Source organism: Temnothorax nylanderi, unplaced genomic scaffold, assembly GCF_030848795.1.
Source record: "Temnothorax nylanderi isolate EJ_2023f unplaced genomic scaffold, tnyl_v1.0 TNYL_tig0545_pilon, whole genome shotgun sequence".
NCBI classification, from domain to species: domain Eukaryota; kingdom Metazoa; phylum Arthropoda; class Insecta; order Hymenoptera; family Formicidae; genus Temnothorax; species Temnothorax nylanderi.
In genome coordinates, this window is record NW_027249607.1 from 1 (window position 1) to 117,680 (window position 117,680).

Below are 117,680 nucleotides of genomic sequence, written 5' to 3' on the forward strand. Positions count from 1 at the left end.
ATTCAACGAAAACCGATGCGATGTCATTTCTTATCTCGGGAGATCATCTTACGTTAACGGAGATTGCATTACGTCGTTGTCGACACATACGACCGTTCTCTGTTCATAAATATGTTGAATATGATTTTCGGTGCTCGTGCCGTTGGCGATGGTTCGACAACGGAGTTAGACAATTGCACATGCATATGGAAATGTATCAGTTCGCCTGTTCCGAAAGTGATGTGATTCCGGAAAATTTTGAAGTACTAGAAGCTTTTTTTTTATTAAACGCGGATAAAAACTGCCACTATTCGATGATTTTAAAAACTAAACTAGACGCTGGCTCGGAAATATGTTGAATGAGGGATAAAAATACATAATATCAAGAGAAACAGGACCGTTGATGTATGTACAATTAATTTAGAAGCTGGATCTTGGCAGACTAATAATATTTCTGTGTATTTTCAAGTACACAAATGTCCAACCTAGTAAACTAGACACCACTCACGAATTGAGGCAGGTTCCAGGTTCGAACCCTGGGTGAGCTGATATTTTTTGTAATAAGTTCTTGACAGTAGTTAAAATAGGATGCTTATATTAGCATCAAAATTAAGTCGATCATCGATTTAAGTAGGAGGAATTTTATTGTTCCAACGGAAGCTGTGTTTTAAAAACCGATAAAAAATCGGCGCGCAGTTTACTGAGTTTAGAAAAAGCATACAAAATAGAGAGAGTACCTATTATTATTAGTCTACCAAGATCCAGCTCGGACTGTAAATGGCATTTCCTTCTAAATTAAAAATATAGAAGTTTGTTGCTCGAGCGAAATTCGAATTGTCGCAATGCTGGGATAAATAGGAGGGAATGGTCAACGGCGTAGGTGGCATCGTTTGCCGCGGAAGATCGCCTTCATGGCGCCGCGTTAGACTTTTAATTAAAAGCCTCGTTCTCCGCCGCCTCGGTATCATCGTCGCGTTCCTGCGTCCATCTACCAATTTTACTTCTCATTTACGGAGTGTGCTCATGGACAGCGCTCGTAATCGCGAGTAATATCCGCATCGCAATTACTCGCCCGTCACTCAGCGTCTCGCGTCCCGCGGTACATCTCGTCGTCTAATTATCCATCGACAAATAATCAGCACCCTGTCAATCGTTGTTAGCGCATAATACGCGGCAGTCGTAATCGCGCGTATCGCGGCTAATCGCGGCGCATTTGCGCGATTAAAAGTTTTTTCTCGAACGCGCATTCATACACGTGCACGTAACGGCGGAGGAGCATGCAGGAGTTTTTTATCAGTGATCTCCGAATAGGACAATCCCTCTGTATACTTTTCAAAATTTTCAGATAACATTCTCATCTCGTGTACGCATGATCGCGGGGATTTCCCGGGCGAGAGCCACTGGCTAATTCACTGGCAAGCTGGCTTGACGATGCGTCGTGCACACGTCGACGCGCTGCACTTGCGTCGCGTCGCGTCGCCGCTCGATCGCGTCGCCGCGCACCGTGCGAGCGGAGCGATCGGATGAGCGCCACTGGGATGGATTTGTAGTAAGTGTAAGCAGAGCGGTACAGATGCGTCCGTCGCCGCGCACTCGGCCGCTCGCGCTCGCGCTGGCGCGCGCGCCCGCGCCACCCGCTTCCGCGCGATCCCCCCCGCGCCGTTGAATCCCGGCGCGCACCGCGAAGCCGTGATGACGCAACGGTCGAAGTGGAGGAGGTTGGATGTGTACGAGCAACGCGGACGTGTCGTGCGAATGCGCCTGTGTAAAGGCTCCGGCGCGGCCAGCTGCACGGGAGGGCCGCCTTTAAGTCGCTCTTGCGACTACGTCGCTTCCCGCGCGTCGTTACACTTTTCCTTTTTCTTTCTTTCTTTCTCTTTTCTTAGCTTGGCAATGTGGTTTAAAGACTTCTTAAAGATGATATTGTGTTAACGTCGATCAAGCAGGTCTTTGTTTTCTTTTTCGAAATAATTGTGACTCTGCGACTGATCCTAGAATCAATCATTGTTTTTTTTTTTAATAAACATTATTTTAATGTGATATAATCAAAAAAGAAAATATAATAAAATGAGTCGAAAAATGACTTCAGGAATCAGAAAATTAATAACGTGTTCACGGTCGTTCAAGCTTGAATGATTTGAAGGACGATGTGTCACACGTCAGCGAATTTGTTTCGTTGCCTATCAAAATCTCACTCTGGCATCGCGCAAATATCGTCGCAATTAGAAACACTCCCAAGGAATGTTAGGAACGTTCGTAACGATAATTTAAGCGATTAAAATAGCGTTCCTGGTACACCGACTGTTTCGCAGCGTGTACTATCAGTGCGATATACACCGGTCGTACGCAATTACGGTACACCCACGGTGGTTGGAGCGGGGAGGTGGGTCCCGGGGTGGAGAGAGAAGGAGCTAAGGTTCGTTCTAGAAGTCGCGGAGTCGGGTGGCATCGGGCAGACGGCCGGCGGCGTGGCGCGGCGCAGCGCGGTGCGGTGCGGCGCAGAGCAGAGCGGAGCAGAGCGGAGCGGCCTCGGGTGCAGATCGGAGCGAGTCAGGCGCGGCGGCGGAGTCGCGGTTGCGCCGGCCAAGTGCCTCGAGTCAGCCCGAGGAGGACGACGAGCGGTGTCGAGTCCGGCCGAACGTAGCCGACGCCGTCGCCGTCGTCGCCGCCGCGCGTGCCTCCCCGCGAGAGGAGAGCGCCAGGCCGCCCAGAGCCCAGAGCGGTCGCGGCGCACGTAGTCAGTGGCTGGCGACTTCTCGGAGCGTCAGGTTCTCCATATCGGGGGGATGTGTCGTCGCTCCGCGTCTCCTGGCGAACCACGTGCGCAGCGGTGACAGCTCGTCCTGCGCGACGTAACGAGACGGGCGGGGAGGGGGCGTCCTCGGCCTCGCGGCGAAAGACTCGTCGCGAGATGTGACTCGATACTTCGGAGTTCGACGAAGTCCCCTCGCGCATTGTTTCGCTTTTGGCGAGATCGAGACTGATGCGTGCACGCGTAAAAGAAACACTTGCGAAGAAACGAAATTTATGAAAGCTCGCCTGACAGCAGTGCGTCGATTTTGACTGATTTATCGATTTAGTGGGTTTTCATGAACGATATAACATGTTGAAATGTCATATTAATTCAGTGATCTGATAATGCTGGGTGAATCGTCACGACAAATCGAACTGGAGCTCCCTCGAAATTTTCAATATCGCGCGGCATGCACCCGCCATAAGATCTGAAATCGAATCTGAAATACGTGGAATATACAATTTTTAATGAATTTCGCAAAGTGTCACTTTTTTAAATGCTCGGCGAACACGAATAAAAGTGAGTTTTCGACGCGGTAGGATTCGTGGACATGTCATGACGTTTGCTGCAAACTTGTCGCGATAACTTGGCCAACGCCGCTTATCATTACCGAGAGACTTTCGTTAGCAACTCTTATCGGGCTACGAGAATAACCTGACCGTGCAGCGTAAACATTATGAATGCAGGGATCTCTCAATCGAGCGAATCGATTTCGTATTATCATCCCGGCACGTCGTGGTCGAGGCGGCGCGTCGTTGTAATCGCGTGACGCGCGCGGGAAACTCCGAAACGATATCTGCGCGACGCTAAAAGTCATCGGTTAAGAATACCTGAATAAAAAAGTGAAATTTTGAGAATGAGAATGCGATACCATCGCGAATTGTCCTTCTGAGAACGTAGTAAAAAAAAAACAAAGAAAAACAACGTCTAAGGGAGAAGAGGACGAGGGCACTTTCTGAAACACGGAAAATCCGTGAAACGCGCAGCGAACGAGCGACTGAACGAAGACGGAAAAAAGAGGGAAGAAAAGAGTTGGCGGCGAATCGTGGAAAGAGAACGGAAACGCGAAGGGGGAGAAATAGAGATTTCTGGGCACGCGCACTCCACCTGCTAGCGTGTAGTGGCACGCGCCATACTCACCGCCTCCTCCCTCTGCCACCCTCGTCGTCACTCACGTTGCCCCTGCACCCCTCCTCCCTCTCTCTCTCTCTCTCGTTTTCCTCGTCCACCCCCAACTCTGTCCTATCTTCTCTTCTCTCCCTTTTTCGTGTGCCCTCCTGGCCCTACCGTGGCAGCCGTCGCCGCTTCTCCTCCCCCTCTCCTGTGGGAATCCCCTCCCGTGTTCCTCTCTCACGCGTGCCGTGTCTACGAAGAGACCGGGACGCGCGGGAGTCAATCGCTCGCGGTCTTCGACAAGGCGAACAACCGACGTCCTTGCACTCTTTTCCTCTTCGCTTTCCTCTTCATCAGCGCGGCAAACGGACACTTTTCCCTCTCTGCGTGAGCTTTTTCTTGTTGCGGTCTACACGTGCACCGCCGGTAGCCGTAAACGACAACGACGACAACGTTATTTCAGTCCCTCTCTTCAGTCAGCTTTCGCGCCATGTGCCGCGAGTGGACGAGTGCGTGAGTGCCTTCCTCAGCAAATTAAACGTACGGCCGATCCTAGTGGCCCCCCCACGTACCGTTCGTCGTTTCGTTTAAAGGGGCACGCGCAGCGACTACCTGCTCGCTCGTGGGCGTCGGATGGCCGAGACGCCGCACGACGAGAGTCGTCAGCCGATGTTTGCGTATGAAAGAACCCGGTCGCCCTCCTCCATCTCATCCTCCTTCTGCTGCGCGTCCATTGCGTGGGGGGAGGCACGCGCGATCCCTGTACTGTAAACCGAGCGAGCAACGGAGCAACGGGGAGGACGACGACGACGGCGACGAAGACGATAACAACGAAAACACGTTGTACCGGCAACGGAGGGCGCGCGACGGAGGGCCACGAGGAGAAGCCGAACGAGAGAGGCCGAGAGAGAGAGAGAGAGAGAGAGAGAGAGAGAGAGAGAGAGAGCAAGAAGACGCGTGAGAAGACGGCAGGAAACGGAAAAGAGCGGGGCACGATAGAGTGGGAAGCGACGCGTGCTTAAACGCGTCGTTTCTGCCATCGCGGGCACGAAAATAGTCTCGCGAGAGAGTAGTTAGGCAGGAGGCGCGCGAACATCGGATCGGAACCCCGACGAACGAACGAACGAACAAAACACCGACGCGGCGGAGGAAGGGGAGGGCAGGCGTGCAAGAAGAGTGAGGCCTGATATAACAGTCCGGCGTTTCGCGCGCGGTGCGAGTTTCAGCAAGCGGTGACTGGAATCGCGACGACGGGACGGTTCTGCTCGGCTCGTCGGTGAGGGGAGGTCGAGAGGACTCTACGAGGCGTACGAGAGCGCGCGCGATCAGTCAGCTATACGATCGTGATATCGCGCGCGGCGATACGCGCCGCTTTTAGTCTCCTGCCGCCCCGCCGAGAGGAGTTGGAGTCGTCGCGCGAACGATCAGCTGTTCTCGCCGGAGTCGCCGTGTTCACTGCGAGTCGCGTCTCGCCGCGCGACCCGGCCGCTCGCCCGCTCGTCGACAACGATCGTCGCGAGCGAGGGGGACCACACAGCCGCGTCCCGTTGGACCCCGGGAATCCGCGCCGCGTGCATTCCGTGCGTCGTCGTTCGGAAAACCACCTGTTGACGATTTACGAGGGAAAATCGAAGCGCACGTCCGCCGCCGACGACGACGCCTCCACCTCTGCCGCCGCCGCCGCCGCCGCCGCCGCCGCCGCCGCCGCCGCCGCCTCCGTTGCGATTTTCTTCGCACGCCCATATCCGTTCCCACGCTCGTCGAGTCGGGGAGAGACCACTACGGTGCCGGATCGTTTTCTGGAACGAAACCACGTCATGCCCGAGACCTGCGATGCGAGGCGATAGGCGCGAGCCGTCAATAACGAGGACGCGCGTGCCTTTTCGACGAGGCATTTTTTAACTACTTGAAAAAACAAACTAAAAAAGTACGAAAATTGAAAAGACTGTGGAGAATACGAAAACTGTATGGAAAGTGCTTGCCGCGACTATTGTTTTTGCGGAGAGTATGAATTTCTGGGCGAAAGGCTGGTAAAACGTTTCCGAAAAATTTATACAGAAACGCCGTGAGATATACACAATCGCATACACGATCGCGCCGCCTCGATTGTTTTTCACGGTCGGGATCGGTTATCGTTGATACGCATCTCGTCGGTGTCGGTTGAACGTCGCCGGCTGTGTCAGAGAACTTGGCGAGTTCAGAGGTCAGGCAGTCGCTAGCGGGCGATACGCGGCGTGCAAGGCTACGGTCGAAAGAAGTGTCACGCTCTCTCGGTGAAAGAGGATCGGTAACTCGAGTGAGGAAGCGATAAGGCCGAGAGACGAAAAAGATTTCTCAAACCACGTCTGAGACGCGCGCACGCATGAAAAACGACGTGTCGATATGTGTTAGTGCGCGTCGACGATGATAGCTAGTCAAATTGTTAAGATGGGCATTACATTTCACGAACGATCGATAGGAGGAAATCGACGCTGCGCACGCTGTTCCGGAAGCGTGGACGAAAGGATTGAGTGACATTTAGCGCTAGCGAGAGCACGAACAAATTAAGTGAAGACTCTCCGGTGCTGCAGCTTGTCGCGCTTTTTCGCAGTCGAGTGGCGTTTAGTCGTAATTCGATTCCATCGGGATAACGGTACAATCGAACAAGTATATCGTTCGCGTGGACGTACGTCTTCTCCGCGAATGATCGAACGACGTTGAATTTAATTATTATTATTCGCGATAGTTAGCGAACATTCGCAAACGTTAATTAGTGCTACGCGCCAAAAATCAACGAGGGACCGGAGCAGAAACAGTGACGCGTATCGCTGCACGAGCAAAGGAAAGATGACATTCAAGTTTCGTTGAAATTTCCAATCGTGACGAAAAAAAGTGTATCGACGAGCGTGTCGAAGGCGAAATTCGTCGCATTGATATAACGACACAACAGAACGAAGGAACTGGAGGGGCATGGTGGGCCCCCCTCTGCCAGGGCCTCAGGCCCGGGTGGCCTCTCTGTGAAAAGAAATCTTCCTTCAATCACGTCGTTCCTGCGACATTAGACTGCCTGGAATGATGGTACGTTTACCATTTTTTTTGCAATAGTTAATTTTATCTATAATATAAAAAAATTCACAATTTTATTTTTAATATAAAAAGGCGAAAGCCTCGAATCAAACGCTCGCTATTGTCATCGCGCGATTTAACGATTGCAGCTGCTTTATTTCAACATCAATTAGTTCAACGCGAAAATTACGTTTTGACTCGAGAATCAGACGGGCGTGTTTGACGGTAAACTTGTAGTAAGAGAAGAAGGACCTTTGAGGGTTTCGCGATATTTCGCGCTCACGGCGTCCGTTTCTTGTCCGTCTCTTCCTCTCGGAGGCACAAAGAAACCGGAAACTACTGACCGTCGTAACTGTATTACGCACCGTACAGGCCCCCGCTGTTTGTATTGAAATCGCGCCTCATGTGTCTCGAAGCATAACACAGGTGCATCCGTACCGTAAGTTTGCATTGCAACACCGCACGTTACTCCCTTATGCTGAATAGCAATAGAGAGAGAGAAAGAGAGAGGAGGAGAGACGAATATTTATTCATCGCCAGGACTTGGAAATTTCGCGTCGTAACACTCGAGGATTTTCATTTACGCGTCGTCGCGCCCGATCGCTTTTATTGTCTCACTTCTGTAATCGATTCATAATAGCGGACGAGTGCGAATATCGGCGGGCGAATTGGATTAAATTGGAAAATTCGTCGAGTCGGAGAAAGCGCGACGATTGAGTGTAAGATCAACCGTTTCCTCGAGGCGATCGAGAGAGTTGGCGGCGGAGTAGGTTGAAGCGAGCGGAAGTGATTCACCCTTTCAATTCCATTCACCCGCGGTTACTATAAACGCAGGCTTTATTTCTGTCGCTCTCCGCTTAGCGGGATTACTCGGGGGGTGCAAATGAATGTTTCTCGATGTTTTCTCTACATTTCTTCTCGACAATCAAAATTCTCTCGCGAATATGTCAGCTAAAAATCAATCCATTTTTTATTCTGCAACATATCACGCATAAAACTCGTCGCGTCTTATCTGCAATTCGCCACATGGAGGATTAGAGAAAGATACGACTCGACTTGTACGACTCGAGCCATCCTCGCGATATCGAAAATCAACGGTCACGATCTATACCAACCAAAGCCGAGTCGGATCGCGCGTAAGCCGGTGTTTGAATACACGTGGTATCATAATAAATTCGATAATGTCGTACAGAGAGGCTGAAACGAATGATGTGGCGAAAGCGCATCGCGCGGCGCGGCGGGCTCGGATTTTCCTCGTAGCGCGCGCGAGACTCGAGCTAATTCTGTCGCCCGGTTAAACTTTCGCTCGCTCCCTCGTTCACGTCGCTCGCACGCGGGAACGCCCGCGGAGCTGCATGCGCGCACGTAGGACAATAGATTGACCGCCGGCGCGTCTAACGGCATTCTGGCGGTCGAGCGACCGATAATAGGGGCATCCATCGCGCTCCGCTCCGCGCCAGCTCGCGGACATTCCGCCGCGCTGCTCTCCCTGTCCCTGATGCACCGGTTCCGTTGCACTAATGACCGGTTCGCGATCCGGGGCGTTAGTCAGCGGAATCGGCCAGTCATACACGGCGACGGCGACGACAGCGCGGCGTGCCGTACCGTTCCGACATCCTCCGGTATTTCCCAAAATCTAAAACCGCAGTCATCGTCGCTTCTTTGAAACCTCGCAACCTTCGTCAAATATGGAGCTTCGACATCGTTACAGTTTGAAATTGTATTAACATACGTCAAAACTACGGTTTTAATAAATTGCAATGACCGAAACTGATCGGCGTCCGTCAATGGAAAGACATAATGAGAACTTTCAAAGTATAGATAATGAATATGTATACATTGCTATTAACGTAGATTAATGTAGAACATTATTATTGTAACATTGCTAGGGAGTTTGATACTAATATGCTCCGAGCGCAAAAAGGCGACGTTAAAATCTCCAGCGCATTCCGTTATCTTCCGCGTTTCACCGACGAGTCAAAATTAGTCTAGCGATATTAACGTAACTGTGCTTTCAGCGTGGCTTGCTGAGTTCTAGTTCATAGCTATTATCTGTATAAAGCTAGCTTCTCTTAGTAGCCAATCTATACTACGGTGCTCGTCGAGAGAACTCCGATTTGTACCATTCCTTTAAATACCGTTCGCAATTCAGCTGAATTAAACTCGTGCGTCAAGTCAGCGCGTTAATTTCTGGCGCAATAGCATGCGCACCTATTTATGTCACTTATGCGAATTAACGTTATTCTAAAAACGTCTCGGAATCGTGCATATTGGAGAAAGAAATCGGCTGTCCGATTTGAAATTTATCCGAGCCTCGATTCGAGGCCTCGCGTCGGAATCGCATCCCGGCCGCCGCGCGTCAGGAACGAGGATTCGAGTCGCGGGCGGGCGCGTGTTTCCAGTTTAGTGACGCGGTGACGCGTGGCGTGGCATCCCGATTTCTGGCGTGTCATAACAGGGGATTAAGCCTCGCACGGGCGACGCGACGCGACGCGACGCGGCGGACGGATGGACGGAAGGACGGGGCCGGCTCATGGCTGCGAGTCGGAATTATTTATACCACTTGATTACGCGTCGCACTGCGCCGCGCCGCGTCGAACCGCGCCGAAGCGACCAGCGGAAACGAACGACTCTTGGTGGTGATGAAACGAAGCGAGCGAGCGAGCGAGCGAGCTAGCTCATGGCGCGGAGAAGGTCTCCTCTTCCTCTCCCGTCCATCGTCTCCGCGCTGCGCGGATCTCGCTCTATTGACGATCGATGCCGAGGCGACGCTGCAACCGCCGCGCCGTCGGCGTATGTACATATACGCTCGGTCGTTATCGGCGACGTCAGGAGCGCGATAACGAGGACGACGACAATTCGCGTCCGACGTGGAATGACATTGAGGAAAGTCGACGCATATCTCTCTCTCTCTCCTCTCTCCCTCGCTCTCTCTTTCTCTCCTCGGAACGACAGTCGAGTATTATTCGACGCGGAATTTTGGGGCGTCCTTGAGAGCGTCTTCTTTTAATACCGCAGAAAACCGCGATATCGATGCAAAAGGCATGTACTGCCGTCGTGCGGATTGATGAGACTGATTTGCATTCGTATTTTTAGCTCACCGATTTGTCGAAATCTGACAGATCATTATTCCCAGCGTTGTTTAAAATGCAATACTGATTACCTCAGCAGTATTTATGGCTCACTTAACCTTCTGTATTTAATTTAATATATTAGTTATTACTTAATAAATCGATGGTCGCGGTAATAATATAATTTGGATCAAAAGAGAACGCTATCGACTGTCGTTACCTTACAGCAAAAATAGAGCATGTTGCCATACAAGCGACGGATCCGCCAGTTCACCGCGATAAATTTACTTCGGAGACGAGTGGGCGCTCGTTGAGACCACCGAGATAGATCGCCGCACGCTATCGACATTATTACGTCTGCACAACTCGCTCAGAAAACGAGATCGCATCACTAAGGAAGATCGCGGCGTTTTTGCTGATTATTTTTCAGACGGTGTATAATCTTGCCGATTTACGTCAATCGTCGCGGTTTATCGCGCGACACGATCCCGCATGTATGTACTACGTTTTCGAAGAAAAAAACACGAGCGATCCCGCGCCTTCGAAATTTTCGATCACGAAAATATCCATCCGACGACCTTGGACGGATTATTGGAGTACACTTTAAACTTACACTTAAATCCTACGTCTCGCTTTCTGTGATTCTGTCGATAGTCTCTCCCGTGTGTCCGTAAAGGATATCTATATTTAGCCTGCGCATCGAAGATACAATCGGCGGGAGAGAAAGACAGAGAGGAGTGGTATAATGGAGAAGACAATGAGGAGCGGAGGCAGAGAGTCGTTCGAAATAATCGTGATTCGTGAGCATCTCGCGCGCGCATCGATGCTCGTAAGGTAAATGTACCAATGTCTGGACACGTACCTATAGATATATGTCTGGACATTTTCATCATTTTAGTCCTTAAATAAGTTATAACGCGAATTAAAATCAAAGAATTAAAGATGAAAATATTTTTCGTGTATTATATGTTTAGCTTTGATTTTAAAATTCGCGTTATACTTAGGGGAGACCGGGGCTAAGCCGACACTATTTTTTCAAAGGCATTTTTTAATATTTAATTAAAATTTTTAGGCAAATTCAATGGTGCATATTTAAAGAGTGTTTCTTCAGGTATAAAATTGATTCAGGAAGTTTTGCTGTACGTCGCTTTGTTTTGCCGCCAGGAAAGGAAAAGTGACGCGAAGACAAATTTTCGAATTGAAAAATGCCGGGGCAAACTCGACACCCCGCCGGGGCAAACTCAACACTTTGTCTGATCGACACAATTTGATCTGGAACTTATTTTTTACTGTCTGAAAATGAAAATACATTGTTTATTGTGTATTTAAAAAGTACAAAAATTCGGAATAAAGTAGCTAGAACAATCATTTAAAATAATGAGAACAAAAATTGTTGAACTTTCAATTATCTTCATCTAAACTCATGTCTGAAAAACAATTAATGCAGGTAAACTCGCGATCGGACGTGCGCATACATTTGTCATGAGCCATACGGCTGCATGACAAGCATCGTTTGTTACTGGGAGCCGACGAAACGGCGTGGTGTTGACTTTGCCCCGGACGTCGTTTTTCACTTTTGTCACTTCAAAAACATGAAAATTTTGAAAATATGCAAAAACGATTATCGGATTCATATAGAGCATCAAATTTCCCATCAAAATCACTTACCGGTAGATTCGCTAGAGTAAAGCTCAATGAAAGAGTAGACATTTTCGAGAGATCAGAAAAATTACTTTTCACTATCAAAAACGCTTATGTCGCGTTAAAAATTACACTATAACTCAGAATGTTACCAAATTCCGTTGATAATACTGGCACATAAAGACGCATTTACAGTAGGAAAGGCAAGTTTCTACGATAGATTTAAATTGGCAAAAAGCCTAGTGTCAAGTTTGCCCCGTTGTCGGCTTAGCCCCGGTCTCCCCTACTTAAAAAATAAAGTGATAAAGGTGTCCAGACCTATAGGTCTTAAGTGTCCCGGCATTGGTACATTTACCTTACGGCGCGAATGCGCACCGATGCGCGTCGCGACGCGTACGCGACGATACGCATTCACGCCGGCGTCATTCACGGCCTCTCTTTTTCCTTCCTCCGCGTGAACTTGCTCTTTCTCCTGCAACCGCGAGATAGCCTATGTCCGGTTTTTTCTCGCCTTATTCTCTCGTTTCGATTTTTATGCGCGTTTCTATTCATTCTTTGTCGCATTATTCATTTAAGTCGCAATTCACACCGATTTCGTATAGATGTGTTTTCTCGCGTCATCTTATCATTATCTCTTTCTTTTCTGCAAATGTAAGTATTCAGCTTATTGTTTGTAGCTACGGAATGCGTAAACTTTTTTACATCCAGTAACTATTTATCCGTTCGGATTTTGAACAAGCGTAACTCTCTCGTTTCTCTCGTTTCCTTGTCCAGGAAACGATAGGAGAGGAACCATTGCGCGCAATTCGCTACGCGAAGCGCCCGTGTGCGGTTTACGATGCGATAAACCTCCGCGTTTCTCAAACTAATTTCCAGCGTGACGAAAAGTCGTTCCGGCCATGAATTCTCGCGCGCGCGCCCATATCCAGAAATATCGCGTGCGCGCGCGCGCGCGCGCACGAGAGAGAATTTCTGGTTTCAGTTTTCTGGACTTTAGCCATGCGGTTCGCTCTCGCTCTCGTCCGGTAACGGAGATATTTCGAGAGAAGGAGCGCGAGAGAGGTGAAGGGGCGAGAGAGGGGAAGATCGCGCGCCTCCTTGACGGGTTTCGCGATAGCTCCCACTTTCACGAAGATCGACCGAATTCATTATTCGCGCACCGTCTCTCGCGCATCTCGTCCATGCATCATCGCCACACGCTTATTTATACAGAGCGCCTCGGAATTATCGCTCCTCCGCTTTGAATCTTGGACTCTTTGACAGAGTGTTTTGGCGGAGATCGTTATTTAACGAAAGTTTAATCGTAGGATGTTGTGTAGAAAATTTTGGCGAAGCAAAAGAGAGGCGTCGAATCGAAGAAGCTAACTGAAATAAGAAAAAATACTAAATCCCAATTCTTGTTTCGATCAAATGTAGAAAATTTTGAAGTGAGAAGAGCTACAATAATATGTTTCCAGCTTTATATCATAAATAATAAACCTTATGCATCGATCTTCATTCTTTTATTAGTAAGACACGTCCTAAGTACGAAATTTATAGAGAACGCGTTCGACTTTCATTGGAATAATAACGTAAAAAAAAAATTCCCTAATTTTCTAGATTTCTGTAAATTTACCGTGACTTGAAAATTCACAAGTACTTCGCTAAAGTTGAAATATATCTTCGTGAAGATATATTCCAACTCTTTAGCGTTTAAAATCGAGCTTGTTAAAATTACGGCATCTGTATAATCCCTTTTCGCGCGCGGTCGGTTCTCAGAGAAATCGAAACGATATTTTTGTGCGATGGGTCGATCTCACGAGCCGCCAGACGATATCTCGGTTCGCGCGCGCGGGACCGCTAAAGCGGCAGCTCGTCTTTAAATCAAATCGAGAACGGCCGCGGTGCGGTGCGGTGCGCATAGCTGGCGTGGCTGTGTTGCGAAAGCGCGGAGTCGTAAAGACGCATTATTGGCTCTCTTTCTCTCCGCGCCGCTTCGTCTCCTTCTTCCCTCCCCCGTCGCGAGCCCGTAGGTGACGAGGGGTGCGATAGAAACGGGTTGCGAGGGTGCGGGCTTGCGAGTGCTGAGGACGAGAGGTAAAAGAGGAGACGGAGGAGCTGCCGGTGGAGGAAGAGGAAGAGGAGGAGGAGGAGGAGGTGGACGAGAAACTCGTTCTCATGGCGAGGGTCTCGGCAGGCAGGTTCGCCTTTCCTTCTCGCTAGGACTTGGGCACCGAGAGAAGGAGACCGAGAGGGGGCGAAGGAGGGTTATACGGCTGAGAGCAAGGGATAGAGTAAGCGAGAAAGAGAGAAAGGGACAGAGAGAGAGAGAGAGAGAGGGTGGGAAGAGAGGGTCGTCGAGCTTACGGAGGGTGGAGGACGCGTAAAACCTCCGGCCGCAGATCGATAGGAAGGTCGGAGGTGTGTCGTGTCTGTTAGACTTTGGCCTGAACTCGCTCGCGCGCGCTCGGCTACGTATATCGAGCCCACCGAGGCCGCGCCGTATCCGCGCCGCATCCGTATCGCAAGTATCGCAACGAGAGCGCGTTGTACACTTCGCGCGGATCCACACTTGACACAGCTACCAGGAGGAGGAGGAGACCAGCAGTGTCGAATTTATGTACGAATTCGCGGCTGCTTCGGTTCTTCTTTCGAACCACCATCTGGCGATTCTACGAAACGCGCTAACGGTCGCGACGCGATCCCCTCCAACAGGCCGACAACTTAACGATCCTTTATTGTGCGGATCTTCGCTGCTTGATTCTTAAAAAAATATGCTATTTTAGTAAAAATTAGAAAATTACCTAAATTGCTTGTGATATCAAGTTGAATGAATTTTGAAAAAAATACACTGCGATACACTCCAGAAAGATTACTACATAAAAGAACTATATAGGTAGAATGGTATAGTTTCTATAGGTGGAAAAGTTCGAAGGATGTACTTGCGACCGCGTATCATTTAGTGTAAGGAACGGCGGATTTTAGATTGGATAATCGAGCTTCCGACTCGGATTATTTGCGTCATCATAAGACAATAATAATTACGAGTATATACACAGTGCTGTCTGGTCGAATTATATCCTTTGTACGGCTTCCGTAATACTTAATCGATAATACCGTATTGTCAGCTATACCTTTGTATTTCTTTCTCAACAACTACCCCGATATGCCTTAAGCGATATTACCAGCATTTCATAGTAATAAATCGAAACGGGAGAGGTCTGGAAAAAAAATTATATCCGTTCTCTTAAAAAAATATTTATTTTATCGCTCGTGATTTTATTATCTCCTTGATGTGGCAATTTTATCAGCAATGGCATGAACTTTTCTCAAGATAACGTTTAATGATTCAATGTATAATACGTTTACTTAAACGCTTCAGTACTTCCGTGTGTATATTTATCGCTTCATTATTTTTTCGCCCGATGACATTTATTCTTTGAGGTTTAATCCTGAATCGCGCAGGCGCATGCGCGAGATAGGCGACTGTAATATACTTTGCGACAATCCTTCATTCTCTAAACATTCGAAGCAGTGCATAATTATAATTAACAAACTATCTACTTTTTAAAATCTACTACTTAAGATCAACTGCTTTTTCAAATCTTTCCATAAGTTCTTTCAAATAATACATTATATAATAAGTAATACATTTATTGTTATACATATTAGATCCACCGATTAGATTAAATCGGCGCGAAATCTTGGCGAAAAATAATTTGACTCGCAAAGAGCCTCGACCTTGATCTCCGATCGAGAATCGCGCACTCGCGTAATCTGGCGAGCCCGGGCAGTGCATTGCAAATGGTAACACGAAGGATTCGTAACGAGCCGTATCGGGAACGACGCCGCGCCGCGCCGGTAACGGAATGGCTGTAAATCATCCACCGCCGCCGTCCGTACTCTTTTGCAATTAAATCGCAACTCGCGCGCGCGCTTATTTCGAACGAAGGGAAACGTATCACCCGCGAGAAGGCAGCTGTAAATCACGGGGAGTTAATAAAGCTCCGACGCTTCCTAGTTTCGTAGGGGCATCTTTCCTGGGCGAGCGAGAAGAAATTCGACGGGAGCGAATCGTGAATCATTGATCGAGACCGTCGGGATCGAAGCGACGGATTAAAACATCGTTATTCTCGGATATTCCGGATATTATTCCGAAGTTATTATAAATTGCGCTAAATTATATACATTGTTACCCACCATGTTAGGATCCCTTGTCATATCAGATCCGCTGATATGTTAAATTAAATTGATGATGAAATTCTTGTTTATTTGCGGGAGATAATTTGAATCGCAAAATCGTTAACTTTTTATCTCTACGCGCGACGACGTATCTCAAAAGTAATTGGCGCGATTTAAATGCAATTGTAGATGCATTTTATAAAAGTTATCTATATAGCCTCATATATGATAATATAGGTAACTGCGAATGGCGCTGCAGGAATACACATGAATTTTATATGAATCATGGGAGCATCGGTTTATTACATCAGAATCTCATTTCGCATCAGTACGCTATATCTGTTGTATCACCAGTATCACATATATATTTTGTCATTTCGCTAATAGCCGTAACCATCGATATGCGCGCGACGTATCGATGCGCACTTGAGATAAACGCGTCGAAACCGATTAACCTCCACAGAGAAACGCGACGGCCGACGCGGGGTTGTCTGTGTATCGATCGCCTCGAAAACTTTTCTCGAGGCGTGACAAAGACTTAAAGACAACTCTCGCGCCGGAAGTTGGTTCTCGCGGACAAAGTTCACCGGGATTGAGCCGATGATTCCATCTCCTAAGTTGCTCTCTCTCTCTCTCTCTTTCTCCGTCCTTTGCGCGCGCTGGTAATTTTCGCATGCAAGCTGACACTCGAGGAAGTTGACATGTGAACGTAAACGTTCGCTCGATGCGAGCGAAACAGCGGAGTCGCGGAGGGCGAAGGAGGTCGAAGGGATCGATAATCTTGCGGCAACGCGCTCCCCAAAAGTCGATGCCCTATACTCGTTTAACCCTTCGCACGTTGACGAACGGCGTGTAACGAGGTGGGTGTCGCGGCGAATGCGGGCGAACGCCTCCGATTCTTTTCCCGTTTTCAAGAAAAGCGACTGACCGTCGTGCTTCTCCGGTAGACGAAGTATACTGAAACGAAACTATGCCACATGTGACGCGTAAGTGATGTAGGCAACTTGTCGTTGAATTAAACATCGACAAACTTCCGGAAAGATAGTTGCCATTTGCATGAATGTTGATAATGCCGAACCCCCGAAGGAAAGTACAGCGTAGAATCGTGTAGGTTAAATAGAAAGGCTTACAAGATTGTGTGCTGGACTACCTAACCCGCGTTTAAAATTAAAGATCATTTCGCAACGTTGTATTTTATTCGCCACGCTTAAAGCTATTCGTTTGTCAACGTAAAGCGGTTGCGCAGTTAAAATGGGTAATTATTATTAAATGATTTATATTTGAATATCCGTACGTAGGGGTATGAAGCAAGCTTATACCGTTTTTCCGCACGAACGAGGAGTTTCGTATAGGAAATGCCCGTCGCCTACACTGTTTTTAATCAAGCGCCCCGCTTCGCCACGGGATAGCAAGTATGAATAAAGAATCACCGTGAATAATTAAGCACCCTTCTTCCCTCGCGGGTGTACGCTTATAACGCGAATCAAACGCTCCGATGAAAAGTTTAACGCTGAAAGAAAACGCTCGCGCCGGCGAATTATCGATGAAACGGACGGGACGTTACGGCTAGCGGAGATCGCACTGACACTCGACGACCGGTGTTTTCTGGCGGAGTAATAACGCACTTCAGTAACACTTCAAGTATCTTATTTCGAAATAATTAGCCCAATCAATAAATCGAGCGATATTATGGATCCGTCGCGATATTTTATTTTGTATTAACGATTTTACAATATGCGAACTCGCGCATCCTTCGGCTTTACATCGGCGAAACTCTCGAATTATGGTAATAATAGGTACATATCGCAAATTTGATATTAAATCTCTCCTGGACACGAAACAGTACGTCCGCGAGAAATACTCACTGTCTGTCTATCGAAGAAAAATTGAATATGGTAAGAATAGCGCCGAATTGTATACCTTTTTGCTATAAATAAATACGATTTTCGCATAGAGCAATATTTTTCTTCATGTAATTTGTGATTTTGCCTTAGTTTTCAAAAGCTAATGTATCATCATTATGTCATCGGTTTTTATAATTATTCTATTTGACTTTGAATTAGATTTTGAAGACAAACATATCGGATATGAGCGAACAATGCAAAATTTCGATCATGTCATGTGATATTGTGATCGTCGTGCGTATTGCCGTTCTTTCTGAGAATGATCATGAGCGTAAGTCGCGTCGGGTATCCACACTGTTTGTTCAATAGTCAATTCGATGCCCCGGCGAACGGCCAAGCGAGTTGCGCCACCCAAGGTGCTAAAATATTTTGCACGAAAGCTCTCGCGCGGCGTGCAGTAGCAACGGCAACGACGGCGCGGCGGTGGCGGCGGCGGCGACCCCGCATGTCGGTGCTCTGAGCTTGCAAGCTTCAGAATTTATCGCCACGGTGAAAAGCGCCGCGCGTTGCAAGTTGCAATCTCGAGTCGAGCGGCGGTTGCAGCCCTGCGATCGATCTGCTTGCTCTTCCTGTCGCGCTCTTCCTCTCCTTAGCGATTCACCGAAAAATCGCACCGCGTCATTCTCCGCTGCGACTCGTCGCAGGGATTTAGACACGAGAAGGGGGAGAGAGAGAGAGAGAGAGAGAGAGAGAGAGAGAGAGAGAGAGAGAGAGAACTATTTAATTAACAGCAGATTATACTCTTTAAACTGTTGTCAAGCAAAAGAATCAATAGAAGATTGAAGACGCGCTTAAACATAATTAATTTCAAATCTTTCTTTAATACTACGTTATAATAAATTAAATTTACTTGAAATGTACGAACAAAAAATGAAATTATTAACATGTCTCTGTGCTATAACGAGTCAGACACATTGACGATATGGAATACAGAATAAATAATTTTCGGTAAGAGAGATTTTAGCTTTCGATCGGCGAGGTAATACGGAGTTGTTACGTTGGGCGCGACGCGACGTATCGAACGATTTTGCAAAGGGAACCCGTATTATTCCGTGAGTAAACTGCAACACCGTGTCTGAGACATCGGGATAAGCAACGGCGAGGTATATTCCGAGCACTTAATACTGTAATGTGCACGCAATCGGCAATGCGCCACGCGAATTACACGTAAAACTTGTGGCGTGCGTGTGGCCGCGCGTCGCAAGTGGGTACCTCCCACGCACGTGGTGAATAATTTCGCGAATTTCTCCGGCATTACGCGTATATGCATCGTCGACGGGTATGGTAACCGTGTGCCATGTTGCATATGACATGCGTGTAGGGAGTCCAGTAAAATCGCGGGATAATCGGGGCGAGCGAATGATTGAAAACAACAAAAAAATAATATTCCATAAAGAATAAAGAATATTATTTCTCTCGGGAAATCGTGCAAACAAAAAAAATTATTCTGTACCTGTACCTTTTAAATTTTTTTTTACAAATAGCCGTCTTTTCGCCGATTGTTGACAGAGAGTCGTCGGTAAACGTAGTCGCGCGTAACGAAGAGAGAGAAAGAGAGAGAGACCAACATGCGCGACAGCGCAATAAATAAGCAATTACCGGCAAGTACGACGACAAGATTGCGTAACGCTTCCTCTCTCTCTTTCTCTCTCTTTCCTTATCTGCCACCACTTCCTAGTCGACGCGCGTTTCTCTCGCTCTCTCGGCGGAGGTAGATACGCGCATGCATCGGCAATACAGCCGGTTAATACGGACGTAAAAGATTTCTCGCAAAAAAAGTTTACTCTTCACTTTGGATTATGCGCGAAATCGGCACGATGAGTGAAACAAAAAGTTATCTTATGTTTTCATTGCGCGATAATATCCACTCAATGCATTCTCCAAGCCGATCTGTTGACGACGGAGTGTATAATTGAATCGTAGCTTAATTGTCGATTTAATTATATCGCGCGTCATAATACGTCAGAATGTCGTAAGAATCGACGAAACGTATTAGCTCGCATTTGGAGTTCCTCGATTAGATTGTACTAGTCTCTCGGAGTGAATTTCGAACGTGGAACACAAATACTGTGTCATACCCGAGACACCAATCGCGATAAGATCAAGCTCGACCCGAGCGACGGTTTCGCGTATCGCGTTTATGGCACTTAGGCGTGCGGCGATCACGTGATTCCGGTGTGTCTGGCTCCGAGAGATTTGTAATTATAATTACGAATTTACATGTCAAGGGACACGACGTCGATGGGTACGTGCGCTGTATCGCGGCGATATGCTCCGTGTATGCTCGCTCGCCTCGTACCTTGACAAATCCGTCTGTAAATATTCTTTTGTTAACAATACATCGTTAAACGCTAGTTTTTTAAATATCCTTTATTCGGAACGACTATTTCTGTAAGATACGAAAAGACGTGGGCCCCTCGCCGAATTCTGCGATTGTTCCGATGTGCCTGCGTGAGCATAATCTTTAAATTAATCGTAAACGCACAGCGAGAAATTCTTCGGAGAGAATCGGTGACTTAAATTATGGATATATATATATATATATATATATATATATATATATATACAGTGACTCATGAAACTGATCAAATCGTACACTGTTGGAAAATTTGTGTTAAATATAACATAAATTACATGTCCCAAATGGTCCACTGAAATTTTTATATTAATTTAACATAATATGGATGTGTTAAATGGTAACACCGATACTATGTTAAAATATTTCAACAGAAAGGAAATGTAATTCTGATCGTAATTTGAGGTTAATTATGTGTACAATTAACATAACTTTTATGTTAAAGTTAAGATTGTAGGATAAAATCAACACTCTTTTTCTGTAAATTTTAACACTTTTAATAAATACGTCCAAATTGTGTTACTTTAACATATTTTTTAAATTATTTTAATAATTTTACATTTTAAATTTGTTAAGTTTAATTGACATAGCATATGTTAAATCTACACATGTATGTAGGTGTTGATTATTTTACACAAAAATTTTAACAAGGACTTTTTTTAACAAAACTACAAAAATTTTCCAACAGTGTATTATTGTTATGAATTTCTTTTGAAAATTCGTGAACGAAAATATTTGTAGCAAGTCTATATAGGTACCTATTCGTTTGTGTGTCGATATTGAAAGGTCGTTTTCGTCGATTGCCTTCTTCAAATCAGTTGTAAATAATTGTTGTGTTGTATATTTGATCAGTTTTCTGAGTCACTGTATACATATATAAATTTTTTTTCTATGTATATATAGAGTGGCTCACATAATTCTTAACAGCTCGATATCTCGGAAACCATTTCATTGATTTTAAAGGTTTAGGTCTTGAATTATATGGATCTGAAGGGTCTTCAACCTGGAGTGGAAGTTAGTCCCTTTACCCCTGTTGCGTGGGTGGAATAGGGGTTATCTTAAAAATTAAAAATGGAAACCCCTATAAAAAAATTACATTTTTGAATTCTATGGGAGAAAACAACTTAGTTTTGTCCAAAACATTTTTTGTTAAATGCTTCTATTAAAAAATACGGCGTGAAGTTTCAACTTATAGCTATATGAAGCACTTACGAAGTCAAAATTACAACACTCTATTCTGACTTATTCAATTTATTAAATGTTTAAAATGTCCACCATGGACTTGTAAACCTTTATTTATCCGAATTAACAAATTATTCCTAACATTTGATAACATTTCGGGAGTCACTAAAGCGCAAGCGTCGCGTATCCTTTGCGTCGTATTCTCTTTCGTCGTCGGCGGTTCTAACATAACTTTCTCCTTCAAAAGAAACATAAATAAACACTGTCATACTGTACGTTCATTAAGTTCAATTCAACTATTCATGAAAATCTTCTCAGTTTGAAGCTACTATTCAAGCGGTAACATGGTGAAAATCACTATGTTTGATATGGAAGTGAATATGCTATTAGTGTTAGGTGAATGCCAAAAGAATTATCGGCGTGCAGTAATGTTTTTCGAACGTTATGCGATCAAAAAATTGCTTCGTGACTCCCGAAATGTTATCAAATGTTAGGAATAATTTGTTAATTCGGATAAATAAATGTTTACGACTGTCCGTGGTGGATATTTTGAACATTTAATCAACTAAATAAGTCAGAATGTAAAATTTTGTAATTTTGATTTTGCAAGTAGCTATAAGTCCAAACACCGTCATATTTTTTAATAAAAACATCTGACAAAAAAAAATGTTTTGGACAAAACTAAGTTTTCTTCCATAGAATTCAAAATGTAATTTTTATAAAGGTTTTCATTTAAAATTTTAAAGTTAACCTCTGTTCCATCCACGCAACAGGGGTTAGGGAACCAACCTCCATTTCAATTTAAAGGCCCTTCAGATCCAATTCAAGACCTAAACCTTTAAAATTGATGAAATAATTTCTGAGATGTCGTGCTGTTAAGAGTTATGTGGGCCATCATGTATATTCTCTATATATCAATATTATATACAAAAACGAGTATCGGTTTCTGGATTTAGTAAACTCCGTTTTTTTAGCTGAATATATTACGATTAATAATAACTTTTTTCTTGAAAAATATATGAAGAGTGCGCACTATGCGAACATTAGCATAATCTTTGGATACAATATTATAAAAGCTCCATATTTGCGTATTTTTTACTCATATATATGTGTGTATATAGGTACCTGTAATTCGGTATTTGTAACCATTTTTCATAATATCCCCTCATCCCGCTCATCCCCAAGATGATATAAGTAACTAAATAATGAAAAAAACGACAAATAATATTCAATACATTTATTTTAAATTACTTCAACAATTAGCTATATAATTTTTGTTTTTGAAAAGTTTACATTCCTTTTTTCCATATTTGCGATTTTTATAGCAGCCACAACGATTTTTCCAGCATCCGACGATCTTTTATCAAGCTATGAAAAATTCGTAAATGTAAAGCTTTTACTGTATTTTATTAAAAATATATCTATAATACGATATAGATAAAATTTCGAACAATGTTCGATAGCGACGTCGCCAGCAATTAATTAGCACGTCTTTATCACAGATTTTTGTTTCGTGCTTACGCGACATTCGATCACGCAAAACAACAGTTCCGAATCTTTCAGAATCTGACGAATTTATTCACAAAGGAAGCAACCAAGATTTTCGGCGGGTACGAGCCCGCTCTCCCACGTTCACGAGCGTCATCCAACTCGTCCAAAAGTAACCAGCGCGGCGTGCACGATCGTGCCAAAGCTAAATATGGCTTTGCGCGAACCGGAGAGGCGCCCTTACGCGTGTGATTTCTAATAGCCGAGCTTATCTCGATTTCGCGTGGAGGGAACACCGAAACTCGGCGTTGTACGTGATCGCTTTTCTCAGGAAACCTCCCGAGCTGAATCCCGGCGCTTTGCAGGGCCACGCGATAGAATTCCTCGCCCAAGGATGTGGCTGCGGAAAAAAGAATTGGGTCAAGAAGTTTCCTTCGATGATTCTCGCGCGCGACGTCCTGCGGCTTCCGGACTCCTTTACCCTCGTGTTCATCGTTGCTCCCTCGTCGAACTCGTCGTCCGATTTCGTTGAATTCAACCGTGGAAGTTCACATTCCGATAGCTTTCTCCAGTTATGCAATTATAATAGTTTTATGCAACGATTGCTGCTCAATTTATCTTCGATTTAATTACAGAGTGCAATATCTTAAGTTACACTCGTCTGTACTTTTTTCGTATTCCGACGATATTTATTTTTTTATTTACGTCACATCTATTCTTTGTCGTTATTTTCAGTATAATGAGATTGTAATTATTAGAACTCTTCTGAAAGGTGAGACGATTAGTCTTGATTTAGCTTCAAGTAAAGCTTAATTTCTCGAATTCGAAATCGGAGTGCACTCTATAGATATTTAATGTCGAGCAATTCGTCAAGGAGGAAACGATTTTAGATCGACTAAAGAATTTATATGCCAAAAGAAACCGGCGTTTACGGCATACTCTGTGCTACGCTCTTTACATTTATCACAAGGAAAATTTCTACGTGAATAAGAAAATATTGCTTTATGGCAGCGTAATTGTCGGGAATAATTACTAATTAGAAAAGAATCGTCAAAGAGCAGCGCGAGTTCGACGATGAAACGAAAAGACTTTCTGAGCGATCACGATGTTCGGAGGATGCAAAGGTACACAACGATGACCGTGAAAAACGGCATGGCGCTACGCGGTTAGAACTCTCCAAGGACTCTCGTAATGAAGTTGTATCAATAATAAACGTAACAGAAACGTAATAACTTCGGGGCCGAGGTGCCTGCCATACCTTATTAACCGCACCGTATCCACTGCAATTATAAAGCACGCGCGTTCCTTCGTACATTTCTGAATTAACGTGATAATCGCAGAAACCGAGCGCAAATACGCGATACGCCGGTCGGACTTCGGCGATAACCGCTCCCCGTAATAACCGTCACTATTTCTTTTCATAACGCGATATACGCTAGGCTTTAATTCCTGCGTTGCAATCTGGAAAGGACACACAGATACAGCGAACGCTATGCGAGATGAATTCTACTTCGCTCACGAGAGTTCGCAGCGAGCAATTCCTCCAATCTCAACGTTAATTGCGAGGGTAATTCGTGACACGAAGCACGTAGCGTAGCAAGGATGATAATTACGGCGGAAATTATGCGAAATCTTCCTCCCTGACTTAGCGGGCCATCCCCCTCATTCTCGGACCAATCTAGATTCGATTCCTCCTCGACGAAAATACGAAGCGGCATTTCATTAAGAAGATTATTAACGCTCTCGTGCTGTCACATATCACGTTACATTTAATGATATATCGTAATCAGGAGGAGCGAGCGGCTTCGAGGTTGATGCGTGGCGTAGTGGGTGTTATCCTCGTTGGCGTGTGGATGATCGGCCGTCGTTGGTGCAGGCACGACGACGGCCGGTTGGTCGGTCGCATGGCAGATGGACGGTTCGTTCGGTGGAAACTGGGAGGATGCCGGCGCGACGTATTGTCGTCTCGCCGCTCGCCGTTGTGTAACCACGTCGCACATATTTGTAACGCGGTGCGCACGTTATTGCTCCATTCCGTGCGCTCAGCGCCTCGCCTATAGACACTTTGTAGAGTAGGTCGCGCCATTCTGATAATTTCGCTCGCAGCGTTACCAGCGTAAATTAATAACGCCAAGAAAATGCATCATCGGACACTTTTACTCGAGCAAGAGAAGGAAAAATGAACATTTCACGATCCGTTGAACATTTCCGCGGTGTATTTCATAGAATTTTCAAAATAAATTCCCGTCCGAAATGTTGACATTCCTCGTGGCTTGATTCAACCAGGCGCGATTATCTCCCGCACAATTCATTTCCATCCGTCAACGCGGATATTATTTTTTAAGCGGTTTTACCGCGCGACTCCACAATCCACGTTAAATTGCGCCTGATTATCGGAATGTGCGAATAGCGGCGCGAGGGCCGACGCCGATGCGACGCGGTTCGAAAGCGGCGTGATTCTTTAAAACAGGCGTGACAGTTTGAACCGCTCGCGCCGGCAAACGCGCGCGCAACGGGTTGCAGCAATAACGATTATTCAAAAGCGCGCGCGGCCAGAGCGGGCGCGGCGGGGAATCCATTTTTCGTTTGAAAGCCGATGCGTCGAATCCGCGCATCGCGACCGGTAGCGCCGGCACCCGCCGCCGCCCGGCGCATTTACATTTGCACGGATGAATATCGTAATTGCATCTGCAATCGTGCGTGTCCTCCCTCCTACCGCGGCTGTTTCTCTCTGTCCCGTCCCTCATATTCGCGTCGGTCGCGCGATCGGCGAAAAAAAAATCACCTCGCATCGGGGCGCTAAAATATACCGCCGCGCCATTATACCGCGGAGTCACTTTTGCCATTTTCCCGCGCGGAACGCGCGGGTTTTTGGTCGAAATTAAATCATTTCGCGACGCAAGGGAGAGAAGCGCGGCTGATTAACGACGGGCGGGCGGTGCGCGAAAACCAGCCGGACGCCCGAAATTTGTCATAAACATCCGTTACGGTGCCGGCGTGTGCATGTCCCGCGTTCTTCCCTCTCGTTGTTTCTCCCTCCCGTTGAAAATGCGCGAAGTCCAATCGCAGAATTACAACTCGTGGACGAGCAACGAGGAAGCACAGCGGTTCATTTTTTACGCCGGAAGTGAGCGTTTGTATCGATTGCGCGGTCGCGAGACGAAAGGCGTGACATCAGACCGGGAGGAAAAAAAGGTGGCAGAAAAAAAAAGAACGCGATAAATTCCCGCGTCTAAAATATCCGCGCGAACAACGAGGTGGAAGCGATACGCGATCGTGATTTCGTGCAAGGCGGAGGAGATCGAGGGGAATGTGATCTGAATAAATTCCGCGCGATAGCTTATCCTGGAAACGGCGATTACGTAAACGCATCGTTGCACAAGAAGCGGTAAGTGCCTATCAGTTGGCAGATTACGATTCTCGTGCGCCGATTCCGCTCGGTCGAGCTGTAAACCGTATAATTCGGAACCTTCCCGGCGAGTTCGGACGTCGAGAAGCGTTAGAATAGAGATTGTGAATTCTTTTTTTATACGTCATGTTTTTTTCATGAGTCGCGCGCGTATTGCCTTCCTTTGTTATAATATAAGCTTCTTTTTTATTTGACGCAGTTTCACTAAGTTTCAGATTAATTAGTGATGCAAATAACGCGCGGCTCTTTCCAGACGCGACGCACGTATATTATCTTCGTACGTAAATAAACCGAAAACCGCAGTCGCGATATACCGCGAAGTTTGGCGGACCCTCTTCCGTTATCTGCGACGGTGGGATAACGTAAGGGTCCGCGGGAGGCTTATCAGGAGTGAAAGCGCGGAAGCGATAAACACGTGTGCACGCGGAACGAAAAGGTGCGTCTTGTAGGAGTTGTAGGCGAAAAGCGGATCGCGAGGCATCCATATGTCACGAAACGTCGTCGTTCTCGCCGGCTGATATTTAGGTCGTGTTAACAGTCGCGTCGCGACTGGCGGGAGCGTTGTTAACGAAATGTAACGCTCAATAGACCGGTGTATCCGCCCACGCTCGCCACACACAGACACACACACACACATCCACGAGCGCGCTCGCACACACGTCAAGGTTAGTGACACGCTTCTTATCTCGAAGCACCACCGCCGCGTGTCGTCTTGCCAAGATTCACCACTCGAGATGTCCGATTTGTCACCTCCGACGATACTTTCATGTCGTAAAAACAGGAAATTGAAATAGGAAGTAACAGGTTCTTTCAAATCCTTCAGAGCTACGCGCATCGTGCAGAATCGAAAATCTCGCGGTAAAAAGAAATAAAATTCTGAATAAATAATATTGAGATTAATTGCCATGTGTTATTAATTTATGTATATTAAAGTTTATAACGTTGTTATTTTCATCGATTAATATAGAAATGAGAGAGAGAGAGAGAGAGAGATTTCCTCGTTATGTCATAATTGTATAATTATGAAACGGTCTGTTTAAAAACAGAAAAAGTTAAATAGAACATATTTGTCCTGTACTCTAAATTAGGTCTCTCGAATTGGACTTGCTTGCGCGATTAATAAAAAGAGAGATGAAAACATCCGGAAAGAAATCGCGGGATATACAACGACAATAACGTGACACGAATCCAAGATGCCAATTCCAGACGTCTGACTCATTCGCAACTTAATCAGTGGCGCAACATACTGCTTATTACGTACAGAACAAGTAATGGACATCAAGAGGGGCCTAGCCGTCTTCCGTTTTGGACATTGTGGTCGTTGGTTTCATATGAATTAAGACGGCCTTCGCCCTAAGTTGATTCTAACTGTTGTGACTTGTAGTAATGCGATCATTGATCTCTCGGAAGAAAGCATTTCAGATAATACGAGCATGTAGGAGAGTACGTGGCTACTCAGGAGGTACTCACGAACGAGCTTTCATTAGAAATCAACGGAGAACGGTGTACGAGCGAGAGTTAATGAGGTATCCCAAGTTGCCCTTTCCGCAGATTTTCATTCGTATAGCCTCATTCCCACGATGTTACGCAAACATGATGCACATAGACCCTAGACGTGATGGTATGCCATATCATGACGAAGTTTCTTCGACGAAGACGTTTAATTGTCTCTCGAATTTGGAATGCGATCGATTACATCGCCCCGAAAACGGACTCCACTGTACCGATCGCACCCGTTGCACTCGGCGGGTTTAATGAGCGGTGCGGTGGATTACGACGTGGCGAAGTAAACCGCTCGGTGGCGATACGGTATTTTAGTTCTAACGGCACAAGAGCACGATTCTCTGTATCCAAGCAACGCTCGCGCTCTTCGCGCAAATTTGTGCGCGCTGCGGATTATTGCTTCCGGACGAAGTGGCATAACTCGGGCCCCCGGTAGAGCTTGGGCAACTCGCATTCGGGCGATGTAGTCTGGTCGTTAGCCGATTTCGCTAGGAGGTGATAAAGGATGGGGTGGATGAAATCAGTTCGCCGCAAAGCACACGCATCGCGGCGCGAACACCCGTGACGTCGCACGCGCGGGTGCTTCCACCCTGAGGCAGTTAGTTTTCTCCCTCGATCTACTCTGCTGATTCCAGTGATTGCGTATTAATTTCTAATCGCCGAACGTCTCGACGATAAATTGATCGCGCGCAAGCTCCTCGGTGGGTAACGAACGAGAAGGGGAAACACGTATAAACAAGTCGAAAACAAACGTCGCGATCGATACGTTATTATTATTCGGCGATAGATTACTTTACGAAATTGCGAGTGACACTCGATTTATCTTGCGCGAGCTCAGATAAGATACAATGTATTGAACCACGAGATAAGACAGTCTACGGACGCGCATTATAAGGCGCTTGGCGACTGATTATCATACACATATACCGAATAATGAAGCGTTAATAACAATGTTACGCTATATGACACTTATCGAGGTTACAGGTATATTAAAATAAATTTAAAAATATTTACGCGCGGACGCATTGAGAATTTCTTTTTCTCCGATCAAAATATGTACCAACTTCGTTCCATTGTTTATATCTTGATCGAAACGGGGCGATTTATCGGTGAATAAATTTCCTTTGCGATCGATGATTCACTTCCCTTGCGTTGCAACTGTAAATGACGTGATTTCTGCATAAAATTCTCGCGATTTTGCTATTTTATGCTTCCACGAGCGGAAAGGTATTGTTCATCGTTCATCATTAGTGTGCATTTTGACACGAACGGTATTTTAATTCGCTGGTATAAACGTACCTTTGACCGGCGTCGAATTAGAAGGAAGAAAAGATCTCGTATTTTCGCGCGACTCGAAGAAAGTAATTAGTTCAATGAGCGCAGAGTTTAAAGTATTTCTTGTTTTCATTTATTTGTTTTTCGCCCCGGAGCCGCGACGGAGCGGTGCATGAAAGGAGATGGAGGAAAGAGTGCAATATTGACGCGAACGAGGGCGCGGGCCACGCCGTTATCTGTCAACCCCCGACACACACCTTTCGTCCTGTAAAATTGCTTCGCGAAAGCGCCGCGCGAACTCTTTTCCCGACCGAAGTCTTTTTCCATCGTTTCGCATCCGTTGTGGCTTGCACGCGTGCAATCTACGCTGGACGCCCTTTCTGTGTGTGCCCCGATATAACGTTATACAATCAGGTTCATACAAAGGATTAATTCATGGGATGGCATTTAGACGATGTTCATGAGGTATCGAAAGAAGTAAAAAGAAACCTATCTTATTGCCAGAAGAGAGTACGCAAAAGGAATTAAATAAGTTTTATACTTTGGTTTAATAGTCATTAATCCGTAAGAACACTTTGATCTTTAACGCAATTTAACGATGGGTCTTCAAACGCAAAAATCATCGTAAATCTGCGATCGATTTACGCTCTTGCGGCGTACCTGCCAGAGATTCTTCTTGATATTGTGCGATGAGGCTTACTTCATCGAGACCATCAATGATGATTGCGAGACGCACGGAGAATTCACTTCTCTTTATACCTACTTTATATCTACTATAATGTATTTCATTTCGCGAAACGTAAAAGGGGAGGACGGCCCGGTTACCGAAGAAACGTCCTTTACCTTTACGACTTTCCTGCGATGGGCGGGAAGATGCTGCCGTGGGTAGAGAAAGACTAACGAAATACCGTATTACATCTGCGGAAGACGCGCAAGATTATTCGAGCTCTCGGCCCAGGTGGAACGGGGACGGCGAGCGGGAGGGAGGGGAACGAAGGGGAAACTTCACGTAGAGCGCCCGATTCTCTATTAGAGGGTAATACGTATTATCGATTTTGGGATGAAACCAGGAGGGTTATCCCAGTTCAAATCATGACAAATGTATAGATACACACTGACGCGCGCGCAACCGTGCGCTCTCGTGCGTATACGTGTATGTGAATACTTCAGTGGAAGCGTTTCTCGCGACCGCACCCTGGAAAAACTTTTTCCAATCTCTCCTTCCTCCTCCCCCTCCTTCCGCTCCTTCCCTCCCGCCCGTTGCCGTGAATTTGTTTGCCCGGTCGAAAACAGGGTCGTCGACTTGGAGATCTCGCAGAAATCCCCGCCGGCGAGAAGTAGCTCGTGGCTCCTAAGCGGATTCGTCTTCGAAATCCGGCGATAATTGCCTCGAATTTTCTGCCGTATGTCGATTATTCGAGATAATTAGGAATCAATTGCGGTATTGTCGCTATGCATATTCGAGATTTATCGAGGAATTATTAGGTTAATATTGTCTGTTAAATTTGATTAATAATTTTGTGGAAAATATTTGTCTGTCTTTTAATTATAAATTATTATATTATATAAATCAAATTTTTGGATAAAATATTATGATATTAATAATTATGATTATTAAGTAGTTAATAATTAATAATAGAAAATCAAGCTAAAAAGCCTTGTTATCGATAATATAATTTTCAGAAACCTTTCGTTAGAAAATTATTACACTTTCGATTGTGATCGATTCAATGAATTAATGTACATTAACATATTGAAATAACACCAATAAAGACAATATATAATCTTTCCTGTTATGCGATTACTATTTATTAATTAATGATTAATAATCAATCTTGCGACGATGATCACGTGATTATTTTAATAATGTTCTCTGTAGTAATCAATTATGAAAATTATCGGTCTTTGTCCGGCACTAATAAAATCTGATGAGTTTCAAGTATTATTGAGACGTAATATGGTAATATAAATGAACGATGTATAATAATGTGCATTCGCGACGTGCGAAGATTATTTGGATTCATCGCGTCGCGCGCATAGAGTCACGTGCCATCGATCTTTTCGAGTCGGTAGACGATTCGCTCGTCGAGATTTACGAGCCGCGGCATCGGGGTCCGACGCTCCGCGAAACAAAACGACCCTCCGCGGGCGGCGGTCGGCGATCCGTATAAAGACAGCGGCTGAAAAAGCGTCGCGAGTATTGACAAGTACGGTGAGAAACTTTCCGGGTTAATCGCAGAAAAAGCCGGTGGAATCGAGCTCGGCGACACCAAGCGACGAGTTAAATACCTCGCGTCGCTCGGTTCGGTCGTCGAGCAACAGAGCAGCGGAAAAAGCGGTACTCTTTTAAAAGACCATCTCGATCCGAGCTTGATCGAAAGACGATCAATACTACCGGCTGAAGCTATATGATAAAGAAAATAATAAAATTATATTGTAGAATAATAGAAAAGATTTTTTTCACACTGAAAAAAAAAAATCTGGTTCGTTCATTTTCCATCAGAAAATACTGGTTGAATCTACCAGAATCTGGTTGAATTAATAGGAATTCTGGTTGCATAACTAGAATTCCGGTTGCATTAATTGGAATTTCTGGTTGCATTAATTGGAAGAATCTGGTTCGTTCATTTTCCACCAGATGTCCAATTAATTCAACCAGATTTTTGTTCAGTGCAGGTAATCGCACACAGCGAATATAGTTCTTGAAAATTTGTTTTGCTGGCAGATTTGTATTGCGTTGTTTTTTTGTTGTCTTTCCGATTTTGGAAAGGTCCACCGACTATTCACGATCCTCCCTCTCTTCTCATTTCAGCAGCCGAAATTCCTCAAGAGGACGACCGAGGAGTTGGAGTCAGCAGGTGGTGCTAGTGGCGATGGCGGCTTCGGCGAGCCGCCGGTCAAGCTGCAATGCACGCAGGGGCAGCATCAGCATCAGCAGGGTCCGGGCGGCGGTGGTGGCGGCGGGCCTCATCACGGTCATGGCCAGCATCAGCCGGGGAACGGCGCGAACTCGACGGGCCCGGCGCCCGGTGGCGGTGGTGGCGGTGGCGGTGGTGACGGGAACGAAGGTCTCACCAAGTTCCAGGTGCAGATCGTGCAGCAGCTGGAGTTCACGACCTCGGCGGCGAATAACTCGCAGGCCCAGGCGATCTCCACGAACGTAACGGTGAAAGCGCTGACGAACGCGTCGGTGAAGAGCGATCTTTTAAATTCGTCCTCATCGCCGAAACCCGGTCCAGACACGTCAGCATCTGCCGCGTCTAGACCGCAGCCCGGAAATGGAAGCGGTCCGGGAGGTCCTGGCGGGCCCGGCGCAGGTGGTGGTGGCGCCGGTAGCGCCGGTGGCACCGGCGGAATCGGTTGCGTCGACATCGGTAACCTAGTCGAATGCAAACAAGAACCCGATAACGAGTTCGTGGATCTGGAACAGTGCGCCGCGGCACTGGAAAAGGACGCCGCGGCGAACGGTACCGGATTCCCCGGTTTCTCCGAGTTCATGGGCGAGGATACCGGCGACGAGATCATTACGTCGGACGCGTTCAAGGACCTCATCTCCGAGATATCGGACTTCCATCCGGAGTTTATGAAGGACTTCGACTTTGAGGACAAGAGCGTTGACACGCTGGCGAACAATGCCGCGGCAGCGGCCGCGGCCGCAGCTGCCGCCGCCGCCGCCAATAACAATAATAACGGTGGCAACAACAATAACGGGTTGCCGACGAATAACGGACAGATCAAGATCGAAGACGATAAAGATGCGATCCATCAGCAGCAGCAACAGCAGCAGCACGCCAACGGCGCGAACAACAGCGTCAACAGCAACAATGTCGGCAATAACAACGGTAACGCGATGCCGGCTAACTCGAGCCCGGGCGCTCTCGGCTCCTCGCAGTATTCGCCCGCTCGACTTCCTTACTCCGGGCTGGATTTCAAATCTGAGATGAGCCCGGCGGCGCAGACGCTCAAGCAGATGGCCGAGCAGCATCAGCACAAGAGTCAGCAACTGGGCCTGGGTGGATTCAACCCTGCGGCGGCCGCAGCGGCCGCCGCGGCGCGGGGCCCGGCGACGAGGTCCCCTTACGCCGAGTTTTCTCAATTCGGTGGCGCTTCCGATTACCTCGGTAGTCCCGGCAGCACCGGCCCGACCGGTGGACAGAACCAGGCGACGGCCACGGGGACCGGCTCGTATCACAAGAACAATGGCACTCCGACCTTCCAGAGTCAGCAGACCAACGATATGTTTGTCAGCTCGCAGACCCAATTCGCCGCGGGCCTCACAGATATGAAGAGGCCCCAGCCGACCGCGACGGGCGGCAAGCCCGGCATGCTGGGGCCCAGCGGCGGTTACAAGCAACAATACTCGCCGTATGGCAGCCCGGGTTCGATGCCGAATCACGGTAGCCCGGGTTACCCGCTGCCACCGAGAGGATCGCAGGGTGGTGGACCTAACCCGACCGGTTCGCAAGGACCCTTCAACACGACTTCCACACCGCCGAGACCTCCTTCGGGATCCGGTACTTCGACTTTGCAGATCAATCAGGCTCAGCAGCTGCACATTGGCAACCAGATTCAGGTAAGTGAGGTGACTTTTTTCTCCACGAGATCGATTCTCTCGGAAACGAAATCTCATGTCGGAAATATGTATTCTGCAAGTTATTTTTTTCAGCGAAAGATAGCATTTTGTATCTCGGTATTCGAAAGAAAAGAAATGTATCGTAAATAATATTGTTATCTAATTATATGATTCGGAGATTAACTGCGTAATTATAAAATAGGCTGCATTCCGATATTTACTATCAGCAACTGTCAGTACTGAAAATCTGTAGTATACGTGACGTAAAATATATAAAAATATAGATTTTCAGTACTGACAGTGAATATCGGAATACAGCCATAATACATAAACGACTGCGCGCGAAATGTACATCGTATTTTGTTCGAGCTATATTGCTTCTTCGGTTTGCAAGGATATAAATAAAGTACACCGTACATCTCTCCAGTTTATCCAGTTCAAGCGGATAAAGTTCCCCCGAGCTAATACTAGACTCTCAACGGAATATTTATTCTTCTCAACGGGAATGGATTTCGTATCGAGCGCTTCCAAGTTTCGACACAGCGACTTTTCTCAGCCAGGTGCCGGCCGCTGCCAATCGCCGCTATCGCGGCGATCGAAACGAGCGGCGCGCGGAGCAACCGAGGGCTACTCGAGCCCGAGTGATATCTGTTGCGCCGCGACGACGCGTCTATTTTTGTCGTCGGCATCGCGGGGCATCGTTGGCGACGGCGGCGACGGCGGTGGCGGCGGTGGTGGCGGCGTCGAAGGGGTGGCGACGACGGCAGTGGCGGCGGTAGCGGACGTTGTTGGTCGTCGATGAAATGCGGTGATACGGGGGGTAGAAGGGAGCACCACGGCGTCACGGGGGCGCCGCGCCGCGACGCGACGCGCAACAAGTAGTTTCGTTTCTCCCAGCGGCGGCGACGGTGGCGGTGGCGGTCCTCTTTGTAAATTTTCCCTCTCGCCAGAGTCCACCATCCCCGCTCCCGCATCCTCTCCCTCCCTCCCTCCCTCTCTTTCTCTCCCTCTCTCTCCCCCCTCTCCCCCCTCTCTCTCCCTGTCTCTCTCTCTCTATCTCTCCGCGCCGACGCTTCCGAGCGGCGTTGGGAGTTGGGGAGGTGGACAGCGACGGGTTACGCGGCCGCGCACAGCCGGCGTCGCGACGCCACCGCCGCCGTCTGCTCGATTTAACCTGCGCCTGCAATCCGCGTCAATACGCTCCGTAGTGATAGTCGCGGGGCTGCGCTCGTGACAATATGCACGTGACGCCGGCATCGCGTCGGTGCGCGGCGGCGGCAGCGTCGCGTCGGCGATGAGGCAGCCCCATACGTCTGTACGTTCGCGTACAAAAGATTTCACCTGGACGAATGAAAAGGATTGCCGCGCTCGTCGATACGCTCGTCTCGCCGCGCTGAATTACATAAGGGCCCCGATTCAATTCGCTACGTTGTCGATGAAGGGAGCTCTCTGAATAAAACTGTCAACGGAGATGTCCACGCGAATGTATCTCCCTATAAACAATGGAAGCCAATCGTTAGGGAAGCTGACATGATAATCGAGCTCTCTCTCTCTCTCTCTCTCTCTCTCTCTCTCTCTCTCTCTCTCTCTCTCCTCTCTCTCTCTCTCTCTCTCTCTCTCTCTCTCTCTCTCTCTCTCTCTCTCTCTCTCTCTCTCTCTCTCTCTCTCTCTCTCTCTCTCTCTCTCTCTCTCTCTCTCTCTCTCTCTCTCTCTCTCTCTCTCTCTCTCTCTCTCTCTCTTCTATCTCTCTTCTCTCTCTCTCTCTCTTCTCTCTCTCTCGCGTTATTATCAACTAAAATTAATAGCAGCTAACAATACATTAATTTAATTAATTTGAAGCTTTATTTTTACTGTCGACTCGACGAAAACCTAATGATGTTAATCTCGCAGAGTCCGCAAAAGATTCAGAGCAAACCGCGAATCTCCATCGGGTCACAGAAACTCGCAGGATCAGCCGCGGCCCTTTTACGTCAATCCCGGGAGGAACTTGCTGACCGAGAGAAAACGGTGGTTCTCCGGCACCGCGTGCGAATACTTGTCGCTATAAAATCCCCGGTCCATTGTGGCGGCTGCTCGGACAGATCTTATCTGCTCGAATGGATTTGGGCTCGGAAGCGCTTCTACTCGCTCGCTCGAGCACGCTCCTTCCTCGTAAATTACATTAGGCGAAGCGTATTTGCATCTCAATGCGTCGAGGAGGCGAATGACGCCCCCTCCTACTCCACCTCTTTAGCCACACACACAGATCCACCTTCTATCTCCCCTCAACTCTGTCTATAAGCATCTTCTGCTTTTCCGCGCTCAATTCCGTCGCGAATTTTCATTCTCGCGCGGCTGCGTAGTGATTTTTCGTTTCCGCCCGAATCGGCAACGGCACAATCTCGCTCATGTAAATATTAAGGGGCGGGCATAATCGACGTCATTGATATTACTTTGACGCTGGTATGATACGGAATTTCCGCGATTGGCAGAGATTCGTTGTACGATACGATAATGGGATCAGCGCGCGCGATCCCGCGCGGTTATAATTAATCATTCTCGGAGGGCTTCGAATCATGGAGCCCCGCGCGCGTGGCTGTCAATACGGATCGATGGGTTTCGTCTCGACATCGAGATATTTTATCGAGGCTCATAAAAAAGAGAAAAGATAAACGGATATTGATGTTGAAATCTCCGTGTCCGACAAAATCACCCATTGAATATCGAGCCGTATAATCGGGAATGCGATGTAAGCGAGATCAAATCGGTGATTTTTTTTTCATGCTCTCAGCGTCAATCTTTCCGCACTACTCTAGAGAGAGAGGGAACTCTCTTTTTACACGTGTCGACGTGTCATTTACGCGGCGTAGTCCGGAAACCGAGTTTCTCTTCAGGACCCACGGTGTCGCGCGATCGATTTACATACCCTGACACGACTTTCCCACGTTCTTTTCGTAACCTCTTGTCGCCAGACCCTCCGAATCGGTGTTGTTATCAGGACGGAAGTCCATCGAGAGACGGACCGTGTTGCCCGTTTATCGCGAAGCGTCGGAATTGTCGCTCGAGTCGATGTCAGGTACACGTCGAAGTTGCAATTGCGTCGACAAATTTCGCCTCCTCTGTACATTCCAAAGGAGGAGAGGTAGAATTGCGTTGGAAAGACGGAAATTAACGCGATAGGATTTAATTAAGAATTCGAACTGCCATTTAACCGCTTTAACCCACTGCATAAAATTCGCAAAATCGCTCGTTTAACGACTGATGAAATCATTCTTTATTTATGCGTTACGTTCGGATATGCGATGTACAAATTTAACCGACTACGGTGGAAAAGCGACGCGAGTATCATCGGTGAGTGGGCGGGGAAAATCGACGTATCGAAATGCCGTGCAAATCAAACGTGCTACGATGTAATTCGTAAAACTCATTCGGTAAATACGACGCGATCGATACGATTTGCGATGCGTAACCCCTCTTCTCCCCTTAGCCCTCCCCTTCCCCCTCCTCGTTTGGCGAGAGGGGGTGCGTGTATATGTTTATGGGCGTTAAGCGGGTTTTCGAAACATTCAACCGCGCTCGTACACTCGCAGCGAATATTAATTTACCGCTAATTACGGAATCGGGAATGGTAACGTAGCAAACAAACGCGCGAATGCTCAATAAGAATTTATTACCGCTCGTTACCGACTAGTGTAATCAGTGTACGCATTTTGATGCGTCCGTCACCCGATTCAAAAAGAGAGAGAGAGAAAACGCGTCACCGTCGAAAACGCGTCGTCGCCAAAGTATATATCTTCCCTAGCAAAGGAGAAGAATAACGCGTGGAATGGATTTCGCGGAATCTTCTTCGTATCGCGAGCTATGCCGGGAATTTCACGCAGATGAAAACGCCTCCAATGGCGTAACTGGTGAGGGTACAGCATCCATTTGCCTGTCGCTACCTCCGTCCGCGTCGGTGAGCCGTACAAGTTTATGACGAGGTAAAAGTTAATCAAAATGTTAGCGGGAACTACTAATTCCGCTAATTAAGTAACTCCTCATTTAAGTCATATCGTCTAACTTCTGTATTTCTATCGTAAATTCCGAAGCGACTCCTCGTGGGCATTATCGCATATCGTTGTGAGATTAATTCTTACGTTCGATCTGACGATCCGGTAGTTTGATCGATATTCAGATAGCATTACGACAAATGCAGATGGATGGTTCGCTGTCGAAATAAAGTAGGTCGATCGCATGCAGTTAATAACCTCGTCCTCACCTATGTAAAACAGCGTCCGCGGCTTAATTGACGAAATATTCAAATTACCCGATTTCGAGGCGCGTTTCGGGGTGCCAAAGAGCAGTCGTGCCGCGCATTCAAATGATAATCGTTGCACGCACGCGAGTGTGCGCCTTCTCTTCTTCTTCTTCTTCTGTATTGTCACCCTTTCCGTTAGCGTTGTCTATTCTCCATCGAAACGATCTGTGTGAGATATGCGCGATCGACTGGGCTTTTGGACGGAAGGGTTATCGCTGCCAACGACGTCAACAATCTACATATCGTAATGAGTCCAAGAAGGATGTCGTTTCCTCTTCGCGTGACCCTTCATCTTGACCCTGTACAAAGTCCACGCTCCTGCCACTGCGCCATTATTGCCGTACAATCGGCACATCATACGTTGTAAGTTAGCATTTAATAGCTCGCTTTTGTCGAGTAAGACACTTTAATCGTTGACGGGACTGCTGGACTGTTTTTTCCGTACAAGTCGACCGGCGGCGCGGTGAAATACTTTGGTGTCGATTCACGATCCTTGTTGCCTGTCGATAAAAAAAAAATATTGCGCTGTGTATCGATACGTATCCCTCGTATTTTCCTAGCTAACGGATATATATATATATACATACATATATATATATATACACATATATTTGTACACTATACGCGGTAACACGAACTATAAAACGTGGCGCAACGCGCCGCGCCGCGCCGCTCGACGAGTGTAACGTTGTTCTCAATTTGTTTCTACACCGCGCGTACCACTTGAAACGTGATTCGATAATGAAACAGCACTCGTCCCGTCGTCGAGCCGATTTTCGCGCGTCCGGAATACCTCATATTATTCGACGCACAAACGCGAATGCGCCGACGAGTATCACCCACCCCGGACGCTGTTAATTTGACGAAACATACAATTGACTTTTAACCAGTCGCACGCTTTCGTTCGTTGTGTATACTTTATCGCTTTCTATCTCGTTCGTTCCTTCGCGTCGACGCGACGTCCGCGCGTCCACCTCCATCGCCCCGATTAATCAGGTAACAGCGAATTACGTATCCACGGTAAATAACGGCGCGAGTATCCCCGCTAGGTACCCGCGATTTAAACGCGACGCTCGGGAAAATCGGCGTTCGTTGCGCGGCGACAAGCGGTTACGATAAATCGCGAATGGTGTGCATAAATTAACGCCGCGCTCTTATCGAAGAAGGACGCGCGACGACGCGACGCGACGCGCGACGTGCCGGCCGACGTAATCGCCGCGTCGTTGCAAATTGCGAAGCAGCGCATATTGCCGTCGTCTCGCGCAAGCTGCGCAATTCCTATCGCGCTAAACGCTACCACAGCTATAATCGGTGAACACGCGTTTTCCTCGTAGTGAACGGACGCGTCACACGTATGAGCAGGCAGGTAAACACCGCTTCACCGACACTGATCATACGTAATGTGTAAAACACCGCTTCGCGTGCAATCTTATGGATCGACAATATAACCGGAATAATGAGAAAAGTAATGAGAAAAGGTAGAAAAGCTCTGGCATATATTGATTCTTTTTATTGATTTATCGTTATTAAAATCGAGGACTCTCAGTAGATGTCGTCTATATGCACAACGACGCTAGGTGCGAATTATTTATACTCGCTTTGATCTCCGTTCTGCGAAATTACAGTTTGCACCGATTACGCTTAATACACTTTGCACGTATGTCATGTACGCGGTCTATAACATCTTAGCGAGCAGCTTGTGATTTTACAGACGCCCTCGTCGATTTCCGCGCGTCACGGTATAAGCGACGGTGCAGCCGCCGCGCCGCGCCGCGCCGCGCCGTTCGCACACACCAGCACCACGATCCGGCATAATGTACAAGGCACATTCCACAATGCTCGTGCATACCGCGCTGAAATCGATATCCACGTCCCTCCGTTTACAACCTACATCGCGCCGGTCCTGTATGTACATAGTATGTTCCCGCTATGGCGATCGACATTTTCGTTTTAAGTGATCGAGATAACATAAACATAACGTGCGCGCGAAATGCATATTCGCGCGAATCACGTCCCCGTGCAATTTTGACGTGACCTCCGGTATAGATTTGCGAAAATTAGTTTTACGTGTGTTTTTCGAAATTACCCTCTACGATATCGCGCCCGCTTGAACGCCGCATCGGAAATGAACGAAAATATTGTTGGGGATTCATTATTTTTTATCCCAGGTGAAAAAACGTATTAATCTCTGTTTTCGAATACGGTTCAATTTTGCGCGAGAAATGAAATTCGTCGATATGCCCCCACGGGGGTATCCCATATTAACGAGGTACAAATACTCGCGATGCCCAACCTCCGTGCTCCGCCTGCATAATAATCTCCGCGCGCGCGTCATTCGCTCGAATCCGCGAACAATTAGCAGCGCAAAAATAATGTCGAAACTGAGCGATGTCGCGCTCAGTATACATAATCATATTCAAGGACAGATGTCATCGAGTTTATGCATTACACGAGTATGCATTATTTATATTAGCTTCGGACAATAAAAACACGCTCGCATCCCATATGGAGAAACAAGCGTCTCTTTTACATGTATCCTGAATCTATCAGTTACCATTTTTTTAAATATATCTTTCTTCTTCTCAAGACAGTCGCAGTGCAAGTTTATCTTTATGATATGACTAGGTATGGCTGCGGTCCACTTAACAGTCCTACAAATGCTTTGAAGCATTCTTCTGCTTTTAATGAAAAAAGAAGAAGAAAAACGCTTCGAAATAGGATCAAATGGACTGCAACCTATATCTTTTCAGACGTACGCGAATAATCTCTCTTTCTCTCTCTCTCTCTCTCTCTCTCTCTCTCTCTCTCTCTCTCTCTCTCGCACTCTCTCTCTCTCTCTCTCTCTCTCTCTCTCTCTCTCTCTCTCTCTCTCTCTCTCGATGCCTAAAAAAGAGAGAACGCCAACTCGAGAGGTGGCTGCCAGGTCGATCGACGTATATGATTTCGCGATCCGATCTAGTGACGCGTACGTTGGTCGTCATCTACGGATTGACGTAACGGAAACTCGTCATCGTCGGTGCGCCGCGCGCGGGTGGATACTTAGCCCGCGGCAAGGACGAGAACGAACGGCCGCGCGCGGTGTGCACGCGTGCACACGACACGGGACGCGGGCGCCCGCGCCGGCGTGAACGCAAGCACGATGATCGTCGTCATTGTTTCGCCGCCGCGCTGCTTGCGCTGGCGCTCGTTCACCGAAGCGCCTCCGCGCCTCTCCCGTCCACGCCCGGCGCGCGAATCCGGTTGACTTGCTAATTTTAACTCGACCGTGACACCGCGCAAGTGCAACTATACCGCGCGGCTCCGCGCGCGATTGTCTCGCGCGAGCGAGCGAGCGAGCGAGTCCTCGAGGAATTCGCGATTCCACGCGCCCGAGCACGCGTGCACGCGCGGCCGCGACTTTTTTTTTTATGCGCGTGTCACCCTACTCGCGAGAAATCGGCGCGCGAGTTAGCCGCCCGATAAAGCTCGACCGCGAGATTATCGAAAATTATACCAGGTGAATACCTATCGAATACAGCGTGACTTGCGTATTACACGGGCATGTTATGTATGTTAATCCGCGCAACGGCGAACTATGACTCGCGAAAATACCGAGGATGTCAGTACGCTGTTTGGTGTACAAACGGGTGCACGTGTTCCTTGGCCAACGTTCTGCGAATGATATTGTTGTCGATGTACCATGCAATTTCAGGAGGATTACAAATCCTACGCTGTCGTACGTGTACAATTCAAGAAGATTAAGATCCACTCGCGAATAGCGCTAGAATTTGTTGTGGTTTATGAACAATTTTATTGCACGTATATTTTTTTTAGTTTTAGCATTTATTATCTTCGTATAATTAATTCTGATTGAAAATCAAATCTAGTCAATATTTATCGCGTCTTCGTACAGCATCGTTTTCGTTGGATCTTTTGCATCTTTTATCGAAACTACGAAGCGTCAGCGAGTATTTTCGTCCGGCGCGATTCCGACGTGCGCGGCGATATTCTGAAGTACACATCGCTCTCATATGTAACAAGGCTAACAAAGTCCGCAAGACAAACGATGTAGCCGAGCTGCACGTGTCCAGTGGCGTCGACGTTTGCTTACTCCTGAATATCTTCTTGTGCAATGATGGTCGCTACCTTTACCTTGCTCACAATCTTTCAGTGACGCATATTATTCGTCATTCGTTTACGTCTACGTACTGTGTAATCTTGCGAAATTATACCGCGTATAACTGATCTGTGATTTTAATCCTTTGATGCATATATGCGCAGAAAAAAGATGTACCAAAACTGGCATTGACACATATACGCGCACATTGTTTTATTTTTCTCCACTTGGCAAGATTTTCACGAAACTTGCTACTTACAATTAGAGGTTTTTTGGGTCGCGGAATTTGGGATCAGAATTACAAAGTTTAAAATGACTGATCCAATATGGCGATCCAAAATTTTGAAGATTTTTACAAATTGGCGGATTTCTATGAAACTCGGTACTAGGAGATTTTTTGAGTTACTGTATACGAATTTAGGAATGCAATTAAAAAATGCAAAATTCAAAATACTCGATCCGATACGACCAAAATTTTGAAAAATCCAATAAATTGTTATGTTTCTATGAAACTCTGTTTCTGTGGCTTTTTGGGATCGCTAAATACGAATTTGCTGTGAAAATTTCAAAATGGCGAACCCAATATGGCAATCCTTATTTGGAATAATGCAATAAACTTAATAATCCGCCAATTTCTTGAATTTTTTTAATTTTTGGTCGCCATTCAGGATCCGCCATTTTTCAAACTCTGACCCCATATTCGTATTCAGCGACCCAAGAAACCCATTTAGTACTAAGTTTCATGAAAATCGGACAGAACTTTTATCTTGCCCTTCTTGGGCCGTTTGGTGCTTATTTTCCTGCCAGTCAAAGGATTAACTAAAAATTTGTCTTTGCTTATGATTTTTTCACAAAATGTGTACATCCTTAATTCTGAATCTAATCTCTAGGCCTAATTTTTGAGTTGCTTTCGAGAGAATGATTTTTCGAACTTGAGGTTTCTCTTCCTAGAGACGTTGAGCGCGTCTTGCCGCGAGGATATCGGCGCCATCGTTATCCCCAGACGTCGCTTAACTCTGGCACGTCGCCGAGGATATCGCGGCAACCGAACGAACGAACGAACGAACGAACGCGCCGACAAGTAGCCCGACCGCAGGCACGCGTATTTTTGGTGCGGCGTTCCGCGGAGCGGCGGCGGCGGCGGTGGCGGCCAATAGTGACCTCTTCGAGGAACTATCGAGCGCCTTCTGGAACTCATAACTATATATTTGATCCAGGCCAGATAAACATCTCTCAAAAATAGTAGACCCGGTCGGCAACGAGGCTGAGTCGGCGGCGGCGACGACGCTCTTAAATCGCGATCGCCGTCTTCCAGAGAGAGTCCTCCCACCCTGACCGCGCGCGCACCTCTCCGTCGAAGACGCGTATTTTTTTCCTTACGCCGCATGCGGGATCGTAAGCGGAACCGCGTGTGCGGTCAGACTCCCGCGCGCGCGCGCGCGCTTCAATCGCGCCGTGTTTCTTCTTTCCTCGCGGACCGAGATTAGCTCGCCTCTAAAGATAGGTCGCTACGTATTAATGTTGCGCGTTGCCTTTAAACGTACACGAACGCTCTCGGAGCCTCAAGAGGGCTTTGCGACTCGCTAAATATACCATAATCGCACCTTATTGTAGTTTCTTGGTCGTCCATCTCCGAATACGGAGTTGTATGACGCGGTCGATTCGCTATCAGACGCACGCTCACGATCCCTTAATGTAACAGGACCTTTTGACAAACTTCGAGTCGACGATGTTCGATCGCCACTCGAGACGATAAGATTTCTCCTCGGAGCTCTATCTCGTTCGTCTCGATGCTTCTGGTTCCCGTCGTCTTTGGCGCAAAAAGAGGCCACGATCTGGGTGCAATCGCAACCGACTGCAAATAACTCGGGCTCCAACCAACATGGAATGCCACGCTTGTAAACGCGTTCTTTCGATCGAGCAGACGCCTCTCTGTAACAGCGCGCTCCCCGACGCATAAATCTACCCACGAAGAATGGATAATAGAGATGTTTTCTTGGCTAAATTTAGAATACACACACAAATTATTAATGTTACAGCTAATTTGATTTTCGTTTAAATTCTTAGTCTCTCATTGATTCGTACAATGGATTTCATTCTGTACTAATATTTCTATTGAATTGCCATTATGATAGATAAAATGTAAACATATTATTTCAAATTTTCGATAACAACGTTCTATTCTCATATGTTAATTTTCGATCGTATATGAAAAAAAAAAGATTCGAATTTTGCACGCACTCGCGCGTTTATCGCAATGTTGGTCAAAGTAACATCTCACGAAATATACAATGTGGTCATCAAAACTGTGTTACCTACATTGATAGAGGGGATCCCACGTTGGGAGCCTCTCTATTTTCCACTCGCGACACAGCTCTCCAGCTGGCTTGTCTGCGTAACTGTGGCGACGATAAAATTCGTTTACGAGTGCACATTAGACGCGCGAGCCACGGCTTTGTGCGGTAGTCGCTTCCGCTCCACTTGTAAATCAAGAATTTAGTTCGATGTTGTGTTCGTGGCTCTCCCCCCTTCCCCCCAGTCTCCTCCCGTAACAGAATCATTTCGCCGCCACCGCGCTATTTTTAACGCGGTAGCTACTAATTCCTTCTCGATGACACGACAAACTCCCCGCACGCGTGTTCGACTACATTCAACCGCGCGCTAACTGCTCGCCTCTTTCTTTCTGGGCGAGTGATGAGATAGATCACTCGTCAGCTAAGAAGCGTCAATGACCACTCACTGTTGAATATTTGTACGCATTCGCTAATCGTCGATGGTATACTCGGCATTTTTTTTAAAGATTTTTAAAAGTACGCTACCAAGAAGTTAAATCTATCGTAATTAATATTATTTTTGGTAAATACTGCGCTATATATAGATATCTTAAATCTTTATAATCAATTTATTTAATTGTTTGACGATAGAATCGGAAAGCAGAGCAGCAGCAGAATTTAATTATCTGCTAATATAAAATTAGACAAGTTTAAGCTTGCCAGTATTATCGAAATATCGTGCAATAGTGCTTATTGGCGACAACCTTCGTAGTAAAAGCTAGGATCGAGAAACGCAATAAAGCGGGGGAGCAGAAATTTTGCACTCATCGTTTTGATTCGAATAAAAGCAATAAATAGATAGTATAATGTGGGATCGCGAGCGACGCAGCGGCGCCCTCGCTTGGCTGAGAGTAGAATGAGGGCAGTCGCCCGATAGAAGCTATACGAGCAAGACGTTTGTGCGCTTCGTTAATAATAAAGTTCTTTTCACTATTTCCTTGTAAACCTCGTGTTTCTTTCCGTACGATCCTACAATAATAGTTGCGTTATATTCTTTTACATGTTTAATTTATTTCGTTACTTAATTGCCCTAATTAATCTGCTCTCCTAATCCTTATCTGTGCCGTTTAATAGCTATCTACGCTTTTCTAATAATATTATATAATGGCGTCAATATAGCGCACTTGGATTATGATTCAAACAGATAGAAGCGTCGATTTCGGTTTAATAAGCGCGTATAGCGCTCCTTCGCCTTTGTACGCCTTCCGATGTCTATACGCGACGCACGAAGATATGATAATTAGGCGTGGCGAACGGCGACGAGATGCTCCCGATGATACCAGAGACTGTCTTCCCGTATGGAACGTGACGTAAGCTCGATTCAATGCCGATCTCTTTGGTGGCCATCCTTGCGCGTACGATGTTTTGCGATGTGTTTGCGCGACGCAATCACGGCGATACTCCGATAATATTCTACTGTTATATCTTGCTTTCGATACCTAGCTTTGAATATTTTACCATGTATATATTACGTTTCGGGTAAAAAATTAAGCAGAATTTTATGAAATCTTACAAAACTTTATCTACAAAATGATGAAAGTCAGAAATCTCGAAGAGATAATAGAAAAATTTTTACCTTTGTAAGAACTCCGTGTTATTATTATCACCTCGATCGAGTGGCCATCGATCGTTTCTCGGCGCAGAATTTTAATGAAAAATGACGATGATTCATGACTGTTTCCGCGATTATTTGTCGGAATTGAGTCAAGGTAGTTCGCATATAAAGTGGAACAAATCTTTCTTCGTAGATCCATAAAGACGCGAAGAGGGAAGGGAGGGAGGAAAAAATTATTTAAATGCGCACGCATATGGCCCAATGACAGCAATAGTATACTTTTTATCGCGGCCATTAAGACAGTACTGGCCATAATTCACCGTCACTTTGATGTTCGCGTGTCGCGTCCTTGATGCAGTCGCTCACAGTTCTGCCGATTCGTTGCAACGGTATATTAACTCATTTTTCAACTCCGTTTTACGGGAGTCGGCTTTTACGCGGTGAAGTCGCACCGCAATGAATCTGTTAACTCATTGTCAGTTACGTTATCGCGTGTATTTATTCTGATCGCGCGCGTTCGGGCGCGTAATACGCGTATAAAATCGCGCGCGTATCTTCCTCGTTTTTTCCAAACGCTTTTTTCTCTCTTTTTTATATACCAACCGTAAACTCTATTGACACGCGCTTCCTAGGCGCAAATGCGCGCGTGGGAAAACAAGACGTACTGCGCGTTACGCGGGAGAGTTTATGGCCGATTCAATGAAGCATAAAGCGCGCCGCGGCTCTTATTCAATGCTAATTTCATTCGCGATAGACACGTGTGGACCGTCCGTCGTGTCGCGCCGTTTATTCGCGACGACGCACGACGGCGGAAGTTACCGTCCAGCAGGCTCGAGAGCCTCGTTGTAAGCGGGCGGTACAAACGCGCGCGACAGGTCCGATACGTCGAAAGTAGATTAAAAACGTGCACGCCGAGTATGCGCGCCGAGTGAGCGCTTTTAATCGAGTAAATATGTTCGCGAGACGCGCGGACCGCGATAAATCGATCGACAGCCCACGGTAACGTTGACCTGGTGTCGGTTGTAAAATCCGGCGAGCTGGTATTTTCGGAGTTTGCAGCGAACCGCCCCGATGTGCGGCGCAGCGATGATGTTACGTCGGCACAATTATAACGAAAATAATAATTATTCCTGGATTTTTTACCTCGCGCGTATATACGAAGATATATGCCGAAAATATTTCGCCACATAATTCTACGTGCATCGATTATTCAGTTTATATTTCCATTTCTTGACATCGCATATGTTTAAAAAGCGTTTTTTTTATCATGTGCCGCAATTGATGTACAGACAGACATCTATATTATCGTAATAACGTATCTACGATCTTTGTGCAATTGGCTTGTATACGGAATATTTTCATACATTTCTATATATTATTTCTGTTCGTCTGACCATACGCTGGCTGTACTACTTGCGCTCAAGGGGGCAAGTCGTGTAAATTATCGACGGTACGTCGTTAGATAAACATTGTTTGCGATAGCGCGTAAACGAAAATGTTTGAAATATACATGAAAACAATATTACCTGCATTATATAAACATTTACGAGGAGTTAGATATATTTATTCGCCAGTGGTATTTTTTATCATTGATCTTTGCGGTGATATTTTATTATTCGCATTAAATCTCTCGCTCGATCTCTCGCGGCGGCGGAGTGATAAAATTCTAATCGTAATGTATATTCCGGAAAAGTATACGCTGCTGCTGGCACACCGTTTGCCGGATGACATCAGAAAGAAGGTTATTAAACTGAAAGCGCAGGGCGGTAAAATACCACGTCCCCCTGAAAGTCTCCGCAGACTTTCTAGGGTGGCCGGGACGGGACGGGGGGTGAATTTGCCGGCGACAGTGCCGTAGCGAGTCGGAGGCAGGGCCCGGCCGAGCGAGATCGATGCGTCGCTCGACTCATCACTTATTTACGCCTTCATTACTGTAAACAATGCATCTCCCTTTACGTCCGGTCTCTCCTGCCGTTCGTTCTCTCATGCCTGCCTACCTATCTACCCGACGCCCGTCTATCTCGCCCCGTCGTTCATCTCGCAGTCATATACTCGGCGAGAGCCATTCCATCGCGAGAGCGCAAAGCTCTCCTCGTTCCTCTGAAAGCAACGCCGTCTCCCAGATGTATTTTAAAACGACTCGGCGCTCTCGTATCTATCCCTCTCCGGCTGTGTCTGTGCGCCCTCTTCTCGCCGCGTCCTCCCCGGCTGGATGGGATTCTCGCTGTGTTCTAACCGATATTAAAGTCGAAAATTCCGTTGAATATGGCGAGTGATTAGCGATATGACTTTTCGTAATGCATATAGAAAGCGTGAATTTAATATCTAGAGTATTCGACGAGAAAAGAAATATTTGAACGATGAACAAGAGTATTTTGTAACATCGAAATACTTTATTTAACATTGATTGTTAAAGATTATACAACTATTCTCTTCCATTTATTTCGATATTATTAAGACGTTTAATATTGAAAACTTGAAATTTATAAGAAAGAAACACATCTATATATAATAAAGTTTGCTCTCGCTTTCAAATTTATCAAAGAATATACGCACTTTAAATTTAATTTGTGTAAGTGCCAAATTCACGACTAAGTTGAGCAATTAAAAGCCGAAGGCGATCAGCGATTCGTTCTCATCAACGTGTTAATAAAGTAAAATGAAGTGAGCAAAGCGTAAAATGTTAGCTACAGAAGGAGGGATTCGGCTCACGTATCACGAATAATAACGTTTTCAATTAAAATGTCGACATCGCCATATGCAGCAATGATCGTCGAATATAGAGGAAAAATGCTTGTCCTTTTCATCTTATTCACGCAATTTTCCACTCACGAGCTCCATCTGTCCTTATACATGTTAAAAGTCACGCGTTGCAATAAAAATTTGCGATACTGTCGGCTCTTTAGTAATCGTTGGAGTATCATAAGTCTCGCAACTTTATGAAAAGAGGCCGCAACGTCAACGGCAAACAGCGGCGCGTAATGGCTACGCGATAATTAAAGTCATAAGTTAGGCTTAGTTGGTGCAGCTTTAATTTTGCTAATGGCAAGTAGTACTGCTACTGTCGGAGGTATCGTTCGATAAGTTGGCGATCGTCTCCAGGGGTCGCGTGGCAAGGTTTTGTACGCCGACGAAGCTCTCGCTTTAAGTCCTTGTAAAATAGTTGCCCTCATTTACATTGCATTTATTGCAAACGCTATGCGATTATCGAACAACACTACATAGCGTTGGCAATTTAGAGCGTTTTAATGTGTAATGTGTATTGTTCAGCACAATTCGAGCATGGTTTGTGATACCACAGACTTTATTTTTGGTCTTCGAACACGATTTTTCCCGGATGTTGGAAAAATCATGTGCACGTATATACGTATACGTATTGATCCACCTTGATCGTGTCTTATCGAATATGCATGCTTTCCGAACATCTTCATGCAACTCCATTGCTTACTTATACGATATAAATCGATCTCGCTCGAGGAAGGCTCGAAGTTCGCGTATCCAACGGCGGGTGCAATTATGAAATCGCAATACGGCCTTGCTGGCAGTATCAAACCATACTGTAATGAGCCACACGGGAAATCATGCGATGTATAATGCCGGTCTTTTAAACATTATTAACTCTCTAAGCCTGATGGCATCCCGCCTTGAACGTTGCGCATTTTCGCATAATTCATCGATTCAGAACTGAATTTATTTTCCTCGGCAATTTATCCCGCACACGTTTCTGCATCTCCATATTTTATTGCGTACGTTGTACGCAATTGATTACACGTGACTTTATCACGCTCTCTCGTGTGCTTGAAGAAATATGCATAGGATTGTCGTAAATGTGGAATTCGTATCAACACAGAGAACACTGACGTAAGCTTAAGGAGACAAACAACGGAAATGCTCGTCGCGCGAAAAACGAGGATTCGCAGTTTATTTAATAGGAAAAAAAAACGTATATGAAGTTCTGAGGCATTGTAGAAAGTTCTGCTTAACATTATGCAAACAGATACGATCGAAACTTTTTGAGAATTTGCACAAACTGCAGATTGCGTTCTTGAGAAAGTTAAGGGAACTTTTGTGGAGACGAAACGAACCTTCGATTTCGTCATCTCCAAGTCACATATTTTTACAACGTGGCGTTATACGAATTTTATGTGACTTATATCTTATATTTGTAGAACTTTAATACTTTGTCTATTTTAATCGTCGATCTTGTCACTGCAAACGTCTAAGGAAGAATACGACATTGTCTCTATAAACGCATTATTAAGTAATGTTGTCTCGAAGTGACGTGAAAAATTCTTGCATATTTCTGCATAATTATACGTTGAACTTGATTTATTATTAATCAAATGCATGCCGTGTAATGTGACGGACTTGCATGGGTAACTTCGAGATATATCGTATAAACGAGCTTTTCTTGGCAGAGCCTCAAATAACCCGTTAACTAAATTTCATTTACACCATTCCTTAAACACATGCTGTACGAATTCGAATCGAGATTCGAGCGGATCGCCGAAGCGCTGGCTCGATAAAGCCGCATTGTCTACCGCAGTCTGTAAATATAATTGCGTGAGATTTTCTGGACTATTTACATCCGCGAATAACTGTGTCGCGGCAAAACACGTGCTACTTATCTCATTTTCGCTATCGCGCCTTTTTTTGCATCGTGTGGTCACGTCCGACTATTCTCTCAGTGGATTTGTCACATCGAATGCCAGATTTCGATCGTGATGAACAGACGCATTCGCTTAATGAAATCGTGTCGCCCGGAGATAGAAACTGAGAATTCGCGAGACCGCATTACTTTACGATATAAACGCGCCGCCGCGCACGTCGTTTTAATACGCCGCAGAAATCGCCGCAGAAATCGCCGCAGATCGTATCTTCGCGTTTGTGCCGGTCGGTGACGAAGCGAATCTCGGGAACGTTTACCGCCGGCCAGTCGGCGTGCAATGAACTCGACATCTTTCGTCGCCGTTCACGCACCGCTCTATCCCGAAATACTCGCACCGGGCGTATTTTCGGACGTTTAATTAGGAGTTCTTACGACCTACTTGCTCGAAATATTTCGCTGTTGACGGTGAGCTCTCTTGCATGTCGCAGTGCCCCGGCCGATGACGCCCGGCATCTTATATCTCGTTCTTATTGCCCCAATGATTTTAGTAAGTGACGATGACTCTTCCTGCAGTTAGCGTAACGCAAGCTAAATTTCCTCAAGAGCAACGCAGAGAGATCTTGCACGGGTACAGCACGTCCCACGTACATCAGTATCTTGTTATAGCGCGCTATATCAGTATGACGTATCTGCTGTACGAGGAAAAAATAATAACGTGCGAATTAATCAAGAGGATGCTTCGCGATCCGGCAGGACAGTTCGCAAACACGGCTCCATTTCAATCATTGTGGTCGTGTTTGGAGAAGCTCGAGAGCCCGTCGTGTATTCTGAAGGTACCGGCCATTAACAGCTTTCCCGAAAGCCACCCTGACGCGAGCGCATGGCTCGCTTGCGCGCGATTGCTCCATATAAACCACTCCGAAGAGTTGGCACCCGGGGCACGTAGTACTATTCTTTACCCCCTCTGTCTCTCTTTTTCTTTCTCTCTCTCTCTCTCGTTCCCGCCCGACGGCGTCCCTTTGCCGTCTTCTCCGAGGATGTACGATTCCCCGGATCCCAATAGCCGCCACCGTAAGCAACACCGTCCTTCCGCGACAGCCTCGGCGTTAAGGCCCTCCTAGGCTTATTTCGGCGTAGCCACCCTCCCTGTAACCCGAGCACGACCGGCCGAGCAAACATTTATCCACGATTTGAAATTAATGTTTCGCCACCGCGTCCCAAACGTTCTCTCTCGATGCGCGTCGAAACAGCGAAAGGCGCGAGTTCAGAAGTTATTAGCTCCAAGTTTCTCGAGTTCATAAAATGCCTTCTGATTTCGCTCCCATTTTTTCACGCAAAGGTCATCGTGCGTTAAAATAATATAAATAAATTCTATTTTTGTTGCATCAACTATCAAAATAATTTCTTTTTATCGCTTTCGCGGATTTTTATCTTGTGATAATGATTCAAAAGAACCGAATCCATCAGGATGCATCAGTCTTCCGAGCAAACTAGCAAAGAATAATTAACAAGCTATAGGAGACGAGGGGTCGAAGTAAAGAGTCGTCAGAAGTAAAATGGAAAGGCGCGGAGAGTAGGGATAAAACGTGTCGAAAACTTCGAGGAATCTCGACACCCCGCTAGCATGACCTGACTCGGTACGCCTCGTAGAGAATGAAAAAGACGAGCAGCCACCACCATACCGACACACGCCCCGTACGTCTCGCCAATCAGGAGCCGCCAGGAGAGACGCGCCGGTTTATAATAGGACTGGCTGTGCTAACGCGCATAATTTTCCGAATATCGCATCGGTTTAATATACCCGCGCGCGGCATCCCCCATCCGCGCCGGCGAAGTGGTGTCTCTAATCTGGGTCAAAGGTGATTTGCCGCGAGCGTGCCGCGCGCGCAACGGCCCTTCTTCGTGGTTGTATACCTTGGTACGTCGGTCGACGTAGCGGCGATCGAAGTGTGTATGGCGCAGCCGCGGCCGAAGTATCCGATTCCCATTACTCGGCTACTTCGCGCGACGTGTAACGGATCGCGTATCAGGTGCGGCGCGACGACCTGGAATCGAGGAAGCGACTCGAGCGACTCGCGAAATTAGAAAATCTCAGAAGGTATGCGGCAGGTAATCGAGGAAAAACCAACTTGAAACTAAGTACAAGAGTCATTTCTTTTTCATATTCTTCGCCGAACATCCCGTATGTTACAGACGGCGTGACCTCATCTTGCAAACTGTTTCTATGAAATGAGACTGATGCTAAGTTAATCGTTCGAAACCTGTAATTTATAGAACTTGATTACAATACACATTAATAATGCATCGGTTGCAAAAATGCGGGTAATTCATAAATTTTATAAGAGAATACCTTTGCAATCTGAGTTCGATATATTCTCTTTAATTAAAGATTCCCTCGAGGTTGAGTATGCGAATATGTAAAATGTAATTACGATAATAAGTCACGATTAGTCGAAGCCGTAAATAGAGGCGATTGCATATGATGCGCTGCTTTAATCGCCGAATTAATTTCATTCTCAGACACATGAAATCCCGAGCGATGATTATCAAATTCTGAACATGACGTACCTAATTTTATAGACACTCGAGATATAACAATTATTATATAATTGTAATTAATCATATAAAATATGTCTTATGTTTTGTGTATTACGATGAATAATCTCACGAGAGAGCGATGTAACAATAGAAAATCAACATTTTATTCATCACGATCAAGTTACATAAAATCTCCGTAAAACGTCGTCATGGATAAAACATCGATCGAAGTTATCTTCAATAACTTTTACGGCAGGAACTCTCTGCAATCTGAATTTCTGGTCGCGAAAGCGGGATAGATAGGGAAAAGCAGGCGGCAGTCTGCTGGAAAGAGCGAAGCGGAAAAGTAGGCACTCCGAAGGTGCGATCTTGGCTGAAGGTATTGACTTTCCCGAGGGTTCGCCCTCGTTCTCTCTCTCGGTGGTAGCGCGATGATGAGATCTCTCGGGGCGAGGACTCTGCCTACAAGCGTCATCTGCCCCCTCGCTCGTCCGCTATCCCCCGTGTATGAGTCTCGCTATTCCTTTCCTTTCCTCTCCTCTCCTCTCCTCTCCTCTCCTCACGAGGGCGGCGCGTAGGTGCGAACGGGGTGGCTGAGCGGCATTCCGGGATGTGTGCAGAGGATGCTCCTTCGTGTGTAGGTGGACGTTGTGTAGATGTAGGCAGTGAAACGGGTGGTGGTTCGACGCCGAGCCCTAGATACCACCATGCGGAACCCCGCCGCCTCTGGCTGACACAAATCTCCGCAGAAAAAAACTCGTCCCTGCCGGGCGGTACTTCCGCTTATTCTCTCTCTCTCTCTCTCTCTCTCTCTCTCTCTCTCTCTCTCTCTCTCTCTCTCTCTCTCTCTCTCTCTCTCTCTCTCTCTCTCTCTCTCTCTCTCTCTCTCTCTCTCTCTCTCTCTCTCTCTCTCTCTCTCTCTCTCTCTCTCTCTCTCTCTCTCTCTCTCTCTCTCTCTCTCTCTCTCTCTCTCTCTCTCCTCTCTCTCTCTCTCTCTCTCTCTCCCTATCCCAAATCCGCTAGCGTAATTCTTTATATTTCTCGGAAAGCTGACGAATTATCCTTGCTCGTGCTCCGTGTACAATTGAGATCTTTACGTCTCGTGGACGATTGATTATCCAAATTTACACTGTACATAATAATATAAATCTTAATCTACTTAACAAATATTGGACTGAGGATTTAATTATCGACAATTTAACGTAGAATTATTCACTTTCGTTATACTTACTTGACAAATATTTATTTCTAGTCTTTACACAAGAAAGTAAAACGCACATTGTGCCTGACTGTATTGTTACTCGCTGTTTTCTAAGTGGTTGCAGACGTTCAATCGTAAAAAATTACTTGTCTATAAATATCTCCGAGGTGTGACACTTTCTGAAACACTGATTCCTTCGAGCTCGAAATAGCTAAAGTCAGCGGTGAAACGTATATGAATACCGTGCAATTCGTGCTTCGTCGTTCACTTTCGGGCTTACTTCATCGACATGCTCTTTGCTGTCAAGTATAGCGCCTTGCGTGCGACACGTTTCTCGTGTCGCGTGATGCCTACATACAGCCGTTTTGCTTGCCGATACGAGCGAGCAGTCTGGCGCAGTCGGCGGAAGAGTACTTCAAGACGAGTGGTTTCGCGATGACGACGACGACGATGACGACGATGGCATCGACGACGCCGACGGTGGCGGGTATCGCGCGCTCTGCCATTAACGACGGCTGCACCGACGGTTAATGGAGGCGGCGTAGAAAAGGTTGCCGAGGAGGAGAGCAAGCGAGAGAAAGAGAGAGAAAAGATGGACTCGCAAGGCAATGATGGCGTGTCGTGGTGTATAGGGCGCAGCGCGGTGCAAAGTAGCGGCGTGATCAATGCCGCAACGCTAATTAATTAACATTCCCTCGCGGAGCTCTCCGGCAGACACACCTATACACACGAGAAGCTTTCCTTTACCACCCTTGCCGCACGCGTTTTCCCTCTTCAACCTCTCGTCGAGTTTCGCCGTCTCTTCCTGTTTCTCTTACCTCGTCGGTCCCACTCGCGCGCGCTCCTCTCTCCTCTCCTCTCTCTCTCTGTTCTGCCTCTCTCTTCCTCCCTCCCTCCCTCCCTCCATCCCTCTCTCGTGACTTTAACGTCGACGATCGTTACCGTACCGCGATAACGACGGCGGCGATGGCGACGACTAACACCCGGCAGGAATATTCCTGAGAGGATTATTCCTCGTCGGTTAGCGAGTAGTCGAAAGTTTCCCTGGCGGTGGCGAACGCGACGGCAGGAAAACTCGATCGAAAAGTCGAAGATCTCAGAGATATTCAGTCTCGTCTGATAGCAGTCGCTGTGCGAAGCGTCAGCGTCCTTGAGATTTTTTCCCGCCGACAGGCGAAGGATCTCTCGACAGTGATAAAATGCTCCGTGGGATTCTCTGCCATTTTATGTAAAACATTACTCGCGATATTCTCCGTAACGTTCGAACGTTATGGAACATTAGATCTCTGTATACGACAAATATCTCGAATTTCACGAAATCTGGCGGCTAAGTCAAGTGACTAACGTCACCTGACGTTAATATTGACCGAACGTCGTTCGATCTTTTCCACTTTATGTTTAATTCACCTAGTACTTTCTTTTCTCTGATCGTAAGACTCGATTTACTTCCTCGGTAAAGGGACTTTCACGCTTTCCCGCAACGCTTGACTATTTTACGAGACAATTCCCCTTTCACGTGAGATGATAGGAGCGAGAACTCTTGACGGTCCAACTTTATCCTCCTTTATCGTTCAACTCTCCCTTTCTCCCTCTTCCTTCGCTCGCTCTTTCTCTCTTGGTCTTGCCCTTTTTACTCCCAGAGGATTAAATCGCGCCTCATCCTCCGCCCGGTCGATACCCGGCTAGCAGGCGTAGGAACGTTGACCAGGAGAGAAGCAGACGAAACTTCGCAAGGACACGCTACTCCACATGCCTGTGGCATGCGCGCGCACACACACGTACACATTTACACGAGCCCGCGCGAAGTAGGACAACGCGGGATGACACCCTGTAAGCAAGGGTGCAGCATTCTGCCTTATCTTGCACGGAAAGGCAGCTTTGTTTTTACGACGAGCGTTGTATTACATGAATCAATTCTGATTTGGCACATAAAAATAACGATTAATTCTACAAAGCATCCGATTAACTTAATCGTTGATTAGTCCATTGGAAATGACCAATCGCATTTGCTCATGAAGCAGATTGACAAATGACTGATCAACGATTAAGTTAATCGGAGCTTGGTCGAAGTGGCCCTAAGATATTACGTGACATAGTTCGTGAAATTGTAACGGTACGAAGCGTGAAGGCGACGCGGCGCTCTCTCTTCCTCCCTCTCTCTTTTTTTCCTCGAACTCTCGAATTCTCGAGCTCGGGAGAAGTTTCAAAGAATCGATCGATACGCGCGTTCCGTCGCGCATTGTTCCGCGATAGCAGGCTCAAAGCAAGTCCGGCGCGCGCGGACTGGTTTTACTAATTGGTGCCGAGCATCGATTACCGCTTCCGCCCTGTCCTCTACCCTCGGCTTTTACCCTTGCTTGGTACCAACATCAGTTTCACTCAAAGCGTTTCGGTACGTTTCTCGTGCAAGTAATCCGCAAATTATTTTCGATTATCGCACTTGTTTGTTCCTGTTTATTGTCCGAACGCAATGTTGATCCATCTTTGAGTACAATTGAGGATTGCTCGATTATTTCGCGACGTCATTGACGGGATTTTATACGATTTGAGGACACGATGATTCGCACGTTTATAGTCGGTTTCATTGTTTCGTCGTCGAGAACCGCGGAGAGTTGAAAACTGGGACAAGTTTACTCAGCCTCAGGTCGTAGGACATTCGTGAGCATGGCGCGCAGCCATAACGGAGCACGGAGAATGCAAACAGGGGTGGAGAAGGCGACGCTGCTTCCGCTAGCTATAATCATCAGCGCTCTGCTGGTAAGAGGGGGATGATATTATCCTTTCCCCCTCGAAGTGTTGCGGAGTACACCGATTGGCGATTAGACGAGTGTATCGATCGGCGATTAAGGAACAACAGCGTCGACATTGGCTTCGCGGAGACTTTCGCTCGTAAAACGGAGGAGAAAGACCCCCGCGAGTGAGCGGTAGTGGATGGAATATTGGTGGGGTAAACAAAGGCCAACCGCGAGCAATAATTAATACGTGCCTCTTCCTTCCAGCGCGCGTGAGGGAACGGGGATGCGAGGAGATAGGGGAACGGGGGGCAAAGTCTTCTCTTGGAAGCGGAGGTTTTGATTAATGAGGAGTTTACTGGCACCTTCGCTATTGTGCGGGCTAATTACACCCCGGCTGCACCGACCGGCCCGTTCGCCGTGGTGAGAGCATCTTTCAATCCGCGAGAAGGCGAATCCCTTCTGTGTAAATCGAGCCGCGGTCCCGCCACCTCGCGATCCCATTATCGCCACGGATCACAGATCGAACAATTTGTTCTCGTTGATTAAGAAACCGAGATTGCCACGGATCGCGTAAACCCGGAAAAGTCAGAGAGCATCGAGAAAAGTCGGGGAAAAAACTTAAAACCTTGGCGTGCTATGGTGACAATAAGTCATAAATCATTGAATAATATGTTTATAAAATACTGTAGTAATTGAAATTAATTTCTTCCACGTATACATTTGTAAAATTGAAAAGCAACTAGAAGTATTCCTTCCGAGATTTTTTCCTTTGACACTTCTTCTCCAGAAATCGACACATTAGTCTCATGTTAATTAGTCGAATGTTAATTAGCGCATGTAAAAATATTGATGCATTTTCCGAATATTATAAAATCCAAGCGATCTTTCATCGGATTAGATTTGACTGTAATTAATACCTAAACTATTGAAAACAGTCATAAATACACAACATGACATGGATAACGAAGATTTTTTAGCTTGACTCTTGATCTCGATTTTAATCAGGAAATAATTACACATGTCGCGTCGAAACTATGATCGGTTAGAGGCGATACAAACTTAGGATGCCCAGCTTAAAACCGGAATATTCGCGTGCATCGCATATTATTTATAGAATCCGATGTGGCACACCGTTAGTGCACTCGAATAATAACACGTTGCGCTTCATAAAGGCAACGGAAGCGAGAGATTCCATTACGACGTTTAATTGCAATCGCCGGCGGTCTTTACCGTCTTACGTTCTCGTTATTTTTTTTATGTCGATAAATCCCACGAATATTATTTTATCGGACAGCAATATCTCGAAAATGACCGGTAGCTTCCGCTTATCGACGATTATTTATCGGTTTTAATAATTCAGCGAACGAAATAAAAAAAACACGAGTCTATTTCAACATTCACGCTTGTGTTTGTAATATTCAAATACTAAACTCTCTCTTACATTATTTATTAAGTTTGTATAAAAGATCAAATGTGTCTTTTGTATTTAATCGATTGCAAAATAAATTTAAAAAAATTTTTCATCTTTTATTATTTATTTAATTTCAAGCTTATTTTACTATTCGAACTGCATTTGCTTAATTTCAAAACAGTTCAAAGACTCACTCAAATTTTGTTTTTTATTCGCCATACCACTACCAAGTCACCACCACCAGTACCGGTCTTCAATCTCTCTTCGAGGTCTCTCTAATTGCTATATACGCGAAAGGGTCATTCGCCTCCGAGGTTCATCGGGAACGCATCGGCCGTTCCCTTTGCGTCACCTTGTATGCCGCTTGACTGCAATTTGCAGCGCCCGCGGCCTCTCGCCTCTCCTTCCTATCCTCCCTCACTCCCTCCCTCCTCCTTTCCCCCTCGGTTCTCCGGTGCCTACCGCGTATCACGGTGTCGTGCCCATCACGGATACGTATATGTTCTCGTATCAGACACGTATGGGGACCAGACAGAATATACAGAGCACTAAATGCCGCCTATCGGAAATCGATATCGGGGAGCCACAGCCAGCAGCAGCTACTCTTCACATCTCTCTCTCTCTCTCTCTCTCTCTCTCTGTCTCTCTCTCTTTCTCTCTCGCTTGCTTGCTTGCTCTCTCGCACCCTCGCACTATCGCACTGGGAGTTTCGTCTTTCTCTCGCTCTATCATGTTGGTCCAAACCCCCTCCCTATTCCTCGCCCCCTTTTGCCTTATTTCTATTAGTCATACTTTTCTTGCATCTCTTTATCGTCTGTATCGCAGTTTGTCAGCTTTTTCCCTCTGATCCATCCTCGCGAAAAATTTTTCAAAGGGCAGCCTTTTGCTCCACAAACCATCGCTAAATTCTTTTCGCACCGTTTTGACTCTCTCTCTCTCTCTCTCTTCTTCTTCTTCCGTTCAACCGTCCGCTCCCCTTTGCAGAGGGAGTATCAGACAGAGCGGTCTAAAGTCTCTCCTCGTAACGACCATATCGATCGGTCCTTCGATAACGATGAACGTTATCGCCGGGATAGCCGGAGAATGCCAGCCGAGAATCGTAGCTTTAAAGTATTGTAATTGACGAAGATCGTGCACGATGGGAAAAGCCCGTTTTCCGCTACGACGATCTCTGTGAATTTACATCGTTCGGGAAGGACGATTGTGACTGACGTCATAGCTGAAATTTTCTAAATGTATCTCGAAAAGTATGATGCGGTATTTGTGAATAATTTCTATCGAGAGATAATTGTGACACAGCAGGAAAGAAACAATATACTCCGAATATTTCTGCGTAATGAAATGAACAATCTTTACAGAATTATTGATGAATTTTAATATAGAATTTTATTATAGAATTGAAAAGCTAATAACTTACCATTAGAAAAAATAATACGGTATCATCATACGGTATCATACGTATTCAAACTCCGCCTGTTCTTTTCCCGTCGACAAATCAGTCACGCGTAGATTCAATTCTCTCTACCGGCTCTCGCGTTTTCTGGTTTTTCCACTAATGCTCGATTATACATTTTCATCTGGAAGAGGCGTCGACATCTTTTACCGGCGTATCCGTTCCGGTTAGGTACACACGGGACTCGATTTGATCGGCTAATATCATTTCGAGAAGCTTACCGATTAAACTACGCCTGACGACGAGAGAGCTCTGCGATCCGTCTGGGACGAGTGGGCTGATGCCGCTCATCATCGCTGCTTCAATTATCGACCTCGAAGTTTGCATTTCTATCTATTAGACCTACTTTGTACCTCATCCGCGATTATCGAAGAGAAACAGATCGCTGCGTCGCGCCGATCCGATTCTGACGCGACGACAATTATTAATTAATTAATATGGCGCCGTACTTTAAAGAAATAAAATACAATCCGCGCAGCTCCGACGTATTTGAAATCTATTCGACATCTACATGCAGTGTTTTATGTAATCCAAGGAAGGAAGACCTGAATTGTAGGAACCGTATAATACCTGTTACAGCGACTATTAAATCTCGGTAATTTCAGATCTGATCGAGATGTTCATTGCTTGGTAAACGTATGCGCGTGCACGCGCGAGATGCAAGCTAATGAAAATTAATCCCTTTCGTCGTCGTCGTCGCGCGTGCAACAAGCGCGATCGCAATCCGGCAATTCCACGCTTCGGGGTCTCGCGACACCGGCACCGACGGCACGCCGACGCACACAAACCTGTTAGATGATTCTAGTTCGGTACGACTGATTTCCTTGGGCCTGAGCGCGGAAGTTTGCGAGCTGTGGCGAAACCATTGTTCGACGTCAAAGATCCACTGCTGATCGTCAACTTGTGAGCTACTTAGATCGATGGTATCGTGTAGTACAAGATATAATAAAATAGAAACTTATTAGTTCTGAGGATAATTTCTCTCAACAGGAAATACAATTTCCATGATGAAAGATCGCCAATATGCTGAAACGATTAAAGTTCATATTTTACAAGCTTGATATTTTAATAAATTATATAACATATACGACAGTTTATTTTTATGAAGATATTACGTTAAAATTATTGATGCAACATTTCATATGTGGATGACATAAATTAACGAAGAAAAATGAGATACAGGGTGCTTCAAAATAGAGCGATGCACTTCTGTCTTCGAAAATCTTGACAATACCGAGGGAATTAGTAATTTCGGAAGGTAAAGAGTATATATGTATATACGCGACAGAGGCGTGCACTACGGTAATATCGACCAGCAGAAGTCCCGTGCGCCGACACACACACACACACACACACACACACACACACACACACACACACACACACACACACACACACACACACACACACACACACACACACACATATACACGCATACATGCACGTGCATATGCACATAGAGCACAGCGCAGCAAAATACACACCCAGGCTCCTCCATACAAGAATCAACGCCTGTCGACCCCCGCCTCTGTGTGTTGTTGGCTGCACGCCCCGCTTAAACCGTATTCAAGCGTTTCCCTTTCACGGCGTAACCCGACCTCTCCGCTTCGCTACTTTCTTGTCCACCCTTCCTACGAGTCATTAAGCGAGTGCGTTAACTTGCACGTGGCTCCGATTCGTCGTTGCCACGTTCGAAAATCCCATTCGTACCAACAACGTCGTTCAAGGCTAATCCTGCCGAAGTAATCTGTCTCTCTTGGTCCACAATAAGCCTGTATTAGGTCTTCGTTACCCCGTAACAGATATTTTGTTTCAACATCATATAATAGGTAATGGATACCTCTATATTGTGTTATTTTAGCTTGTTTCCCTCTTCTCGTTATGGCACATTGTTTTTTTTAGGAAACTACTCCAATTCTCTCGGTAAGGTTTACTTTTCTCTCGAGGTTTGTCGCGAAAGAAATCTAAACAGGAGAATTTACCACGGTTTTCCGCACGTTGTCGAGTTCTCTAATTGTCACGGCGACAATGCTCGCTGGCGATCAGCTTAATTATCTTCCGCTCGAGCCGCGAGCTAACGTACAGCAACTAATTGACCGTCGACGGTCGCTCACGGACATTCGCCTCAGCGGTCGCGCATGACTCGAGCCATAACTGTAAAAGAAGACGCTGAGATGCGTCGAGCGACAAAAGGTGCGTCGAGACCACGAATCTTTTCAGCGAAAGTAGAGATTTTCTATCTCCCTCGCTTCTTTCTATCCTCTTGATATTCTTTCGGTGTCTTTTTATAGTCCGTTTCAGCATCCGTTCTTGGAATCCTTGGAATTCGCTTTCGCTGTTTATTCCTTTCTTTTTTTTAAGAATTATTTATCTTTCTCTGCCACTTCTTTCAATAACAAACAAATTTTTTACGATTAATTGTTAATTAGTCGCAATTAACATCTCTTTTTTTATCTCTGTATATCCGGACAGGACTTGATTTTAAAGTTATGTTAATAAACTTTGCTCTTCTTCATCTCATGATTTCCTTTTCGATCAAATCGCGCGACGTGCATACGTGTGCGTGACAATTAACCGGTCGCATGTGCATTTTATGCGGGACGATGGCGCCTGGATGCGTGAATTCCTTCGTGAATTCGCGCGTTTCCTGCAGTTCCCTCAACGCGCATTCTTCCTCTCTCGGTACATAGAACGTAGAACGTCAATGCAAGTTCACGGATGTCGCGCCGAGAGGCTGGGATTGTGAAACCGAATTTTTTCAGCGTTCGATGACGGAAACTGCACCCAAAAAAGCTACATTTGCTGGAAGCGAAATCGTTATTTTGTAAATATTATTTGATGTAAATCCACAGTTTCCTCTACTGGTCGAGTAACAGCAATTATTGCTACAAGAATAAACGTAGTCGTCGTATGTCAGTACGTATACCCTAGTTTTGTAGAAATATCAAGTTTGCATACAAAAAATATACGTCGAAAAATTCTGGCGTAAAGTTCAATGTTATCGCACATCGAGTTTTCCCTTGCGATTAATGTTGCAATTGCCATAGATTATTATCTTTAGTAAAAATATCAGATTTTCTGCTAAATTAATTTGCTTAAATATACAACTGTGCATGGGTCTCGCACATAAGAGACACACTGGAAATTAATATAAAAGTAAAATATTGTCGCTGATGAGATATGAATTACGATCCGTTCTTCGATGAGTACGCCAATGGCGGTAGTTTCCCGGCGGTACCTAGAATCAAGCAATCCGATAGTTCAAGTGAAGAAAAAGGAAGGAAGGTCGTTACTGGGGCGACAGGGTCGGCGAGGGAGAGTGGGGATCGGGAGGGAAACGGCGAACAGTAGCTTCGGAAGAACGAAGGAGACAGATGGCATTCAGAAAGCGACGGTGGAAGAAAGAAACGGTAGAATTATGGTGTAAGACGTAGCTGGCGGTGGTGGTGGTGGTGGTGGTAGCGATGGCGATGGTGTGGTGGTAGTGGTGGTGGTCGCGTGCGGCCTTCAAATCCTTCACGGAAAATTCTGTCTTCCAACCCTCCTCACTTTATACGGGCCCGTCGCCGTCACAATCACGTGACCATCGCACCCTCGCAACGTCGACAGATACCTAGAGAGTATCCAGTTTTTAGAGTCCAGGTGGCTGGAATACCCACAAAGCGCTCATTATCGATCCGAGAGCTCCGTTTCAGAATTAACTCGGCGATGTTGTTAGGGCAGTCACCTTCCCCTATTCCGTTTCGCACTTTCTGGTTTTACCCTCGCAGATAAGAAATTAGTAAGAATAATTCCGTTTAAGGCAACTGTTCTTTATACTGGATATTTTTAAGCACGTTTCGTTAATACTCTATATGTTTTTATCGCGATATTACAATTCCTATCGCGGGTCAAAGAAATCCGCGATCGGTTAGGAGGATGCACGATTTAGATTTTCCTAAAGCAATTTCAGTGGAGCGTGTCGTCGAAAGGGAGGTTGTTATGTCTGACGATTGTGACGGTTGTACTACTGATTCCTCCCGTGCCCGACTTCTCCACTGCGGACGTCCTCGTGCCAGAAAATTCCGAAGGGCGAATCGGTTGAATTACTCGTGAACTTGAATTGAACCGTAAAAAAATGGGTCTGCGAAAGGTCGAAGGGAAGAAAGGAGATGGAAGCAAAGATTGCATGATAAAGATTGAGAATCCTCCGAAAAGAGGGTCGCGGACTTTATGGAGTAACAGACGTTATACAGGCAAATAAATGCAAGTAGCGTATTCAGCACCCTCGAATTCTGCCCTCGAATTATGCGGTGTTATCGTTGTTTTTCGACGGAAGCGAATTCACTCGGTGGTCGCCTCACTCGCGGCGGTCGACCAAGAAGTTGGTACATCGACGGGGTACCTAGGTCGCCACGAAGCTTCCCTTCCCGATTTCGCGGTAGAGCGTCGTTCGAGGTTGCGGGAAAAACTGTGCACCGGAGCAATTGGCCTTCCCGAGAACATTTGACACTACGTGCTGCACGAAACTTCGGAGATAATCAAGGCGGATAATCGTCGCGAGTATCGCGAACAACGTCGACGCATAACTAGCGTGGCGATAGACGATTGCGAACATAGTCGCGATTCTGGAAAACAGATTCCGATGTTCGACGGGAAAAGGAATGTTTCAAAAGCATCCTCGCGTCGCAATGTTATTTGCGGGAAATCGATATTTTGGAGATTTAAAAACGTATGTCACTCCACCGCGATGTATTTTTGATCACTTATTAGCCGACTGTTTGAGGCAGACTATAATGTTTACGAGTCTAGGATATAACGGGAGTTTTTCTACGAAAGTAACCATGTAATTTTGCCGTAGAATTCTTTTTTTTTATTACGCAATCGAAGACAACAAGTAGAGTCGATTTCGCAAGTGCTCGCGATAGTGTCTTTATTACTCCATTCGCGCGCGATACGAGGCGTTTAACGGCGCGCGTATACTTTTGTTTCGCGTCGCGAACCGCCTAATTCTCATTGTCAGTGCAGACGCGTCGCGAGGTGAAGCGCGGCTAATTCCTGTGTTCTCGGTAGGCCGAGCGTGAAGCGAAGGGGTCGCAACCTCGATTGCGCGCATCCCCCTTTCGTTCGCACATCAGGTCAGGCTGGCCGACTGCATCACGAGCAGTAGTCGGTAGTCGTCGATTGATGCGTCGAGCGACGATATCCGCGCGTCACCAAGGATGAGGCGACGAGGCCGACGCTCGGGCAGGGAAGAAGGGACGGAGGGATAGCAAAGGGGTAGGCTGGAGATGGGTCGTCGCTCGCTCGCACCGGGAGGTGATGGAAAACGCCGGCGTTGTCACCGGCGACGGTGGTGGCGGTGGCGGTGGTGATAGCGGTGATGGTGGCGCGGGTGGCGTTTAGCACACATCGCATGTGTACGGGAAATACGAGGCGGCGAAGGTGAGGAAGAGGGGGCAGAGGTCACCGGCCGCGGAGACTCGTGCGACTCGCTCCCGTGGAGCCGTTCTCTCCTTCTCTCTCTCTCCCGTCGTTCCTCTTTCTTCTCTCTTCTCTCGCCTCCTCGCCTTTCCTCGCCGTTTCTTCATCGCCGTTCCTTCCCTCTCCCGTTCCGTGTGCCGGTGCACAATTGCGTATACTCCTCTCGCTACGCAATTGCGTGCCGTTCCACGAACGGCGGCCATCGTAATCCGCCACGGGATAAGCCACGTAGGTATATAACGCGCGCGTAGATATACGCGATACAGGGCCTTGATCGTCTCTCCTTTCATCGCGAGAGAGGCGAGACCCTCTCTCTGTCCGTCGTGAGGTGTCCATCTCAAGGTCACTCGTCAGAATGCCATTCCCGCGCGGACTGCCGTCGTCGCTGCCGCAACGCAGTATTCGCGAACCTCGGTACGTTGCACTCGGTAAAACCTATCAGTGGTTCTCTAAGCTGTTACAACACGTGTATACTCGCACTTCTTTTCATGTGTTTCTTTCCCTTTCTGATTTTCTCCTGATTGGACCATCAGTATAACTGTATTTAATAGATTGAGTAAAAAAGAAATGCTGCTTGTCAAATTCAATGATGGAGTTTTTTAAAAATCATTAAAAAATATATAATCGTATCGTACTCCATTGCGCTCGAGACATCGCGTTCCAGATCGAATTTTAAATAATCTGAGTAATTTTTCCGCGTGCGCGTTCCGTCATGCCGCGAGTGAGCACCTCGGACGCGTGCGCTATATATGATTAGCGATTACAGCATCGCGAGATATTAGTCACAATGCGATTCCTCGGCCGTGTGTTCGTCGCGACGCGACGCGACACGACACTACGCGGGCACGTACGTTCGTCGTCGCTATCGTCTGTTAGAGCGATATCGACTGTTGTGGCAGTGCGATGGCTCTGTACAGTATGCTAATGACGACGCGGTATAGTCGCGTTAAACGTGCGTTTCCATCTACGCAGCTTGGAGATTTTCTTCTCGAATGTTTAATCTTCGTGCACACTTCTTGCTTCTCGTCATGCCCCAATATAGCCGTGAACAAAGTATTCCAGATCTGTCGAACCATCTTTTATTTACGTATTCTAATATATATTCTGTTAATTATATCTTGTATCGTTCTAAGACTATTCTTATAGTGATATAAATATTCTTAGCGCTGAAAAGTTGATTTCCGTTTAACTTTAAATGGAGTCATCACACGTGCCGGACAGATGGTAAAATACATTTCTCCCGTTCTATTGTAAGTATATGTATGTGGATATTTGATTACAAGTATAACCAGTTCACGAACTAAAAGCGTTTCGCGGGGTAAGATTTTTTAGCGTCGCGTGGCAATGATCGAGGCAAGAGATTCCGTGGATAAGAAGAATAATCATACGCTCTGTCGGAAGTCTGAGACGCGAGGGAGTTAATGGATATTAATCGAACCGCATAAATGCGTAGAGAAGTGTTGCGCAACGCTGCGAAATTATCCAATTATTCGTTTAATTTGATATTACATTTAACTTGTCATAAATATGTATATATCGTTTAAGTTCACCTATTCATCTGTGACACGGGTGAGTCAACGAGGGAACAAGTTAAATCAGTTCAGTGACTGTAACAACTAATCGATTTTAATAACAATAACATAATTGAAGATATGATATTTGGATTAAAGTAAGATTTGATATTAACGAGACGATTTGATATTAAAGAAGACAGCAAAAAACTCACCGAATAATGTAGAGCTAGTTTGCAAAGTCTCGGTCCATATGAATTTAATAGAGCCAAAAACAGATCGCTTTTTTTTATTGATGATGACTTTTTGAAGATGTTGCTGAAGCAAAATTCATGTTAAACAATTAAAAAATGAATAGAGAGGCTAAACGTAAAAATATTTTACGCGAAAGTAAATTTAAAGAAAAAAAGGACAGAAGTTATATGATCCAACCTAATAAAAAAGGTATAAATGTTTAGAATAATTGGATATATTAATATCTTGTATATATACTATGCAGAAATGGTACGTCCGAGTACAATAAATTGAACGAATCTAAGTACTCTAGTTTATGAGCGCCTTCGATTTATCGGTCTCTGCGAATTACTCGTTAATGGCGGTCACATCATTAACCGGGCTTAATTGCAAGAGCTCGCAGTATCGGCATTCCGTGAGCCTCGGTGTAATTATCGATTTTTCAAAAACGGTTCGTCACATCTAGCCCCGTTTCGTGCGGGCGCGCGTATCGGCACTCTCGGTATTCTCGATTTTGCTTCTTTGTGCTTTCACTATAGCGTGAACCCCGACACCGGAAGGATCTCGAACCGGAATACACGCTCGAATACAAATCGAGAAGGAAGTCGTTCTTTATCGCAAGACTTCCTGCCCGTCGAAGCTCCGGAGCTCTCTTCGAAGCGGGGGCTCCAATTGCGCGACAGGTTTCGATCGATAAAACACGCACGGACGACGGGTCCACCGTTTTATTAGAGCAAAGTCTTTAGCTCTCCCAAGTGTCGGGAAAGCGTCGCGCGCCCCGCGTGTCAGCGTCCCATTAGTATGCTCGGCGAGCCGCGCTCCCGCGTACCCTTCCTTCCTTCGCGACACCCCCGGAGACGCGGAAGCACCTGCTAAACTGTCTCTCTCTCTCTCCGAGCCCTTACGAGGCGTCGCAGTAACAAGACACGTGCTATGCAGATGTCGCGTCCAGGAGCCACCCCCTCGGCGGGACGCCGTCCGTGATTTAGGCTAATTACGCGCGACCGACGCGAGTAGATCTCTCCTACCGGCCGGCTATATCTTCATACGCTTCACCGGGTTACACGATCTCTTTCATGTATCGTAGACGTATTCGCCCAGATAAATCGTATTTCAGGTTCGCGATGACCGAGCATGTATGTATTTTGCGTTTCGTTTCCTGCGTTGAATGCGAGTGCACATTAAAACATCAGATCAGACTAGTAAGCGCGAACAAATACGAACAAGTATGAACAAACGCGAATGAACAACTTGTTTCAGTGAGACAGTGAGGCACGTTGAGCCAAGTCGTTTGTTTGCTCTTATTTGCTTGACCCTCGCTCGCTTCGAATTTTCTATGCTTCGCCTTTCCACTTGATCATATGTACATACATTCGAGAACTGTCGCCCTGCTCCGTCGAGCCCTTTGGTCAGTTCAGCTTTCGTTAAGAGAAATTAATTCCACAACATAGAGCGAGGACTCTTCAGTCGCCAGTGTTAAATATTTTGGTTGTTAAATCTCAAATCAGAACTTCGATAAAGGGATTGACGGGAACTCTGGAACACCTCGTATATACATTGTATGTACACGTAATATGGCTGCTTATCACGCGAAATACACGTGTATACGGATACGCATCGAGCGGATGCGGATAGACGTGATAATTCTCTCATACATGTAAATGCAGCTGTACATGGCGTTTACATTATGCGTGCACGCGGTATATGCGTATATATACATATGTATACAATACGTACGGCGAAATTACGCCGGTTGTACTAAATACCGATCCTTGACTGCGCGTATAATTATCCTGACGTATCGGTGTGCGGCTAGATCTTCGCAATATATACAGCTAAGCGTCTACACGGGTTGCTCGTACATTTATATATGCATACATACAATATAATATAACCATATATATATGTATGTACTTATATGTATATCATATATGTCTGGACGATTTTAGTAGACCGGAAACTATCAACGGAGGAAGCGACTCCATACCTGTGCATTTGCGTAAGCGTCTATCATCGTCCGTGGTCTCCATCTGTACTCAGATACCGCGATTGTTCGCGTACCATCTTATATATGCTTTACATTTAAAAGGAACGGCTCTTTTCTTCTCACAAGATTCGTGGATCGCGCAAACCTGATGGTTGATCGACGCCGAGACGTGCAATTTCAATAAAAACGCACAGCGACGAACTGCGTATACGATACGACACACAATTTAGCGATGCTTAGAGTCTCACGGTTCAAGTTCGTGTGCGTGTACGTGTGTACATGTGTATCGGGATACGAAGTCGCAATTAGATTACGAGGGTTCAATAGTCGCGGCAGGATCGCAGGGTCACCCGCGGGACACGATCCGCGCCCGGTGGCTTATCCTTCGACCGTTTCCCTCTTCGCTCCTCTCACGTGGAGATGAAATATGGAGGAACGGTGACCACTTCGTATCATCGCTATGGCTATACGTTCCGGACGATAGTCACCGTTGTAGTCTGTTGTCAACTGCCTTTCTCCAGAAATTCCTGCCCACCCGTGTGACGAATATATCCGTCGAAAGGTATCTTTTTCGTCACTGCGAGTTCATATGTGGGCGTGGTGTAACAACGGGAACAATCTAAAATGCCTAAATCCAGAGCTTTCAATCGTTACCTTAATCTTGGACTTGAATTTTGCTTTTTGATTTTAAATTCGGAAAATCTCCGAAGACGAAATGTGGAAAGTCATGCGTTTCGCTGCGAGAAAACAGGCACGATAAAAAGAAAATAAGAGAGAAAGAAACGTTGATAGCGAGATGATTGCTGGGCGGGCGAGTATGCAATTTCGTAGCGTTTTATAGCCCTCATAACATTTTCGCCGCATCCCGCGTGCGCGCAATTAGCGAGTTAGCTACTGTGTAATCATGCGTGTCGTTAAAGTGTCTAAAGAAGCAAGAGACCCGACTTTGGCGTTAACCGTGTCCCGTTCGACAGACGAATCCCGGTGTTCAAAACCGATTTAAACGGGCAACTTGTTATTACACCAGCGAGGTAGGTGCCGCATCGTAAAAAGGATCGCGCGTGCGCGAAAAAACTCATCGTGTTAAACACCAGTTACATTTCGCCGTTATGTTTACCTGACACTAGACGCTTGTATATTAGTCGTGATAAAGTACGCCTTGCGAGCTGTGGTGGCGTATTAACATCCATCTGTACCGAGAGAAACATCTCAATTCTCCAAGAGTTTCTCTTCCCGATGATCGACAGTTCGACCGCATTCTTTGGGAAAAATAAGTAACAACTGTAACAAAATAATTGACTCTACTAATAAGAGAGCTCGATATATCACCACACCCCACTATCACTCCTATCCTTAAGCGTGAACGCTCAAGACATCATAATTAAGCGTCGATGCAATTAAATCCGTATTATATTTCCAGGTTAAATTTTTATCGCGCGTATCTCGATTCCCGCGACTCTGCCAGGACCGACGAGTAACAATGTGAAATATCTGGTTTCGTTTTTCGTTGCAGGTGTCGGCGGGCCAGCATATGCAGCTCACGGGCGACCTGAAGCCGGTTGTGTCTGTCGCGGCGCAGCAGGGCATGTACTTCAATCAGCAACAGACGCAGAATCAAGCCGGGCCGTCGGCTAATCAGGCCGACACCTACTGCTCGGTCTCGCAGTCCCAGACCATCAATTTCACTCAGCAGAGTCTGAGGCAGCGGGCGGCGGCCGCGGCCGCCGGCGGAGTGCCGCAGCCGGGCCCTGCCGGCCCGGGGACGCGGGGCCATCCGCAGCAGGTGCCACCGGTCCAGGTCGATCAGCATCAGCACGCGAAGCTTCTCCAGCAGCAGCAGCAGCAATTGATGCGCGCGCAACAGGTAAAGCGACCTGATTTTCTTCGCGCCGACGAAATTTTCCTTGTTTTACACGCGCTTGTTTTACACGGTTGTGTCTCGAGGTTCGCGGAGCTCCCGTTTCCACTTTCCCGACGATGGAAACGGCGGCGCGTTGACGGTGACACGTGTCGACAATGACACGTGTCGCCGTCCGAGCGATTTCGCAATCAACGTAAATGACTTCCGTCCGGATTTTTTCATACCCAACATCGCGCGGAAATAGACGCGAAATTATTTTCATGGTACATAGATTGCGCGTTCGGTTCTCGTTTGTCCTGAATTGCTTTACGTAGTAACGATCGTACGTGTAACGTTTATCTTTATGCGATTATTATCGTCTTCCACAAGGCGCTTTCGCACCTCGGCCGATATCGTCGCGTTCGAGAATTGCGATTCCGAGCCGTTACACCGATAAACGACATCGTCCTCCGGAGCGCGAGAGCTTTCGCCGTGACGATAGCCTATGCAGGTAAGATGATCGCAAGATCGCGGCGCGATGGCACATTATCCGAGACATTAAGCTCGTATCCGGCAAGAGAGGAAGAGGAAGAGAAAGAGAGAAATAGGAAGAGAGCCCGCGACGTCCGCGTATGCAACAGGTACCGCTACTAGGTCTTTTGCAACTTCTGCCCCGTCGCGTTGAAAGAAGCGACACAAATGGGACAAATAGCGTGAGCGCGGGGGACAACGGGGGGCTCTTTCTCCGAGACGGGGAACAATGGGCGAAAAAGTTTTTGCGCCGCGCGCCGCGGAGTTTCCTGCGGGAGCCCCGTGATATCGAGGGAAGCGGGATATCGGCAAATTAGCGTTCTCGGCGATTACCTCACGCAAGATTAAACGTCGTCGATACGTACGCTTTTATTCGCGTTGGCTCATCGCGTTGGCCTTACGATTCTTGATGACGTTAAGCGTCATTTGATACGCTTATTGCGTACGCAAAGAATATCACACAAAAACGCAAATCGTTGTAATTTGTCAGTTTCCTCACGTATACATTCTTTCCGATTTTTTTCTCTTTTACTTAAGGATCTTTTAACGAAGAAAAAATTCGGGATTATCTTTGCTTAACGAGGATTTGATAGAGGACGATGTTTTTTCTTAATGACTCTTTAATTCTTCACCGTAAAAGCCTTCAATCGAACTTTTCGATCAAAGTATAAGATATATCCAAGTATGTTCAAGATTTAGTAGTCATTCTTAACTGTAGGATGATAGAAGGCACCGCGATGTCGTGGGCGGCTTTTCGCTAAGTCGTTTCATTCTTTATTGATATGCGACCCACGCTTTATTTAATCTGAACGACATTCGAGCCACCGATCACATCGTTAAGGAGGGTCCACATTATCGAGCAGAACCGCGAGCCGAACTTCGCCACGAACCGAAATTATCGAGCCGACAAAAATTGGCTCGATAATGTGGACGCATGATCGGTTCGCGGCGAAGTTCGGCTCGCGGTTCTGCTCGATAATGTGGACCCTGCTTTAGAAGTTTGGCGGCAGATAGCGGCTTACTCTTCATTTCATCTAAACAACGGTTTGAATAAACAAACGCTTTCCGGGGCCGGTATTCATAGTCAGATCTTATTGTATATAAGATCGTCTTAAGTTTACTTTCAAGATACTCCGAAGCCAATGAAACGAGTCGTACAGCGTTTGAAGATTAATTTGAGACGATCTTAATTATAAGATCCGACAATGAATATCGCTTTTAAATAACCGAACCACGATAGCGGATATGAAGAACGGCCTGAGTTAATTCTTCTCTAACACAAGTATCGGACAAGTGAAATTGGCTGGCCGGGATGATCCGCGCGATAACTACACCATCTTAGTTTGAGTTCTTCTAATTCTTAAGATCGTCTAATAGTTCCAACTCTACATAACTAAACTTTCAAATTGATTTAGATTGGATTAAGTAATTTCTTGTTGTGCGGCCTGATTTATGTCTTTTCATTGAAAAACTACGATCGATTGTCGCGCGATTAGACGTGCATCGCATCGCCGGGAAGTCGATCTAGCAATTGCGAAATTGCGTACACGAAGCTGCTCGTCGAGATCTCGGAGTGTCGCGTGGTCGCTTATCGGCGGATGACTCAGTCCTCAGTCCGCGACAGCCCTATTGTTATCTCGATAATGCTAAGGTACCAAAGACGACGGTCGCTCGTGCTCCAGTTACTAATTGTATGTTTCGCGCAGTTGGTTAGTCATCCCGTTCTGCCAGGGATGAGCTGCAGGCGATAAAGCGGTGCTGCGGTGCATCATCCAGAACGGCGCGCGCGGCCAGCCCAATAATTTTATCCCGGGCGTGGAGTGCTCGGTCAACGTTAATATGCGCGAATCGATTGCTTTCTTTCGAAACACATTTTTACATACATGTGTAATGCTCATGCAATTGATTATTTATTAGTGGACAGAACAGCTTCAATGAATTGAGGAGGCATAATTCTTGCGGCTAATTCTTGGATCGCTTCATCTTGAATCACAGTTCCTTATCAATATACTCTTGCATATGCTACAATATTTATATATATTGAATTATATTTTATTTATATATTTAATTATATTTATTATGTTTTATTGCAGTAATTATTCTATTGTACTAATAATGTCTTTAATATAAAGCGGAAAGCGTTATAAATGATAGAGTGATATCTTCATCGGAATTCACGGTATGTTCTCTTTCGGTTTTCCGCACTCACCCGCAACATGCATAAGCGCGAGATCTCGATTAACGCTTACTCGTAGCCTCGCGATGATGTTGGAATTGACGAGATGATCGGTCCCGTATCCATTCCGATCCATTAGGATAGTTAACGTGCGCGGAACAACAGGAACATCATCGTACAACGTCATCTATGAGTTCTAGGAATTGCCCGGACTCGTAACAGAAACCCATTCGATCTCTCATGCCATAAATGCGGTACCATAAATGCGAATCGAGATGATAAAATACTTCGGTAACTTTTTGCAAAATTACGAAATCGGCTCGCACGGATAGAATCGATGACAAAAGGAAAAAACAACGGGAAATACTTTCAATACTCTCAGAAACTTTTTTAAGCCCCCCGCGAGTGAAAGAGCAAGTATAACTTTCTTCTCTCTTGTGATTAATGACGCTCGTAATCGGTGACCTATTGCGATCGCGTTGAGCGCATCGCTGCGCGCGCGATTTAGCGGGATCGGCGCGTGGTGACGGGGCGGCGATCTTGTTGTGCAAGAGCATCCGGGATTGCGTTTCCCGCTTCCTGGTGTTACGCGGCCGCGAGAGGAAAGTCCGAGGCGAGGGAGAGACGCACGACAATGCAGACGGTGGCCGATATGCGGGAATCGGCGGCCGCCGATGCAGTCGAAGCGGAGAGCCCGCCTGTCGCTTTCCACGCCGCGCCGTTCGGATACGTTCACCCTTTCGCTCGCCCCCTCTCGCGCCGCTCTCTCCTCCGCTCGCTTCCTCTCTTTCCACTCTCGACCGAGCAACAACCTGCGATTAGGCGAGCAACGCCCTTCTGCTCTCTCGCTCTTTCGAGGCTCCGCGAAAGAGCCGACCTTAAAATCGCGCGCGGCGCGTTGCGATTTTCAGGCGCGCGCTCGCCGATTCTTGAACCGGCGCGCGGCGTCGGAGACGACTTTCCAAGTCTCACCGTTCGAAGCGAGTCACCAAAAATGGGACACGTGAATGTGTGTTTGCCTTTGGAGATGCGATAAGATGATATTTCTAGCACGCGATATTTCTAGAACGTCCTAGAATTTAGTTAAATTAAGATTAGAGCGTCCTGTCTCTGTCAAGTCACTCTACATATCATTCTTATCTTTTCTTTTCTGATTTTCGTGCGTCTCTGCTGTTACAGGTGATGCAGCAGCAACAGCATATGGCGGGTGGAATGGGAAGTGTAAGGCCGCCACCGCCCGAATACAAGGCCGCGGCTCAGGCACAGATGATGCACGCCAGTATCGGTATGGGTCAGCAAGCGAGGTTCGCCAATGCCGGACCCATGCGCAGAGTTACGCAACAACCTATGCCGCCGTCGGGTAAGTTCGATGAGAAATAATCTCACCGGCCCCGTTACACGTTTGTTCGTATCTACCTTACAGTTTAACGTCCAGATCTCGACATATAAGAGCTGGATAATTTCGCGGAAAAAAAAATTAGCAATAATACAGCAATAAGATCCGTTGCTTGGCGATAAACAGATATTTCGTGTTCACCGTTGTTCAACATCTTGGCGCGGGTTACACGTTGTTGAATATTACCGCGGAAAGAATTCAACCGAGCGTAAACGTGATGCTGACGTTCCGCTGGATTCGCTCCAAGCTAGAGGGAGAAAGGCCGAGGAGGCAGGCAAGGGGTGGCGAGGAGACGGAGGGAGTCGAAACTATCCTTATATATCTTGGCCTCTACAAGACTCTCCTATTGATCGGGTCGACGCCGGTTTTCCCGAGATTCTATCCAAACCGAAGGAAATCTGCAGATCCTCGCCGCGCGCGCGCGCGCGCTCTCTCTCCTCTAAAATTTTGCCGTAACGCGCCGTCACAATTCACAATCTCGATTTGGTTGAATTTAATGCATTCGACCCGGCCGCAAAACATTCTTCGTTCTCGCAGTTTTCGAGTTTAAGTAACAACAGCTAAGCAACGCTAAGCAACGTCCCGGCATTATGGTACGTGTGGATGTTTTTCGCAGGTCCGATGATGAGGCCGCAAATGGCGCAACAGCAGCAGCAGCAGGCGTTACATGCAGCCGGTGGTAATATGTACATGGGCGGCGGCGGAATGGCCGCCATCGGCGGGATGCATCAGATGCACCAGCGGCTAGGCTACCCGAGAACCAACAATCAACGGCCGCCCAACGTCAGCGTCGGCCCTCCGGACGGCCTTGGGAACAGCATCGCGGGTCGCGGCGCCCAGCAGGAGTGGCGACACGTTTTGATGCAACAGCAGCAAGGCTTTCAGGCGCAAATGCGCTCACAATTCAACCAGCAAGGTCACCAAGGTGAGAAAGAGAGAAAGAAAAAAAAGAAAGAGATAGAGGAAGTTCGGGTATTTTGAACCACCCTAAGCCTTTTTCAATATAACTTGAAAACTATTAAAGATAAATGAACTTTGTTTACGCAGAGTAATGCCAAATGTTTGTTACAACGTGTTCCTAATTAATTTCGTTTATTTATAGTGAGTTAAATGTTATAGCAAAATTTTCGATGATAGATTTTTGTCGGCTAATTTGAACTGTGTCGAGCAAGGTAAACTACTTCATTAATCTTACAAAAAAAAAATAATTTTTACCGTGTTTCAAAGTATTAATAATAAGATTAAGGTGTTAATAATAAAATAGTTTATAATAATTATTAAATTATACATTTATTTTATTGCAAACTGTAATTTGTGATATAAAAATGTATGAAACATGTTTAAAACTTTTTTATTAATGTAATAATATATACTCAGAATAATATAAACTTTTTACTCATAAACTTTACTCATAAAATAAAACGCATTTAAGAAAGAGAACTATCTCGACTTGTCCGACATCACTATTTTTACCTTTTCGTCGTATAAAATAGAAATGTACACCATATGACACTTGCTAAGTATACTATTGTAATAGTATTTAGTTATTGATGAGTATTCTTTTAATGGTTCTTATTATACATATAGGAGGATAACATAGTGACATTCCTCAACTTTGTTTTAAGCGCGCGCTCGTGTGACTCTAGCCCTCTATTGTGTTTAGCTTGCTCTTCTTTACCGGCTTCTTTATCGATTGGATTTATTATCTCTAGGGTCGTTGCCAGTCGATTTTCGTTATGTTCGCCGCCGCGCCTATCTAACTTTTCCGATTCGGCTGTACTTTTGTGGCCGCAGGGGGAAGTGATCCGCGCAATTCCTTGGGCCTAAGAGCCACCGCACAAGACTCTCGTATGGTCACGTAGCGTAACGTAACGTTAGTCAACGCACAAGAAACGTATCGGTTAGAGCCTCCGCACAAGCTCTCGCATGGTAACGTAACGTAGATCAACGTACAAGAAACGTATAACGCCGTAACGGCCGTAACCAATATACGTTTCTTGTGGGTTGGCTTACGTTACGTTAAGGAGGGTCCACATTATCGAGCAGAACCGCGAGCCGAACTTCGCCGCGAACCGATCATGCGTCCACATTATCGAGCCAAACTTTGTCGGCTCGATAATGTCGGTTCGTGGCGAAGTTCGGCTCGCGGTTCTGCTCGATAATGTGGACCCTCCTTTATGCTACGTGACCATACGAGAGTCTTGTGCGGTGGCTCTAAAGGCCATCGCACACAAAATTGCATAGGCTGCATAAGCATAGCATAAGACCGCTGGACCAATGAGCATCTTATGTAAATCAATATGGCGACTTTATGCTAGATGCTCATTGGTTTAGCGGTCTTATGCTATGCATATGCAGCCTATGCAATTTTGTGTGCGAAGCCACCGCACAAGACTCTCGTATGGTCACGTAGCATAACGTAACGTAAGCCAACGCACAAGACACGTATATTGGTTACGGCCGTTACGGCGTTATACGTTTCTTGTGCGTTGACTAACGTTACGTTACGCTACGTGACCATACGAGAGTCTTGTGCGGTGGCTCTAACGCACCTACGGCATACCGAGTTCACTACATCGCGGACATAAACACACAGTTACACGTACACTCATACATATACACAGTGTCATATAGCCCTAAGGTGGTGCTGAAGGCACTTAATTTCCCTCATCCGAGGGATCTAACCCCCCAAAAAAACTGTACCTTTGTACGTTGCGCCCGTAAAAAGTTTCTGTGTGTTTACTCAATTAAACTCAAATCATATAAGTCAGGTGTGCTTATTATTACCCTCTGCATCATATACTACACTAAAGTTCTATCTTAGTTTTACATGCAACAAAAAGCGATTAAGAATATTAACTGCAAAATAAAAGTTTACTAACCTCACGCTGTATGCGGTATACGCCAAATTTTCCATTTCAATTTGTTATTTAACGACACGTTGTACTATGCTGCCGCTTTGTATGTTAGATTATGGAGCCGACAACCAGTAATTCCACTGCTAGATTGTAACACTCAATATTTTAGATATTGCGGTGGTTCTATTTATAAGAGTATTTCACCTTACCCAAACTTCCTCTATAGAGTCGCCGGATGTATCATCGTATTGATGGTCGCGAATTAGTGATTGCCGATGTCAGAACTCATTTCGCGTTAACTCGGAGTTCGCTCTTGCGAGCGAAGCCCTCGTTTCCGTCGGGGAACGCGAATGCCCGTGTCGCTTCGTTTTGTTTGGATACGAACGCATAAAAGCAAATTAGATTCATAGAGAGTTAAGCGCGTCCCGGCGAATTTTTACTCGCTATTATTCGTCAAAATTATTTGCGCAGAATTGACATGCGGGGATTTTATCGGATCGTACAATTTTTTGCAGGTGCTTTCGGCATGGGTGGCGCGGGCGGCACAATGCAAATGACCGCGGCGCAGATGCAACATCAACAATTAATCCGCTCGCAAAACGGGGGTATAGCCGGCTCGGGGATGGCCAACAGCACGCAGATGCAGCAGCTGTTGACGCAACAGCACCAACAGCAAACGCTGGCCATGCAACAGAACAACAATCAGATGTCGTTGCAGATGCAAATGTCACAGACAACATCCGTAAATTCGGTCAACGTTACCGGAACCGGTAAGTTATCCGTGAGATATCTCAAGGAGACTACACCGGAAACAATGATGTTACGACGTGTTGGAGGGTCAATTTTTTTTATTGGTCATACATACTCTCTAAAAGTCGAAGAGTGGAATATCACTCAAAACAAATAAAATGCAAGTGTAACGAAAAGTGAAAATTGAGCCTGTGCACTTCGAGTGATTCGCCATTCTAAGAAAGAGTAAAATTGCGCTTTATAAGTTGGAGTGAAATCGCATTCCATTTGAGTGAAAGGGCACTCTTTTCGAGTGCAGTAGATCAGTGTCCATAGGAGTGAATTATGTCACTCTATAATTTTGAGTAGAAAATTTCACTCTGTTAGAGTCATTTATCAGTCGATCTTTAGTGAATCGTGATTCACTAGCTTTAGAGCCGAAGCACATAACATTGCGTAGCGATATACGACAGTCGTAGTCGTGAACGTAAGTAACGCACAAGCTTTGACGTATTCTGATTGTCAGAATACGCCAAAGCTTGTGCGTTACTTAGGCTGATGGCAGAGAACGAGACGTAAGTGTCGTAGTCGTGGACGTAGGGTAAGGCAGAGAAAAACGTAGTCGTAAGGCTATTGTAGGCAATAGGCAATTTTTTATGAAATGTATTTTTGTAATTTTTTTCGATTTTTGTCTTGAAATCAACACTCGCGCAATGTGTTTTCGTGCATACTTCAATTGTGTAAAAAAAAATTAAGTTCTGTGCAGTCTACGCAAAGCTAGACCCTTCCCTGCAATTGTCGGTAATTTGGCTTTAGGATCACCTTAAGGCTATTCTACAATTGCGTAAACGTAGGGTTGTAGGAGTAGGAGTAGTAGTAGTCGTGAATCTTGTACAACGGATCAATCTACAATAGAGTAACGATACGTTGTAAACTTGATTAAAGCAACCAATCAGAGTACAGTGTGTATTTCGAATGCACTCTGATTGGTTGACTCTTACGTTCACATCTGGCGTAGTCGTGAAAGATGAAGTTCAACCATCTTCCACAACACACTTTACAACCGCAGTACCGCTTTACAACCACGCCGTACAACACTCTTACAACTACTTACGACCACGTTTACGCAATTGTAGAATAGCCTTTATAGAGTGAGGTCGTATCACTACGGTGGAATAGGTGCTCTAAAAATTTGAGTAAAAAATTCACTCCTACCTTATATGAGTGCCCGCATTTACTCAAATTAGAATGACAACCTTCTCTTTTAGAGTGGCTATCGCAATCATTCTAATATATTAGTGGCGAAACCACTCTATGAGATTTAAAGAGTATCAAACGGAATCACCGTGTGAGATTATCTGTCCCGTATTTTGTGCCCTGAGTACCCATAGCGATATTAGGCACATTTAATTGGATTTGATGAATTGTATGTTTAGGTTCTCCCTTGCATCCGCATCAGCAGTACGGCGGAGGCAGTCCGGGAGTGCGCAGTCTACCACCACCGCAGCAGCACACTCAGCCGCCACCACCAGCCGCAACTACGGACCCGTCCGTGGCCCCTGACTTTACTCTCGAATTCCTGGAGAACCTTCCTCCGGGAGACACGTCGAACTTCAGCGCCCAAGAGCTGCTTAATTCTCTCGACTCTGCGGCCGGTTTTAATCTCGATATGATGTAATGGGACCACGCCTGCTGTGTGGTCGGTTCAGATGTCGGTGTCTGGCGGTATGCCGGTTTTACTAGGAATGGCTGACGAGTGAGACCGACCGTCCCCCTAAAGTATATACTTGGCGCGACGATACCGACGAATTTCTTTTCGTCCGTCCGCGTATCGACCTGCCTTTCATCGTGATTTCCCTCATTGTATCAGTCGAATCGATTTCTTTGTCAGTACCTTTTTGGAAGAGAGCGTCGACCCGAATGTCCTTTTTCGACCTTCAAATCTTATGAGAGTTCTAAACGGAACGATCGATGAAAATAGTAATATAATAAAGAAATTTGCTGACTCTTTTGAACTCGATGCTGAGGGGACGGACGCAGGTTGGTGATATCCAGGTACTTTGTTATATTTGAGAACAGACAATTGTGAGAGTGACAGTTACCCACCGGTGCGACAACGTCCCACAGCCGGTCGTAGTGCATTCTCGGTCACCGCTTCCGCGGCCGCCGACTATTCTTCTAGGCAATCACATTTTAGTAAAATTTAATTTTGTAATAATAACCGCCGAAGGGCGAGGGAGTTTAGCCCGTGGTGACGTGGTAGCGTGGGATATCAAGAGGTACGTGGAAATCGTTCTATCTCTCGTTTTCTTGTCGGGAAATGATGCCGCGCTTTGAAGGAGGACAAAACGTCGCGAGAGACCGCGGTTCCTATTTTCTTTTCAAGTTCGCCCACGGCCGGCTATATCGAGAACGATCGATAAATTTTCGAGTGCTCGCGTCGACGACTTCGACGAAACTGCGATGACTTCGACGGGCATTCCGCAAGACGATTCTCCTCTCTCTTGATTTTTCACGTCGAAATCCGCGCGAGTAGATAGAGATATTGATACGAAAGCCGCGATTAGGGTTTACTCGACTGAACCTATATATTCGGCCGACAAAAACTGGTTACCTTGCGCCGGCTCGTCGTTGGAAAACCTCCAAGATTTCTGGATCGACGAGCTCGGCCGGGCGTTAATACTTTATAAGGATAATAATGTAACAATGTAACGATTATATTATATTATTATATCATAATAACGTAATCATATATCGTTATATTATTACATTATTATGGAAATAATAATGTAGTAACGTAACGATTAGAAGGTAGCGTATTTAATTATGCCATTAACGGCATATTTACAATTAACAGCAAGTCAATTATCAAACATTCAATTCATTTTTATGAGTTTGCGTCGCGCGACGTGAAATCGCGCACGCTGATCTGATCGGGTCCGTACATCGGGAGATTCTTACGATAAGAAGGATGAGAAAAAGAACTTCCTCCTAAACTGCATTGTTAGCGCTAATACAAGGATAAAAGGATTCGTCATTGTACATAGATATTAAAAAACTAGAAGAATTTCGAGGCGTTAAGGTCGCACAGTTTAGCCGATTACATAAGAATAAGGAACCTAAAATATATAGATAAATATTATGATGATAATAGTGATTAACGACGATGGTAATATGCAAGTGGAGACGCGTGCACGAAGAAACTATGCGCGGCTGAGAGGGAGCGTGTGATAAAAGATGTGAAAACGAATGTATCAGCCGACAGAGCACATTTGTCGATCGGTATATATATTTATTAAGTTTCAATACCGAATGTGCTGTGTCGCGCTATGTCGAAGCTGCACACAAAATAATCACGGTGAGGTAGATTCCATTTTCGACGCGGCGAACTACTCGTATTTTCTAAAAGGGGCAATCGTTTCTCGGGAATTCGCGCGGAGTGTATCGTCGAAATATATTCATCATTTTGTTCTTTTTTTTGGTTATTTATTTCGTCAAACGGTGACCTCTCTTATACTTTATTCCGGATTTTTAAGAAATCATGAATAACGAACAAAATCTCAAAGTTTCCGCTTTATGTTCGTATGTATTCGGGACTGTTAACGATGTATAACAAATCGCAATGTAGTTCGATGCTACAAGGAAGGCAGAGAGAGAGAGAGAGAGAGAGAGAGAGAGAGAGAGAGAGAGAGAGAGAGAGAGAGAGAGAGAGAGAGAGGAGAGAGAGAAAGAGAGAGAGAGAGAGAGAGAGAGAGAGAGAGAGAGAGAGAGAGAGAGAGAGAGAGAGAGAGAGAGAGAGAGAGAGAGAGAGAGAGAGAGAGAGAGAGAAAGGAATCTGTGACTATTCTTCCATAGCGATACATTCCATAGATAACAAAAAGATAGCGATCTGTGGTTCGTCTAATCAAAAGTACTGTTTTTAAAAGGAAAAAAAGAATACACGACAGAAAGGATTATTAATGTTATAATATAAGAGAAGCAGATATTGAATCCCGCGCTTATATGTACATTCGCAGAAGAGCACATCCTCGACCGTTCGCCGAAAGTGTGCACGAAGACTTCCGATCGGATTTTATTGTCGCTTGTCCGCGACTCTTTGCTAGAAATTAGCGAGTCCCGCGCCAAGTGGATTAGAAGATAATAATACTAATAATAATAATCATTTTTTAAATTTCTCTCAATCGGGTGGGGTGACACTATCTTGTAAAATATTGGGGCCACAAAACATAATCTAAAAAAGGGGGGGAAAGGAGAAGAAAAAGAAGAAGAAGAAGATTAGAGGTCTGATTCTCACGTCAATACATTTGTAAAATGAACTTTGAGAAAAATCGACAAAAATCTATTATATTGGTTTGTCCGTTTTGTACGTTTCACGCGAGCGAGGGGAGGGGAGGGAAGAAAAGAGAAGAGCGAGGAGGTAGAATTGCGTATTGTTATAGGAAAGAGCATCAGGGACCAACCGAGAGAGCAAAGTGCGTGATGTCGATTGTCACAGTGGATCGTTGTCTCTCTTTTTTGAACGGATTGCGGAGAAGGAAGCAATGTGCCTAACAAAACAAAAAAAAAACAATTTGAGCCGTTTGTTACCGACTTGTTAGAAAATTAGCCACACGGTGTCAACATTGTACGAGGTTTTGCGCAAAGGGAACCTACGCACGTACGCATAGACAGGACAGGTAATCGCGATGCTGCATCGTTGAAAACGTTGATTTTTTCACACTGTCGACAGTCGATCGTGAAAGGAGCGAATCGAGGCGAAGGTTGCGACGTGTTAATTTCTCGAGGGTGACCTTGGTTGGGACGCATATATATCGTATTATTTATAAATATTTATAAAAGAAACATTATATAACACGGGCATTTCGTATATAGGATAAATTCCATGTTGAATTGTTATTAATAAAAAGCGTTGAGTTCCTACAAAGATATATATATCTCTTCACCGAAACTTCGAACTTTTCCAAAATCTCCGTCTCGTCAGTGACGTCACGTTGCCGTCAGTAACGCCGCGTTATCGGAAACTCCATGATTAGCCGAACGAGATAAATTCGATCCGTTTCGCCACGCGGAAAATCCCAGGGACGATAAACCATCGGCGGCTTATCGCGTATCGTATCGATCCGTCCGAAAATTAATGCGCGTTATCCGGCACGTTATCCCGCCGCCAATAACGCGAACGTTTCGCGATCGGCGTGCAACGCGAGATTTTCTACTATGCATCCCTGTTTTATCTCTTTCCCAATATATCTATACCCCCTCCCCCTCGCAAGAATTGGAATCGGGATTTTCGTTTGCCGGCCGCATACGTCTTTCCTTTTGCGGCTTACAAAAAAAAAACGATCCCAAATTTTGTTTCATTTTCTTTCATTTTCCTACGGCACTGTTCCGTTCCATACGGAAAATCGTCGGGCGAAACAGGGGGGTATTGATAACTCTTAACGACAGTTTCGTTATCGTTATATTTGCGTTGCGCAGATATTATATACGGTAGAAAAAGACTGCGCAATGACAACATAACGATAACGAAACCAAATCGTTGAGAGTTACGGAATAGGCTCACGGGGGTTTAGGTCAAATTCGCGCGTCTCCATCTGCGATACGGTTCTACACTAGGTCGAATGGCAGCCTAATGTTGCTGCTCGTGGGTGGGCCTCGCGGCAGGAGGATCAATATCATCGTGAGGGAGAGAAAACGAGCAGGCTGAGAATGGGAGCAAGGGGGTAGGTGGGTAGGAGCCGCCGGCGCCGGCGCCGCCGCCGCCGCCGCCGCCGCTGCGATGAGGGATAAGGATTACAAGGGCGGCGGCGACGGCGACGGCGGGGAAAAGGATAGCTTGGCGAGAATCGCGTACCCCGAAAATGTCAATTCGCCGTCCCGGCTCCTCGCGGAATTGCGATCGTGATAAGGTAATTGCTCCACGTGCTCGGCTCTGTTCGATTTCGTGCATCCCGGAACTTGCGCGATTCGTCGTCGTCATCGTCGTCATCGTCGTCCGCTCCGAGACGAGTTTCGATCATTCTCACTCGTTCGCACCTGTTTGATCCCGTCCTGTTTAATCGCGTCAATATCGTCCCGGATTCCCGAATTACATTTCAACGACGAAGCGCGCGGAAGCGTTGACCTCGACGAAGCGTGTCCGAAAATGGTTCCCCGGAAGTCGTTAGCGCTTAGTCGTTTTAGGTACCTATGGCTCGTCACTCGTTCCGTTCGTTCGAATCTGCTGCGGGCGTCTCGCACGAGCTACGTTTTTGTCGATCCAAAACGCTGCGCAAGCAGAACAACGATCCACTGGCCGACGACGCCGCATTCGCACGTTTCCTCGCGACAATGCTCCGACATGATGACGACGGGCTCGAGCCACTCGCGAAAATCCTCTATTGTCAAACGCGATATCAATTACCACGTTGACCTTTCGCGACGCAACGGCGCGCGGCGACACGAACGAGGGATATAATGCTCGCGGTGTCGTGGAACCTTTGTTCCCGATAATAAGCGTTTAAACAAACGCGTGTTTAACGCGTCTTTTAGACATCGTATCATAAGACGTCTTAAATATGTCTTAAACATATCTTTAAGACGTCTTATGTCCCGATTTTGGACATGCGTGCTGTCTGGGTTAATACGGGCGGGTTGTTCGGCATTTGCCTTCTCTTCGTCGGGAATCCTTTCCTTCCCTCGCAGTCTTCATTTCTTTTTTTATCGCGAGAAACGACGAAGGAGAGAGAAGTTTATCCTGAAACGAGAGAAGACTGTCGTAAGACGGTCTGCCGAAAATTTAGATATCAATTAACCACCGCGAGGGACATTTAGTGGGATCAGTATTTCTACGCGAAATGGTTTTGATATACATATATATATAAAACAAAAAGAGAGGAGGAGGAGGAGGAGGAGGAGGAGAGAAGTGAGTTTAGGCGATTATCGATGAAGAGGCCACGCGCGACGATGACGCGCGGCGCATCGGTTTCTTTTCCTTCGTCGCTGTAAATACGTAGACACGGGAAAAGAGAGAAGTAGATAGAACGTGTAATAACGGAAAGCGGACGCGAAACGGACCGGCCGCGGCCGGGCGGTTTCCGTTTCGGCGTCACATTGCGATGATCGACGATCGCGCGGGCTAATCTCGGATGCATTCGGAGGCGAGAATGACCGAGAGAGCGGGATCGCTTTCGAAGGGCAAGACGGATTGCGATGCACCGACCCCCCCGAGAATCAGGGCGCGCGGCATTTCGCGGTAGGATACGACGGTTCTCCGAATTGTTACACAGAAAAAAAGGAATGTTCTTGATTTGAAAATATCTTTAGTTTCAACGTGGAAATCTTGAAATGAGATTATATTGCGTTAAACTTGCTTGAAGAAAACTTGCTTGAATGAAGTCATTATATATAGTGCAACCCCAAGAAAAAAAAATGTTGAAATAAAAAGTTGAAATTCTTATAAAAATAATTCTTGTAAGAAGATATAGATTGTTTCATATGTAAGCAAGATCACTATTATAATCTTCTCATAAGAATTTCAACTTTTTGTTTCAACATTTTTTTCTTGGGGTTGCACTTATAATGACTTCATTCAAGCAAGTTTTCTTCAAGCAAATTTAACGCAATATAATCTCATTTCAAGATTTCCACGTTAAAACTAAAGATATTTTCAAATCATTCTTTTTCTGTTTATAAAATTGCCTGTTTCACATGTAAGATCAATGGCGTATGTGTGTAATACCTCAGGAAGCTGCGAAAGACGGCGCCGATTTCGCGCCGCACTTTCGCGGAAAGCGCGACCGGAAGCTCCTCTCCTTTCGCCGGATCGCTTCCGCGGCGCGGGAGCGATGCCCCACCGCTAGTCGCGCGCGACGATTTGTGATAACGTATATTATTATTAACGCTTGATGAATAAAATAAAGCATACACACACACACACACATACACCTAGAAGTTTAGAAGAACAGCGAGACGTCGGTCGATTTTAATACTTTCCCGATCTAACGGATGGCTGTTTACTCGATTCCCATCATGTCCACCAAGGTTGAATAGATAGAAAAATAGATCCTTTTGTAATTTCCTTGGGAAAGTGTTAACGAAGGATTAAACGAAGGATTCCGCGATTGCCACGCGTTCGCGATCGAGGGGTGCATCGTCGATCATCGAACCAGATCCGCATGCAACGCGCGCGATTAAGCGAGGCAGCAATAAAGAGAGAGCGGAAGAAAGAGAGAACGAATGAGATAGAAAGAGTGTGTGCGAGCGAGCGAGAGAGAGAAAGAGAGAGAGAAAGCGAGTTTGTAAATAATAGTGTTACATTATTATTTATGTTGCTGAGTAATAGTAAATTATCTTAACGATACGTAATTTAAAGAAAAAAAGAAAAGAAACAGAGAGTGAGGATCATACACGCACGGGATATGTACATAAGTTATAGATATATCTCTCCTGGTAAGGGATACTTTACGGATAGTTATTTTTATTACTATTATTATTATTAAGTAATATAATTATATTATTGTATGATTATCATTATATATTATTAATTATTACTATTATTATTATTATTATTAATAATATAATTATCATTGTTATCCTTCGATCAATGATCTCAAAAGAAAACAGTAATTGCGTTCGTACGAGAATGCGGCTAAAACTTCGCCAAGAAATTTTGAAATTCATTCGACCAAATACGCACGAAATGGATCCTTCGTTAATGACGAAACAAGTTTCTACAAAGTTTCAAACCGAGTTTTATTTTTGGCCTACGTACTCTCTAAACATGTTTATGATAAAGTCAAGATATCTGCTCCCGGGGAGTCCTTATTTCTTTATCTGATTATTAAACTTACGCTTCTTGTGCAGCGCATTCCAAAAAAAAATTGATGAAACACAGTAATTTTCTTTCATTGCATAAGAAACATAATGCGAGAATTGATTCATTTTCGATCGCTGTAATTTTTAATTTCAACTGTTTTTAGAAATCTGTTTTCTAAGGCTGCACAGAGAGAATTTTCTTTTAACCCTGAAAATTATGATAGTCGTGGGACAACATGTATTACGAAGAATTTTATGCGAGCTATTCTGATTAATATCTACCATAATAAAAATATTAATATCTATTACAATAAAATATAAAATATGTTTGATTAATTTTACTAAAATATATACTACTATTTCAATAATTTTTCAAAAATTACCAATCTGCTTGGTAACTTGTATTACGTTGTTTGTAAAATGTCCTGTATATTTCAAAAATTCCTATCGTTACCGATAATATTTGATTGGTTGCCAAGTCGTCCCAAGTTTGTAGTGAATTTAACGGTAAAATATAACGAACAATTCTCTCCGTGTGCGTTTCGATATTCACTGCCAGTACTGAAAATCTATAGTAATATGTGACATAAACTATAGATTTTCAATACTGGCAGTGAATATCGAAACGCAGCCTAAATAATGTCGTTAATTTGCGAGCGCCGTGGGCCTATTCTGTAACTCTTAACAACAGTTTCGTTGTCGTTATATTTGCGTTGCGCACATATTATATATGGTAAAAAAAGCTGCGTAACGACAATATAACGATAACGAAACTGTCGTTAAGAGTTACAGAATAGGCCCACAGGAACGATGTTTTGCTTAATATTTGTAACTTATTTCTATTATAAATATTAAACTGAAATTATTTGTATTTGCCTGTGGCTAAATTTGAATTGTTTTTAAAAATAATTATGGAGTGTATTGTAAGACTCTCACAGTTCAATATTTTTGTTTCAATTCGACATCAGTTAATTAAACTGCAAATTACAAACGACATATCGAATCGTTTCGTTTCTAGTAACAGCGATGCAACGCTAGACAATTATTCATGAACATGTTTTATCGAATGAGTCAAGACATTTTTTCATGTCTTTGTATATTTTTATGCAATGTTGTAGAATGATATTGTTTCAAATATATTATACAGATAATAATAAACAAATTTATATGCAATTCTGTAGTATTATTCCTTCTTCCAGTGTATACATAAATCGATTATCGATTATAAAGAAGACGTGTAGTTGCATACTGGAAATTGCATAATTTTTTTGCAAAGCAACGATATGTTTTCTTTACAATTGATTCATTATATTATTCTGTATATAAAGAGTTAAGATACAGTTATCAAAAAATGAATAGTTTACGAGATGTTTTATATTTCATGTCAAAATGTGCCAAAATAAAATATGAAATATCTCGTAAACTATTAATTTTTTGATAACTTTACCTTAATACTTTTATATGTAGAATAATTAAAAGAATCATATTTATATGTATTTTTTTACATAATCATATGTAAAAAAAAGTCATCAATTCTATTTTAAAATAGTGATGACCTTCATGTGATATAAAAAAATCGATTTTTTCGAAAATTGATTTCACCATTATTTGTCCCCCTTGATCCTACAACTTTTGTCTAAAACATTTTTCCGTATCTTCCATATTTTTCGAGATATTTGCCTGGGACATTTAAAATAGGACATTTTGTATAGGGGAACGGGGGGTATCCCCCGGACAGTGGGTAGCCTTGGACATTATTGAAATTCAAGCATACCGCGTATTTATGGCCATTGTTTAAACATTCTGCATATGTCGAGATACGCAGAAGGACATATTAGAATGTTTAAACAATGGCCATAGATACGCGGTATACTTGAATTTTAATAATGTCTGGGGTTACCCACTGTCCGGGGCTACCCCCCGTTCCCCTATACAATTTTCGACAAATAAATATCATTACTAAAATATTATATTATACATGAACATATCTTCTTCTATGATATAACGAATAAGAGAGGGGAGGAGAGAGAGAGAGAAAGAGAGAGGGAAATAAGCATTTCAAAAATATTGAAATTTATATTGTGTGTATATATTTATTTTATGCTTGACATATTTCATAAAACTACATTAAATTTGACTATTTCTGACAGATCAGCTTTAATCACAAACATTTCACATGGCGTTTTGCAGGGACGTACCCAACCCTTTACACATATACCCGTAACCCAACCTGGCCATATGCGACCTAACATCATATTTCCTTTCCCCTCCCCTTTCATCCGGCACCCCTCTGTCACTCTCCCTCCGTTTCCTCCAGATCCGCATCTCTCTGCCTCCCTCCTTCCTGGCGGGCCTCTTCGCTTTTGTCACAGTATAAGTAAGAACAGTAGGTTCACTCCCCTAAAAAGTTGGTAAATGAATATGGCGACTCGCACAATCAATAACATGGCGGCTGTCATCTGACAGTTCATTTGGTTAGATACATCGGCGCGTCAGTTGTATTGTATTTGTATTTATTTAAAAAAAATTTTTAAATAAAATCATAATGAGTAATAAAAGTGGTTATCGATGTGTATTTAAAGATTGTGGGATCAAAGGAAACTTTATTCCGATTTCCGAAAGATTCAGAAAGGTACGTATAATATTCATTATGACAAATACATGAATATACATAAATACGTTAAATACACATAAATACATAAATACATTAACACATTAATACATAAATAAATATGCTATTTGTATATTATGTAATAAGATACATAATCAATAAATACATTTAAAAAAATTAATACATAAATATATTAATACATTATTAATATATTAAGACTTGAATGCATTAAATATATTTATGTATTAATTTTTTCAAATGTATTTATTTATTATGTATCTTATTACATAATATACGAATAGCATATTTATTTATGTATTAAAGTGTTAATGTATTTATGTATATTTATGTGTATTTAATGTATTTATGTATTCATGTATTTGTTATAATGAATACGTACCTTTCTGAATCTTTCGGAAATCAGAATAGTTTCCTTTGATCCCACAATCTTTAAATACATATCGATAACCACTTTTATTACTCATTATAATTTTATTTAAAAAAAATTTTTAAATAAATACAAATACAATACGCGCCGATACATATATAAATACAATAATAAAAATATGCTATTTGAATATTATGTAATAAGATAATAAATAAATAAATACATGAAAAAATTAATACATAAATAAAATGAATAAAATATACATGAATAAAATGTGTCGTGACATTTTTGTTTTGAATATTTAATTAATATGTAAATTCTTATATTTTTTTCATTTCTTATATAATTATCACAAGCGGTTTCTATTATTCAAATAAAAAGCGCATGTATTTTTTACTTATGTGCATGTGTTGTGACATTTTTGCTTCAAATATTTAATTAATATATATTTCTTATATTTTTTTTTATCTTATACAATTATCAAGCGGTTTCTAGTAAGCGGTTGAAATAAAACACGCTCGCACAACCAACATCATGGCGGACGTTTGCCACGAAGAACAAAGGCTTCGACACGGAGTGAACCTACTGTTCTTACTTATACTGTGCTTTTGTCCGGCTCTCTCCCACCCCGCGTTCGGCGCCCTCCTTCCTTCTTTCACTGTCCTTACTTTTTTTCCCTATCATCTTCCTTCTTGCTCGACTCCATCAACCGACTCTCCTCCATCCTTTTCGTAATCTCGTCCTCCTCAGTCTTCTTCCAACTTCCGCTTTCCTCCACTCTCCTTTCTTTTCTCCTTTCGTTCTCCTCTCTTTCTTTTAATCTTGTCTCCACCGATTTATCCTCGTCCATTTTCACACTTAATCTACTCCCTTCCTTTCTCCTTGCCTCCAAAATCTTCCACTTATCCTCCTCACTCCCCATCTTTACTAATATCGTCATCCAGTTCCCTCTCTGTCCTATCACGCGTACCTCTTTTACCTCCACTTTCACCTTTAATCCATCCGCAAACAATTCCTTCACCTTCTCCCAATTTGATTTCTCTCCTTCCCATCTCTCCTTCTCAATCCTTAATATCACATTCTTCCTTCTCTTCTCGTTGTCGCTCCTTTCAGACTCCTCCGCCCACCATTTCCTCTTATCAGTCTTACCCTTACTCTCTTCACTATCATTCCTCTTCCTTTTGCCCCCGCTCTGTTCCATCCTATCCACCTTTCTTTTCAATCTCTCTACCTCCTCCTTCATCTCCTCCTCTCTTCTTTTACATTTTTCCTTAACTTCCTTTATCATCTGCCATACTTTCTCTTCCACTATCTTTTCCACCGCCTCCTTCTCTATTATTATCTTCCCTCTGCATTCCATCTTTCTTTGATTATCTGTAACACACACATTTAATTACTCTCCAATCCTTTACTCTGCTTTCTCTCCCTCCCCCCCTCTCTCCCTCTGACCTATCACGCTTATCTCTTTCACCTCTACCTTTACCTTTGATCCTTCCGCAAACAATTGTTTCAATAATCGCCGCTTACTTTCTACTACCGCTTGCTTCGTCTCACAGCTCGCCCGCTCTACTGCTACCACGTGCGTTTCTTACACGTTTACCTCGCTCTATCGATCCCTTCCTTCGATCTCTCGATCTCGCCGCTTATCCGTCGACACACGTTGTGAAGACGCGTGTTGCGCATCCGCCTTAAGGCCTTGGCACATAGAAAAACTTAAGCAGTAAAACTCAAGCAGTAAGCAAATCAGTCAATCACAGTCAAGAACTTAAGGCACGGCCCTAAGCGGTAGCGAATCCATACTGTTGATTTCTTACTGCTTAAGTTTTACTGCTTAAGTTTTTCTATGTGCCAAGGCCCTTAGTCTTTTCTGTCGCTCTCAAAATATGCGACAAGACTTGTGAAAATTTGCAAACTCGTAAGTTGCACGCAACACGTAAGGTAGTGTGGGGTGATGTGCAACACTTTTTTTCGTTGCTCGGAAAACATATCCAAAAATCAAATTCTTGAATATATCATGGCTGTATAATGTAGAGGAAGGAAAATACTAAAATTCTGCGTGATTAGATTTTCAAAATTTTAAATTTTTCCTAAAAATTTTTCGAGTTTTCAAAAACGTCTGTTTTAGCATTTTCAAATTTTCTTGGGGTGATGTGCAACACAGGTAAAATCCTCTTCTAAAAAGGAGATGTGAAGTTTATTGTAGTCGCTTTTCCGCGATGCTGATTGGTTCTCTTGCTGCGCTTATTTCATTTGCAGCTGTCAATGTATATTTTGACAGTTGTGTGTATCAAGGAGTTAATAGTGTAATAGTAATAGCATAATGTTAAACCTAAATAGCGCGCGCGAAGCGCGCGTCTGTAGTGTCTAGTTAAGGTAAAAAATGCATGAATATTGACATCAATCGATTTAAATGTTAAATTTGGGCTTCTTAAATACAAATTAATCGAAATCTGGTAAACAAAAAATTTCACTGTGTTGTAATCGACCTAAAAAAAAAATCATTTTTTATTTGATTTCTTATTTATTTATCGCTTAAAAATTAATATAATGAAAGAAAAAACGCAAAAAACTTTATTTTTCATCATCTGAATCGCAGTTGTCACAAGTAAAATAGTTGCGACCTTGCATGTCGACACATTTCACATCATGTTGCACATCACCCCAAACACGCTATTTTGCGCGGACTGGCGTGACACCAACACAATGTAAGGAAATCACAAAATCGCTTTGGATTATCAAAAGCACTTGAAAAACTAACAATATAAAAATATTTACCTATAAGATGACTAAAACCAATTCACGAAATCACTATGAATGTGAAAAGCAAAAAAAACTTTCAGCTCGAGAAATTTAACTCGCTTTTCGTACAGCAAACCAGGGTGCGTGCTATCTCGCGAGTTATTTATCTAAAACAAGGTACTGTCGACACAAACACATGGCAGTATGCAGTTCTGTCAAATGTCGACATGCAGACCAGGAATCGGAAACGTTGCACATCACCCCATGTTGCACATCACCCCACACAACCCTATATATATAAATAAACGTTATTTAAATTGTTTATTCAACTGTATTTCCGCCAAAAAAATTGTAAACGTTATGAATATCAGTAGCAAATACTTAAAGCATTTTATGTCTCGTATTTTCAAATTTGCTAACTTCTTCGAGCCCGGCAACATTATTAAATTAACAATAAAATAATTGGGGTTTTTTTGTACTGGCCAAAAACTACAAACATTTTGCAAATTCGGCATTTGGTTAGAAATGACATTCTAACAAGGAATTTGCATTTGCCAACTTTTCCGATGCACGCTAATTATTTAAAATTTTTAAACAGCCAATCGCAGATGCTTTTATTTGCTACTATATGTGCTATGTTGTTTATGTAAAATTTATTTTACATTTTTTACATATCTTACAAAAATATTATGTAAAATATGAAAAGCATTACAAATATCTGGAAGAAACGAAAAAATGCCTTACGCTATCCAAATTCGTAAGGTTTGCAATTTTTGGCGGAAATACAGCCGAATAAACAAATTAAATAACCTTTATTTATATACCGGGTGTATCATTTTAAGTGATTCAGCTGAATATCTCTTGAAGTAAAAGAGATTGGAAAAATTGTTTCAGACAAAAGTTGTTTGGTTCGAAAGGGGACATAAGATGGTGTCATTAGTTTGACCATGAATGGTCGTTTAAAGCTCACGTGAACGACACCTTTAATTTCTTAAATGGAAACCCCTATTTTTCAATGCATATTTTTGTAGCTAATCTCGATAGCTTTTCAAAACACTATAATAAAGTATTTTTTCATTAAGAACTTTTGGAATTATAAGGCTTGAAAGTTCTAGTATTTTGACATAAAATACAAAATATCTTGTAAAACATTAAGTTTTCGGTAATGTTACCTTAATACTTTTATGCACAGAATAATGAGACGAATCAATTGGTATGAAAAAAAGACATAGTTGCTTTTAAGAAAAAGTATGCAGATGCGTGTTGCAAATTACATATTTTTTCTTAAAGGAACTATGCCTTTCTTTCATACCAATTGATTCGTCTCATTATTCTGTGCATAAAAGTATTAAGGGTAACATTACCGAAAAATTAATGTTTTACAAGATATTTTGTATTTTATGTCAAAATACTAGAACTTTCAAGCCTCATAATAAAGTTCTTAATGAAAAAATACTTTATTATAGTGTTTTGAAAAGCTCTCGAGATTAGCTACAAGAATATGCATTGAAAAACAGGGGTTTTTATTTAAGAAATTAAAGGTGTCGTTCACGTGAGCTTTAAACGACCATCCATGGTCAAACCAATGACACCATCTTATGTCCCCCTTCAAACCAAACAACTTTTGTCTGAAACAATTTTTCCAATCTCTTTTACTTCAAGAGATATTCAGCTGAATCACTTAAAATGATACACCCTGTATATACATGTTGCGTGCAACTTACGAGTTCGCAAAGGAGGATGTTAAAAAAGTCCGATTTTTGGCCTTTCTGCGGAACTTTAGTTCACCGTAAAAAATTGTTGTTTGGGACCCACATAAACAAGAAAAAACAGTCTTACACCCCAGAAATGCAGAGAACATTGATGTTACATCGATTTTCCTTGTGAAAACCAAATATTCGGATACCACGCTAAATTCACTTATTTTTCTTCTATAAAATATTTGAATGATGTAATATTGTAATCCTAAATACGTATGTACAAACTACATGTCAAAAACACCATTTTTGATTCGCCATTTCTACAAAAATCTAACATGGCGGATTTAAGATGGCTGATCCAAAATGAATTTGTATTGCCAGAATAAAATCAGGTAATTCACTTATTTTATAGAAGAAAAATAAGTGAATTACCTGATTTTATTCCGGCAATACAAACATTTTGGATCGGCTATCTTGAATCCGCCATGTTAGATTTTTTTATTTAATTAATGGATTCGTAATCAGCATGTTTGAAAAAGCCCGCTTAGACTCATTTTGATAAAATATTTGAATGTCTACGTACAAAACTACATGTCAAGGATGCCATTTTTGATTCGCTATTTCTACATTTTGCCATTTGTACATTCTCGTTATCCTAAGATTTGGATTCTCAAATTTCAATTTTCTTATGTTCTCGAAGCACTTCTTTAAATGCAGCTGTATTGCTTCGACGTTCTTGGATTGAACAATTATCTCCAGAAGTTTATCGTCGCTCAGGAAAAAGAAACGCGGAAAGATCATTCGTTTGGTCTCCAGATAATCAGATAAACCTTTCACAACAGTTTCTAGGAGCAATAGACATTTCTTCAAGTTTAGAAACAAGATCTTATCCGCGCATGTGTGTTGTAATTGCCTACGTTATGTACATACGTCGAGTCGGTAAAATGGTCGCGCTCTACCGCGAGCTTTTCTAACCCCCCTGTCGCTATTTATCGCTCCCCCGCGAGAAACGCGGCTTGGTTAGGTTGCTCGAGGATCCGCGCTGATCCTATGGCACCGGAACGCGTCACGCGTATTCCCCGTGGTTGCCCGCGTTGACAATGTGACGTGCCGTTGGGGAGTTTACGATTTGGTTAACCTCTGTATTCACGTGCCTAAATTGTTTTATGGAATAGGTAAAACAATTATTTTTTAATAATGTTTTGCATAAAAATTTTAAATAAATTTTTATATTTTTCTCTTAAAAAACAATTATTAAAATGTATCCTATCATTTTTCAGGATTAGATGTACGTATATGTATTGAAAATGCAGTGTGGCGGATTAGCCCCGGGGGGGTGGCGGTTCAACCCCGGCATTTTTGAGATTTCAATTTTTCCACCGTTGTCGTTTTTGCTCTATACCGGTTAAACAAAGCAACATAGATAAAAATTTCCTATATAAATTTTGTAGCTAAAGGTTCACTCTTTACAGTGGTATACCACATTTAACTAAAATTATTTATTTTCTTGTTAAAAATCGGCACCGAAAAAAAACTGGCGGTTTAGCCCCGGTCTCCCCTACAATATATCCTAATGCAATAGCGAACAGAACTCGAGATATAATTGCTACTTTTGCACTTTCATCCACTGCGCAATCACTTCCTGAATTAATCTCAATTTAGCTTCTCATTCATCGATTTGACTCTCAAAAGCAGGCCTTTCGATTCTCGACATACCGGAATTATCACGCGCGTTTCGCGTGCGTGCCTTCTCACGTTTCGCGAACCGATTGATCGCTAAATTCCCAATGCTCCGAAAAGCTATCGATCACACGCGTAACAGCCGTAACATTCAGTCGCTCAAGCTGTACTCTGATATACTCTAGTAATTTTAATAGTACATTTAATAATTTAATCTTTCACAAATACTTGTGTTAAAATGTTAACATAATATACTTAAAAAAAATTTTTTTTATTTAATTTATTTGATTATTTATCGATCACATATTAATGCGTTTTTATATAAAATAATTGGAAATTCTTACAGATAATTGCACTTGCCGAAAAAAACCAATAGCTAGGGAAAAGGAAAAAGAGGCAATGGGGACAACGATACAAAGCACGGCGGGTGCTGTGCCCGTGAGATAAAGGTTAGTTTACGTTTACGTTTGCCAAAGTGAAGTAAAGATTTTAATTAATTAACACTCTCACTGTCGCGTGCATTATTTACGATACACCAGAACCTAACTACACAGCTGTAAGAACCGACAATAAAATATTACTAAAGCTACTGGTCAAAAAACAGTCTTTTGGCCTGAAGACGTAATTTTTTTTTATTTCATTTGGCAGTGAAAGTGTTAATATATTCGCGTTTAAGGGTATTAAAATTTTTCTGTCTTTACCTGAGAAACTTCAGTAAATTTTATAAATATTTCACGAATACGAAAATAAAAACAATGCATTGACAACCACGTGATTTCTCATAAATGGTCTTCAGCATTGGAGAGACGTTTACAAGGAATAATATAAATGGATGCATTCAGTGGATAAAGCAGCTTGGTGAGCGCTCGGTGATTCTTTAATATGATTAGTTCTTGCCTTCAGTTCTTCGTTGGATCTAAGTATAACTGCATAAACTACAATCATATTAAATAATCACTAAGCGCTCACTGAGCTGCTGAATGCACCCCATTGATAACTTTGTTTACCACTTCTGATAAATACTTATGTTTATCTTTTATCTCAATTTTATAATGTCGATTATAAAGTTGTTAAGAGATTCATAGATTATACACGTTTGCATAATTAAGTACAGCAGTGGTAACAGACAAGATATTTATAGTGAAATATTTGGAAATACAAGGCAATTTGTCTGTAGGATGTAGAAGATACTCACCTTTTTCATTTTTATATATATGATATGCAACGTTATTTAAATTTCCTTCGCATATCGGAATTTCTAAATAACTGTTTCATGTTTGTAGGAGAATTGTCTATGAAGAAGGTGAAGGTACATCGTTACGTTTCCGGTAAGCGGCCGGATTATGCAGCGGTAAGTTCGGATGAGGAATCAGAAGATGAGGACTTCCTTGAGAGGCGCGCGTGCACAAGGGTTACGACGACAACGAGACCGTCGCGGACATCGCCTCACATTTGCACACGAGGGATAGGGACGAGGATGATCCGCGTCTGCGAAGGTTGACACGGCAGCAGAAGGAGCCTATCGAGATCGAGCTAGAGAGAACGCGAGAGAGGATCAAGTTAGAGAGTTCTGACTCTTCCGAGGATGAGGAACTGTCAGATTCCGAGATAGAGAAACGATTGAAACCTGTGTAAACGTGCGCAACAAGGACAGGATGATGAGAAAAGAAAAAGAGGCAATGTGGCAGAAGCAAGCGGAAGCCGAGGCCAAGAAAGCGGCCGAGGAATGAACGAAAGTAACTTTTAGAATGGTGGAAGAGACGATACAGAAGGAGACACAGACGAGCAATAAAGGTAATACCGAACAAGAGAGCAAGTTGAGTGATGTTTGCACGGACGACGAGAACGACGAAGTGGAATACGAAGCTTGGAAGATGCGCGAGCGGAAGAATCACACGAGATCGCGAGGAGAGGGAGTAGCTCGAGAAGGAACGTTTGGAGATCGAGCGTATTCGCAATATGACTGAGGAGGAACGAAGGCAGGAGGCGCGACTAAACCCTAATAAGACGATCACCAATAAGGCGGCCAAAAGAAAGTACAAATTCCTCGCTTTTCGAACAATATTATCGTTGTGGGATTGGATTTTACATCGACATTTAATTTACCATCCTTCATGGAAATCGGAAACGAGGGTATCTGACAAACATGAGAAAAATTTTATTAACGTGACTAGCAATTTAAACTAGTTCTGCAAAAACTAAAATGTTAGTAAATGCTTCTACCTTTGGCAAACTCTTTGTGGAAAGAATACCAAAGCCATTCTTGTCATTAAGCAAATTATAAAAAACTACACGTCTATTATCATAGCCCGTCATAGGATACGCAGAGATACAATCAAGAATATGAAGATACAATAATGGCTGTAAAGGCTGTGGATACGCAGCCATAAAATGCAAGCGGATGCTGCAAAAGCATTTTTATAAGTAACAGCTCTATATAAATGTATATAAATCTTATTTGACACATATAGTATATATATACTTGCTTCTAATTTATGTTCTCGCTTTCTTTTATATGTGCCAGATTGATAATTGTCTTCATCTATCCAATTTGGGAATAAGTAATCCAAATTTTGTGATTTCATCGTCAGTTGCAGGTAATAGCTTGTCGTTCAATGCACCTAGTTCGTGCAATCTTATATGCAACTTTTCATAGCAGCGGATCGTTTAGCGTTTAGCACTATCTATACTTTCCATAAAATCGCCGTAAATTTCAACTTTTAGTGGTGATAAGTTTGGTAATTTGAGAGAAATCTGCCGAGTTTATATAATAAATAAACACTGTTGATGGATTATGAGGATTAAATAGTAAAGAATATGTATAATACTTGAAACAATTTCGCCTTAGGACCATCCTTTTCATACAATTTCCAAACCGGAACCAGACAAATAAATTTAGATTTCAGTAGAGCATTGCAATACATATTTATTAAGTCAATCGCGGCTATTTCTGTTAGGCAACTTTCCACAACACCATTACATTTCACTGTATACGTACGGCTCGATCTCAAAATCAGTATACAGATCGTTTACAATATCGTCTTGAGTAGGTAGCGTACGCTGTTCGCTTTGTCCCACCAAAATCTAACAATACAAAGACAATCATATTATGTTTGTTATTGTATTTCAATGTACTTTGTCTTTTTATTTAGACAAACTGTTTATTATAATATTGCATTATATATTTGCACCATATATATTTCTTTATTAAATATTAAATTATCACTGAAATAGATTTTCGAACTTTGGCAGCATATTCTAATTACAATACCTTGAGGATGAAAAAGATCTTGTGATCATAGATGCAAAAACGTATTTTTTCTTAGTTATGAACATTTTTGCGATAGTTTTGCAAGAGTTTTGCAAGCTATAAAGTTTTGGGATATTTGCAAGAATTATTGTCCTTTTTCTCATTTTAAAACGATTAATGCACCTAATTTCTTTGCATATCCATGCATGTGCATCGTGTTTATTATTCTAATACCAGCTAATAATAGTTATGACTTGAAAAGAAAGAATTTTTGGTCCTATGATCGTACGATCTTTTTTCATCATCAATGTATGAGCCTTAGTAGTCATTTATCTGTTATCATATCGATTTGCTTATCCTTTTCAATTGCAACTCTGTTTTTTTGTACTCATAATATCTCCGAAGAAAACCGTAATCCTCTTCCGGCATTAAGATCACATAATTACTCGAATTGTGGCGTGCCCGACTCTCACTTTGAACATATATCCTCTAAAATCCATTGGCATATCATATCGTATTATCAATGTGCAAGTTGCTATATCCGCGATACCTTCGTCAACAACATCGGTCGCTACAATGCAATTTGTCGTACCTCTTTTAAATCTGTAACAATGCATTTTTTATTTAATTATTATTATACCAAGCTGACTAAAGAATATATTTTCTTTTCTTCTTTCTCTGCTCATTAATGTAAATCATAATATACTGAAAATATTTTTTATGCATCTGATATGTTTACAACATATAAAATAAAGTATAATTTGCATTATTTGACTAAAATGTTAAAATCATAAATATTCAGTGAGTGTATAATATGAAAATTATAGATATATTAGGAAATCGTTCATAATTCGTGAATTTATCGACTTACATCCGTAAGAAAACAAATATGCAAAAAATGAAAGATTACCTTTGCAACACTTCCTTATTCCATTTCGCAATACATAAAACTTCTCTACTATGTTTGTAAGGATCATTCTGAAATCCAAGTACGTAATCGGGCGAAAGGAAACTGTATTGCTTATCGTGTGTAGTGATAGTGTCTAAAATAATATATATATTTCTAATATTAAAAATTAAATGTATACTTTTTTCCGAGTTTATTAAATAATTAAATTTATATTTATGATTACTAATACTAATTTATAGGTGAAAAACAGCATTTTTAAATTTACTTTTAATATACTATGATATATCACTTGTGTCATAAATCTTTCCCTGACAAAAATAATGCAGCTAAACTTTTGTGTTTATTTAATTTATTATTATCCAACAATATCTCGAGTAATTTAAGGACTTGGTCGGATGAATATCTGAAATTATATTATTGTAACATCAATCAATATAAATTATAATATTAGTTTCCACAATAAACTTCACTAATTTTTTAATACTTTATACCAACTTGTACAATCGTTCTAATTCTGTGAGATCTTTCATCTTGTTATCAAACAGTTTCCTTTTTAGTATTACTTGAGTAATTAGATAATCCAGAAGAATCTCTGTCGTCTAAAATAGAATCAATAAGTCGTCAAAAATAAAAGTATATAATTTATAATAATTTATATTGCTTATCGTCTACATCAAAAAGGTTCGCGTAAACAAAACGTAAACAATATGTAAATAAAATCCATGTATAGATGTAAGCTTGAAATTTAACAAGCCTGTAATTTTCTTAAAAATATGCGAAAAGACTTGTGAAAATTTGCAAACTCGTAAGTTGCACGCAACATGTATATATATAAATAAACGTTATTTAAATTGTTTATTTGACTGTATTTCCGCCAAAAAATTTGTAAACGTTATGAATATCAATAGCAAATACTTAAAGCATTTTATGTTTCGTATTTTCAAAGGACCCCGCACAGAACCATAGGAAAAAGCCGTTCTGCCGAATTGGCTAAAACTTTGGGAATCGGTAGTTTATGTGATGCTGATCAAAAGTTTCAATGGGCGCGAAGTCCGAAAATGGCCAGTTTTCAAGATACGAGAGGTCAAAATTTGGGAATATGGCCAACAGATCTAGCTTACATGGGTTATCTACGCACGCATCGACGGCACTCATTGAGACGGAACTTGTTCCGCATTGAGACGGGACTTCTTCAGATGATGTGTGAAGACTGTCAGGATAAGCAATAGCTACGACGGAACTCGATCTGGCCGTATCTGTTGGCCATATTAGCTGCACGAATGTTGCGTAGAAAAAAAATTAAAAAAAATAAATAATAAAATTAATAATTTTCAAATCCAACGAGGAAATCCAACGAGGAAACGACTTAAATAACACAAAGTTTACAAACATATATGTATTTTTTAATAAAATAAAAAATTTAATCACAAAATTACAGACAGAGGTATAACACTACAAAATGAACATATTTTATTAAAATTATTATCTACATTTTTCTTGTAAAAAAAACTTGGCGCTGCTAGACCTCGAAATATAATAAAAGTTGTTACTCCCGTTGCATTCTTCCCTAAATTATTTTTATCGTTGTCCATATTTAGCCATAATTATTTAGCCAAAATTATATTACTTTATTATATTTCGAGGTCTAGCAGCGCCAAGTTTTTTTTACAAGAAAAATGTAATAATTTTAATCAAATATGTTCATTTTGTAGTGTTATACCTCTGTCTGTAATTTTGTGATTAAATTTTTTATTTTATTAAAAAATATATATATGTTTGTAAACTTTGTGTTATTTAAGTATTTCCTTGTTGGATTTAAAAATTATTAATTTTATAAAATTGTTATTATATCCACTAAAAAATACATATGTAAACTTTGTATTTAAATATCTTGTTAAATCTAAATAAAAATTTTTAATCTTATAAAATTGTTATTATACATTCTTTTTCTCATTGACATAATGTAAAGATTTTTCAAAGTAGTGCAACAATTATTTTTTGAGGCAATATATATGTTCTTTCTTTGTAATTGGCGCTGTAATTTAAAGAGATATCATTTCTTTTTTGTAATACTCCTTTTTAGAAGAGGAATAGATCACTTGAAGCGCGACTCTTCTTTGATGAGGTAACGTAATTTTGTGATGTGTATCACTTGGGTTATAATTTTTTGGAAATAAAGATATACTACTGCTTAGGTTTTTTTTCAAGATACAAAGATAATTACGTACTACTTCTTACTTAGGTTTTTTTGCGAGGTACAAAGATAATATTACGTCTACCACTTGTTACTTAGGTTTTTTCGAAATATAATACTACCACTTTGTTTTTTTTTCGAGGTAACAACATATACACTACTATACGTGTACTTGGCGCCTTTTTTACCTTTTTTTTAAAAAAGGTACAATAATTTTGTCGAAATTTACCTAAATAGAACAGAAAAAACTTAACGCAAAATAAATAGATTTCTTAATGGCACATTTCAAATATGATTACTTCAAATACTTCGCTATATAAAATTCACACAGATAATTACGCGTGATAAAACTTCACAAACGCGCGCCGTTATCGAAGAAAACGCCGCGCTATCACTGACGCAGCAACATTCGAACGAGCAGGTATATAGTGTTACGAGACGCTCCGCATACCGTCACGTACGTTACTTCCCATCGATTTCCTCTCATACTGAAAAAAATATATAGTCAAAAATACCATAATTTCACTATAATTTATAGTATTCTGCGGCGCCAAGCATATAAAATAGTGCTCTTTACTTAAAAAGACATAGTTGATATAACGTGAAAATATAGTTCGTAAAATTATAATATTTATTTCGTATAACGATATGGGTATGGTTGTCATTACTAAAAAATATTGTTAAATTTAACATAAGATTATAAAATACGAATAACTACATACTATAGTAACCCGTATTCATGATAATAGTAATATATATTAATAATATATATTACTATAATATACAGTTATTCGTATTTTATAATCTTATGTTAAATTTAACAATATTTTTAGTAACGACAACCATAACCGAATCGTTATACAAAATGAATATTATAATTTTACGAACTATTACTATATAGTAATAGTTTATACTGTTATTTATGGTTGAATGGACAATATTTGAATGGTGCGGACAAAATAATTTTAAAAAGTTAACTCAACAATATTAAAAAGTTTATTTGACATTTTTTTATTGAGACGGATTCAACATTGTTTATATAGTTGTTTAAAAGGTAGTTAGAAACTGAAAGAGATTGTGTATCGTGCGATCTGTGGTAGTAGTTGGCGTGTTAAGAGTAGTGCGGTGAAGCTGTCACAGATGGCGGCAGAGGTACCGTTACCTTTAATTCATCAGCGAAAGTATGGCCGGTATTCATAGTCGAATCTTATATTTAAGTCCGTCTTAAGGGTCGACAGGAGTAACACTACCGACCTCTGGCGGGTTGCTTAGCTGCGAGTCCGTATTTTATTTATTATAAATTTTTTAAGAGCCAAAATGGAAAATCCGGCTATGTACCGGGTTGCGGCTGATCTTACTGATTAAAACGAGCATAAGTTTAATGAGATTCGTTAATTAATTTGGCTAAATTTTGGGAAAAACCGTCTCAAAGCAGCTTTTCAGGCCTAAAAAGCAGCTTAGAAACGGTTTTTCCCAAATTTTAGCCAAATTAATTAACGAATCTCATTAAACTTATGCTCGTTTTAATCAGTAAGATCAGCCGCAACCCGGTACATAGCCGGATTTTCCATTTTGGCTCTTAAAAAATTTATAATAAATAAAATACGGACTCGCAGCTAAGCAACCCGCCAGAGGTCTCCACTCTAACTCCTGTCGACCCTTAAGTACGATCTTAAGATGCCATTAACCAATCACAGAGCCGTATTAGCATCTTAAGACATTACTTAAGACGATCTTAAAATAAGAATCAACTATGAATACCGGCCAATAGGCCGGTAGAATTTTATATTTAAGACCATCTTAAGGTGATGCTGGAGCCGTCTGTTTTACCGGCATTTTTTTGTCGAAACGTAGCGTCGTTAATATTTGACAGAATTAAAAATCCTTCTCCAGAATTGCAGTACATACATTAATGATTCAGGGAAACTCCGATTTTATATAGAAAACGAGAAAAAATTACGAAAGTACAGATTTCCTTATCTACTTTTATCCCAATATGGCGTCTCGAGTTGCGGCGAGCTGTCAGCTCGTCACAAGATGTATTTCATATAAGAGATATACCATTGGTACGAACGCGAAAACAAGTTTCCCTGAATTGTACAACAATAAAAACATCGATAAACCCCCCAAATCAAGATTTGGAAGCGTAATATAAAAGTATAATTTCGATGTGTATCGTGCGTATGTGTGCGTGCAATGTAGCGTGCTATCCTTGTCTATACTTTGTCTATACAAGGACGGAGCACATACGTAAGCACTTCTTTATCGACGCTGATCGAGTTCGCCTGCGGCTCCAGCATGTTAAGTACGATCTTAAGATGTTATGAACCAATCACAGAGCCGTATTAGCATCTTAAGACATTACTTAAGACGGTCTTAAAATAAGAACCGACTATGAATACCGGCCCATGTATTCATGCGCGCGCGGCGCAGACCGCGTTGCGCCCCAGAGACTGAACACGCAGCGGCGGAGTGATACGGCGCATGCGCGAGTGTGCCGGTACGTATGTACGTACAGATGAGCGACGAGCGGAGATTCGTTCGTTGTTCGTCGTCAGTGACGGGTCTCTCATTGAGTCGTGTTCGATCGCTACTTTTCTTGTAACACGAGTCGAGTCACGTAATACGATTTACATTCGTTATTAGATTAATAACGTTATTCAGATTGTTACACAAACCGAGAGTTCTTATTATCGTCAACCAAGCCTTCGGCTCGGGCGGCAAACTTCACACTCGTCTGAAAAAGCTTTCGCCCCGAGGTGCACACGATATTTTTCACAATACCTTTACGGAAAGTTCGACTTCCATGCCTAGAGAGAGGCGAGAGTGGTCAATTTCACGCCAAGGCGGCATAGCGGGCGGAAAGTAACCACTTTCCTCCCTGTTTAGCGGGTGGAAAGTGGTCTTTTTCCGCCCTAGGGAGGAAAGTGGTTACTTTCCGCCCGCTATGCCGCCTTGGCGTGAAATTGACCGCTTTCGCCCCTCTCTACAGGCATGGAAAGTTGAACTTTCCGTGGAGGTGTTGTGAAAAAGACTTTATAAAGACTATAGTCTCTTCCCTACATATTCGTTCGAAATATATATCTTATAAATTGGTGCAAGTAAACAAGCAATATATATATATATATATATATATATATATATATACAGGGTGTATCAGAATGTTTGGTACTTTTTTCATATTTAGATAGAGCGAGCCAAACTGAGTCGAAAAGTCATGTACCATTTTGCAATTTTCGCAATAGTTGATGAGTTATTAATGATTAAAAATCACCGTATTGGCCCGGCCCACCGCCAAATCCAAGCGCGCGGCGAGATGCGGCCGCCCCGCGGTCGGCGCGCTGGCAGTTGTTTACTTCAAGCGGCACGAGCGGCGCGTAACGCCGGGCCCCCGTCCTGAGCGATGATAGTTTCTCGCCTTTTTTAAATAGAAATAAAATTTTCTAACAACATAGAAAAATTTTTTGTGCGTACTTATGTACATACGTGTGTACATGCATACACAGTAAAATATCAATTGTACTGCTTAAAAAAGCGATTACTCAATTTACTTTTTTTCTGTTAGTAAGTAACGGTTGTCTTTAAGAAAGAATATTTTCTTGATAATAGTCTTAAAATGTACAAATTTTAGAAAGAGTCTTTATCATGTACTCGAAAGAAGAATTTATACTCCTTCAAAGAACATAATAAAATTTTATTAAAGAAAAGTCAAAATAATAAATAAAGTAATATGAGGACCCTCGAGATTAAAATAGGAGAAGTCAAGGCTATGAGGGTCAGACGCAGATCACAGTGCGTAATATCAGAAATAACTGATTTATTCGTCGTTTTGATACATTACATCGATCCGTACGTTTCGGCTCAGTTTGAGCCATCTTCAGCGGTAGTTACAGAAATTAAGTTACACGTTCTCCGTACCGTATGGTGAGTATACTGATTCAAAGTATCAGAAAAATAGACCAATTGATCCATATCTGTAAATTTGTTCAATTAATGTTGAGATATTAAAAAGATCCCTTAGGAAACTCACCATTCGGTCTGAAAAACGTGGAATACAGAGCCATGTACATAATAAATACTCTCTGCGAGAAGACTTGACGATCTTATCGACACGACACATGCACAGCAATGATATGAAAGGTCTTGCAAGAAGAGGCATGTCGTAGGTCAACACCGGCGAGGATTATAACAAAGCACGATTTGACACCGTCTCAAAATGACACGGATTTTTTGCATCATGCATATGTCACGGTTTTGAGCAAATTGTAATCCATGCTCATGAACTTTGGTCGTTGGCAAATCGGGGTTTTACTATTGGTACATGCATATTGTAGACGGTGTCAAATCGTGCTATTGTTATAATCCTCGCCGGTGTGTTGACCTACGACATGCCTCTTCTTGCAAGACCTTTCATATCATTGTGTAGTCGTGTCGACAAGATCGTCAAGTCTTCTCGCAGAGAGTATTCATTATGTACATGGCTCTGTATTCCACGTTTTCAGACCGAATGGTGAGTTTCCTAAGGGATCTTTTTAATATCTCAACATTAATTGAACAAATTTACAGATATGGATCAATTGGTCTATGTTTCTGATACTTTGAATCAGTAACTCACCATACGGTACGGAGAACGTGTAACTTAACTTGTGTAACTACCGCTGAAGATGGCTCAAAACTGAGCCGAAACGTACAGATCGATGTAATGTATCAAAACGACGAATAAATCAGTTATTTCTGATATTACGCACTGTGATCTGCGTCTGACCCTCATAGCCTTGACTTCTCCTATTTTAATCTCGAGGGTCCTCATATTACTTTATTTATTATTTTGACTTTTCTTTAATAAAATTTTATTATGTTCTTTGAAGGAGTATAAATTCTTCTTTCGAGTACATGATAAAGACTCTTTCTAAAATTTGTACATTTTAAGACTATTATCAAGAAAATATTCTTTCTTAAAGACAACCGTTACTTACTAACAGAAAAAAAAGTAAATTGAGTAATCGCTTTTTTAAGCAATACAATTGATATTTTACTGTGTATGCATGTACACACGTATGTACATAAGTACGCACAAAAAATTTTTCTATGTTGTTAGAAAATTTTATTTCTATTTAAAAAAGGCGAGAAACTATCATCGCTCAGGACGGGGGCCCGGCGTTACGCGCCGCTCGTGCCGCTTGAAGTAAACAACTGCCCGCGCGTCGACCGCGAAGCGGCCGCATCTCGCCGCGCGCTTGGATTTGGCGGTGGGCCGGGCCAATACGGCGATTTTTAATCATTAATAACTCATCAACTATTGCGAAAATTGCAAAATGGTATATGACTTTTCGACTCAGTTTGGCTCGCTCTATCTAAATATGAGAAAAGTACCAAACATTCAGTGACACCCTGTATATATATACAGGGTGTATCAGAATGTTTGGTACTTTTTTCATATTTAGATAGAGCGAGCCAAACTGAGTCGAAAAGTCATGTACCATTTTACAATTTCGCAATAGTTGATGAGTTATTAATGATTAAAAATCACCGTATTGGCCCGGCCCACCGCCAAATCCAAGCGCGCGGCGAGATGCGGCCGCCCCGCGGTCGGCGCGCGGGCAGTTGTTTACTTCAAGCGGCACGAGCGGCGCGTAACGCCGGGCCCCCGTCCTGAGCGATGATAGTTTCTCGCCTTTTTTAAATAGAAATAAAATTTTCTAACACATAGAAAAATTTTTGTGCGTACTTATGTACATACGTGTGTACATGCATACACAGTAAAATATCAATTGTACTGCTTAAAAAAGCGATTACTCAATTTACTTTTTTTCTGTTTGTAAGTAACGGTTGTCTTTAAGAAAGAATATTTTCTTGATAATAGTCTTAAAATGTACAAATTTTAGAAAGAGTCTTTATCATGTACTCGAAAGAAGAATTTATACTCCTTCAAAGAACATAATAAAATTTTATTAAAGAAAAGTCAAAATAATAAATAAAGTAATATGAGGACTCTCGAGATTAAAATAGGAGAAGTCAAGGCTATGAGGGTCAGACGCAGATCACAGTGCGTAATATCAGAAATAACTGACTTATTCGTCGTTTTAATACATTACATCGATCCGTACGTTTCGGCTCAGCTTTGAGCCATCTTCAGCGGTAGTTACAGAAGTTAAGTTACACGTTCTCCGTACTGTATGGTGAGTTTACTGATTCAAAGTATCAGAAACATAGACTAATTGATCCATATCTGTAAATTTGTTCAATTAATGTTGAGATATTAAAAAGATCTCTTAGGAAACTCACCATTCGGTCTGAAAAACGTGGAATACAGAGCCATGTACATAATGAATACTCTCTGCGAGAAGACTTGACGATCTTGTCGACACGACACACAATGATATGAAAGGTCTTGCAAGAAGAGGCATGTCGTAGGTCAACACACCGGCGAGGATTATAACATAGCATGATTTGACACCGTCTCAAAATGACACGGATTTTTTGCATCATGCATATGTCACGGTTTTGAGCAAATTGTAATCCATGCTCATGAATTTGGTCGTTGCAAATCGGGGTTTTACTATTGGTACATGCAATATTGTGACGGTGTCAAATCGTGCTTTGTTATAATCCTCGCCGATGTGTTGACCTACGACATGCCTCTTCTTGCAAGACCTTTCATATCATTGTGTGTCGTGTCGACAAGATCGTCAAGTCTTCTCGCAGAGAGTATTCATTATGTACATGGCTCTGTATTCCACGTTTTCAGACCGAATGGTGAGTTTCCTAAGGGATCTTTTTAATATCTCAACATATTATTTGAACAAATTTACAGATATGGATCAATTGATCTATGTTTCTGATACTTTAAATCAGTAAACTCACCATACGGTACGGAGAACGTGTAACTTAACTTGTGTAACTACCGCTGAAGATGGCTCAAAGCTGAGCCGAAACGTACGGATCGATGTAATGTATCAAAACGACGAATAAATCAGTTATTTCTGATATTACCCCTTATGAAAAAAAACTATTGACAGCGAATTAACTATTGGACTTCAATAGTTAACTATTAAATTTGAATAGTACGTACTATTCAAATCTAATAGTTATCCAATTGTTAATTCGCTCTCAATAGTTTTTCAATAGTTTTTTTCATAAGGGACGCACTGTGATCTGCGTCTGACCCTCATAGCCTTGACTTCTCCTATCAAAATAATTAGCAAATCGAATTTTTGTTTTAATTTTATATTCTTAACTGAAAAACTGAATAATTAGAATTTAGAATATTATTTATTTTAAGTAATATTATCAAGAAAACATTTTTTGTAAAGATCATCGTTACTTAAAGGAAGAGAAAATTGAGTAATTGGTTTTTTTAGCACTAGAATGATATTTTTTTGCGTGTGCGTATACGGCCGTTTTGCTATTTAATATCATCATAAAAATTCTATCCAAATTAAATTAATATCAAAGAAAAGAATTATTATTATGTCCAGATACTTATAATTCATCGAATTATTATTAAGCTATAATTGAAAATGCAGAATTAAAATTATGTCTAGACAAATATTAATTCTGAATTTATTTTATGTTATGACATAAAAATTTTCGGGAATTAAAATTATGTACATATTGTAATTCACGAATTTTACTTATGTACACAATTTGATTCTTAAATTTTTATTACGTACATAATTGTAATTCTCGAATTACTCTTTTTCTTTTAGTAAGTAACGGTTATCTTTAACAAAGAATATTTTCTTGATAATAATCTTAAAAATGTACTTATCACAAATTTTAGAAAAAATCTTTGTCATGTACTTTGTCATGTACTTTGTATGAAAAAAAGAATTTATACTCCTCAAAGAACATTATAAATATTATCAAAGAAAAGTCAAAATAATAAGTAATCGAATTTTTGTTTTAATTTTATATTCTTAATTGAAGAATTAAACAATTAGATGCCTCTTCTTGCAAGACCTTTCATATCATTGTGAGTCGTGTCGACAAGATCGTCAAGTCTTCTCCCAGAGAGTATTCATTATGTACATGGCTCTGTATTCCACGTTATTCAGACCGAATGGTGAGTTTCCTAAGGAATCTTTTAATATCTCAACATTAATTGAACAAATTTACAGATATGGATCAATTGGTCTATGTTTCTGATACTTTGAATCAGTAAACTCACCATACGGTACGGAGAACGTGTAACTTAATTTCTGTAACTGCCGCTGAAGATGGCTCAAAACTGAGCCGAAACGTACAGATCGATGTAATGTATCAAAACGACGAATAAATCAGTTATTTCTGATATTACGCACTGTGATCTGCGTCTGACCTCATAGCCTTGACTTCTCCTATTTTAATCTCGAGGGTCCTCATATTACTTTATTTATTATTTTGACTTTTCTTTAATAAAATTTTATTATGTTCTTTGAAGGAGTATAAATTCTTCTTTCGAGTACATGATAAAGACTCTTTCTAAAATTTGTACATTTTAAGACTATTATCAAGAAAAATATTCTTTCTTAAAGACAACCGTTACTTACTAACAGAAAAAAAGTAAATTGAATAATCGCTTTTTAAGCAATACAATTGATATTTACTGTGTATGCATGTACACACGTATGTACATAAGTACGCACAAAAAATTTTCTATGTTGTTAGAAAATTTTATTTCTATTTAAAAAAGGGAAACTATCATCGCTCAGGACGGGGGCCCGGCGTTACGCGCCGCTCGTGCCGCTTGAAGTAAACAACTGCCCGCGCGCCGACCGCGAAGCGGCCGCATCTCGCCGCGCGCTTGGATTTGGCGGTGGGCCCGGGCCAATACGGCGATTTTTAATCATTAATAACTCATCACTATTGCGAAAATTGCAAAATGGTATATGACTTTTCGACTCAGTTTGGCTCGCTCTATCTAAATATGAAAAAAGTACCAAACATTCTGATACACCCTGTATATATAAGGGGTAAAAACCATAGTGGTGTAAGTCAAATTTTTAAATATATATATATATATATTTTTTTTGTTTCGGAGGAGGAGAGAAAATGCCTCGCGCATTCTACCGAATGCCGGCCCTCGGGATATGTGGGATTTGCACCCACTAAAACTCTCCCCCTAACAATCAGCACGCTGGACAACAGTTACGTCACGCGGGAGACTCGAGGTATTACTTCACGAGACGCAACAGTCCTCACGCAGAGGCGACAGAAAACGTAAACCAGAGACAAGGATCACACGTTGGATCAGGACAGGGATGCCAAGAACCCCAGGGGATGACTCTCTAGTCGAATGTCTGACACAAGTGTCAGCATTCGACCGCCTCGGAGAACCCTCATGATAGCAGCCGCGGGCAGTCATATCATAGAGGGCTCTCTTCATTGGCTGCGAGGCCATTCCCCAGGGAGTCAGACACCCCCAAGGAGAGAACGTGTACATTCACAGACGTACACGTACTAGACCAACAGGAAAACCCTCTACCCGGAGAGGGGTTCCACACTTAATCAAATCCACGAGTTCTAGAACTCGTTAACATGTAGGACATAAATCCATCACCAACATATAACGGACCCCAACTGAGATCCGCATCACGGGCCGTGTAAAACGCAGCACACGGCATATAGTAAGTATCGCGCCCCACCCCCACCCATCCCCACCCCCAGAGGGGGGAGGAGGGAGGGGGAAGGCGCGAAAAAAGTAAGAACTTCGGAAAAAACCCCATCGCAGGCCAAGGAGACCCCAGAGCGACGACCAACCGCGACCCGCAGCCGCAACGGGGCATCCGGCACCCGTTGTCTAGCAACGGGTCCGGAGCCCCGCGAACAGCGGTGAGCGGCAGGCCACGGCCGACCGACCCCAGAGAACCCCCAGCCAACGCGACAGAGCCCCGGAGACGAATGATACGTCAGCATTACAATGTAGGGCCACCCGACAACCCCACAGACGCAGCCAGACCCGACCCCCGCCAAGCCACCCACCCCCCAGGGATCCGGGGGGGGTCGCATCTAGGCGACACGCCGGACCCCAGAGGAGGGAGAGCCGCCGCCGGCTAGCGCCCAACCGCCCCGGAAGGAGTAGGCAACCCCGCGCCGCAGCATCTAAATGTTCCACAACTTGGAAAACGCAGCATAATAAGATCTACGCAACAGCCGCAGCAACTCAGCCATCAGGTCCCGGATTCAGAAGAGCCTCCTGTCTTCTGCGCCCATCCTCCTCTTTGCGTTGGAGGACTCTTTCGGCAAAGACCGAGAACGCATTCCAAGCCTTCCTCGTTGAACATATTGATCTTATAACGTTCGACAGGGAGAGATCTTGACCTACCACCGCGATCAGCTCCCCCCGTTCGAGGCCCCAGAAGCCACAGGACAGCCAGAGTGTGTTCCGGTGTATCTTCTTCTGTATTACAATAGCGACACACTGGTGTGTCTTCCTTTTAATACGATGCAAATAGGCTCCAAATAGGCCAAAGCATCCGTGGCCTGTCAGGAATTGCGTAATCCTGAAGGTCAGAAATCCCGATCCTCGATCCAACCAATCTTCAAAATGTGGACTAATTGCTTCCCTCGTTCTTCTTCCGGGAGACGTGGGTCACGGATATGAGCGCCCCACCGCCTCCTCAGTTCCTCCCACTCTTCCAGACGCACCGCCGCAGCTGAAACATCGTTATATGTGCCTTCCTCCTTCATGTTCCGTAACGGAGGTACGTTCGTCTCATATATTCCGCGTATAGATGGATAGGCTGAATACGGGCCAACAGCGTAGCAGCCTCGTACGAACCGTACGATATGCCATGGTGGTGCGAAGCGCCGCAAGCCGGAGTGCGCTGCGCAGTATCCTCTGTTTATTTTCAGATTTCAAGAACTCTTCGCTCCAGATGGGAGACGCATAGAGAGCAATGGAAGTACATATAGTGTAATATAGTCTTCTCTTGGATTCGACTGGGCCTCTGAGATTCGGCAGAATCCCGCATAGCGCACGACTCACTCTCGTAATTTTTGATGCGATATATTTCATATGGGTATTAAAAGCCCACCTTTTGTCAATGTAGACTCCGAGATATTTCATGCTGTACGAGATTTTAATTTTGAATCCATCGTATACAAAACTTGAGTCACGGGGACAGTTTCCAAAGTAAACGGCTTCGGATTTAGCCCAGGAGACCGCTAGACCAAGTTATCGAATATTCACCATCATATCATCCAAACACTCAGTTGCCAAAGCGCACGCGGAATCGAAATCTTCCTCCGCAACAATCAGAAGGGTGTCATCCGCATAACATACGATATGGCAATCCCAATAAAGTATAGTCTTGAGAACCTGGTCAAAACCCAAATTCCATAATAGGGGGCCCAACACAGAGCCCTGTGGGACCCCCCTGTTCACCCATCTGGTGCGGCGGGTACCGTCTGAAGTCATGTATCTGATTTTACGATTTCTTAGGTAATCCTCGATTATTCGTCGCAGGTATGGAGGAACGTTCCTGTTACGAAGAGCCCCTCTTATACTGGAATGCCGAATGGAATTAAAAGCGTTTTCGATGTCGATGGAAATGGCCAGAGCTACCTTACCATTTTCCCGAGCCTCAGTCACAATGTTCTTCACCAGGAAGAGCGCGTCGGTTGTTGAACGCATTCTCCGAAAGCCGAACTGATTCTCGGAAAGATTGTAAGCTGAGTTTCCCTCCAAGTGAGCCTCAAGTCGGTTCGCGATAACGCGCTCAAAAGTTTTCCCTATTTCATTAAGGAGACAAATAGGTCTTGCTTTAGGTATCTCGCCAGGTGGTGGGGCGTCTCCTTTAGGGATTAACACCAGGTCTGCAGTTTTCCAACTAGGTGGAAAAATTCCAGCCTGCATATAAATATTGAAGCTCGTCGCAACCCGGTGAACCATGGCAGGCGGTAGCATCTTCAAGGCGGTTGCCTTGAAACCATCCGGTCCAAGCGCCGTACTACTAGATTTCTTGGCAGCGATGGCCTCAGAGACTTCATCGGGGGTGATCTCAGTCCGGCTCTCCTCACAATCCCCCAAGTTGACCTGCATCAGTTCCCTACCAGGTGGAAACAGTTTGTCCAAAACGCGATTCAAAATGTCCGGTTCAAGAGTGGCGCTAATTCCAGAAGTGGGTTTCCGCAACTTCCCGAGAACCAACCTATAAGGAAGGCCCCACGGGTCCTCGTTCAATGTCGAAATTAATTCTTGCCATGCGGAAGATTTGGCCCTTCGGATCTCAAATTTTAACTCTTGGCTCGCAGAGATATAAGCGATTCTTTTAGCTTCCAACACTTCTGGTCTATCTCTACTACGACCACGAGTCCATGCTCGCCTAGCAATAATGGCCGTAGATCTCAGCCGCGCGATAGACTCATTCCACCAATACGATCTATCGGGTCTACAAGGGCGTGATCGAGGGACAGCTGCACTACATGCATCCTGAATACAGTCTTGAATCCATTTGTCTGGTTTTACTCTGATCATGTGTTCCCTGTCAGTTGGGGTAACTGCGCATCTCCAAGCGATGGCCTCCTGGTATAATCCTACGTCCATCTTCCGAAAATTCCATCGGGGGGCAGAAGAGCAAGCAGAACGCCGTTGAGGTATGTCCGAAATTTGGAATGAAATATAGAAGTGATCAGACATGGATTCCATGTCTTCGCGTACTGTCCAATCCCAAATTCTACCCGACAGATTCGGAGAGGCCCAGGTCAGATCGATAATTGAACTTCCCTGGTGACTTGCAAAAGTGTGGCGATTTCCCACGTTCATAATCCTCAAGTCCAACTGGGAAGTCAACTCCTCCAAATATTCTCCCCTGCGATTATTGGTGTTTGATCCCCAAAGAACCGCATGGGCATTAAAGTCACCGAAAACCAAGATCTTGTTGTTGTGGGTGATACTCGAGCACATGTTAGATAGTTCCTCAAGAAAATCAGAGTAACCTTGGATGTCCACATTTGGTGAAATATAACAAGACAATACGAAGTAGTCCCCATATCTTATTAAACGGAGTGTCGACCACGGGCCTCTAGAATATATATGTATATATGCTTGCTTGCTTGCTTGCACTAATTTATAAAATATTTAATTTCGAACGAATATGTGGCAAAGAGACTGAAAGAGACACATGCCTAAAATAATAAATAAGAAAATAACTTTTGCACGAAAGTACTATTTTATTCGTAATTTTAATAAATTTTTAATTAAAGAATAATACCTTAATAAAAATGCTTTTTTTAGATATCAACTTGTATAAAATTTGATAAGAAAAAATCGAATCCTTATATAATGTACTATTATAAATTTCAATTATTTACAAATATTTGATATATTAACAAGTAATCTTTGATATATATTTGTCAATATCAATCATGTCATAATTAATTTAATATATATATATATCACACACATACAATATTGCTTGCTTGCACTATATATAGTATATTGCATGTTTAATACATTGTTTAATAAAAATAAAATATTTTAGATTTTATTTTATATTTTAAGATTTTTTAAATATGTAATAAATTATTTATGACATGATAATATCAACAATATATATAAAATATTACTTGTTAATATATTTCTATTTCTAAATAATTTTTAAATAATTAAAATTTATAATAGTTTAGATTATATCAGAATTAAATTTTTTCTTATCAAATTTTATACAAGTTAATATTTAAAAAAGCATTGTTATTAAGATGTTATTTTTTTATTAAAAATTTATTAAATTACAAATAAAACTTGCGTGCAAAAGTTATTTTTTATTTTTTTTATTTTTATTAGTCATTCATTTTTTATCAACATTCGCCGAGTTATTGCAAAAAAAAAATTTTGGTTAGGTTTTTTGCATTTATCTCGTTTCGATTAATAGATAGCATTTTTTCGCTCCTGAGAAAGTTGTAGGGCTTGAAAAAACGAAGAAAATGAGCGGTGACTCGTTCCGATTCGTCATTTTTGGTTCCCCCTCCCCCCCCCCTCAAAAGCACTGGGTCTCATGATACGACAACTCAAAAATAAGCTTTTCTAAACACCCCCAACACGCCTAAAAAGGAATAAAAAAGTTCGCATCACTTTAGACCTCAAATGTCTAATTTGACTGGCCTATTAAATAAAAACAATATTTATTAATTATTCTTTTGTAACATTAGCTTCGACATATTAAAAATTATTTAAACAGTGGATATATATTCCATTGATATCGGAGTACCCACTGAGACTTGTCTCAAATTCTTCAAGTATCTGCGCATATTAATAATTACAATCATGTAATCGTAACAATTCGTTTAATGAACCAGTAGTGAAGCTTTTTTTTTTGTAAAATTATTAAGTCAATAAAGGCATACATTCTTAGGTATTATTATTTGATAATACTTAATTTCCGATTTTATTTAAACGCTAAAATTTTTTCTTATATTATTAACATTGCAATCAAATCTATTATACTCTTCAGAGTAAATTTAAAATAAAAATTTTTCACAAATTTTTCTTTCAGTATTTTTATGTCAAAATAATGCGAAAATGTGTTGACACCCTTTATTTCACATGTATCCCGTTACATAACAAAACATTTAACGATTCTTGCCTGAGAGAAAGTCACAACAAAAATTGTAGGAGTGTAATGTTGCGAAATTTCACATATTGTGAAAACTTGCCGATAGATAGAATAGATACCGTATACGTTATTGGATTAATTCGCGTATCGAATAATTCCAAAAAAGTCAGTATATATGTTAGCGAGATGTTAAACGAAGCGATATCACAGATAGAAATTTAGTATCGATGAAAGGGAGATGCATAGCGGAGATTAAATTGATTTTCACCTCCTTCGCGACATTATACAGTCCGAGTTGTTATTTCGCGCGAAGGGAAGGGACTATTCATAATCTTTGGAGATAAATGTAAATGTTCCGATTGCCTATTCGTGCGCTGACGAAGGCGCATGCCGACAATCGCCCGCGGGCAGAAATTTCAACGTAGGGTCGGTGCACCATTTGTGGCCACTTT

The 117,680-nt window shown here is 43.4% G+C and overlaps 2 protein-coding genes, 1 long non-coding RNA gene and 1 pseudogene across 4 annotated transcripts; 3 read left to right on the top strand and 1 right to left on the bottom strand.

The window, feature by feature from the left end:
* The first annotated feature begins 2,502 nt into the window (after positions 1-2,502).
* LOC139783811 (uncharacterized) lies at positions 2,503-88,392 on the top strand. The gene is made up of 7 exons (XM_071722968.1): positions 2,503-6,943; positions 31,734-33,494; positions 70,410-70,760; positions 74,623-74,803; positions 75,456-75,764; positions 78,213-78,467; positions 79,863-88,392. The coding sequence occupies exons 1-7, from the start codon at positions 6,938-6,940 to the stop codon at positions 80,102-80,104; spliced, it is 3,105 nt and encodes a 1,034-aa protein (XP_071579069.1). The 5' UTR covers positions 2,503-6,937; the 3' UTR covers positions 80,105-88,392.
* Positions 88,393-89,003: 611 nt separating this feature from the next.
* LOC139783812 (uncharacterized) lies at positions 89,004-91,900 on the bottom strand. Of its 2 annotated transcripts, XM_071722969.1 has the most exons (3): positions 91,702-91,900; positions 90,887-91,592; positions 89,004-89,619 (listed from the first exon to the last, which is right to left on the bottom strand). In XM_071722969.1, exons 2-3 carry the CDS (start codon positions 91,576-91,578, stop codon positions 89,586-89,588), a joined length of 726 nt encoding a protein of 241 aa, XP_071579070.1. In that variant the 5' UTR covers positions 91,579-91,592; positions 91,702-91,900; the 3' UTR covers positions 89,004-89,585. The 2 variants fall into 2 exon arrangements, with proteins under 2 accessions (XP_071579070.1, XP_071579071.1); XM_071722970.1 differs by lacking the exon at positions 91,702-91,900 and having other exon boundaries at positions 90,887-91,679.
* Positions 91,901-97,122: 5,222 nt separating this feature from the next.
* Positions 97,123-101,353, top strand: LOC139783814 (microfibrillar-associated protein 1-like; annotated as a pseudogene).
* A 9,280-nt stretch (positions 101,354-110,633) lies between these two features.
* On the top strand, positions 110,634-110,984 carry LOC139783813 (uncharacterized). Its single transcript, XR_011721388.1, has 2 exons — positions 110,634-110,756; positions 110,812-110,984. It is a non-coding gene; the product is annotated as an uncharacterized lncRNA (long non-coding RNA).
* Positions 110,985-117,680: the final 6,696 nt, after the last annotated feature.

Bases quoted from the DNA above. Each gene is read 5' to 3' on its own strand.
- LOC139783811 (XM_071722968.1), top strand. The intron at 33,495-70,409 runs GTAAGTGAGGTG...TTTTCGTTGCAG, and splicing joins ACATTGGCAACCAGATTCAG to GTGTCGGCGGGCCAGCATAT. The intron at 75,765-78,212 runs GTGAGAAAGAGA...AATTTTTTGCAG, and splicing joins CAACCAGCAAGGTCACCAAG to GTGCTTTCGGCATGGGTGGC.
- LOC139783812 (XM_071722969.1), bottom strand. From the start codon at position 91,578: ATGGAATGCAGAGGGAAGATAATAATAGAGAAGGAGGCGGTGGAAAAG. The intron at 89,620-90,886 runs GTAAGGACAGTG...CCAACTTTTTAG, and splicing joins GAAGATGATAGGGAAAAAAA to GGGAGTGAACCTACTGTTCT.